The sequence below is a fragment of the Agelaius tricolor genome, unplaced genomic scaffold (assembly GCF_023055355.1).
Source record: "Agelaius tricolor isolate 1412-34295 unplaced genomic scaffold, bAgeTri1.0.p SCAF_8, whole genome shotgun sequence".
Lineage (NCBI taxonomy): Eukaryota > Metazoa > Chordata > Aves > Passeriformes > Icteridae > Agelaius > Agelaius tricolor.
In genome coordinates this window covers 18,462,588-18,606,766 of record NW_027269268.1, presented here as the reverse complement: position 1 = coordinate 18,606,766, position 144,179 = coordinate 18,462,588, and the positions used below count along the sequence as shown (strand labels likewise).

General features: G+C 43.4%; 1 protein-coding gene and 1 long non-coding RNA gene across 3 annotated transcripts; one reads left to right on the top strand and one right to left on the bottom strand.

Annotated features, from left to right (window-relative positions):
- Positions 1 to 53,230: 53,230 nt before the first annotated feature.
- Positions 53,231 to 124,270, top strand: TET2 (tet methylcytosine dioxygenase 2). 2 transcript variants are annotated; one of them, XM_071431811.1, is made up of 10 exons: positions 53,231 to 53,377; positions 100,440 to 103,812; positions 105,752 to 105,842; positions 109,299 to 109,392; positions 110,525 to 110,733; positions 111,535 to 111,685; positions 113,838 to 113,927; positions 116,418 to 116,555; positions 117,897 to 118,257; positions 119,531 to 124,270. In XM_071431811.1, the coding sequence occupies exons 1-10, from the start codon at positions 53,348 to 53,350 to the stop codon at positions 120,931 to 120,933; spliced, it is 5,940 nt and encodes a 1,979-aa protein (XP_071287912.1). In that variant the 5' UTR covers positions 53,231 to 53,347; the 3' UTR covers positions 120,934 to 124,270. The 2 variants fall into 2 exon arrangements, with proteins under 2 accessions (XP_071287912.1, XP_071287911.1); XM_071431810.1 differs by having other exon boundaries at positions 119,513 to 124,270.
- Positions 58,538 to 64,888, bottom strand: LOC139592601 (uncharacterized). Its single transcript, XR_011680053.1, has 2 exons — positions 64,775 to 64,888; positions 58,538 to 58,727 (listed from the first exon to the last, which is right to left on the bottom strand). It is a non-coding gene; the product is annotated as an uncharacterized lncRNA (long non-coding RNA).
- Positions 124,271 to 144,179: the final 19,909 nt, after the last annotated feature.

Below are 144,179 nucleotides of genomic sequence, written 5' to 3'. Positions count from 1 at the left end.
TTTCTGCATCCTTCTTACAAGCCCCTTTAAATATATTGAAAGGAGTTGAAAAGGTGTCCTTGGCTTTGTTGAACTCCATGAGGTTCACACAGGGCCACCCCTCCAGCCTGTCCAGGTCCTTCCCTTTCCCCAGGCAAATTCACAGCACCCTCTGCTTGCTGTCATCCACAAACCTGCCAAGGCAGCACTGGCCACCACTGTCTGTAGCAATAAAAAAGGTATTGATCAGTTCAAGTCCCAGTACAGACCCCTGAGATCCCTTGTAACCAATCTCCATTTGGACATTGAGCCACTGACTGCACAATAACTGGGATGCAGCCATCCAGCCAATTCCTTGTCCAACAAATAAGCATGCTCATGTGCAGGAACAACTGGCTTTGGGAAACATGAGATTGTTACCCTGAAAGCTTCAGCTGGAGCACTTGACATGCTGGCCAGGGCCACCATTGGCCAGGGCACAGATGGTTGTGTGGGCACAGGGTGGCCAGTCCCCAGCAGCATCTGTGCTCACTCACCCTGTGTCTGCCTGCATGAGAAGAATACATTCCCCTCAAATTACTCAGCAAGTAATGAGCAGCAGAAGCAGCCACTACAGCAATATAAATCCACAGGAAAGGATTTTTTCCCTCCCTTTTCTGAGATAAAAATCTCAGAACAGCAGAGGCTACACCATTGACTAGGCTATTAAAATTATATTTATGGGGTAATCACTTATTTTAACTGCCAGCTACATAAAATCTATCATGAAAAAAAAGACTCAGGGAATTTTATAATTATCATTTACATTTTCTTAAACCTATTTAACAAATCAAATTTTCAATCCCTCCACCCAAAAATACATCAGAAGGAACAGAGAAAGAAAGAGGCAGCAAATGGGCAGTTGAATTATCTCCCATGCAGGGCTGCAGAGGCTCTACTCTGTTTATCCAAAGCCAGTCCCTCCTGTGCACAAGAATGGCTCTTTAATTGGGGCTGGGATGCCTTGTGCAGGTCTGGTGCACCATGAGCAGTACTTTATAGTGCCCCCAGCACTCAGAAACCCAAAGGAGGAGACTGTGATATAGGGAAGAGAGGAACAGATGTGCAAGCAGTCAGCAGAGCTGTTTTGCAATGAAATATACTGCTTTGTGCAGTGAAAACATTTTCATTTCTGCAGGAAAGTTGTTGGCAAGGTAAGAGCAGCATTCTCGCACCTGCCCCAGGCCATGGCAGGGGTGAGAAAGTTTCACTCAGGATCCTTCTGGGAGAGAGTCAGGGCAGGACTTTTCCTGGATCACTTAAGGTCTAGTGGAGAAGAGATGCTCTTAAGGAGGCTCTGCAGGCTCAGTGCAACACACAGGCTGTGCCAGAAAGGTGATGGTTTTCCATAGGGCAACCTCTGAACACGTGCTTGCAACATTCCCCGAGCTCAGGTGTTGCTCCATAGCTGCACACCCACGCGATATCCCACCACCTCACCCTGCTCCTGGCACAGGCATTCCAGCTCTGTGCTTCCACACAGGGAAGGTGGAAGGTTGTTGAGGCACACAGGTGCAGCCCCATGGGAGGTCACCAGCAGAGCAAGATTTACAGCCAAGGTTTTGGCCAATGCTCTAGTCTACACCAGATCACTGACTAGGTGCAGCTTGTCTGGCAGCTGATGAGCGGGGGCTTGGCATCCTCAGCCTAGGGAAAGCAAAGAGAGGGCAAGGCAGCAGCAATGAGAGTAGGAATTAAAGAATCCATCCATCCATCCATCTGTCCACCACAGAGGCCACATGTTTTGTTCTGGTTTCCACTATCCTTCCTTTCCACTATCCTAAATACTCAGTGCGACACCCGCCCTGGGCAGTCTGGTCTCTCAGCCTTTGCAAGGGTGAGTTACAAAATAACCAAGTAAAACGCAACAAGTTAAAACAAACACATGATGTATCTTGCCTCACTGAGGATCTGTTTCATCTTTGGATCTTCCCCCTCGGCTCATCTGTACAAGGTAGGCATACTGAACTGCTCATTGGTTCCTGGTAAGAAATTCATATTAATTCAATAGGTCTGCAGAACTCAAAGTTTGCTATGCCACATGCTTGATCATACTTTTAAATTTAAATTGAAAGAAAGCAACTATCTCCCAACTATGCAAACCAGCTATTTAGAGTGCCAGAATGGTATGTTCCCAGTGCTAGCGCATACTTTTTTCTTTTTGGAAGGCATCCAGATTATTTCTTGTACTTAAAAAAAAAAAAAAAAAAAAATTGGTATCCTATTAGTTTCAGAAGAGCTTCCTGAGTATTCTATGTAAGTAGCAGCACGCTGGAGAGCAAGAAGTTTTGAATTCAGTATTACTAAATCAGTTTGGCATTTGTGGTAAAAAGGTGTAACTTCCACCTCTGTTTACATGTAAGCATCTGAATATTCTGAGCAGAGTTTAATGGCTGTGTGGCAGCAGGGCTCTACAGATCGAATGTGTCCTGCAGGGACAAGGCATGGAAATGATTCAGCATGTGGTAGATTGTGCCATCAGTACATAGTGGTGGTGAAGCTCTGTCATTAATAAAAATATATAATTTACAGTAGGTGAACCTACTTCAGGTATCAGACAGAAAAAAAAAGCCCCTTATTTCATTCATTCCTACTTCTGCTGAAGTGCACATTTGTCACAAGACAAACTTGGCTGTTTTAAAGGCATACTAAATCCTTGCAAAAAGGGATTTCATTCTGGAGAGAAGAAAATTGGGCAATACAGCTGTAAGAGTCATAGAGCAGAGCCTATAATGACTCACTATTTATCAACAAAGACACAGCCATGAGCAGGATGTGATGGTCTGGGATGGGCTGATGTCACAGCAAGGAGTGGGAAGACAAGACAATGAGACTATTATGACTATCTTTAACTACACAGTACAATCAGATACTTTATTACTATTATTAGTCACTGCAATTCTGTAATTCTACAAACCCACTCCATCCATGTACAAAGTGGTGAAAAATTTATATAGCAGATCATTAATTTTTCTTACAAATTCCTTCTCATTTAGTTTTTCTAAGAGATGTCTAAACTGGGCAGAGAAGTTTTGGAAGAAAAGCTCTGAAGTTATCCCTTATGGGAACAAAAAAATTATGGTGTAACCAGTGCAATACATTCAAAAGAATGAATCAGCCTCCTGGAGAAAGGAGTAGCTCAAAACACTGGGGCTAAATGAAAAGACCTCCTCATATTGTTTTTATTTGCTTCTCTTCCTTTGCATACTTTGGGCTTAGATTTTCAACCTTTCCTTTGCAATCACAGCAGCTGGAAACATGAGTTTTTACAATGGAAAATGAGAACCCAGTTTAATCACACAAATCCCAGAGCTAAAGCTTCAAGGAAAGTTCTTTCCCCTTCAGCTTGTGATTTGGCAGTGCTAAAGGTATAGCCTGACAGTTCTGGGGGACAATCCATAAGAGGCAAGCATTTAATAAGCAACCTTTGGCAATACTAATGGGCTCCATAGCAGCAAATTTTCATCGCTCTAAGAAAAGCTGAGAAGTACAATCTCTTTTTTTTCTTTCTTTTCAATTCTGTAGTAGAAAAATGAGGCAGACTGTAAAAGCAGGCAGGTGGAGTATATGCATCTTGCAAGGCTTAGTCCTTGAAGAAAGAGGCAAAGGGTTGTCCAGGGCCACCCTCAGCCTCCTGCTCATCCACCAAACCCAGCACACAGAGGTCTTAACACTGCTCATCTCCTGCTTTTGCTGGGGATCAACAAACCAACAAAGTTCCCTCCAGGCCATCACCTGGGTAGTGCTCCTTTACCAGGGCCAAATCTTGGCTCATGCCCAAGTGAGCAGTCACACCAACATGAGGTTATTACAATTTGCTTTTTCAATTAATTTCTCCACAGTTTTTTTAGATTGCTGCTGTTATCTTTCATATTCATTTCTATAAGCTACTTCCAGTTAGGTGGCTGATATACATGAAGAAGTTAAAAATCAGTAACTCTTGAGAGGAAGTGAACACAGAAGGTCTATCAAATCCCACTGTGCAATAATCATGATTGAAACAGAACAAAATTTTAGATGCTCTTTACCCAGTGAACAAGAAATCATCAGCCCCACAAGTTTTAAAGCACGGCCTGTCAATACATCAAGTTTCTTCCTCACACATTACTCCAGTGACATCCCCCAACAGAAAAACAAATCACAAGCCTGGGGAAGCACTCTGAATTCAATGGTCAGTGCAGGGCATCAGGGAGGGATTTTTCTCTTGCCTTTTCTTTCTGCAAGCTCACATATCTTTCCATTCTTTCCTTTCCTTAGGTATTATTTTCTGGAACAACAGAAATCTGTAAAACTGAAGCCATTTTTATTAACTTCTGGAGCCACATATTACACCTGCTCCAAGCTCTTCAATTAATCAGCACATCTCTTCAGCACACCTCATTTAACTCTGCTTAGTAAGTCACTGGCAACAAAATCTGGTTTACCATACCTTCTCCCAGACTTCCTGTCCCATCCAACAGCATACTGGCACCATCAGCTCTGAGCAGACACTTAGGGCATCACACAGGGGGAAGAGGGAACAGAGACTTTTCCATTGCCAAGCGTTTTGAGTCTCCTTGATTTCAGCACAGGGAATGCTTTATGTCAGGGGTACCTGGTGACATTTTCTGTGCAGTCAACCTGTGCAAGCCAAGGGAAGCTGCAGCAGTGCACCAAAGCAGCTCTGTCCCACTCCCTCCTGAAGCACTTGGTCTGGTTGGCAGGGTGGGCATCCCAGGACCGGGGGCAGCACAGGGGTCCTCTGGCTCTGGTTTCAGAAAATTTTGTTTCATGAAGCACCAGGGCTGTTCTACAGCACATGTTTCCATCCCTCATATCCTGTTCTGGCCCCAGTAATGTGCTCCAGCCAGCAGTGAAAGCAGCAGGTTTTCTCCCCCCTGCAAAATTAACATGTGGTGGCAGAGTACACATGCCCAGGTAACAGCACTCCCAGCCTCTGCAAGGGCCATGATCTGCTGTGAGGGCACAAACTGCTGCCCATGTCTGCTCTGCAGGAAAGCAGCAGGCACACGAAATGAGGTTTTTCCTCCTTTTCAATTTAACAGTCTCTTGGTACTATTCAGGTAATTATACCAGTGTGTCTCTTTGTAAGCTTTTTTTATTGTCCCTAGAATTCCCCCTGGCAAAGAACTAAGGAAAACATCAATTTTCTAAAAGCACTCTGGCTCAAGCTGGCCGCCCGTGATATAATGTGGCCATCCCTGAAGTCCAGAGTGTACAACTATAACCAAAATGAAGTTATTTCTTGTTTCCAGAACAATTTCTTTAGCACTGCTAAGAAAGGTCTGTAGAATAGAAAATGTACACAGAACCACTTTTTTCTTTTTTTTTCCCCTCCATGACTACAAGACAACATTTTTGAGGGTATATTCTAAAAGGTATTTTGGTAAAATGCAAAACTCAGTGCCTGCCATCTGGCCTCTACCAGTTGAAAAATGCATATTCTCAGCCTCAATGCTTCCAACAGTAGCTTTGGATTGGTGATGAGGACATTATTTTCACCCCAACGAGTCATTCTAGCATTTATCTGCAAATGATGGACAAAAGGGTTTTGTAGTGAAAGAAGCACAGCAAAACAGCATTGTTTAAGATGAATGATGGCCAGTTTTGAGATGTCCAGTAAGATAATGATACAGAGGGTTTTTTTACTCATCTCTTAACAGACGTTTGAAATTTCAGGAACCTGTCCTTCCAGTACAGGTACAAATGTTAATGCTAAAGAATAAAATGCATCAAAGGGCTCAAGCTATTTGATTGCCAAAATATCTAATTTTACTCCTCTGAATGAAGCTTTTCTTTCTGTTTTAAACAAGCCAGACATCAAGCTGATCAAGGTTAATATATTTGAATAAAACTTTTTAACTATAACAGCTTAATGTGACCAGAAACAGTATTCTGTGGTACCAGTACATCCTTAATTATTTTTGCTTTCCCTTTTAATAAGCAGATTGCTCCTGCTCTTATAGAGTGCAAATAACTCTGGTGAAGTGAAATGAACCTACTTCTTTTAATAATTCAGCCATATATTTGCAGACTCTTTAGTGCTCCCTCCAACTTTTAGAACTGTTCCTCTGAACTCATCCCGTTCATTAAAAACCTTTCCAAAAAGCCCAGGTAATTCCCACACCTCATCCTGTGGCATACAGATTGGCCACTCCCAGGGTTACTGACATGTTTGTAAATGGCCCCTTGGGTATCTTCACCATCAAATCATTTTGGAAGACCCAGGACCAGCTGGGAGATGTAAATTCCTCCCTTGTCAGAATTGCTGTGAATGAACCTTACAGTGTAGGAATTGGGTATTGACCCATTTGTAAATGAGGATTCACAGTGACTTTATCATTTCCACAAATCCTTATGCAGTCTTGGGAGCACATATGGCTGGTGTAGCTGCTGCCCTGGAATCTGCAGGTGAAGTTACACCCAGTCTCTGCCATCCATCCCACTGCTCCTCTGATCTTTGGCACCACCTCTCTGCAGCCTCCCTCCCCTACACAAATGGTACCAGTCTCACCCACAGCAACTGAGAAATGGCATGGCCAGCTCCTCCAGCCTTCTTTTGTGCCACTCAGGAAACAAATGTCTGACTTACATAGGGCTCTACATTTTAACTCTTGGCTCCCTGTCCCTGGCAAGTCTCCAGTGTGCTGCTCTTTGCTCTGGTTTACACTTCAATGAATTGTCACTTTCTGCCTAAGGGCAGGAGATCTCCCCTTCAGTCCCAGTTAACTCTAAGGGCACAGAGGTACACGGAGAAGTTACTGTGACAACCACACAGCCTCAAACTCCTTCTCTCCCCTTTCTGAGGGGAGAGAATTCCCTTCACACTCACTCAAGAAATTTTTCTTTGCTGGCCTCCCAGGCTTAAAGGTACATGGTTTGTTTTCACAGTAACAGGATACACAGGAAGTCAGCCCATCCCATCCATGCCACTAAGGGGGTTTGGGCCCTTCAGCTTTTACTCTAAGGAGCACCCTCATTCTAAGCCATGCTCACCCAAGGCCTGTCCCATCTATCCTCTCCCAAAGGTTTTTCTAGATGGTGGAGCTCCCTCTGATAGTGATACCATCTTATTCATCACATGCAATGAGTTTTCAGCATCATTCAGTGCAGAAGGGCCAGGATGAGGCTGGGTCCACAGCAGTGCTGTGCTGCTGTACTTTGGCTTTCCTCTAGGACACAGAAAGTTCCACCCAATCAAAGTTACATTGCACCTAAAGCATCTCCTGTGGCAGCCCTCAGGGCTGGATTGTGCTGTGCAAGCATACACCATTTTCCCTGGTGTTTTACTCCATAAACAAATTTGAGTTTGACAACACTTTAAAACAACAAACAAACAAATAAAATACAAGGAAGAATCACTATTTAGGCTTGTTAAGGGCTCAGTAGTGTTTCCTCCTCCTAGCTGATTCTTAGATTTTTTAAAAAAGAAACCTCTGGTAGGCATAATGGGCTTAAATGCTCTATTTCCCCTTTCTATTCTTTCTCACCAAGTTCTTGTGGAAAATATAAGTCTTTAGGCACTCAAAATGCTTTCCAGACAACAGTCGGAAAACAGCCTTTGCTGAGCTGCATTTTCTGCAGCATTTGCATAAAAATACAGTTCAATTCTCACTATATGCTGCAAAAATTGGACTCTTATTTCCATTAAGTTGGAAACTGTCCATATTGCCATATGTAGCCATTTTATCTTTCCTCATTCCTTTCTTATAAAGCACAGTCCTTGATGCCAGCTTGCTTTATGTTTTTCCCATTCACAGGGAAGTGAAAAAAACCAGCATGATTCCTAAAGAGACAGCAGCAGAACAATAACTTTGCTCACAATCCAGAACAGCAAAAATCCACCAAATCTAACCATTAAAACCACCCCACTACAAAAACAAGGTTCAAACTCAGTGTTTTCCTAGTGACTACTGGCTTTCAAGTGGGCTCTTAAAATATAAGTGACAGCAGTTTCCCAATGTCTCACAAAGTGAAGTGTTTAAAATAAATACTTGATATTCAGTCATTTAAAAAAACAGAGCTTCCTATTTCTGGTTTTATATGATACATTGTACTTAAAATCTGTGTGACATGATGCACTTCTGGCAGCAAAGTGGAATAGCTGCAAATAATCTGGTATAAAGTTGGTTCCCTTGCTGCTCAGGCTGATTTCATTCATACAGACACAGATCATAGCATCAGCTTTAGCAAAGTTACAGGAAAGATAAATTCAGCCCTTTTAGTTTGTGTTTACAGAGTCATACATTTTTTATAGTTCTACAGGCACAGAGATTTCTGTTTAAACCAGCATTTTTCTGGAGAAGACTACAGCATCGTCACATGATTTCAAGGTGATTATATATAAATGAAATAGATAATTCAGAAGGCAGCCCCCTGTACTTGCCACAATGAGTGGGTGGCAATGATGCAGTGAGTGTTTGCAAAAATGTTGAGCATTTGAGAAGAGTTGTTTTTAATAATTGACTGATTTTGGCCTGAACGCCAATTTTGTGTCCAGCTTTACCATCAACAGATTGTGCCAGCTCCTCAACTAGTCCCATTTTCCCTGGTTTTACACAATTACTGCTACTCAGGATTCTAGTCTCATGTCAATCCTTATGCCCTGTTTGCACTAAAAAAATAATTATTTAAGCCTTAAAAACATCTCACCTCTGATTTCTTCACTTTGACCACACTGACATTAGAGAACAGAGCTCAGAAGAAAACACTTTCATCTGACTCATTTCACTGTAACACACTTTCTCTATCTCACAGAGCAGGGGTTGGGGGTGGGAAGGGGGGAAAGCAGGGCTGGGGGTTTTTTTTCTGTTGGATTTTTGTTTTGTTTGTTTGTTTTTAGGGAGGCAGAGAGATGCCTCCTAAACACAACCAAGTGCAGCTGGAAAATCAAGGGCTCAGTTCAGCACCATGCACATGTCCAGGTGTGGGGTGATGCTGATTCCAGCAGCATCATATAGAGAAGCCTGCTTGGTTTTGGACAAGTCTCTGCCAAGGACTGTGGTGTCCCATGCATGTCTGCAGGGGAGTCCCCAGCTCCTTGCTGCTGCCCTGGGCAAGCCACCAGCAGGCACAGGCAGGGAGGTGAGCTCCAGGCTGCCAGCATACCCTTGTGCTGGGATGGGGAAGAGCTGAGCAGAGAGAGCATCACTGCTTTGGAAGAGTTGGAATAGTTAGATGAGGAGGGAGGGAACATGTTTTTTCCTGAATGAGTCACCTCAAGTTAAAGCCCCTGGGCTGTGTACAGCAGCTGAGGCTGATGCTGTCACTCAGTGAGTAATAAAGGAGATGCCAGCTCCCGTCTGAACTCATTTTTTGTTCTGGCACTCAGGGAACTCACTCATCTTGGTAATTCTTTGCAGCTCTTGCTTGTCACACATGCTGGGTGAGGAATGCCTGTCCCAGAAAGGCAGATACCTCCCCATCAAATGGGGAAGCAAAGCCAAGCCCAGAGGAGAGAGGTTCAGCCATGATGTTTGTTTTGGGATTTCCCATGTCAAGTGCCTGTACAGGTAACTTCCTGCTCAGCAAACCCTTCCCTCCTAGACTTGCACTCCAGCACACTCACACACAGGAGGCAGGGGGGAAAAGATAGACTTTACCCATGCCAACTCTAAAGTCTCATTTGCAAAGAAAAGAGCAACTTGCCCTCTCAGGCAATTAACAGCCATTATGTTTTGGGGCATTTTCTTGCTGCTGCTCAGCAGCCACCCACTTTTCCTGTAGGCAAGAGCCAGCCCTGCTTTTTAACACTTCTCATTGTCTCATGTAAGAACCAGCAATCTCACCCAGAGCCTTCAGCAAATGATGCTTGGATCCAGTGACACAGTGTGAACAGGGAGCTGCAAGCAGTGCCATTTGGCTCCACTCATTTTGGCATACTGGAGTCCTGTGGGCAACGTTCCTGCTGCTGGTACATTTTTAATTTTTTAAATGAAAATATAAGTGAAACAGCATCCAAACTGCAAAACTTCCCAAGGAGGCACATTGCCAGTTCTCATTGGCCGAATTGGGCAGGGGAGCAGGAACATCCCTGCAGCAGCAAAGGCACTGAGAAAGGCAGGGGCTAGATGAGGTGGATTTCCCCGAAAGCAACAGGTGAAAATGGAGGGGAAAAAAACCAAACAAACAACCAACCTCCCCAACCAATCAACCAAAAAATACCTCAAACATAAACTTTAAAACCAAACAGAAACAAGACCAAGGATAAAGTATATAAGGAAAGCTGCATGGCAGTAAGAAGAATTGCGCTGAAATTCTGTCTCACTAATGCTATCATCTTAGTTATCCTTTCTGCTTCCTTCAACACTTATCAGTCATCACATCCTCTCACTGATTTCTGATCTTCAGCTGCTCATCTTCCAGCAAACTCTCACGTGGTTAACTACTGGGAACAGTCCCACTCCAGTAAAACTGAGCTACTAATCTTAGTAAGAGTTAGCACCTAAATTACTATTTCAGGACTAGGGCCCTGGCACATGAAGCTTCCCAGGCAGCAACTGCCATAAGCTGTTCAGCATCTAAAGAGAACTATACAAATTGTTTAAGCAATTTTAAAACCAACCCACTGGATTTGTGCCTGGTTGCACAATGCCAGGGCTGGAGCCTTTACCCCAGCCCAGCCTCCAGCCCCACTGCAGCCCTTGGGCTTGAAGGGCACCAGCCCTTCCCAGGGACTAATGGATGGAGCTTTTGAACTTTGCCTTTATCAGCAAACACCTCGGCTGGGGGTTTTATTTAAAGGTGTTAATTACTTGTTCGTTGCAATTGCAGCACAGCTACAGGCTCGTCTTGGATTTCTGCCACACTGATGCTCGTGGCCTTCATTTAGCAGGATCACCTGCGCCCTGCCCCTCTCCTGGAAACTGGGTGGGTAGTGTAAACTCCAGCACAAAGGAGTCAAAAGAGGATTTCTGGTCACTCAAAAGTGATTAGAAAGCATTTTAAGAGTATTTTGAATCTGCATGTTCAAGAGAATGAGCAAGATCCACAGGTGCACTATACCAGCAGAATGAAAATGGTCTTTAGTTATGCCAGACGGGTCACTAACCCTGGACTCTAAATAAATACAATATAAAAATACAGAAATCATTCACAAAGAGAGCAACAGAGTGAGAAGTTGAAGCTCATCTTGAGTGCTCCCAGGTATTTGTGCCCAATAGAAGGTAAGTCCCCCCACTGCCTTGAGGGGGCTGTCTCACATGCTGAGAAACAGTTCACCATTTCCATGGGGGCAGAAGGACAAAGTCCTTCCTGGATGAGGCTTGAAGCAACTGTGCAGCCTCAGAGACAACAAGCAGCTAAACCAGATTTTGCCATAGGGCTAAATAACAAAAGATCAGTGTTTAGCAAGTAACTTAGGCAACAGTATCATCCATGTTTCTTTTTCACATGACAAAACTGAACTCAGAAGAGTGAAGAAATTGTACATTGAGTAATTTTTCCAGCTGTAGTGTGCTGACTTTGGCAGCTATTCCCTAAATCCCTGAAACCTTCATGCAGAGTGTTTCAAGCTTGTTCCCCTGACAGCCAGAATCATGACCACACAAGGGATGCCATTGGCAAGGAAGGGTGAAGGAGGCAGGTGAGGGATGCTACTCTGCTGCTGCAATGAGCCTGCAGCTCCCCATGCTGCTGCCACAGCTCCAGCCTCAACACAGGTGCTCACCTGCTCTCCTCCACACCATCCTGGCCTGCCAGGCTTACATCTCATCTCCAACACTTAACGGTGGGAAAAGCTCCTTCCTTTACCTCAGGGTGAGCTCTGGTCTCCTTTGCTTGTGTGTCATGCTCCCACCACCTAAGTGTGGACTGGGGAACAGCCTGGCAGCTTGGGGAAGCACAGGTGCACTATTAAAGGCACTGGGGTGAATGGCTGCTTCTTCTTGTTTCATTATCCTTCCTTCAGATGAGGATATTTTTAAAGTTTGGGAAAGGATTCAAGTCAGATGAGAAAAAAATCCCAACCACTTCTAGGCATATTTATAAAACAAGTAGTCTTTTTTTTTTCTTCCCTACTGGTTTATTTTTGCACAGGCTGTGCTTTCATAATGGGATCTTTTTGCTTGTTTTGTGGGTTTGTTTTGTTGACTTTTTTTTCTTTAAAAGGAAACCAATGAAAAAAATTATCATCCTAGTGGCTAGTAATTTTCAGGTTAGATATGAGGTAAAATTAGAAGCAATGACACAACTTTTTGGAGTGTGTACAGAAACAGAAGTGCTGCTCATTTCAGCTGCTGCATGGTTGCACATTTGTGGCAGGCTGTGGTCTTGCAGACCGCACGCAGACCTAACAGCCTGTATTTTTGGTATGCAACTGTAGATCATTCTCCAACACTCTGCCTTCCTCCCCAGAGCTGTTAAATGGAGCCAAGAGGATTTCTCTGCCACAGACTGGACTCATCAGTAAATGGGCAAAATGTGCTTGGGATAAAGACTAAAATTCCCACTCCCAATTTTTGTCAGTCCCTCCAGCAGCATTCAATGCACAAACTTGCTTTCCTGGGAGCCTTGCTGATGAGCAGGTTTTCTGCCCCAGCCATAAAGCACACCTGACAGCAAGGAAGGACCTACAGCCCTGCAGTCCCTGGGGGAAGGCCAAATGATGGTCCAGCCACCCTTACTCAGATAATTTCAACAAACCAGCCAGTTGTCCCTTCTTGTGGATTTGCCCCCACCTGAAGCAGCTGCACAGGACAACCCAAGCCCATGGCTCAGGGGGTGCCCTCAGCCACCACACTGTGCCTGGCTCCTGCCACCCCAAACACACTGCCAAGGCTTGGAGCAACCTTTGACTGTCTTTGATGAACATCACACGTATTTTCAGACAATGAATCCCTGCTGTGACAAAAAATACAAAACAAGGGAAATAAAATTGCATAGGCTGTTGTTTCAGCTCAGGGTAATGACTCCAGCAGCATCTGCAGGCTGACACACTGCTTAGATTAATGTCGTTTTCAAGAATGTGACTTGATTTTTCTTTTTAACGTTTGTCTTTACCAACAAGCCCCTCACCTTAGCACCGAATAATTGACTCTGCCTTGAAGATACTAGAGCTTGTCACAATGTTGTAAATATTGGATTGCAGCTCTCCCAAAGCCAAGGGAGGCAGCCAAGGAGACAACAAGGCCTCACCTGTCTGTGCCATGGTGGGTTTGGGTGTGCTGGACCACAAGATGCCCTGGTGAGGATAAGCAGCTCCTCACCACTGCTCCCAGACTTGACTGCTCAGGCTTCCCAAAACATATCAAAGCTCCAGGGTTTCCTCAAGATCTGCCTGGTGAAAGGACACACGGGAAGCACTGCTTGTCATCCAATCCCCCACAATGCTTTGGCCAGACAGCTCTTCATTGCTTTCTTCCTTTCTAAAACTTTTTAGTATTTAATTAGTAATTTAAATACACTTTTTGTTTACTGGTAAAAGTGACCAAGTGCAATCACTGTATAACAGAGCATCATGTTCATTTTCAACCACACACCAACCATCTTCCCGTGCAGAAGGGAAGCCAAACCAACAAAAATTTTGTCTACAAACTACCTTACCACCTTCTCCAAAGAGATATTTTTCAGTGGTATTTTAAGCACCAAAAAAGGAAAAAAGAGAAGAAACTCTTTAAGGTCAGCAACAGAAAGGTAAGATCTGTTCAGATAAACATAAATGTGACGGCACAATTTTCTTTCATCTTCTTTCTATCAAATCTAAAAAATTATTTTTAATTGATTCTTGAGGCAGTTTTTGAAGTTCAATAAATGCTTCAGAAATCAGTTGGGAGTCCACAAATGTTAATAGTATTTAGCTCATTTCAATAAAAATGGCCTCATTAACATGCCAGCTGCTAAAATGTGTGATACCAACTGTGTCCTTCTGCCAGTCTGCAGGGAAGCGTTCCTACTTACTACTCAGTTTTGCTTTAAGAGACCATTTAGAAAACATACCCATTTTACGGTGCGTGTGCCTTCAGACAATAATTACTTCACTACTGCTCTACCCCCAAAAGTGGCTTTAAAAGTCCCTGGCACCTCTTCCAACAAGCTGAGCTCAGGCTGGCTTTCTTTGAGAATATTTTTTCCACAGGCAAGTAAAACCTCATTTGCTTTCCCATCCATCAGCACAGAAGGAGCCAGGTGAGCACCACGCCTGTCTGAGGCAAGAAGATTTTTATTATGGCTCTGCTAGGTAGAAATAAATAATCTTCACTCAGCTCTGCTGCTGTCAAGCCACAACCATTGGCTGCAGCTCCCTGGACTGTGTGTAAGCAGCCAACCTCCAGATCCAAAATTTGAAAGTCACATTGCAGTTAGCATGAGAGCAAATGCCTGTTGCCTTCATCCATCTACGCAAACTAAGGATGACCCACATTTTGGCTTTAGAAACATCTTTTCAACTAGTGTTTATGCATTGTGGTTAGATTTCTGAGACTCTTGGAATGAAAGCCATTAGGAGCTTTCAGGAGTGGGGTGATGCCTGTGTTTGAATGGGCACAGCATCCAGCCCAGGTTCGGGCAGGAATAACATTTGGAAGTATAGTAGAGGTGGCCTTTGAGTCCTAGCAAAATAGAAGTATTGTACTTGAATATCTGTATAGAGGCTTTGCCCCGGGAGGTCCCGGTTGTCCTTGATGGGCTGCAGCTGTGATGTCCTTAATTGGGCTGCAGCTGTGACCAATGAAGATAACTGGGATAAAAGGGGGCGGGTTAACCAGTCAGGGAGAGCCTTGAAGGAGCTCTGAACTGAGAGAGAACAGCATGCAGCAGAAGGAGTCTGTGCTGTGAAGATCTGCAGCCATAAGAATGCACTGAGGAGGCATGGGACTTTAGAAATCTGATAACAGTATGGGACTCTAGAAATAGAACAACAACATGGAAGATCATTTTGATACTTAATTTGCTGCTCTAGGGTCCTTAAGCCAGCTACTGCTGCTGCCACTCTCCTGCCCAGCCGTGGCACACTGAGGGCTTGAGACACTACTGTGGTGCTTAGTAGCACCATTAATGCTGTGCCAAATTAAACCATGTCATTAGGCCACAAGGTAAGTAGCACTGCATGAGTATTTCCAGGGAAAATGCAGGACATTAATCAATAAAGTACTGATCAAGTCAAAGACACTGGCAAAAGCCAGCTCAGAAATGTCACCAACAAGTGGTAATGCCAAAAATGTCCACATCTAATACATATCTCCAGCATAAAGCTGCATTAATAACTCAAGCTCCCAGCTCAGGAAAAACAACACACTGGCCTTTAAGAGTCAGGGTTTGATTCTTGGATGACGTGAATGCCTCTTCCTCATGCTTACATTTGTAGGTGTGCTTCCAGCTGGCACCATACCTGCCAGCAAGCTGTTCACACAGTGAAATGGTGCTGGATGTGCCAAGCAAAAGTCATTCCACCCAAACCAGCTTGGATAGCAGCACACGTGCCAGCCTGCCTGCAAAGCCCTGTCCCCTCTCCATGGCAGACAAAAGTAGTGTGTGACTGGCTGTGCCTCATGTGTCCCAGAGTGCAAGCCCAGAGGAGAGGCCAGCAAACATGCCAAGGAAACCCTCTTCTCGCTGTTTTAGAGCATCTCAAATGCCTTACCATGACCATACTATCCCATAAGAGCCAGCATAGAGGCTGTGAAATCCCCATCATGCTCAGAAACACCTTTGATGGGGAATCACAGGGGGAACTCAGCCCCCCATGGCTGAAGAGCAGCTGTGCAGGGTGCAACCCTAAAAAGCAAGCCAGGGCCTGCAAAAGGCAGAGCAATGATAAGCAAAACTAAGCAGCAATGAGGAGCCACTGCAGCAGCAGGTCCTACATGTGGCTACCCAGAAGGTGGGCCCACAAGTCCTTGTCATCCTGCAGCTCCTACCCTGGATGCTGGCCCAGCAGGATCTGAGTCCATATTACCAATGAAAGTGGATTTAAATTAAAACATGAGTCACCAAATGGGCTGATTTGGGTCTCCTACCTCATGCTGCAATGGAAAAAAGGGAAAACAGAAAGCAGGACTCTGAACCAGCACAACCTATTTGACTATTTCCTGAGCCCTTTGTGCAAGTAGAAACAGTGTCATACATTTGCCTTCATCCTCTTTTTTACCTACTCCTTCCCAAATGCCAACTAGGACTGTTAAAAAGGATTTTGTGCTGCTCACATTAGCACCTTGTTGGGTCAGAAGCACAAGAAAAACCTCCCACTCCAGCACCCTCAGACCCACCACTGTTTCAGGCTCTGGCAAACACCAGAGAGACATCCTACCTGCACCCCAGATGTGCCCCAGCCTCTGAGAAACCTTGCCAGTGAAAAGACAAAGTAAGTGCTTCAGCTCACTGCACTGCCAGAATTTAAGCAAAGTACAGCACTCTGGAACACAGGGGGGACTGAAAAGGGAAATTTGTCCTGCAACCATGGTGAGTACACAGCCAGAAAACCCCATCTGTGACTCTGTGAGGCCCCAAATGCTCAGTGCCTTTCAGTGGAGATCTGACTGCTGTTCCCCCTTGTGCTGAAATAAACCTCACAGCCCTGTGGCAGGCATGGTGACACCCCAGTGTCTGTCACCACCCTGGGCAGGCTGTGCAAGGGACATGGAGGCATCAGCCCCTCCCACAGTGATCAGAGCTTCCAAAATGACTCCACCGCCTGTCAGCAATCAGCCTCAGGGCATCTCAAAGCATAACTAAAGAGAAAGTGAGACAGACCACAAGCAGAAAAAGCCACAGGAAGGCTGAAGAAGTTATAAATGCCCAGTTCTTCTGAATTCACTGTGAGATGCTGAGCAAAGAGCCTGCAAAGATCCTCCAGTGCCACACAAGGAATCAGAGTAAAACCATGGGGGTTAAAATTATGGGGGCTACTTCAGGCAAAGGTTAAAGCAGCTCCAGAAAGTGATTGAAGATATTCACAGGAGGTCAGCCTGCCAGAGACCATGTGCTGTAATTACTTCTGTGTTGTCCTTGAGGACATCTTTGATGGCCAGAGCACAGCCACAGGTCCATGTGCAGCACTGGGACCTCTACCATAACCCTGGGCAGTGGCAGCCCACAAAGGCAGGGGAGAGGACACTGGAGAGCCCCCTCTGCCTCTGGCCACCCAAACAGAGGTAAAAGGTGCCCTCCTGGAGGCCGTGGTGGTGCGTGGAGCACATCAGGCTCCCTGCTACATAGTCCAACCAGGGATTTCAGCCACCAAGGACAACTTGGAAGAGCTATAAACATTTTGCTCAACGACTAACTCTTTATTTTTTTAATTTCACTTACTAGCCTCTGTGAAAAGGCATCTCAATAGCTGCAGTATTTTCAACTTCCCCAGCTAAGCTTCTTTTAAAGTGCAGCTATGGGGTTTTTTTGGCATTACAGACAGGAAGGTGCAGGCAGCAGGTCGGTGCTCTCCAGACCTACATGCTCACAGACCATTCCCTGTAAATCATTGCTCCCCCCGGGGCACCCACCAGACCCCTGAGTCCCGATGGGGGGGAGGGGGGCGGTGCCCCAGCCACCCCTTCCCCTCTTGGTTTTATTTCGGGTCACCCGTATTTCACTGGAGAGGTCAGAGTGTGGCAGCACAGCCGCGGCTGAGGCCCTTCCCGGAAGGAGGGAGGGAGGGAGGGAGCACATGGAGCTTTTGAAGAGATAAGAGAGAGCACTGCAATTAGGGGTTTGTCGTTACTCAGGCAAATTTGCATTTTAAATTACATTTTGGCATAATTGTATTTCTTCTTTCTTTTCACTCTGACTTTTGTCTGTAACTTTTATTATTTCCTAAGGATGGTTTGAAATGCTGTATAAGACCACAATTAAAAAAAAAAAAGAAGAAACTATTTTATATCAATTTTTTTTCTCAAAATATTCCTTGGAGATTAACCATTTTGAGGGGGACAGGAAAGTCAACTGAGATGAGGAAGAGCAAAATAAGCATCACCCTGAGGAAGAATCTGTGGGTTCTGGCTCATTACCCCAAGTTCAGCAGAAAGCAAGGGGGGCTTTAGCAAATATTTCACCACAGTCACCTCTGGGCCCGGCAGACACCCTGACCCCACCACGGGGAATAATCCCAATTCCCAGCCCTTTCACTCCACAAGTTCATGGCTTGGCCCTGAGTGCTAAATCTAATTATCTCTAGGTCCCATTATGGAAAGATACCTTGACAGCTCTGCTGTCAGGATAGATTAACCCACAGCCACAGACCCCTGCATCCCCTCCATGCTGCTGCTGATTGTGTGAAAAGTCAAACAGCACCAGTGTGGCTGATCTGTTGCTCCTTCATTTCCCATCCCTCCCTCACAGCCCCTTTCCACTCAGCAAATACCCAGGGCTGCCCTTGAACTGGGAGCAGGAGGCTTGGCCCCTGACAGGGCTATAAACATGCTGACCCCCACAGCCAGCTGTCCAGGCCATGGGAAAGATGTGGGAGTTAAGAGAATCGCCTCAGTTCCCTCAATACACCAAAAAAAAAGGATATCTAGATCTCTCCAGCATGCTCTGAAGGGCAAAGAAAAGCCAGTCAAGATGCACTTCAATCCATAATAAAACAACACTGCTGCTATTGTCAGGCCTCTGAATGGAGCCGTGAAGGTTAGATGAGCCTGCGTTATATTTAATGCTGTCAAATGCTGTTGGAACACAAAGTCTGGTTTGTGTTATTGCTGCACTCCCTGCCTGCAAGGCTCTCCTGCAGTCTGAAAGAACCTCCAGCACGTAATGGGCTCATTTTTTCATAATTGCAGAATTCTAGTCAAGAAAATGATGGGGACTTTGTATTTGAATGTCACCTCCAATATGTCATGTTAATTTTCCTTTTTTTTAAGACCCTCATCTAGATGCTAATGCCAGATGATTATGTTGGTATATGAAACCAGTGAAAGCAGGTCTAAGTAAAAGGCCACCAATTCATATCCCATCAGGACAGTGGTCGTGGGTTTATTGGCACAGTGGTCCCAATTTTGATCCGAGTTAAGCTGATATAAATTAAAATTTAAAAAAAATTTTGATGGCTGGTGGGGGAAGGTGCATGGCTGGTATTAATCTGCACATCTCCTCCAAAAGCAGTGCTTCTACAGAGACTGACCCTGAGTGGACATGTCTATCCAAGCCAGCCAGGCCACACAGGACATCCCAGGGGCTGTTGTTAAAGCAGGAGTGAATGCTGCTTTCAGCCTTGTTTGCAGAGCTTTTCTTTGTAAGTGACTTTAGCTGTTTTATACACACTGTGTTTCTGCCAGAAGGGGAAGCAAAATTAGGTTTTCCTCCCTCTTCCCCCATCCTCCAGCCCATGCAGCAGTTTCACTATGTCTAGATTTTGCCACTATAAAAAACTCCACTTCCAGGGTTTAGGTTTTTGGGTCAGGTTTTTTTGGGAGGGGGGAGTTTTTTCAGTCTTTTAAGGCAGGGGAAAGAAACAACTCAATAAATCAGTGCTCTATCTTACTGCATTGGATTAAGACAATATCCTTAGGATACCACTATTAATTAATGATCCAATCCTTACAGCTCCTCCACAGTAGGATATAAGTTGGCAGAACAGAGAAGCTACAAATGGAGGAAAACTTCTGCATCAGATAAGGCTTTATGAGTGACAAGTCCCTGCCACTCATGTTTAGGGACACAGACATAAGTTGCTTGTTATACTTCAAATCAGCTAAAAACACCCTAAATAGAAAAATTTTTCTTCTCAAAACCACCTGTTACATCAGAGGCATTCAGAACATTCTGATTTGTGTGTAGGAAGCACCTTGTTTTTTCTAACGAAAAGTTTAGAGTGGTAAAAAATAAGATGGGAAAAGGATGAACTGCAGCCACAGCCCAGCTTCAAATGCATCCCACTAAAAGTTCATGGAATAAAAAGTTACACAGAACTAGCAGACCACCTGCAAGCTCCCACTGGGTGAAATTAAAACTAATTGACTCATCTTTTTTTTCTTTTTTTCTGGCAAGAGCTGGAATTTATTCTCACTTTTTTGGAGAAAGCAGCTCATGTGGGTTTGATGCCAAGTGCACTGTAATAATCACAGGCCTAACCCAGAAGCCATAGGCAGGAGCACAGAGCTCTTTACAAGAGCTCCAGTTCATGGGCAGGAGATCTCTAAGCCAGCACCAGAAAGGCTTCTTGAACCAGTAAAATTGTCTGCAGAACCTTTCCAAAAGAACTATTTTTAGCAGATTAAAATGAGGGCAGTAAAAGGCAAGACAGACTGTGACCAGCAATCCATTCCCACACGAGCTGTAGCAGCCAAGCCACTGCTCTGGCCCTTGCTTCAGCATCACAGGGACACACACAGCTGGTCCTGCTCCTTTCAGTTGTTCCAACATTTTGGACTTTTTCTGCATAAGGGGGGCCCTGGGTGAGCCAGGATCTCAACTTACACAGACAGGTCTAGAATTCACATGCACTGACCCCCCAACAGTGAGTCAAACCCAAATCCCCCCACTCACATCTCCTGTTCCCAGCCCCCACAATCCCAGTTTACTTAGGCTGTAATAACCACTTAAACCCTCTCCTTAAAATTACATAATCTTCTGTGTTACTGAAGTGGCTTTTTTTAAACTGATGAAGATTAAGTATTTCATTTTGCCTCTTAAAATCTGTGCTCTGTATCATCTCATGGTTTTAAAATGCCTGGTAGGATTAAACTCAAGACTTTTCTCCATTAGGATCACTAAAGCCTTTCCAATTTGAATCTGCAGGTTTTTTTTATGAGACAAGAGGATACCATATAAATCACTGGAGTCTGTTATTTTTAAACAGTGCCCCCCACCCCATCTTCAGAAAAGAAAGGATAATTTGAATTTTAGATTTTAAACACTGATCTCACTTGAGACTCCTTCTATAGTGATGTTATGCTTGCTGTCTAATTAGAAGAGATAGATTAAGTGATAGATTTATCATCTACCTTGGAAATTATCTTAACCATTATTATAATAGTAATGTCTCCATCCTGCAGTATCCAAAAGTGTTTAACCAGATAAAGAAATCCTGTTTCCATTGCACACATGTAACAGCACTAGCATCTGGGACATCTCCAGGCTAAAAAAAGCAAATCAAGCCAGGATTCCATCTAGTGTGTATTTGTGCTAGGTGTGAAGTACATCTAAGGGGTCCTCACTCTTTTGAGTTTTCTGTGTAATTCATAGGTTTAGAAATAAACATGTAGAGAAGAAACTACAGCGATCCAACCTCCACAAAGAAAAAGAAAATTAGAAAATAACCTTCCTTGAGATGGGTTTAGATAATTTAGGTGCCCAAACACATAGCCAGACTCTAAAATTTCTGCTTTAGATGTTGTGTAAGTCTGTATGCATCTCTTTAAAAAAAGCAGTGCTCCTCAAGTGTCTTCTGGAGAGACAGAAGTATTTCAGCCATGGCAGAGATCATGGATAGATACCAGAAAAAGGTTCTTCACCCAGAGGGTGGCTGGGCACCAGAACAAGCTCCCCAGGGTGGTCACACAGCATGGAGTCTGTTTAAGAGGCATTTGGACAACACACTCAGGCCCATGGTGTGACTCTTGGGGATGTTCCTGTGCAGAGCCAGGAGCTGGAATCAATGATCCCTGTGGGTCACTTCAGCTCATTCCATGATGTTGGTGTCCTGTGCACACCAAGGCCCAAACAGGGTAACAAAAGTAATGGCAGATAAACACTCATGTGCCCAAAGGTGCTGGGTGAGTATAGGCTGTAAAGCAAAGAGAAGCCAGTGCTGGTAGCTACTGTGGCAAGGAAAGGGCTCTGCAAGGGTTTCTCACTAACTTCATCATTGCTGATCCTTCAGGCCACAACACAGCTGCAGAAATACACCACCTCTGCCTGCTGGCTTGCTTTTCAAAGCCTGCATTCCCATATCATTTCCAAAGATAATTTCAAAGACTACTTAACTCAGCAACTATAAAACCCCATACCTTTAGAGCAACAAACCTCGATAACACCAGGCAGGAAGACAACACAGGCAGGGTGAGGTTAGCAGGGCAAGTCCAGGCTGCCTTCATGAGGCTGAGACAGCTCTCCACCAAAAGAGGAATGCCTAAAAACTACTGGCTGCACCTGGAAGGTGAGTGCTCAACAGGTGTCTGTTGTAAAGAAGAGGGAGAACCTAAATGTTACACTTAACCCTCTTAATTCAGAGGAACGTGACAGAGAAGGTGGTTTTTAGTCGAGCATGTAAATCAGGGCAGTTTGCAGTTGTAGCTGGCTTAATAGAATCATGTGCTAAAATCAGTAATTCTTCCTGGCCAGGAGGAAGATTATCATCTGTTGTAAATTATCATACTTCAAAATAGCACATTAATTGCTGTGATAATTTACACCAGCTGAGAATCTCCCCTGGGGACTGTGTTTATCACTCAGCTTTGTGTCTCAGACAATAGCCGTCCCTATCAGGGATGGGGTCCTGTGGTACTTTCATCATACCCATAATAATGGAAAGAGATAGAAACCTTCTGTCTTTCCATTTTGGGTAACTAATGCATCAACTGAATTGGATTTAATTGCATAACAGTGGAAGTGAAGCCTGGAAGCACTGATGGAAATCACCTGTGAGGGTTTTCTTCCCCTTCCCCCCCCAGTTACCTTTTACTAAATGACCATCCACATATTTATAACACTGCAGAAAACACACACTTATGTCTCAGGGCATAAATAGTCCAGCTACATTTTTCCTTTACAAAACCAATCTAAAAATGCATGTAGGGAGCAGATGAGGAGGGTGCATTGGGGTTAAACTGCTTGGCACTTGAATTTACCCAAATAAATAGTGAAAACGTTTTTGGCTCGCTTCCTCAATGTATGACCTGTCAGTTGTGTTCAACTTGATAAGGTCTTTCAAAGCTAAAAGTAGTTGAGTGGGTAGGGCTGGCAACACCCTGACAAAGTTACTTTGGCTTTTCTTTTAAAGGCAGAGCCCTGTGAAACATTATTAATGTAATAATGTATTAATGCAGTAAATGTTTTACAGAAAAAAAAATTTGCAACCCAAATAACCAACCTATGCTGATACCCCAAGAAAAATGCACTGGTGGGGGTTGCTGGGCTGCCTCTCCATGCATCCTTCCCTGGGTCCCACACTTGGCCTCACAGTAGTCAGGGGCAGGACCAGCTCAAGGAGAGATGCTGGCAGGGCTGGCAACTCCCACAGACCCCCTTCATGTCCCAGGCAGCGGCTGCCCTGCGCTTTTAGTCACACAAAGCTTTTCTGTAACCAGTTCTCCTGAAGCAGGAGAACACTGGAAGATCTGCAGGAGCTTTTTTGTTCACTGCATGGCCCCTTTTCCCCTCTCCTAATGCAAACAGGCTCTTAACGATCTAAACAGCAGCTCGGAAACGTTTAGAGCAAATGTATTGCCAGTGGCTGGCCGAGCTGTCACTGCCTGCCAGGCAGCTCTGGGGGGCAGGGAAAGGAGCCAGGTGGGGCTCCTGAGGATGGCCAGCACCTCCAGCTTTTAAAGATTTCCAGCTTTTCTGGAGTGATGGAGCTGCTTTTCCCCTAACCTGTGCAGGCTGGGCTTGGTCAGCCTGCATGCTGCAGCCTGCAACCTCACATGCTGGCAACCAACCCCCTCCAGAGACAGACCTGCCACCTGTGTTGTGTGCTCCCATTTCTGCCACACTCCTGGATATCAAGAGCAAAACTGCTGCCTCGTGAAGTGGTGCTACTCAGCTTCAGCACAGTACTTGGACACAGCCCCAAACCAGCCCTGTTACCAATCTGAACTCTGATATCTGTGTTTGGAATAAAACTTTGCTGCATGAAATCTGAAAAAAAAAAATTCAGAGAAAGTTTAAGGCATGCTATAAAATACCTGATATCAAGATAATCTCCTCCAAATTCAGAAAGACAGTAGCAGACATAATTTGGCTCACCCTCAGTTCCCTTCACTGCCATGGTAAAAAGCCTTCCCCACTCCCCAGCACATGGAAGATTTGTTCTTGGGGCAGGCTGGGGGAGAGGACACCAAGGGCAGTGGTTCACTATTCCCATCTCTGTAAAAAACCATCATCTTACTTGGAAAACACACTGCAAGGAACCTTTGCTTTTAAAAAATTCAAGGCAAACAAATTAGCCAGTACCCCTAAGTGGGTAATCATCTCCAGAGACACCAACTACCCAGAATGGCTGATGTAAAGTCACTTTTTAAATGGGAATGAATATTCATGGGAGGCAACACACTACATTCACCCACTTGCTATAGAGCAAGCCATTCCATAAATCCTGATCTCATTCCTGTGATGGTGATCTGTCACCTCGCACTGCAGGTGACAAGGCCTAAGTTGCCCTGTGCCTTTGTTTTCAGGAAGAATCAGGTAATTATTAGAAGTTTCACTTACTGTTTTCAGTGTAGCCCAGCCTGACAAGAAAACTGGAAATACTGGTGACATTCTAAAGTTTAAAACTTCTAATTTCCAATGCCATCTGCATCAGCTAGTATGATCAACTTCCCCAGTAAACGGGCTGAGTTGTTCAGAAATAATATTCTGGGGGCAAGGGAGTAGGGAAAACAGTAAGGCATGACGTAGATTTCACTCCCAGGAGCCACACTGGGGGGAAAGACAGCACTTCACTCAAAAATATGCCTGTTAGGGATCCCCTGCCTCCCTTGCACCAGTACAGACTCTTCTAGTTAGTCCAAGTGACAAGAAGGGGCAGTTTCATCTCTTTTCCCTCAGTGCAGCACCACCAGTGCCCGTGGTGCTTTGCTATTAGAAATGGCAGATCCTGGATTCCAATGGAGCAGGTACCACCAGTTTTCACTGCTGGAGCAAGGAGGGTTGAGGCTGATGAGTGATGCAAAGGGCAGGAAAAGCACCACCACCTCCCCTGCCCACTTCCAGCTGAGCAGGAGGCTGTGGGAGCAGCCATTCCCTCAGGTTTGTACATGCCTAGGAACTAGCAGGCCACAGCACTCAGCAAATTGTCGGTCTCAGGCTTTTTACTCCTGGTTGTTGAAGCACAAACGTCATTCCCTGTGAAAACAGGTGATTTTGGTCTCAACCTGTTGGTTCAGGCTTGTACTCCTGGCACTGCCTTAGCAAAAAGCTAGGAGGGAAATGGCTATTAAGCTGCAGAGGCCTTTGATCTGCTCTATTATGTTTTACGAGGCTTTAGAGCTGGACAAAAGTTAGGACCTGCTCCTCTCATCATCTTGGGAGGTAGAGCAGCAATAAATGCAGTTGGACAAGCTCCCCCAGCCCATCCTGTGGGCATCCTTGAGTTTGTTTTAGAATGCACTATGTCAGCCTGGGGACACACCATGGGAATTAGCTCTGGGAGAGCAGGGCAGATGATGACTCTGCTCCATCCCAGCAATGCAGCATTTCTGGTAGGACACTCTCACCCCCTCCACAGAGGAAGCTTTTGGGGACTGCAAGGGAAGGAAGAGCAGGACGAGGCAGCAGGGCTGCCAACAAATCTGCCTCTGACTGTTTCTTTGCTTGGGTGGACTTTGCCACCACATGACTTGTCTTGAAGCTTGGTTAAAAGACAGCATGTCTGACTTTGCCCACGTGTAGCCCATTCATCTAATGGGGGTGATGACACACTTTAATATAAATTGAGTTAGGTATTCTTAATGCATGGCAGGGTTTCATTCTGTGTGCACCTCTAAAGCACAAATCTCCTCAAGAAAACTTACTTTCTATTTAGCAGAAAGTTAAAATATTTTCAAGAGACTGCATGGCAAAGAAAAAAATAACAGAAAGGTGTCTTCAAAATAGCTCTGGCTACTGGGACAGCTATCTGTGCCCTTCAGAAAACAAGACCTCTTGTGGGCCAGGAGAAATCATTTGGTGAGCACATTGCAGCAAAGAGGTCAGAGAATGTGGCTCTTTTCCCTCCCTTTTGTTTGAAACAACTACAAAAGCAGCTGCTGTTTTTCTCCCACACTGGTTGTGGTGTGCTCAGCCCACGGGCATGTTCCAGAGCTGCAGAGGATCCCACCAGGGCCCATGGGAAACCAGAGCTCCACACCTCTGTGAGCCAGTGCCAGAATAACCAGCCTGATGCACACAGCACCGTGTTAGAGGCTGCTCCTCAAAGTGTGGGACTAAGGGATGGGGTTCTCTGCTGCAGAGACCATAAAGTCACAATGAGTTTGGAATGTATTATAGTGGCCTGATCAAAAAATAAAAAAACCTCCACTTTTCTGTACAGGAAAGACAAGGCAAGCTCTCTCTGCCCCAGGGAGATGTCTACACAGAGAAAACTCAATCTCTAATGTAACATGTTCACAGAGTTTAAGAGAGTTCTGTAGCATGCAAAAATACCCCAGCTATGGTTATGTTATAAACACCTGGGAAAGCGGATTAGATCAGTCTGTTAAAAGGCTCAAATAATACCTCAGGTTATTTCTAGTGCAATTACAATTTCCTGCAGCAGCTCATAATGGAGATGTCAGTGACACTTCATTGGTATGTCTTGCAACAGTTCTTGATGACCCTCACTGCCCCTTCTCACACCAGTCGTTGCAACAGCAGCAAGTTTGCACTGAAGCATCCATTCCCCTACTTTAGATTCCACAAAAAAACAAGAGCATTTGAAAATAGCCTGAGTTCCCTTTTACTTAACAGTCTCATGCTAACATTATTGAGGATGACTCTCACTCAGACTATAAACTAAAGCAATAAGATGTGAGGTTTAGCAGGGGCAAAGCATATGCTACAAACAATAAAAATCCCAGCCAGCTGTCAATTAAACCAAGAAAAAAAAATCCCTTGCAGACATTAAGCATACTTGTCCTGCCTCATCAAAAAGTCTTACTGACTTTGGGAAAGGGAAAACATCCTATGGCTGTACCTGTCCTGGCTGATTTCCCTGGCAGGGAAATCCTCTGCATGTGCCTAAGCTGCCCATCCTCAGAAAGGCAGCACAGGTGCCTGTCTGCAGTCAGCCCTGCTCCCTGTACACTGCAGTGCCTTGATGACAATGCCCCTGCCCATCTACTCCTTCTCCGTGGCCTCATTTTCCCATGCTGGAGAAAATCAGAGCAGCACCCAGCTCAACATCCCTACCCATGCCCAGCACTCAGCTCAACTCTCCCAGTGGAAAACTCCTACTCTAGTGTTGGCCTGAAGTAACCCATTTGTCTTCTTCCTATTTAATAAGGCAAAGGACATAGTCCCAGACTGAAGGGCACTGATGTTTGTTGTCTTATATATCAAGAGTTTTCTTATCATTACAGTGCAAGGAGTCCATATCACAAGAGCTTCATACCTCCTCGATGCTTCTCATAGGCTGCTCCTCTGAGCACTGACTGCTCCTGATCCTTGCAGTAGTCATCTGACTCCTGAGCCTACCAATCCACTCTTTTATACCATTGTTCTTATTGGCTACAGTGTGGCCTGTTAAGATCAGGCCTGCTCCTAATCTTCAGTAATTGGTCCAGCTGCAACCCATTGGGGGATAAGATTACATTCTATACTACCTTCATTTGCCCACACTGTATCCCCCTACAGATGTTGAAAGCCTTGCCATACATCCTGGGAAGGAGAGCTGAACTCTCCCCACTTTCCATCTGAATTGCACCCACTAGAGCCATCTCTGCTGCCTCAGAGGTGGGGGTGAGAGGTATTGCTTCTTTGTTTCTGCTTGGTGTCTGTGAAAAGAAAATTCTCATATAAAAAAAGAACATTTCCCCACGTACAAATAAATACTTGGCTGAAGTCTCCATGTAAGATACATTTGTGGAAGTCTTTCCAGTGGATGTAGAAATTTGTTAAACATTTCCATCTGCTGAGGAGTCTGGCCATCAATTTGTCCTTCTAAATTCTTAAGTGCCATTGGTCTTCCAACATTGAAAAATGGGAAATTTTATTTGTGGGAATATCCAAACCAATAAATATTGCACAGACATCACACATGCACAAGGGGCAGGGGGCGGGGGGGGGCGAAGAAAAGGGTGGCAGGTAATGCACAGGCTTGCTCTTGCCAATTAGTTTAGTACTCCTAAACCCCAATGAGGGGTTTAGGAGTACTCACAAACTCTTCATGAAAATGGCCTTTTAGGCAGGCTGACATCACCCTGATGTTTTTGATTACAATGACTCTGGGACTAATTTCTCTGCTTATCTGTCACTGCCCTCCAGCACTGGTTCCTGTTGATTAAATCTGCCTCACTAACAGAGTAAAACTTTGGCTGGAGAGATTCAGTTTCCTGGTGATTGGGTGTTAAGGCTTCACTGCATTTCCACATAAGTTAGTACATACAAGGGAGAGCAGGTCCATAGCATGCTACCTCCTTTGTCCTGATGTGTGCTCAGAGGGTGTTCCTGTCCCTCTCTCCACAAAAGCAGCCCTATGTGTCCTCATGAGCCAGAAGTCAGTGGAGATGGATTCCAGAGGGGACGAGGACCTTCAGCTTCATGTTGAAAGGCAAGAAGATCATTAAACACAAGGCCCTCTGCCCTCAGTGGCAGAAATAGCTCACCCCACAAGCCCCTCTCCCTTCCACAGACAGAAACCTCACAGGGATATGTGAGATTCCGCAGTCTCAGACCAAGCATGTCATGCCAGTCCAGCCAGTGAAGGCATCACTCAGCAGGGTGGGAGAAGGTTCAGGGACTGAGGCCCCAGCTGCAAACTGGAACAGAGCAGCTGTACCAACACAGCCTGGTGAGAAAGCAAAAGCAACATGAATCACTGGCAGCCCAGTGTCCCTGCAGCAGCCAACAAGCAGTAGTTTTTCTTCAAAACCCTTAGAGATTCTCCAAGTTTCAGAGCACTTTAAAAAGGCCTTATGAGTGTAGAGCAGGATTTGGACTTATTAAATTAAGTGCAATTTATTTTTTGTAAATCTCTGGGAGGACTTCACATCAAAGCCCGGTCTTGAGAGATATTTTCAGTCATTAATTTTTATTGGTTTCACTGGGGAGGTGTATACTGCATACAGCTTAAACTGTTTCTCTGAGCCCCTTTAAGAAAGCTATAGGGAAGAAGAGCCTCTCCTAACCACAGGTGACCCCTCATTTGATGCTCCTATTACATGGGATCTGAAGTAGTCTGTATCTCTGTTTTGGTCCAAGAAGCCCCTTTTCAGGGCAACACTATTAGTTTTTATGAACTTCTCTTTACATATTTAAAGTGACTGTAGTTCCACTAATGGCTATAATTGTTGCAGACACCCATTAATTTTGATTTATTAACTTATTCAATTTCCCATATTGTAGTCTTGCCCACACTGTAAGTAATTTACTGTTTTAATATTGTGGGTCAATACTAATCATATAATCTGTAAGTTGTTTAATTAATAACAATTAGCACCTCCCATCAAGAGCTCATTTTCCTGAATGAGCACTGTTAATGTAATTTTTCAGAATCATTACCTGTACCCACTCCCAACTGACTATTCAACATGTTTCACCAGTAAAGACACTTCAGGCAGCTACAGTAGCTTGTCTTTTTCCATGATTTTATCAAGAATCTTGTCATATTTACTTTTCTTAAAGCCTTGGCCTTCCAGCTGAGTAATATCATGTGCTCACCTCATTTTCAATGTAATAAAAAAGTATTGATACAGCATATGAGTGTAGGAAAAGAGCTTACCAACATAAACAGCAGCTCAAAAAACAAAGGGTAAATAAGAACTAAAATGGCCTCTCCACAGATGTGTGTGAGTGTATAGTCCTTTTCTTCTTATGATTTTAAGCTGACTTCTGTTTTTTTTTCTGAGCCCACCATTATTTTTTAGTATCAGCCACTGGCATTACTGTGGTGTTTAACAAGGAATGCACGGGTATAACAGTATTCAAGTCCCTTTCATAAAAATCTCTGCAAGCCCTCTATGATGTGGCCACTTAGTCTTTCATGTCAGCAACAAACACAGAAATTAATATTCAAATTAGTCAATATCTATTTGTGGACCAAATACTCATCTTCTATCAGTTTTTCACCAGGGGAAAAAAAAATCTAGTTTCTGAATTTAAACTGAAATTAACCCCCCAACACCTTCATATTAATATGCAGTGGCTTGCCTGGTGACATAGCAAAGGCAATGAACTGTTATGCATCAACAGACATGGATTGGTCACACTCATTTTAGCATAGGAGCTAAGCAGGAATGGAAAACAACTAACAGGCAGTGTGTTGGAGATAGGAAGGAAACTCACCTGCACAGTGGTTGGCCAATCCTGGCAGAACATCCTTTGAAAATGCTGAAAGCTTACATAGGTTTGAAAGAGGCTTAGATGAGCTCCTACCAAAGAAATCCCTCCAGCACCATTATGGAGCACCTTCAGTGGGGAAGCTTTTGCTGGAAAACCCCACCGTAGCTCTGCTTTACCCTGGGTGCCCACCAGGGCTTTGGCCAGAGGACAAAGCGCAGCCAGAGGCTGCTATACCTCACCTATTGCTGGGTGTGACTCCCCACCAGCAGTGGGAGTCATTTAAAACCCTGCATGGCTTTTAAATCCAGAAGTGAAGGCAAGGGATCAAAAATCTTCTCAGAGAATGCTACCTGAAGGGCTCAGAAATGCACTGCTAGCACAAAACACCCCAGCACCAATGGAAGCAAAATAAAAGACAAAATACACACAGAGCAAATTTATACTACATGATCATAACCCAAATGATTGTTTCTCATCAGGCCTCCTACACGATTTCACTATGAGGAAGGTATCTGCTAGGTGTAACCAGCTTAAGTCACTTGCAAACCGCATATCACTTTTTTTCCCACATTAGTATAAACCCAGACTTTCCATGTGGTCAACAGAAATGCACACACAGGACAGCAGCTCTTGTGCTCTCACTACCTCCCGAACCACGCCAGGAAATGTGGTTAACCCCACGCGAAGTACGGCAACGCTAGCAGTGACATATCAAACAACGTGACATGGGAAAAAAAATATCAATGTTACTATTTTTACACAGATAAAGTAATGCAAAGAGAGGTGAATGACACCTTGAGTAGAATGGGGAACCCCACAAGAGACCTGAGCCAGGTCCTTTATCCATTCTTCTTCTGTGTGGTTCCTGGCATGGGATGGTCACCGCTCCGCACCACATCTTCACCTTTCCTCCCCTGAAACTGGCTCTGTTGTGATAGGTGCCCGTTCCAAGTTTGCCCTTTCCCAAAGGAAAAGGAGGCAAGGGAACAATTAATACAAATACAAAGTTCAGAAAAATACCAGACATGGGGGTTAACATGTCAAATGCTGTCAAAGAGATATTTAACCCAACATAGCTGGAAAAGGTGTTGCAATGCAATCCTTGACAGTCACTTAATCTTAATTTTCTATGTTAAAAATTAAAGACTGTATTAACACAATGTCATACTAACTTAATAGTACTCTTTTATCAAGTTGATATGATGGTAGCTAATTATTAAATGAGTTAATGTATGTCTTGTTATTCAATCTACCATGACTGATAGAGAGCTCTGTCAAATACTTATTAGACACTCATTCCCTCTACACCTAGCTGACACTAACATAGCCCACAATGAAACACCCATGCTCCCTCACTGCCAGGCACAATCACAACACTACCCAATGAGCCCATTAGATATTCCTTGGTCCAAAATGGGAGCCTCATTCTCCATGTGACTTATATTGACATTTCTTTATCTGGTTCAACATCAGCCTTTTCATTAAGGTGGTGGCAGTAACTCAGATACAGACAAGACGCTTAAGAAACTCTAGGGTTCATCAGGCTCTAGAAACTTCATTGGAACATCCTTGAAGCTTCCTTGCAAGAAGCTGAGCTGGAATCCATTCAGACACGGCTTTTGGTCACAGCACTGCCAAGGGAGATGTTTCCTTTGACCACAAGAGGTCTTTCACTGCCAAAGGATGACTGTCCTTCATCAGCAGGCAGTTACCACAAGGCCACAAGGCTTGCTCAGAGCAAGCAATTTCTTCCCCACTTCTGGAAGTGTTCAAGTTCATGTTGGGCAAGGTGTTGAGCAACCTGGAAGGTCTCTCTGCCCACGGCAAAGAGCAGGGCTGGAACAGGGGGATCTTCACATTCACTTCCAACCCAAACCGTTCTATGATTCTTGGGCCACACTCTCATTGTTTTTCTGCACTGCCATTCGGTCCATCCAGCATCAGCATTCAGCTGGATTCAAAAAAAACCCAGAAGGAAGCCATGTACCTGCTTTCTTCTTCAGCCAGACCCACTGGCCACTCCTTTTGGGGTTAGGGTCAAACAGAGCCTCTAAGTAGGAGCGGAGAATGCTGTTGTACTGGAACAAGGCTACTGCTCTTGGGACCAGAAAGAGTGGAGAAGAGGAGGAGGAGCAAGATTCAAAGCTCAACATACCTAGTTTGCTTTAGGTCTTCTCAAATTGCTGCTCTTTCACCACTAAAAGAACAATTGCTAGTCAAACTGACAAGTAACCTAATAGTGCATTCACTTCAGACATTAAAAAATACATCTTTCCTTAGCAGGAACTTCTCACAATCACCTAAAGCCACCAACAGAGTGGGGCAATTTCAGACAGGCAAGCACTTTCTAAACACCTGCATGAGCCATCCTGCTAACAGCCCAGCCTGCCCCATCACTTTGGCTTTGTTTCAGGGAGCTGAAGGTGGGATAGCAAGAGCTTGGCTTCATCACTCCCTGATGGAGCTGGCTTCAGCTCATGTCCACTTTCAAACCTCCTGGCCAGGGCAGTATGTCTGCAAGCAGCCCTGAAGTTCTGATGGAGTGTGAGCTTGCAAATGGCATTTAGCAAAGCTCCTCTGAGTCTCTTCATACCTCTGGAAAACATCCCAGTGGGCTTTCAGAGGAATCTGAATGCTAGGAAAATTAATGCTTTGAGTTATTCACACACTACTCTCACTTCTCTGGAGAAGTTTTCACAACTTCTAGCAGGCTTAGGACAAATCTTCACCTGGGATTTTGGCATCTGTATTGTAAGGTGGCCTTGCAACATGCCAGGGCATTTTGAAGTTCTTGCTACTGGGAAAAATCAAGAGTGAAGCAACTGGGTATTTTATTTTATTTGCTGACTTACTTGGAGGAAAGGGCAGAAGTCAGAAAGCATAATATTAAATCCTGTCATAACTTCAGCTCATATACAGTCTCAGGAAAAGGCTTAGTCCTAAAAATGGAAGAAAGTTGTTTGTCTGCTCATAAACAAGTCAATTGAAAATAGATTAAAATATAGACTGTGTAAGAAGAGCTTCCCACCTGCCTGCGAACGCCTAAGGGAAATTACCTGAAAATGCAGAAACTGTTATATAGATCAAACAAAAGCACTTATCTATAATTACTGGACTTATCTGTTTGTCTCGGGACTAGCAGCAACAGCTCCCATTGTCAGGAATAAATATGGTGCCGTGATTTGTATTCTCTTCTTCTATCTCTTCCACCAAGATCACTCAGAAAGGACTCAGTTTATCAAAAAAAAACCCAAAAAGTTTCCTTAACTTCACTAAATAAAGGCAGATTGAAGAGATTTGGCCAGATAAATGAGGGAGGGAAGGAGAGCAAGAAGAATAGCCAAAAGCTCTTTAGAGTGGATTTTCTTTCCTTTTAATAACTTTAGAGCTGGACCTGCTAGTATCTCAAAGACTTTGGAAAGTCACCTGGGAAACTCCTCACATTTCTGCTATGTCCTGGCCCTCATCCTACTTATGCAATAAATAATTATTAAAGTTTTATGTATTCACAGAGGAAACTTCCTGTTGCTTAGACTGAACAGGCTCCTGCCAACTCGACAAGCCAACACTGCACGGATGATACCGAAGCCAAAGGATAATTAACCGGTTTATATGAAGCTGAAGGAAGTGAGTGCCCTGCTGGTTTGTAATCATTTGCTGTTGGCCAGTAGCCATAGGGACTTGTCTCCATCACACACCCTCAAGTTTACTACTTTCTTCTGGGAAAAGGTGTGCCTGTGCAGCTCCCACTCAAGGGTGAAAGTGGTTAACAATGCCCTACTAACTACTAGAGTTCAGGAGGCAATTTTAAATACAATAGAATAGAATACCAGAAATGTGTCTGTTATGTCCTAGGGATGCCCAAAATGCATCTCAGTGGACCACATAGACATCCAGACGATCTGTGTCACGTTTGGCCCCGCAGGCAGATGGAGACCTGTCCTCTGTGAGCGGTCACACCTCCAACTGCACTCACCACCCTATGGCTGCTGAGGGAGGACAAGTCACTCCTGCCTGAGCTACTGCCCAGCACCACTGCGTCCTCAGTGTCACCAAATGCTGAGGTTCCAGGTGACAAATGAGATGCCTGTGCATTCCTGCACCCCTGCATCTTCCAACACCTCCTTTCCAGTCCTGCAGGCTTCAGTGCCCAACGAAAGACCAGGCACAGCCCTTGTGCCAGAGCCAGGGAGGGAGCTGTTTGCCATCTCTACGTCACATTTACAGTGTTGCCAGGAGATTCTCATGTGCAAGTGGGCAGCACAGAGGGCAGAGCATGGGGCTCAAGCTGTGGGGACAGACGAAGCTGAGAGGGATGGGGATGCTGAAGGGATGAGGTGGGGCTTCCCCAGGGGTGTAAACTGCACAGGCTTGGTGATCAGAGCAGCTCCCAGTAACTTCTAAGCCATGAAACTGTCATTTCAGAGAGGATGTAATTGCTAGAGGAATTACTTAGTTAATCATCAGGGAACAGATCCATTATAAAAAAAGAAAAGCTCTATCCGCGGGGCTCCCAAAAAAATCAATTACTGGAAATGGTCTGCTGGGGCTCCCTGGAACCACTATTGGCTTAACTGATTATTTCTAATTTAATACAAATCACATACACCCCCTCACACTTTCATCCACCCACTTCCTGGAAGCCAATCTGATGCCTGTGCTTGGATAAAATATTCAATGAATCCTGAACCAGTGTTGCTGCAGCCTTTTAGAGACCTAAATTCAGCTGTTAGCTATTTTTGAGGACTTGTGTCTTTAGGTGCAGCACTGAGCTCCTCCTCCAGCCCTCCAGACAAGAGCAGGTCCCAGAAAATGCTGAGCCCATTATCCATTTCCAAGGACAGCTCCTCCATCTTTCTTTTTCTCCAAAGATGATAGAAAGTTGGTACTAAGGTGCACTAACAGCAAACTGTGGTGCTCTTCTGTGGAAAAAGGTCCAAGCTCTGGTCATCTTCCTACCACCTTCTTCTCAGAGGAAAGGTGTAAGCAGATAAACACGTGTCTGGGCACTGCAAGTCTTCAGACAAGGGTTAGGATGAATTTCTGAATCAAACACACTTACAGGAAAAATTTAGGCTTCCCACAAAGCAACTTTTTGCAAACCTTTGGCAAGCTTGCTTTTTCAATAAATCATCTAAAATCAGAATCCTTGGAAGAGGAGAAGGAAGAAAGTGAGAATTTTTGGCTATAAAGGTTTGTGCTTTAAATCTCTCTCTCCCAGGAGTCCATCTCATGCTCCCTGGACAGATTTTCCATCACAAACTGCCCCACACATCCCACCAGTAACCCTGGAGGTGATGCACCTGCTTAGCAATGCAGCACTGTACCACCTAAGCACAAGAGCCTGTGGAGAGAGGGAGGTGAACCCCCCAGGTCCCTTTAGGGAACCCCAGCTTCCCAGGCTGCAGCCACCATCCCAGCCTGCCTCCACCAGCTCTGAGCCCAGCCTTGGCTGCTAAGGAGGAGCATTTCATCATGCACTACAATCAGGGAGCTGACAGGGAAAAAAATATATGGGAAGAAAACCTGGATCCTGATAGCTCTGGAGACTTACTAAGCAAGTATTTTTGTATTTGTAAGGAAACCAGCTTTTGTCTGCAGCAGTTGAAATGGGCATTTGGGCCAAGCTGTGGCAGATGTAAAAACCATCAGTTTGCCTCTGCACCCTCCCATCCCATGGGTCTCAGCCACTCACCCCTCAGCCTTCTCACCTTCCTTTCCCCAGCTTCACTGCGGTTCCTTACAAAACAAAGTGCTGCACACTCTGAGACAAATTACCAAAATTTAGCCTTTTCTGTTTTGTTTTTTTTTTTTTTTTAACAATGGCTACATTCAGAGGCCAGGTGTATTTGTATGGTGAGAGTGCAGTAGGATGTGTGATGTCAATGTTTTCCCTTTCAAAAGCAAGTGATAGTGAAACTAGCCTCTTCTTAACTTCATCTATTTTTTGCTAGCTTTGGGGTTTTCTTAATATGCAATAGGGAGTCTTTTAGGAAATGTATTCTCTTCACAGCTTTTTGTCCTACAGTAACCCTTTTTAAAATGCTGAGTATATGCTTGCTCAGATAAATGTGTATCTGAATACACAAGCAATTATCCTATTTTCATGTAATTAATTTTTTTCAAGCTTCTATATGCATTTCCTGCTCATTTGACCATGCAATAATTAATTAGCATTAATTATCTTAGATTATACCTTCTCCATCTACACACAAATTCAATTAGAAAGGCAGGCTTTTTACAGCCCACTTCAGAGGGAACACCACAAGCAGTGAAAACATATCCATGGTGAGGACATATTTCACACCTGCCAGAGTATTCTGAGAAACTATTACTATTTTTCAAGAAACACTAAAATCAAAATCAAAGCCAGAAACCCACCTGGTCTCTGCTGCATCCATGCCAGGGACTGGACCTTCCCCCTTCTCCTTCACTGTCCCTCTTTTCCACATCCATGTGGATATTTTCTTCCTGGAAGAAAGGTTTTTTCCTTCCTCCAGATAGATATATCTGTACTTGGAAAGCTCTCCCACTATCTGGACCAACCTCATGGCTCTTTGATGTCCTCTTGTCCATCTCCAGCTTGTGCTTGCAAACACCCAATTTAAAGCCCTTGTGCTACCCACTCTCCTTGCCTCCAGCAGCTCTTTCTCTCCACTTCAGGAGCCAGCAATTACAACCGAGGACCAATATCTAACACGGCTGACAAATTAAAGGGTTTCACCTCTGTGCTGCTAAAAGCTGAATATGTATTTTTCGATACTGGATAGGCATTCTGGTTTCCTTCAGGAGGGACATGCCCACTCAGTCCAGGGAGAGGCAGTTGGGGAGACCTTTTTGGTAGTGTAAGACATTTTCAGCCAAACCATTTCACCACCTTTATACCAAGTCCTGCAGGAGTGAGATTGGAGGATGTTGTGGTAATCACTGCCCTCCTAAATTATTAGGGATGAAGTGGAAGGGAAAATTATCACTCCTGGGTAGCTAATGCTGTCTGGAAGCTACAACAAGCCAACCATAAGTTTAACATGAAAGGAAGGAGCAAAGTACAAAAACCCAGACAGTGCAGCTTAGCACAGAGAAAGGGAAGTGGTAGCACAGTTTTCTTTAGAAGACCAACCACATAAGACAGTGCCCCTGGGACTAAAGCTTTTGAAGTACCAGCACAAGAAGATTAATCATCTTGCCATTTTAAAAAAAGAAAAATATAGAAAAAAACACATCTAACCTGAGACTGTGCAGATGAGCATCATACTGATGCAAGAGATGAATCATCTGCCACCTGTGCTGACTCAGAGCTGCACCATGGGAAGCAGCTGGTGCCAAAGGCTGTGCTGCTGAGCCCCTGCACCCCCACACTGGAGAAGATGCCTCTAAAGCCCCCAGGAGAGAGGGAGGGAGGGAGCCAGGGATGGTGGGGGATGTGTGCCATGGTGTGACATCTCTGTGCCACTGAGTCAGACCCTGTTCCCTGATAAAAGCTTTGGGTGCACATGCTGTACACATGCATATGTGCATGCATATAAATCTGCATATACATGCACGTATGCATGTGTGACTGCCTATGCAGTCATTTGTATACCCAGTACACATAATCTGGCAGCTATTGGCACTGAGGGGTGTTTGTGACTTCTGAGAAACTGAGCATCCTTCAGCCACATGTCATAAACCTGTCACCTGGAAAAGAGAAAGGAGTTTCTCCTCAGGGCATGTAAACAGCTTCTTATCTCAGCCTTGCCACCAGGGTTTGGTCCAGTCACTGTCCCCTGTGCAGTCTCTGAGTAGGGGATTAAGTTCCCTGGAAGTGTTTGGTGGTGCTTCTGAGATCTCTGCTTCCTTGGAGGGGAGATGGCAGTGACATAACGGCCCTTTGCCCTTCCCTTATGAAGCCCCTTTCTGTGGCAGGAGCCATTTCCTCTCCAACAGATGCTACAAGGAACAAACTTGGCCTCCAGGTACAGTGGCAGGTGTGCAGTCTCCACACCTGCCCATGCAGCTGGAGACTCAGCTGTGGCAGAGAGAGCACCACCAGCACTTCTGCTTCCCAACAAAGCCATGAAGAGATGGGAAGGGAGGTGGGAGAGATGCACGGCAGCCACTTTTCCTGTGTTTTGGTCTGGTCCCTTGCAGAGCCAAGTGAGGAAGCAAGAGAGCCTGAAAAGAGAATGTTGAGGCTGTATTTTGGAGTCATGAGCCTGCTTTTCAACTGGTGGTCCTAACTTTGCTCCTGGAGCACTTCAGAGCATCTACCAAAACATCCTTTGGTTTTCCTAGGCTTCCTTCATTTGCCTGAGGATTTTTAGCATGTTTCTCCCCGGCAGTGCAGCCATTAGGCAAGCCTGGCACTCGTTTCTCTCCTCAGACTCTCTTGAGAATGCTTTTGACAGATGAGATTAAACCAAAGTGCCCAAAAGCACCCAGCAGTTCTCCTTCCCACCACTCACATGGGGACCAGCCCCTTGGCCAATCCTACTCCCATGCATAGAACTGAAGGAATGAGGAAGGATGGTTTCCACATGTCGGTGGAAAGCAGGTCAAAGGATGTGCCATCAGCTGGGATGTGTCTGCATCTTGTGGCTTCCCAGAGCACTCCAAAAAAGTGTCTTCCCTGGAGGAAATATGCTCACCAAAGGAGCATCCCTCAAGCCCTTGCGCACAGCTTAGGCACATGTGATGGCGCTCCTCGCCTGGGGATGTGTGCAGCCCTCTCTCAGGAGGCAGGCAACAGGGCAGCAGTGGTTCATTACAGACAAAAATGAGGTTGCTTATAGAATTTAGTTGTGTAAAGCAGCACCAAGGAGCTAAACTTTGCCGGGAAAATGATTTCCCTCACACTAAGTAATGATTTGTATACAGGTAGATATGCCAGGACATGGTTACAGTTCATTATCTCATGGAGCCAGGACCAAAAATTAGAAAATACTCCCTCAGGACCAAGTCTCCCAAATCCAGCCAGGCAGATAGCATTTGTAAGAAGGTTTTCCACATCTAAAGATCCTTCCCACGTAGCAGACGTAAGGATGCAAAAGCTGCCCTCAGGGTCGGCATCCCAGCCAAATCCTACAGGAAACCTCCTGACATCTTCACCGCTGTGCAAATGAGAGCCTTACACATAAGCATTCAGGAGGGGGAATTCATGTCCCGGCACATTTTAAATCCTCTGGAAATGCCTTGCCCGTAGCTAAACGGAGTAAATGAATTCATGTTTAATGCCACCGCAGGCTGTGCCAGCAGCTGGCACCCCCGCTGGTGTCTCACGGCCGCGGATGCCGAAATGGCAGGCGTCAAGCAGCGCCGCTGGCAGCCGCAGCGTCTCACCTCGGGCAGCCGGGAGAGCTTGTGCAGGGAAATCTTCCATGAGACTGAGAGGCGACTGCGGGCGCCAGCGCTGCCAGGTGTCTCCAGCAAAGAGCCTTTCATCCGGGCAAGGCGGAGCTGATGGGGAGGAGGGTGGGAGGCTCGGGAGGAGCCCTGTTCCCCCAGGCAGTGACTCCCGCAGCACTGGGATGTGGCCCCGAGGGCCAGGATTGCAGGAGGGTATGATGGCAAGAGGGGGCTCTCCCTGCTCCTCCGTGTTTTGTACCAGGAGGAAGAGTAGTGCAATAGTTTGAGGAGGAAGAACCTCCCTATTCACATTAGAACAACAACTTCTCTTCCCCTCAGTCTCCCCAGGAAGACATAAGTTTATCCTTGTGCCAAGCCCAAACCCCAGCTCCATGAGACCCAGCTCCCGCTGTGTTCCTCATGCTGTCTCCTTGCACCACAAAACCCCACAAAAAGGTTTGTGTCCCTCTGGGCTGCAGAATGCTGGCATCTCCTTCCCCCACATCTCCTTGGAAAACAAATCCAATAAGGGACAGGGACAGAGGATGAGGATGGAGGTGGGAGCAGCGCACTGACATCTCCCACACCCAACAAGGCTCACCCTTCCTCTCACCTGTCCCTGCTGTGGACTATACCAGCCCAAAAGCAAGCTGTTGCTGTTCAGCCCCAAGGAGGATCAAGTCCTTCCCCAGGCCACCCTCTGGTAACTATAACATTTTGTCAGAACAAGAAAAAAAGCCAGAGAAAAACCCAAAATGTCCCAAACCAAGCGCTCTCAGATTTTTCTAAATGACAATTTAAATGTCTGCCAGTCTATCAGCCGATAGCAGAAAGCAGATTGCAAGTGTAACAGGATGCAATCGAGTCAGACAATTCCAGGGAGAGCACCAGAAGGCTTAATATTAGGACTATTGGCATTCACAGCCTTTGCTAATGCTTCACGACTGTGTGTGCTGATTTGGGCTGGCTTCACAGTGCAGAGAACAACACTTTCTGTTCAAAGCTGAGAGAGACCATCAAGGCTTGATGGTCTGACTATCTTGGTGGCTGCTTCCCTGTAAATGTATTTTTTCCACACCTTAATGTGAAATAAATATGTCGACAAAATTAACAAACAAAAGTCAACTCCCCACATTGTAATCTCAAAGGATGGACATTTTATAGGCAATTTTCCAACCAACACCATTATCTCAGGAGAAAAAACACACCTGCAGGACTCAGAAGGATTTAATGCCATTGAAATCCTGCAAAAAGCACCAAAGAGAAGACAAGAGGTTTCTGCTGCCTAGGGCTACCCTTCTCTTTAGGGAAATCCACCTTTAAATTGCCCCTGTTGCAAGTGGGAGCTGTGTTGCTCTCTTCAATTTGGTGTGTTAAATCCCAGGCAGGCTGGGTCACACTGTCATTAGGATTGCTCCCCTGACTTTAAAGTGCCTGTGCATTTAAATTAAAAACATTTCTCCATTCTTTGGAGGTGAGTTTGGCTGCTCACTGAGCTGCACCAGTTGATGCCCATCCCTGCTCAGGATGCTCTGCCCTCCAGGTTCATCCTGTACCATCACAGAGGTACTTTGGAAACTATTAATTTCACAGTCCTTTACCAAGCCCTCACCTCTGGGGAAGGGGCATAAAACAGAGCAGGCATGTGGGGATGGTCAGCACACAGGAGACTGCCAGCGACACGTGTGACACTAATCAGCACATGCAGACAGCTCTGTGCCTACAGCACCTAATAGCAGGGAGAGTGTCAACACCTTTTGGGTGGCTTGGAAGTAGATGTTAATCATTAAATCTCATTTAGTGCTTCCCATGGGATGAGGCCTGGCATACTAGGAGTGTTTTTTCTAAACCCACTGGCAGAAGGAATGTCCAACAGTTAAGTGGGGAAAAGTGGGAGGAATTTTTTTTTAAACCTGAATAACCTTGAAAGCCACACAACAGCCAATGAATCTATTAGCAGGAATGGCCCCAGACCCTCAGCAGCCTGCAACATCCCACCCAGAGCAAACCAAGGTTTGGTTCCCCCTTCATTGGGCAGTAGTGCTGACAGCATCCTGCATCCTGCTTTCCCCACACTCAGGCCAGCCAAGATTTGTGATACCTTAAAACAGGGCTGGTTTTACAGCATGAGGAAAAGGAGATGAATGCTGGCCCCTTGCTTTCTCAGCTGCCCTGGGGAGAGGGGGGATATACCTTAAAAAGAAGCTTTCCATGGCTGCATTCTGTGGATGCTGCTACAGCCGTGGTGATGGGGATGCCAACCAGTTCCCCACAGAAAGAAAAGGCTGTTGCTTTTCTGTGGGACCACAGGGTGGACTGGGAAGGTGACTGGGAAAAGGGATGAGAAGAAGGAAGGATGAGAAGAAGATGAGCTCAGAACAAGCCCTTTACCTGGCAGGTTTCATTACATGTCCCATTTCATATCCAGCTCAGTGCTGTGCTGAAGGGCAGCTCCCTGCCTTCACCACTGCTGTACCTAAAGACAGAAAACAAACCAGGAAAGCAAGACAGGGGGTAGGCAATGAGGGAGTTGTATAAAAATGCAAATTCCGTGCAGCTGCTGGATCAACTGAACATGCACACAAGGTCTCTGCAGTCCCATGCTGCTCTTCTCCACTCTTCCCCACCCACAGATACCACCATAGGTGTGCATGGGCCAAAAGGGCTTGGAGGCATCATTAAATCAGGCCATCACCTCCATACCAAGGTGACACACGTCAGGTACAGCAATGCCATGAGCAGGCTTCAGATGGGGATTTTTACCTCCCCATTGCTGCTGATTTGCATGTAGCAAAACCATGGAGTTGTGAGAAATGTATTGATGAGTTTAAATGGACTGAAATGCCAAAAACATCAATTCTAGGGGACGTTCAGCTTCCAGACCAGATCTTGCTCTCCTTGCCTCAGGAAAGTTTGCCCTTAGTGAGACTCAGACTCTGACCTGCACTGAAGCCTCAATGACACAATTGATTGCTCAAAAGCTTGGCCAGAGAAAAACAATCTGAAAGAGCCAGCACATTGTGGGGGAACAGGATAAATATCATCTGCTGAGAAAACATCATGTTCAAAGTGCAAGAAGAGTAAATGAGAAATTAAGAGCTTGTTTTACAACATGCAAAGTGTAGGTCTCACCTAAGTTTGGAGTGAAGGGGCATTATATTCACCACATTTTTAAGCTATCTTTCCTGAGAGCATTTATGCATACATATGTTTACATCCCTGTCACTAATCTAGTACAGACACATGTGCACATGTACAGGCATTGTCTACCTTCACTTGGGATTGGCATCTTTGCCCTCAGTGCAGCTGACCTGGTGAAATCTCCCAGCAGATGCCCAGAGCTGTTATAAACATCAACCTCAGCAAACATCAGCTCTGCTGCCTGTTGGTTCTCTCTAATGCAATTAGGACAGATTAACATGGGTGACTAGATGTGAAAGACAACTGCACCTCACCATCTCCATCCCACCCACATTTATTAATTTGAGTCCTGCCCTTTCCATAAACTTGCTGCTCTCTTGACCTCCCTCAGACGGAGCACCCTTTTTTTTTTTTTTTTGCTACTTGAAAATTAAGAAAAGCTCTGGCAGGGGAGCACAGACAACTGAAATAGTGAAAGCCACAGGAGCCCTACAGCAACAGCACACAAAGTTTCTTTGATAATCAGGACACACGTGGGAGATTCACGAGAGTCCTAGTGGGCTAGCAGCCACCTCTCTTGACTCCTCTGTCAATCCCTGGTTTCAAAAGCCCTGGAAGGGCTGTGAAATTAATATAATTACAACTCTTTTGCATGGGACATCTTGATTTTATCTGTTCAGTTTGGAATGCCAGGCATCTGCTCTCTGCATAGACCTCCAGCAACAGGGCGGACATCTTCAGGCTTGCGTCATGCTTTTGTGTCACAGTAACAGTTTTTGTCACAGTTTGTGTCACAGTAACAGCACAAATGGCTTAAAAGTGTGATCCACTGACTAAACTGGACCACACAATCATCTTTTCTGACTTGTCACACAGCACAGCCTTTAGGTAACCAGCTACAGCACCATGACAGGTCTTTTAGACAAACCCTTGATTGAAAGGCTCTGGCATTCCCCTGCTAAATTATTCCACAATTTAAGAAAAAAATGTCGCTTACTCTTAACAAGGAGAACTTTTCAGGCTGAATTTCTCTAACTTTAGCCCTCATTTATTGTGTTTTGTTTTGTCTGATTCCAGGTTCAGTCCACCCCTGCATCCCAGCAAAGAGCAATGTAAGGTGTGCTCCCTCCTTCCCTTATGACAATGTGTTCTGTAACTCCCTAAGTGTGGATAGCCTAGCAAATGGCACCTCTCTGCTATTTATCTTACTCCAAGCACCCAGATTTTATTTTCTGTGTGGTCCCCAACCACGACATTATTGTTCTTCCTGAGACTCTTAAAAGAAGTCCATCATTTTCTTGAGATTTGCAAACATGGGTTTCTGAAGAACTGTAGGTGGTTTCTGGTCCATCCTTGGCCTGTGGGGATGTTTCCTGACAGGCCTTACCCTGCTGAGCCTCGGGTGTAATATCTTCTTCAGGCAACTTGTTTTAAGTGCAGAACAATCTTTACATTCAGAAATTACTGTCCTGGCAATAGATGCACATTGCTGCCAATTAGCCCAAGTTTTCCTTGCTTTATTTAGAGGATGTGAAGGGCAGTCGATGCTCAGCATTTTAACAGGATTTAACATGGAGCAGATGACTTACCATGTCCTCACAGCTGCCAAAATCCCAATTCAGCAACTCCAAACCCTTCTGCTTGGGGGAGAGCTTTGCTGTATAAGCTGTCACTCCTGCAGATGACCTCTGAACTCCCTCATCTAATATATTACTGGAAGCTCTCCAGCTGGCTGCATTTCTCCATGCAAAGCTTCACCAGGCTGTGAACACCAGAGGGTACCTCCCTGTGGGGCACACTTTGCCCTTGCACAGCACCACTGGGCTGCTGGCTCCAGAGCAGCCTGGAGTTCTGCTGATGCTGAGCCTGTGCCCTCCTGGGGAGCTGTGGGCAGGGGGCAGGTGCCCATCACTGCCAGGGGGTGACTGCTCAGCAGCTGCTTGTGCTGCACCTTCCTAAACATCTCCCTTCCCACCAAGAGAGCTGTAACAGCCCTCCTCTTGACACCCCCCTCTCTTTCCTCTTTATCTGTCTCCAAAGTCATTCAATAAATCTTCCTCTTGCTTCCTCACAAATGTCAGATGAAGAACAGCCTTTCCTGGTATTTGTTGCAAAATTTAACCCCCATTTTCTCTGCATAGTTTTCCTAAATCAGCTGTGCCCTTCCATATCTGTCTTTCCAAGCTGTAATCTGTCCCCCAGAGTCTCTGTGGTGCCTGTTAAATCCTGGCTTGCTTCTGTGCTAAATATCTAAATACTTCCTGTTTATTTTCTGTACTTCTGGCATGATTTCTGAAGGAATTAAAACCAAATCTGTTTATCTTTGCTAAATCCCTCTGCTGATAAGGGTATTAGTGTTCTTATTTACAAATGGAAGAGTAAGGCAAAGTAGGACTGGAAGTAAAAATCTCATAAAGTGAGTTCCTAATTTGAGATGTCCTGAAAACATCCAGCAGTTGAATTTTCTAAAAATGCCAGATAAAATATCCTCTAAAATTCGTGCCCCTTAAGGTGCTTCAGTTTAGAGACCTCAAATGAGTGGCATCCCCACTCCCTTGGTACTGAAGAAAACTGAGGATCCTGCCACAGAGGTGGAGAGCTCATCCACAGTTTTTTTTGTGGAAGGAAATAAGATAAGTACATTGCAGGCTATGTGCCAGTCAGAGTCCTTGGTCACAGATAACCTTCTTCTATCAGAGCAATTACTTTTTAATATGTCTCCTAATTTTTCAGAGATGGAATTAGCAAGGCAGACATCATCCCAACAGCTATAATTTTTTTTTTAACTTTTCACCAGGTTCATAAAATCATTCTTTTCCTTGTCTCTCAACACCTTACTAAGGGAAGCAGAAGACAGGGCAGGTTGCCATCCCCAAGAAGCAGTACAGCTATTTTTCATTTTGACAGTGGCATTCTACATTGGAGGCAGTGGCTGCATGCAAAGGTGCATGTTGCCAGTTTAAGGCTGACCACTGAACTTGCTTTGGACTCCAGCCCTCAGCCCTGCCCAAAGCACCTGCTGATGCCAGTGACCAAAAGCAAACCCCACCTGCGTCACCCTGCTGCCAGCCAGAAAGGGGCACACATTGCTACATTTGGATGACAGAGGAGACCTTGTCATAGTGAAAGCTGCTCCAATGAGCCAGGAAGGCAGCTGCTTTTCCTGAAAGAAGAGAGAATTTGTGGGGTTTTAAAGCTGCTCAGGGTGGCAAGGGCTTCTGCTGGTGCCTCACAACTGCTGAGCTCTGACAGTCTACTTTTCTTGCTCTTCAAACCCTGAGATAAAGATGTACCTTTTAATATAATGCAGTGACTGTGACTCTGATGTATGTTTGCATCTTTCAGCAGAGCTTCTCAACAGCTTTTTGAAGGGCAGAAGGGCAAATGTATGTAACATCCCCACTTTCACCTGAAGAAAAAGGATTGAATGCACAGCTCCTTCCTTGAGCTGCAAAACCCTAGGCTGCTGCCAGTTCATGTCCAAATGGGTGTTCCTTGGATGTCTTGCCCCTGAGGAGATATGGTGCTGACTCCCTGCCTAAATCAGTAGCAGGCATGTAAGAAAACTCAGAGCAAGCTGACAGCTCAGCTAGGACCACAGACAAACTGCTCTGCCAGAGAAGGAAATCAAAAGAGACAAAGACAGCTGCAACATTTATCTTCTTTATACATTGCTTCTAGATTAGAAAAGCCACACTACAGAGATCACCAGCACACATGCATTTACATTGCTTTGGAACACTATTTAGCTGCTTAAATGCATGCTGCAAAGCAGCCAGCTTTGCATATAGCTTTCATTTACAGGGTAACATTGATTTAAGCAGAATTTAACTCAATATAATTGTGCCTGCACTAAGGATATGAACAAACATGACACTTCTGCTCAAAGGCTGAGAATTTTTGAGTCACAGAGCAACGGCAACCCTGTTACAAGATTTGGGTTTTTCATCTGGATGCACTGGGAGAACGGCAACCAACAAGTAAAGTCCTACTGAGCTTGTTAAAATGACTAATGATTAAAAATGAAAAAGTAAAGCTCTTTGAGTCATACAACTTTGCAGCCCCTGCCTTTCCCAGCTCCTGCCCAGGCACACAGCTAAGGCTCCTTCCAAAGACTGGCATTTGCTGTATCACATCCCATGTATCTGTATATCAGCCTGTTTAACTGTTTCATCAGACCCTTCTAGTTTTCCCTTGGCACTTTTCCTTTTGCAAGACTCTCTTAGGAGCCAGCTTTCATTATATGCCAGGAAATCACAGGCTGCACTGCAAGAAGTGCCACATATCCTTGACTTCTCTCAGTTAACAGCAAAACCTCTTCCTTCCTAATTGAGAGATGAGCTGTAGAAAATGACCAAATTCCTGATACCTAAAGCTGTATGTTAAAATATATACATTGGAAAATATCTAACTGAAAGGGATCAGTACTGATTACTGAGACTGTCACTAGTGTCACCAGGGGACATCAAGCACACCTGGAAAAGAGATACCTTTCCTCAGTGCTACAGACACAGGGAGACTGTTTTCAGATACCTAATTTGAAAATGTGGTTTCAGGAGATTAGTGCTCAGTCACTCCTTCATTTTCTACCATGATGTTCTGAGGAATATGAAGTTAGTTTCCAGGGAGAAAAGACACCAAGCCCCTCTCAGGGCCCAGCAGCTGTAGGAATTTAGCCTTCCATCCATCCTGTTCAATTTGTAGTCAAGCAAAAGTCATGTACAGGGACAGATGAGAGAGAAGCCCTTGGAAACAAGCCACTGTTCAAACTGGGACACTTTTTGGTCATGCTGAGAAGGCAGAGTGAACACTACTGATTTCCAGCAACAGAAGCACCAAACTCCTGCAAAAGCCTCCTGCACCCTGCTTCACACAGGCTCTTCACACACTGCTACTGAGGGCTCATCATATGCAAGGGATCCCCTTCCATCACTGTCACCAGCAGAGACCAGGAGGAGCACACAGGAGACTCCTCCACCTGCCTGGTCCCTTAACCCTGCTGTGGAGCCACAGGGCAAGAGCTGCCAGCAAGCGAGGTGATGCTGAGCAATGCAGCAGAGCCCATGGGCAGCACGTAAGGATCCACACCAGGAAGCCACCCACAAGGCTGTGGAAGGCTTTGAAGATAAGGAGAAAACCAAACACCAGTAGAGAAGGCAGGGGGAAAAAATCAGTAAAGGATTTGGCAGCTGTAGCATGCCTTTCCTGCCCAATCCACTCAAGCCCTAAGCTGTTCATGCAGCTGCAAAATGCTCACAGTTCAGGGGTTATCAAAGGATTTTAATTCCTCCAACAATCAGAGAATGGATGGATACAGCGACCAAATGTTGCTCTAGCCCAGAAATTCAGTGAGAGATGCACATTGTCACAGAGAGAACCTGACACCAGTGCAGCAGTGCTGGTCACACGTCATTGCTCAATGGTTCTGAGAGGGGTTTAAAGCACAGTTTTCCTCCCCAGAGCTGGACTGACTGATGGTGTAGCTTCGAGCCACCTGATGGCTGCGGAATGCACTCGACAGAAGCAGCACAGCTCACCACACTTTGCTGTGACAGGCATTTGCCTGTGGGAGAACATTCCACAGCAAGCCTGACTGATGGAGTGAGACCGGCTGCCGTCTCTGCTCACAGGGAGGTGTTTTGGGGAAGAGCAACCATGCACTCTGCTCCTGTCCCCCTGCGTGTGCTGCTCTGTGGTACTGGCTCGATGCACTTGTTTTCCCAGCTTTGCTGCCTTTCCCAAAGGTGCTGCAGTCCAGAAGTGAACACAAATGGGCAATGCTTGCAGGCTGGGGAGGGGGATGAGCAGAGCAGGAAGAATTGATTTTGATCCTGAATGTTGCCAGCTCAGCTGCATCCAGGATCTGTATCACACTGCCGAGTGCTCTTTCTTTGCAGGTCAGCTTCTGGCCCTTTCTTGGAAGGCTATTGCCAGAAGTCAACAGTGCCACTCCTCAGGAGTAACCACAGACCTGGTTGTCCAACCACCAGCTCAGACTTTCCCCCACTTCCTGTGAGTAGAGCTTCTGCTTCTCTTGCATAGAGGATTCAAGATTTTACTCCTACAACCATGAAAAAGCAAGCTTGGGAACTCAAAAGGACAAGCTATACCTTCAGAAAGGGTTCTCCTGCTTCACCTCTCTTTAAGCCTCCCTTAACCCTTCTCCTCTGCCAGGGGCTTCCTTTCCCCAGGGCATTAGTCCCAACCATGATCCTGGGGGCAGGAATTGCCCCTAGCAGATGTCTAGGGTGCCAGAATTCAGGCTTTCCAGCCATAAATGCCTTAGCAATCACAAGGCTACAGTCACCTCAGAGCCATAAACACTGAACAGCAGCACAAAGACATCTACACCCACTGGCAAAAGCCAAGGGTTTAAAAGTTGAGCCATCTACAGCTCTTAGGAAACACACATCTCCCACCAACACAATGACAGCACTGGGCAGACAACTCATCCCAGTGTCCCTGCAGGCATCCCAGCCACTGGGTACCTCGCTCCCAAACAGACAAACAAAACTCCTACGTGTTTCCTCTGCAACAACTCATCTCTGCAGTCCTGGAAAAGTCCCCTCCTGTCCAGGGTAGGAATGCAAAGATATGACAAATAATGATCTTTGATGAATTCAGGGGAAAAAAGTGAGGTGGCATCCTGTCATCAACATGAGTCTGGCAGGGCCACCCCTGGTGCCAGCTGGCATGGCTGCAGCCCCAGCATCAGTGATCCCTCAGCTCTGAGGCTGGACTCTCAAGCTCATGGATGAGCTGATGTCTCAGGACCTGAAAAAGCTCTGCTGAAAGTATAAACCAAAGCAAAACAACAGCTCACTGAACTGGTCCTGTTGCCTTTCCCTCACCCTGTCCCTCTAGGGCTTCTGGTGGATGCTGCTGTGATCCAGACATGGGCCCATGAGAAATCAGTGTCCCTCGTGACAGAGACAAATGTCTGTGTGGAGGAAGGACACAAGAGATTTTCTGCAGGCCCATCACGTTACAGCAGCCAGTTCTCTGGGCCCCAGAGGTTTGCTCGAGGAGGTGAAATGGGGTATCTAGCAAATTTCTTTCCTCTCACCTCACATACCTCTTCACACTTTATTATGAGGACAAGACAACATGAATAAAAACAACATGAAAAGTTGAAGTCTCAGTAAAAACAATTGAATTATGGCTCTGAACTGGTTATTGTACAGAAATTCAAAGTCAGAGTTCAATTTGTCCCTGCAAGCTATGTGAAGCTAATACAAACCCACTTATTCTGCAATGCAGGGCACAGGATGAAATATTGTCTGCACTGTACATCTCTCTGGATGTTTCATTTGGGGCTTTGAGGAGGCCATGTACATTACATTCTCTCAGTAAGTCTGTCAGGTTTGCTCACTGCAGCAGGAATCTGACTGCAACTCTCATCCTGCCCTCCCCCGCCCCCAAATCCTTGACAGTGAGAAAGTTTTCCTCTAGTAGAGGGCAAGGCCCATACTCTTTGAAACTGCTGGATTAATTGTGTGCAATTACACACTGTACACACAAATGCTCTCATTGCAGGATGCTCTTCACCTGTGGTTTTGCCCATGAGAAATGGTGTGGCTGGGATAGTTCTAGAAACAGCTCCAGAGCATTGTTTGAGCTAAGTGCATTTCAGCACATTTCCAAAGAAGCTGCATATCCGCTTCTTACAGCAGATACTTACTCTGAGGAATGCATACAGCTTAAGTCAGGGGATGCCATGTTTGAGGGGTAAAAGACTTTTTACCCCCAACTCTTTAAGGGTGAAAAAGTGTAGGGGGTTTTATGTGACTTCTCACTGTGGTCATGTTCAGTCATTTTTCTCCCCGTTTGATAGATAGGGTAGAGCAAAATGGGTCAAAATGTCTCATTCAATAAATACATTGAAGCAAACAGAACTACTCCAAGGGAGAATTTAGGTTCATGTCCCTCCCATCAGGCTGCTAACAGATACCAAGTAACATGCATTGTAGAGCATGCTACATTTGGCAGGGGTATGCACGACAGAAAGCCATTGTCTTGGAGACCAAAAGATCCTGGTTTGTCAAGATGTAGCAGGATGGCACCGGGTCACTTAGGAGGTTTGTAGGTCGAGATAGCTGAGCACACGCTGGCGGTGCAGGGGAGGCTCGGTAAATGTGCCTTGTGCTCCGGGAGGCAAGACAGTACTGCTGGTTCAGCAGGAGTGCTCCAGAGTTTATTGAGCCTCATGATTACAACAGGCTGTCATTAGGGCAGTAAAGTTGAAAGAGAGAGAGAGTGAGAGAGAGCAAATAGGGAAGGGAACCACACCTATGTCAGGAAGCATTTAAAAAATGCACACGTTTCTCACATTCATATGTGCAGGTAAAACATGCATGAGTGGTCCCTTATCTTCAGCACAGTCAGAAAACAAAAAATCCCAGCTCAGTTTCAAACTCCTGCTTGTGGCTTTTGGGTTTGGTGGTTGTTAGAGGGTTTTTATTTCTTTTTTTTTTTTTTTTTTTTTTTTCATTTTACCCACTCAGTTACCCAGGTTTGCAGCTGCTTGCTCATGCAAAGGGAAGATAGGTCTTTGCTCCGATGCAGCAGCGTCCTGCCAAAACCAGCCACCTGCCTTTTCCAGCCACAAAGGGCTCACGGGCACGGGAGGGATCTGAGCCATGCAAAGGAGGGTCACCTCTCCCAGCGCAATGCAAATTGCTGGAGAAAAGCACAGAGAGGGGCCCCGCCAAACCCTGTCAGCGCCGAGCCCTGGTTGGGCAGAACAAGGGTGCAGAGGATGGAGGCGTCTGCAGCGCCCTTAGAGCAGCTTAGGGACGAGACAGCGCTCGGAACACACTGAGGGGCTGAGCATGGTCACTCCTTGTCGTGTCAGCTGGATGTGCCACACCAGGGGATAAAGCAACCCCAGGCTTTAATAAAACAGGCAAACCTAAAAGAGTTTTAAATGCTGATTAAAACCTGTGGAAATTGAGCAAATGCTGTGAAAGCACAAAAAATGGCACAATTGAGGCAGACCTTAACCATTTTTTGCATCATTTACTTTTCCAAGAAGAGAGAGACCTGCGTCTATTTGCATAGATTTAGTCTGCATGAAATGCTGCTGAAGTCAGCTCTGGAGAAGTAAACACAAAGGTCTTTGTCAGAAACTCCAGGCACTTTCCTACAGGATAGGGCTAGCCAGCCCAGCACCTTTCCAAAGGCTGTGGAGAACAAGCTGCCTCGCAAAGGTACTGAAGCGACAGACACTGCCACCAGCTATTTTAGCAAGTTGTAAGGGTGAACTTTTATCTCTAGTGTTCCTCTGAAATGTTTCACAGAAATTAAAGTAAAAGCAAAACTCAGTGTACAACCTGTGATATGAAAAACAAATCACTCAGTGATGACCTGAACTTCCTAGAAATCACTCTGATCTGCATCAAATGCACCGGATTTGTCATCTTGCCGAAGCCCTTTTTCACCAGCCTGCCTTTGCCAGGGAGGGGACAGATGCGGATTCAGCATCTCTTGGGTACCACTGATGAACGCAGCGCTTGTAGACCTTCTCCTGGCACCCCCTGGGGTGAAAGACACACCGGAGAGGGGGAGAGGGCCTGGCCAGAAAGCTAATGCTCTCCTAAAATCCTCCCGGGCCCCGCACTTGCCCCGGACCAGCCGAAGAAAAGCAGCCTGTGGGCTGCTCTACTTGGCGCAGCGGTAAGTGGAGGGACCCGCTGGAGGGGCGGCCCCTGGCTCCGTCCGGCGCTCGGGACTCCAGGCGATGTTTCGGCGGTGTGAAAGCCCAGCGCCGGGTCGCAGAGAGGCGATTTTGCATACTTTTACTTCTGCTCCCCGCAGCTGCCCAGCTGGAAGGGCTCCAGCTCCGCCGGTGAAAGGCGGCGAGCGGCGCACGGAGGGGATGGCAGCGGGGAGCTGTCCCCGCCGGCGGGGGCTGGCAGCCTGGGGGGCACCAACCTCCGCTCCCAGGGCTGGGACCGGCAACCAGACCTTCTTCTGCGGCTCCAGCTGCCGCGGGCACGACACCGTTCGTCCTGCGGCGAGCCCCGAGCCCGTAGTTTGGGAACGGTGCCGCTGGTCCCGCTCGTCCCGCACCGAGCCGCGGGGCTGCGGGCGCTCCCGGGAACGAGTGTCCCGAGCACCCCGCGCTGAGCAATCCCCGCTGGCAGCCCGGTGTCTGCGGGCACAGGGCTTCATTTTGGGGAAGCCTGTGGAGGTTTTGTCGATTTCCCCCGACTCCTCCTCCACTTTTCTTTCTTGGCTTTTTTTTACTCTGTCAGCCGGCCACCGCGCACTACCGAGCTGCACCCTCAAGCCTCCCGCCGCAGCCGGGGGAGAGCAGCCCGCCGCACAGCAGACGGGCTCCCGGGGCCGTGGGAAAGTGCCGCGGGCCCCCGGGGACGGGAGGGATGCGGCACGGGGGGTGTCCCACGGGGGGTGGCGGCGGCTGGCGCATGGAGGGCCACGGGCGTCCCGCGAACCCACCGGCGAAAGCAGAAAAGGCGGAGGGGTGCAAGAGGGCGGGGGTGGGAATCCCCAAAAGGCCGAAAGAGCGTCAGCAGCCGGGAAAAAAGCCTCGCGCGGTCGGGAACGGGGACGGCGCCGGTGACGGTGCTGGGGGCGCCCCCGCGCCGCGCGCTGGGGGGGACCGGGGGGAGCCGTGCCGCGCGCGCGGGGCGGTGCGCGGGGCGGGCGCCGACGTCAGGGCGCCGCGCGCATATTGATGCGGGGGCCCGGCCGCGCTCGCCAAGGAGCAGAAGGAAGCAAGATGGCGGCGCTGTAGGAGCGGGGAGCGCGGCGCCCGGGCTGTGCGTGCTGGATGTCGGCGAGGCTGAGGGACGCGGCAGAGGTCAGAGCGGGATCCCCGCGCCGGCCGCCTTCCCCGCCCGGCACCGCCGGGAGGTGTCGCGGGGCAGCGCCGCGCCGCGCCGCCGGGGGTCGGCGAGGAGGGGGCGCCGCCGTGGGTCCCCCAACATGGCTGATTGACAGGGGCGGCGGGGGCGCCGCCGCCGCCCCCTCCCCGCGGGGCCGGACCCAGGCCTCGCCTCGCCGCCCCTCCCCGCGCCTTTGTCTGCGGACGGGGGACGGCGGCCGGAGGCGCCCCGGCTTTGTGCCGCTCCCCGGCCCCGGGCGGACACAAAGGCGGGCGCAGCCCGGGGAGAGGGGAGAGAGGCGGCGGGCTCGCGGGGCTGGGGAGGGCGAGGGCGGCGGTGAGCGGAGCGCGGTGCCGGGGGCTCGGGAGGGAGAAGTGCGTGCGGGCGAGGCGGGGGCTCGGAGCGAGGCCTCCCGTTTTCCGTGCAATGGTCCACACGCGTGTTTCGCCCGCGTTGCTAAACCCCGCCGTCGGGGCACAATGTGAAAAGGAGAATCACTTTCCCGAGCGTGTTCCCCTAAAAGAACGCTTTCGGCGAGGTCAGGCTCTTTCCCCGCCAGATGACAGACAAGAGCAACAACCTCACCGCGCCTGAGTCGGACGCGCGGCAGTGTGCGCTCGCTCGCTCGCATCGCGGCGTTTATCGGCGTTAAATCACCCCCTTAGACACCAGCACTGATTCTCTTGCCCAGAGTTAAAAGGGCGCTTTTCGTCTCGCGGTCTGAGTGTTGGAAATTCAGCAGACTCTTTTCTGCTAAGTAATTTTCCTTTTCGGAGTAAGGTGAAGGGAAAAGTGATGCGGTCTAGCGTGCTTTCATCGAAACGCTGCAGCCTAAGATCTCATCACAAGAATTGCTTTCCATGATGAGCGGCGTGCCAATGTGCAGGCTTTGAGCAGTGATCGGCAGCTCCGAATATATGTTCAGCATCATTTTCTTTTCTTCTTCTTCCTTTCAATGTGAAGTTGAGGAGTTTCAGAGATGAGCAGATAACAGTGTCCCTAGTGAAAGCAGGTCAGTGGGTGTTGTTTATCGGCTAATGAGGCCGTTCCATTCGCGTGTTAATGGCAGGTTGATTTACTGCAGCAGGGGGTGAGTGCAGTCACACATTCACTTGTGTATTCCACTGTAGCACTTTGGAGGCTGCAAAGTGCAAAACAGGACGTGGTTGCCGAAGATACTCAACAGGGAGAAGTGAATGATCAATAGTCATGTCTAAACTGGAGTTACAGCGGGATCTGGCTGCTGCTGTTAACTCTGTGAAACAATGTACCCATCTTGGATTTTATCCCGCAGAAAATCACCATTTGGAACCAATGGGAAAAAAATCTCTGTTAGGCAGTATTTTGTCTCTCTCTTGGAAAGCTTAGAATGACCCCTGCCAGTGAAGTCAGAAAACATTTAAATCTAGAAGCCAGGGTGAGGGGAGGAGGGAAAAAAGGAAATGCAAAGCTGTGGAAAACAACAGAGTTTTGGTGGTGGTACTAAACTGCTGTTAATGTGAAATGAAGAACTCAAAAGTCATCTTTCAGTGGAAAGAGTTGTTACATTTTGGGAAGTGGCATAAAAACCCCCTTTGTAAATGCATCCAGGGAACCTCAGAAAGTGCTTTTGTATTGCCCATTCTGAACAAATCTTCAAAAGAAGACAAGGCTGAACAGGAGACACTAAGGCACATGAATCTACAGAACTATCACTGTTGGTAGTAAGGTTTTTAATGAGAACTTTGGCATTGTGGTGATTCATTGTGGTGGCTTTTAGCCAGAAAAACTGATATTGTTTTTATATAGTGCACATGGTCTTAGACTTTGGCATGTCAGCATTGTTTAAAGAACAAGAAATGAGTGCTTGTTGCGGAGTTATTGAGTTATTATGATGGACAGATTTCCAAGGACTCTTGTTGGTACCAGTGCTGCACTGGGTAGCAGAAATATGAGGTTGTAAATGTTTTGGCTTTTGCATGTGGAACTGGGAGAACCTGTAGCTGCTGCTGAAATTGACATTTCAGCTGCCAAAGTTGGATGGGATTGTTCCTTCTTGCCCAAGCACTTCAGATGCTGCTGGCCTGTGTCCTCCACAGTGTTCTCTTAAATATTAACAAGAGCCAAATAGCCCTAAAGAAAAGGGGGGAAAAACCCCCTAACCATATTTTGGAGCAAATCTGCTGCTTGAAAAAACATGAAGGTCATGTTGGATTAATGTTACTGACTCTGGTCAGGTTTACAGGGGGTGCTTCACTCCTAAGTTGCATGGACAGTAGTGTTTCTATCAGTGTGCCTTAGCAGTGACTTTAAATCCCTTGTTCCATTTAGTTCCAAGTGGAAGATGTATTTTGTGTTTCGACAGGAGCCAAGTAAGGTCCTTATCGAAAAGCTGACAATTTTTCAAGGTGGAATTCCAGAAGAGCTGTCAAATTTGGCTGGTCACAGGGAGTGACCCCTCTGCCTCTCTCACTGGGCTGCTGCACAGTAGCTCTAGGCATGGTAGCAGCATCTGTAAGCTAGCTTCACAACTGGAGCTTGAAAGTGGTAGAACAAAGTTGCCAAGTTTCAAGTAGAGTTGGTGGTTATCTTGGAAACTGTGCTGGAGAACACAACCACAAATTATTTTGGCAAATAATATACAGAATTTATTTAGTCCAGCACTCTGATTGCTGTTAAGGCAGTCAGCCAGCAGCATTAAGAGTTGTGACATCATTTTGAAAGGCAATGTGCTGGTTCTGAAATGGAGTGGGATGTACTATGATTCATTATTAAAAAAAAAAAAAGCTGTAGTCTGACAGAGATAAAGCATATGACTGCATCATGGCTGAAAGCCAAAAAGAGAATTGTATGAATCAATCACACTTGCAGCATTATTCCCATCCCTTATTTCATAAGACAGTGAGTACCATCTTACTCATTTAGTGACATTCTGCAGCAGAAATAAGCCTTTGAACACTGAACAAGTAACTACTAACAAGTTGCCATAGTTCTGGTTGCTACTACATCATCACTGCTTACATGTCCAATTTGCATACCTGGTCCCAATAATCCTAGATAATAAAGCCTTACAAATGGAAAGTACCATGAGTAATCATCCTCTCAGTCACCCATTGAAAAGAAATCACTTCTGCCTTACCTTAGGGTAGATAAGTTTGCTTAAAAAAATCTGTATATATATAAATATCTATTTATATATATTTATATATATGGGTAATTTTCCATATATATATGGAAAATCACCCATTTTGCTAAGAAACTGCTCAGTGGGTGGATGCAGAGATGGCGGGGTTAAGGAATAAAATTCTGACCCTCCAGCATCAGCTGGACTAATCCCATGGACAGCTGATGACTGACCCAAAAAGGTTGTTTGGATTAAAATACTGGGAATGTGCTTTGCATTACATAGCAGGAAGGAAGAAGGTAGAGAAAAATAAGGTCTGAGAAACAGAAATAACAGCTAACTAATTTTACTCATGTATCTCATACTGTTCTTGAAATGAAGAAAAAAATAAGTCCTAACTTATAGGTGGATCAAAAAGAGTTTTCTACTAGTTTTTCACAATAAAGAATTTTAAATCTGAGGTCACTTTAAAGACAATTGCCATGCTTTGAAAAACAGTTTAACAAATAAATGGCATAAAGATTTAGATTCCTGTCTGTCTTTTCAAGCAGGCTTGTTCATCTCTGTAAAACACCTTCCAGAATGCTGAATCATCTTAGTAACCTGAACAAAATTGAGGCTGTCTTTAAAAAGCAAAGTTTTCTGTGGAGGTGGGGATTCCAAGTTGGAGTGTTGTTGCCTTGTAGTATACATATGGCAAGAAATCCCAGAAGGATTATTCTTACAGACGAATAAAGGCTTGCAGTATTTGACCTAATTCCTTGTGTGTGTGTTTTTCCTCTTACTAAAACAAAAATAAAATTTTAATGCAGGAGGCATTTCTGTTGCAGTGTGGAAAGGAATAGGCTTGTTCAATGCTCAAGTTCAGCAAGAAAGGAAAATTCATCATTTTAAGCCTAATCAAGTACAAAGTTTTGTTAAACCACAACAGACAGTTTCAAAGAAGTGAGCAGGTGAGTGCTTAGATAGCTAAGATAACCAGGAATAGCTAAATAATCAAATACCCCTTGGAAGTGTCTTCCCCAGGTACAGGGCAGTACCAGCCGCACTCTGATTAAATACTATTATGCAATTTAGACAACATGAAATAATCTTTGCATGTTCTACAGCATTACCTCTAACCTCAAATATATTCCACATGTTTTCCCAGCATAGCAATATTGGTTTTACCAGGTGTATGCACAGGGGAGGGGAAGTTTCCAGGTTTAAGTTGAATTTTTGCAGCTGTATAAAGAACATCTTCAGCACTCTACGTGAGCTACCCTGTCCTTAAACTCACATTTCAATGACTAAAGTTTTAACAACTCTTCTGCCTAATCTCCTTTCCAATAATGCATCAGCAGTCCAAGTTTGTGTTCCAGTGTCCTGGCGTGAGTACTCTAAGTCACAACGTGTTGGGAAAGGATTTGGCTCCTTTGCAGCAAAAGCCCAGCTTACCAAGTGGGGAGGTTTAGGTCAGGACGATGACTCTCCATGTGGTTGCGTGCACGTGGTTTGAGTGTTTACAAACAGTGTCCCAGCATCCTCAGCAGCTGCCTTGACGCAGCCAGTGAGGACAGAGTTCTAGGAATGTCCTTAGTCCTCACGACAGTGGAGGAGGGGGACAGAAAAAAATGCAGAGTTTTAAGAACTCATATCATAGTTTGGGTTTTGGCTGAGCTTTCTGCATCTGTGTTGCATTCTAGACCACTGGATCCTTTGTCAAATGCTGTAGTTTTTTTTACTCTGCACTTGAGCACAGTCTGGGCTGTGTTGATGGGTTTGTCTGGAACAGACTGACCTGAAGTATGAGATGGGGGTTAAGGGAATTATTGCAAAGGTTTCAAATTATTTTTGTGCCCCTCCTCCCCTTTTAAAAATGTATAATTAATTCAAGTCCCAAAAGCTTTTATGGCAAACCAGCTCTTTACAATATAAGAATCCCACTGTAAATGGTTATATATTTTTTCCTTAATTAAGCATGATTCACTGCCTGTTAGGATACTAGAACAATTCCCTTTTTAAAGAACAAGAAAGAAATTGTGAATCCCACTAACTTTATGAGTAAAATCAAATAGCTGAAAGTCTTTATTACTTAATGAGACATGTTGACACAAAGAGGCGTTGCTGTTACGAAAGCTTATACCACTGCAAGGCAAGTTTGGGATCTCCATTAGATGTAAGAAGCTCGGTGGAGATTTCTGCATTTACCCAACCAAATGAATAATGCCACCAATCTGTTGCTAAAAAAAAAAAGGAGGGGAAAAGTAGTGTTAATTGTGTTAATTATTAGGGATTCCTTGCAGAGACAAAAATTTTGTGATTCTGGGAAAATGCACTGTAGCTGGTCAGAAGCACCCAACTGACAACATTGTTTCCTGCTCTCACCTGTGGACCTAAACCAAACCTGTCAGGCCGGTTCTGGTCTTCAGAGACACTTGAAGCCTATGCCCTGCATGTGCTGTAGGACCTTATTATCAGAGGTTCTAATGCTCCTTTTCTGGTCCCATGCACATTTTTCAGACTTTCTTAGGCAGTTTTGCAGGAAGCACTCAGAACATTGTGCAAAGCACATTACTCCCTTTACAAAATGAATCCTAAGATCTGTTTTCTCCTCATAGCAAGGAAGCAGTTGGTACAAACGTCTCTTCCACATTCTGACTTTGTCTGGATGAGTCATTGTATTCACTGTAATGCAACAGAGTAGGAAGGCTGATCACAGATCTTGTTATACACATGGCTTCTGCTAGCAGTTGTATGTTCACATTGGTTGCTCCCATTTTCTGTTGATGTCTATTACAACACTGTAATTTTGTAATTACATTGCAGTGGTGTCTTCTCATTTACAGGATAAAATAATTTGTGTCATATCCAGAATCTGCTTCTGTTTCAGTAAGCTCTTTAACCACTTTTCATTTTCTTTTCTGGCCTTTTTTTTTTTTTGACCCACAGTTCCCATTAAGCTTGCACTGTTCTGGGCAGCAGAAGGTAGCAAGCAAGAGTAAAGCATGTGAGAGAATACGTGACAAAGGCATTCCTGAGTTTGTGCTGACTGTTTTTTCCTTCTCTTGCCAATTCTAGCACTGTTAGAGAGATCAAAGGGTAAACATTAACCCTGGGCCTGATTCTGGAGGGAGAGTTTTGCCCTCATCTTCTGTGTCCTTTAGCATCTTTCCAGATTTGTCCCTTCAAATGAAAGACAACACTCACCCCCATTTCTTGCCCCCAATGCTTTTTTTCATCTTTGTTTAATCTGTTTGTTCTTTCAGTGCTACTTCACTTGTGTTTGAAGTCACATTCTTTGAAGTTATAAAATTTTTATACTTGCCAAAGGACACAAAACTCTTTCAGCTCTTATGTAAGCAAAAAGGAGAAAAGAATGATTGCATATTTTCTCTTGTGTGCAAGTAGCATTGGACTCTCCTGCTCACGGTAAAATGAGGAAAAGGAATTGTTGCAGTAAAACAGGAGTTTCTACTGCTTTCCCAAAGTTAAAGACCACAGAAGTGAGGTATTTCCATGAAGCTCCAAGTGCATGTACAGCTTAATAAAACAAATGCAATTTATCCCTAAAAGAGAACTTATGAAAGCTGGCAAATACATGGGACTCACCTCTTCCTGGGATATGGAGCAGTAGTATGTGTGCACACATATTACAAATTTTAACATACTTTCTGGTTACCAAATTTCTGTTCCCTCTGTACTCCTTTGCTTGCTTTTCTATTTAATTTCAAGTTTGTCCGCCCAAAACATCTCTGAAGTATTACTTAAATGGCAACACTAAAAATCAAAAACATGAAAGCTGAACAACTGGAAAGGGTCAGATTTAACAATTCTTTCATTTTGTGTATCTAGTAGACATTTTGTGGGAAGGAAAATGTATGCTAGTGTGTTTCCCATTGCATGCATAGGTAGTTGTAAATGTACACATCACATACCTAGGAGCAAGTGAAAATACAGACCAAATAGGGAAAAACACTCTTGATATTCATAAAGATGAAAACCACACAAAGCAGAAAAATACAGCAGCCTTTCAGTTCTCTGTTGTTTCTATGGTGCTTTCCATAGTTTACATGGAACATTTTTTTTTCCTAAATAACTTCAGACCTGTACTTTTCTGCTTCCCTGTAATCCCTAATGCACAGAAGTTTCTGTAGGTGTGAAAAAGCACTAACAAAACCAAGAACTGTGCTGATCTGTTTTCTTTCTATTACTCTGTGTACTGCCTGAGAAGTGAGAAACCAGGCAGGAAAACAGATTTCTATCTATTTTTCCACTGTGTCTATGTTGTACAGTTGACAATACATTAAGTATAGGTGGCTTTTTTTTTCCCAATGTCAGCTGACTTGTGATCCTGCAAACTGCCATTTTCACAAAGCCCTATTCATTCTTCTTGGGCTTGCAAAGCTATACCAGAGACACCTGAGGCAGTGAGGCATCTAGTCAGTCATATACTCTGTAGTACTGAAAAAAGAAAAATAAAAAGAAAGGTAGGTCTTTGGGGGTTTTTTTTCTGTTTTTTGTGGGGACAGGGAGAAGAAATGGATGGAAAGACTACAGGTATAGAAGCTAAAAAACAATTTTTTACTTAGAAAACCATCTTTTCTAAGCAGTTGCAAGTTAACATGTATTTTGCTATAAAATGTCTCCAGGTGATGAATAAGAAGTTTGCTTCTGGAAGAGTGGGTCTAGCTACTATCAGAATAGCTGATTTTTCTTGAAACAGTGAGCTGGTTAGAGATACTTTGTTGGACAAGCTGGAGCATGAGTCTAATTCAGGATGGCAACTCTGATGCTTCTAAATATAAGGAGAGTGGATAGAATGAAATTAATTATTGCACATTAGGAGGCACCTCATATCCCAGCCACAAAACAGAATCCCACTGTGCTTGGGGCTGTACAAACATAAGCCATTTTTGTTCTGTCTTACTATTTAATTCAGTAAAAGAGGCAGAGAAAAGGGGTCTGGCAGCACACAAGGGGCCAGAGTGTTAGTAACTCTTGTTTATAGCAGAGGCAGGCAGCTCCCTTTCAAAAAAATAAATATTTGCAGTAAATAAAGCAAAGCTGCTATTAGTGCCTGCTCTGTGTGTGTGTGTGTGTGTGTGTGTGTGTGTGTGTGTGTCAGAGGAGTTCCTAAGCAGAACTGCTGCAGCCTTTTCCCCAGGGTGCTGATGTTAATGAGCAGGCAAAACACGCAAAGAAGGAGAGAAAGGGTATAAAATTAATAAGCAACAACTGAGAGCCAAAGCACACAGAGATCGTGCAATGTGGTACAAACCCTGCTGGAGTCATTCATTTCTGTGCCTTTTTTTTCTTAACCCTAGAAGACCTACAGGAAAGCTGTGGTATAGCTGGGAACTGAACCCATATCTCCTAAACCCCAGTGCTTTACCCTCCTTCCTGCTCATTCAGAAGTTTACTGATCGTTTTCTCTGCTTACTAAGATAACAGAAGTATCAATTTTAAGAAACAGAAACTAGACACTTTTCACTTTTTTTTAGAATTTGGTTTTCAGTAGCATTTTCTGTTGATTGACAACATGTTCTGGTTTTGCTGCACAAACTTTCGGACCTCTAAATCAGCGGTGCTTATCCAAAACAACTCAGGAAATTAAATAAATCTCCTCAGGGAAAAGGATGACTTTTTGCTTTGTGGCACTGTTTAAACCCTCCACTCCAACTGAGAAAGGATGCAGAGAAGAATGTTATCTCCATTTTACTGGCACTGTAAAATGGTACATGTCTCCATGTACCTCCAAACAAATAATTCAGGATGGCAACTCTGAATTGTTAAAATTATTGTTAAAATAACAATAATTAAAAATAGTAGGTTGTGTCAGTTAATCACAGTGTGTGAAACAGTTATGACATTTCTCTAAGTAGGTACTCCAGTTAACTCCCTTTAATACCCTTGATCCTCCTATTCATTCAGGCAAGATTTCCCACAGTCTGCAAGCCATTCATGTACATCAGCTCCAATCTACCACACAATTCCCATTTGATCTGTTTTATTAATTAAAGGTTTGTCAGGGTCCACGAACCTTCATGTTGTCATCACACTTGGTAGCAGAGCTCAAAGGAGGAAAAAATACAAAATAAAATCCATTTTCATTTGTTGTCAGAAATCTCTGCTGGAGATGGGATGCACAAGCCTGCATTGACCTGACATTAACCATAGCAGTGTTCATAGCTTTCAGTTCGAGAGTCCACCTTCTTCTCCTCGACCTGAGTTGGAGATGGTAATCTTTAATGTCTCTGGCCTTTGAGAATTCCTTTGCTGTGGATCATAGTCCTAGCTCAGCCTGCCTGGTTACATAGTGCATTTAACCAACCACCCTATTTAACTTCAGCATATTCATGGACTTGTGATACAATCCATGATGAACTGCATTTGAAAATAAAATCCAATAGGTAATTTAGTTCATGCAGCATCTTGGGATGCTGGCAGATGCAGCTGACCGTGAAGGACAGATAGATTTTTTCCCTGCATGTTTAGAGATACAGCACCACTGCAAACACGTTGGAAAAAGATGGAGTGGAGCATTTGGACTTGCCGCCCGCAGCTGCTCGTCTCCCCAGAGCGGTTTGGAGGTTCAGCCAGCCCAGGCCCACGTGGCTCACGTGCATGTGGCCACGCTGTTTACAAACACCCTCCTGGGTGTCCCCGGCACCGCTGGGCACCACACTGCAGCTTATGAGAGCTCCTGGGTTTCACCCACGGTCTTGGCTGCTTGCAGCAGTCGTGGCTGAAGGCAGGGCTCTGATGGGCTGTGGAGCTGCTAGCTTGTTCAGGTTTACTCATTTTACATTTAAGCAATATTCAGGCTAGAGGTTTAGAGCAAGGTTGTCCACAGTGAGTCAAAAATAGAAACTTCATTGCTCGATAGCGTAGTAGCACTGGAGAGCGCTAGCTGGATGTACACACAACAGTGAGGAAGGTACTTTTCTGCTTTCCAGAAACACTACTAAGGAATTGGGTAACAGTTACAGTAGGGCAGGATTTCAAAAAGCCTATGGAAATGAATGGACACTTTTATTTTTTTCATTTCCCACTAACAAACCAGGGACCAAGTCTTGTCCAGGTTTAAGAGATGGGGCTCAACAAAACACAAATAATTCAGAGCAGCTAGTATTTAAAACCAGAGTTGCATTGTCACTCAGAGAAGACTGCCTTAGTTCTGCTTTGTTTTAGCAGGCCACTGGCATACAATAAGAAAGAGGTTTGAACAGCTGTGTGTTACAGTGTTTAAATGGCCTCCTATAGCTGAGGCACAAAAAGACAAAGCCTGTTTCTTTCCAGCTGCTCAACTAAAATTGCATTCACTTACTTTTGCTACTCTCCTCACCGGTTCAGAGTTCAAGGATTCATATATCTACCGTACCTCGAGTTCAGATAACAAGATATAACTACATGGAGGGAAACAAACAGAAAAGTTCCCATTCTTCAAAGACGAGCACTTTTTCTGTACTTGTTCCCCTGTTTTGTTTCGGGGTGTGCACAGTTTATTTTTCTCCTTTTGTTTTACTCTCCCTCCCCGCACCCCCTCCCGCTCACCCTCTGCTGCGAGCACACCCTCTTCCAGCCGCCTCTCTGGCTTGCCTGGCCGAGAAGTGCAGACTCAGCAGAGACTGGTAACACTTTAACTCTTTGTCCTATTCTCAGCTCCCCCAGGAAAGGTCAAAGCAAATGAGACTTGGAGCTGCGCTTGAAACAGAGCCCCTACAATGGAGAGGGACATTGACCACAGACTGTTCCCCCTGTCACATTTTGGTTTTTTTTCTTTGAAGCATATAAAGTGTGTGGCCAGCGTGAGATGAAACTTTGCATAGGTTTGGGTGGCTGAATCTGCTTATTTCTTGTTCAGAGGAAATTAAAGACTCGTGACTTTTGTTTGTACTGGCCATATCACGCAACTTCTACTGATAAACAGAAATAATTTAGGAGCTACTTCCTCAAATGCCTGAAACATGGTCTTAATTTCATCAGTGCAAAGCCAGCAAAAAGCTATTACAGACACGAAGTTTCTGTTATGTGTCTTTGAAGTCATTTTGGAAACTTTGGCAATGTGCCCTTATACAGCTCTTTTCCCTAAGAGTCACAGTTTTGCATTGTGTTCTGGGACCATGTGGGCTCCAATTTTAGTGACTTAGGGCAGAAAGGAGTCCCATTTTTCTTAAGAACAATTCAGCACTGCCATTTGCTTACACTGACGGACGAACCTGCGGGGCCACCATCAACACTAGCACACATCCACGTGTGCCACGTTCAGGAAAAGGTTCCCACTCACCCTTCAAACACCGCGCCGTGGTGGCTCCCAGGGCTGCACGGGGCGTGCGCCAGCCGGGGCGCTGGCACTGGTTGGCGCAGCGACATCACACTGGCGCCAAGCTTTACCTCTTGGCTTCGGCACTCCAGGTCATGCCGGTGTCTCGCCACGTGCTTACGCGCACATGGCAGCAGTGTTTACAAACATGACCCCAGAACTCTTCCAGGCAGTTATGAAAGAGGCAGCGAGTGCCACATCCCGCGCGCCAGGCTGACCTAGATCGCCAGCGCTGGGAACTAACAGCGAGGCGCTCGTACCCACACAGGCTCTGAGAGACGTTCAAAGCAGATGATTTTGCTCCCAAACTGTTTTGAAGTATCATTGCCACCATGAGAGCGTTTTCCACCATAAACTAAAAATAGCTACTATTAACTAGCAGGAGCGGCGGGTAAGTGATTCAGCAACTCAGGGATAGAAGTGACTGTATTCCTCGGCACTCTGAGTCTGTTTCTGCACTGAACTAAGCACATAAAATTCTCACAACAGGAAGGAAATGCAAAGCTGGATTACTAAAAGAAAAGAACACTGCACGATCATGTAGTTCCTGATTGACAGTTCCTTTTTTATTCCTTTATTAACACTTGCACTCAGGCACTAATGAATGCTTTGTAGTCAGGCTGTGACCATCCATTTAGGAAAAAGATTGCCTTAGTAATTTCAAATTAAACACTTCCATCTACAAAACATGAATACCACTATATGGCTGATTTGGTTTTTTGACATGGGCCTTAAGGAAAAAAAGCAAAGCAGAAATGGTGCTTCAGCAAAATAAGCACTGAGTGTTCAACGGTCAAATGTCCATGTTCTATCTTCACACATATATTTTTTACAGTACACATCTACTGAAAAAAAGGAAAGCATTCCTTCCTCATCGTTGAAGCTCTCAAAAGAAGTTTGTATTGTATGCCAAAGTACTCCAAACCAGCTTGCTTTCTAGAAGTTAGCAGTTTATAGTAGAGTGGAGTACATGATCCAACAATTCATTTTTGACAGATTTTAGATTCTTGGAGTTGTCTCAGAAATACACGTATGTGGAGGAAGACAGGTACTATAACTGTGAATGATTGCTTAAGATAATCAGAGTTTTCTTGAAAAAGCTGTGAAATGAGCAAAAATAGCCCATCCTTGTTATAAATCACTTCCAGTTTTCACTTTTAGAATTGAAGAATTTAATTTCAGCTTTGCAAAAGCCTCCTAAATGACGAAAAATTATTTTCCTCCTCCCAAATAGAAAGTTTGACTTTTCAGAAGCAGATGAGATGGTAAAAAGACTGTAGTTCTATTGTAATACATCACAGTGTTTGTAAATATCATAATGATAAAGCCTGTAGGAAGGACACACTATGAGCTTCTCCATGCCTCTCCTGCAATACAGTTCAATCCCACTACTGAATAAAATTTTTCTAGGTATGAATGTCATCTTTTCCAACCATACCCATGGCAGCTCTACATTAAAGTTGTGAAAATTCCTGCAAAGATTCTTTGCTATGTAAGCAAATGAAACGAGAGAGGGTGACACATGTTCACTCTGGCTTGGTCACTGGCTCATTTCATGAGGTCTCTGATAGTTCTAACCTGAGCTGGGGAACTGCTCTGCAGGTCAGCCCCTGACCCATTGCCAGTTTTGTCCAGTCTCCTAACTATTTTTAGTCTTGTATTTAGAATGTCAGCAAATGTACTTGGTCAGTTATTGTTGTCTTTTCACTGCTGAATGTTCATTACACTGTATATAAAAGACCTAGAAATAAGAATGGAAGAACTGAAAATAGGTCACTGCTGTGTTCCTATTTAAGAGCTCTTTGTAGCATTTCTCCTGCCTGAGGAAAGCAAATCCACCTTAGTGTGAAACTGTACAAGTATGGGCAGAGTGGGAGAATGGAGAATTAGAGCCTTTGTGTAAAGTCATCCCTTAATGTATATAGCTTTCCTCTTGGGTACATCATTGTACATCCTCTGGAGTCTTTCTTCAGAAACCCTAAAGCACTTTTTAAATTGTTCTGAATCAGAGAGTACTGAGGTTTACAAGGACTAGATTATTGGTATTTATGATGTCTGTGGGCTTTAGCAGTAAGTACATTTAATTTAACCAGTGTAATGACTATACAGATACACAAATTCTGTCTGGTGAATCTCTTACTCAGAGAATGTTCTTATTGTTTATAATATCTTCTTACACTATATGAAGAACTTCTTTTAGTCATCCAATGAAGAGAATATAAGGGAAAAAGTGCTGCTTATGATGAAATTTATTTTATTCAATGCTTTTAGCTGGGGGCAGGAGGCAAGGGAACAGTGTAAGATTACCATTGTATGCTACAGGGTGAATACCGCCATTGTGTCAGTTTAGATGAGTATCTCAAAATAAATACAGACTCTCTCATGGGTTTGTCCTCTAGGTAAAAAAGCAGTGGAAATCTTGTTTAACAAGTTCAGCAAAAGGCACACCTAAAGTCTTCAGATGCACAGGTACAAGTCTTACTAAAGAGTTTTACTCAACTCCCAATGAACAGACTTAGGACTTTTGATTTTTCTTATACTTAGATGGATTGATCTACAGTCATGACAGTGCACAGTTTGGGGAAGAAAATCCCTTGGCATAATAAACAACTATTCCCAGCCACAGCTCTCTCTGCCACCTAGGTGTGTGGGAGAGAGCAAGAGATTATTCGCCAGTTCATATTTTTCAGTCAATACCCTTCTTTCCTCACCACTCTGAAAAACCAATCTACCAAAAAAAGCAGGGGAAGATGGAGAAGAGATGAAACAACACTTCTGGTATTTACCTGAGGGTTCTGAATTAATGTTTCTTGGAGTTGGGAATCTTGGATAGGATCTGAATTGCACATCAATTGTGCTCCAAAAGTTGAAGCACTGAATGAGGCAGTAAGAGGACTTCCTGACCTAGGAGGTAGACAGACGGGTTGAATTGTTCCTGTTTCTCTTATTTATTGTCTTCTTAACAGAAGATGGTTCCTTAACAGACCAACTGCTTATTGGTTTTGTGCACAGAGAATAAAATGTACAGAATACCTGCTGGACAGTACATTAAGTTACACTAACAACTGCCTGCAGCACTCAAAGGCTAGGTGGGAACATGTAACTGGCCTCCTAAATACATGTTCAGCATAAACCACTGGCAGAAAATGTTTCCTATCACCCTACTTAAAAACATAAGTCCTGTAAATTCAAGAGTCATAAGAACTATAATATGTAAATAAGAGAACAAAACCAATGAAAGTAACAAGGAGCATTTCAGATTTTTTACAGTACTGGGGTGTACTACAGTACAGTGACCAGAGATGTTCTTAGGAAAGCAAGAAAATCCCCCCTTATAGAGTGAGTTTAAAAAAAACAAAAGATGGCTGAACCATACCAGCAATAGCTCTTCTTCATATACACAGGATTAAACCAGTGAGGTGCTGAGGTTTCTTCCCATGTCTTTCAGTCCTACAAGAAATACTACTGTGCTTTGCCCACCAGCCTGGCTTTGGCCATGGCCAACCTCCAAAGCTTCAAAATATGACAAAAGCCCTATTTCTAGTAGTCAAGTTATATATCAATGCAAGAGAGCAGCTGCATATATTTAACAGCCAAGCAGCAGAAACCCTGATTCATTAATTCAACAGAGATACACCAGAAGCAGCAAAATCAGACCTTCTCTTCTACTCATGTTTCACTATCCTGGCAGCCTTTTTCTTTTTTTTTTTCTCTGATTTTTTTTATCCTTGCTGCAGGTCCACAAACATGGACTATGGTTGTCTCAAGAATGGCAATTTCCATGAAGCTCCATGCAAAAGAATGTCATGTTTCAGTGTAAAGTTTTGATGTGGACAATTTGGGTTAGTTTAATTTTGAGGGGAAGAGTGGCCAGTATCTTTCCTTTGTGAACTCCTTTTTGGCCTATTCAAACTTGCTTGCACCCTTACCCAGGAAAATTCTCATCAGGATGTACTGAACAGCCTTTCCCTGTACCAGTGCACAGCAGTAAGAAAGATGGACAAGCTGCTCCTAACAGTTGTATGAAATAGTCATGGAAGGACCATTTTTTCCATCTTCTTCTCCCAAGTCAGCCAAATCATAAAACTGGCACTTTTGATAAATAGGTGTATAATCTGCTCTAGAAGATCTCTGCTAATAGAGATTCTGTACTCTTACAGGTCTTCTCATTTTGATGAACATTTTTGCCTTTTGGACAGATAAGCATTCCAGTTGAAGCCCTGCCAAGGCTTAAGAAGAAAAATAACTTAATGTCTGACAAAGCCACAAAAAAAGAGCCTGTGCAAAAATTGTCTCTTTTCTCAAAAATGTTGACATAACTGCTCAGCTTGATGTTCACTCTAACTCCAGGAACTCCTGCTCCTCATTCAGTGTTTTTGTTCATGATTGTTCCTGCCTTGAGACATTGCCCTCAGGCTACCAATACCAGGAACACCCTAAGAACTTTAGAAGAAAAGCTAGTGTGTGAAACAGAGAAGTTAGTGTCATCAAGGAGGAGGAACTGCATAGTGAGGGGATCTTAAGTAATTACACATTTTTGTGAGGGTCTGGTGAGTCATCAGAATGTGCATTTCTTGGCCAAGGACCATGCCTGTGTTATCTGGGCACACTGCTGCTTTTTTCTGCATGATGCAAAGAGTTCTCTGCCATAGAAGAAGATCTGGACAATACAATGAACAGCTTAAGTGTAGGCACTTGCTCAATGTGGCAGTAAAGAGAAGTGGGAAAAACAGATGAACACAGTACTTAATCTTAGCAGTATCTATGGCTTTGTTAAGCAGTAGTGAATGAAGACAGAGAATGCAAAACACTAGAAAATATTTCTCTTGAGCTATAGTGCCAGAGGTGTCTGGTTTGACCATGGGAAGACCTGACTTCTTCTCTTTCTTGTTCCAGTGGGATTTTCAGATGAAATTTGCAAATTATGAGTGTTCCCATGTATTCTGACTCCAAATACAATAGCTTGTGCTGGGTCAGGGCCTCAAAACAGGCAGCACAGAATGAGGGAGCAGGAAGTAAAGCACAGTGAAAGTAACTAACTCTGGAGTGTGAGCTAGATAACATACACTCAAGACAGAGAAGGGCTCTAAGGAGCTACCTTTGGCTTTCTAGCACAGTCTGAAGAAAGACAGTATTTAAAGAAGGTAGCAGCCAATTTATTTCAAATTGCTGAAAGGAAACAAAGACAGTGGATGTGCTTAATCTAAAGACCTTGCCATCACAGCCTGTCACTTAAGCAGGTTCCTTTGTAAGCAGCAGACATTTCTGTGAATTAGGACCATGTCTAGGCTTCTGCTCCTTAAGGATACAGTCTATAGGGGGTTTAAATCTCATGGTTTTGGCTATCAGCTGGAGGTCGGCTAAATGTATTACTGAGTGATTATACATTTCTCTGAGGCATTTGCCCTTTAGCAGACCATGATAAAAGCAGACAGTTGTTTGCTTCAGTGTGGCACTTCTCAGCTGCTGCTGGCTGTTTCCCTGTGTGCTCCTGTTTCTAAAGGCTTCACCACAGTATGCCTGAGAGTACCACTGCAGCAAAAACAGGGTCCAGAAAAACTCTTATCGGGACTGTCCGACTACCCCAAGAAGCTATTTTCTTCATTTTTTTGTTTTTGCAACGTCCCAGAAAGTTGTAGTTTATGTCACCAGCAGCAAGTGTGGCCACATCCACAGTTCTTTGTAAAGCAGTGGCATGAACTGTTAAATTATCTAAAAAGAGCAAACAAGTGTTGGGGTTTTTTCAAAGATTAGATTGAAGGAACGGGAAAAAGATCTCTCTTTTAGCTCTTTCCTTTTGTTTCTAGTTTTAATATTTAATGAACATGTGATATCATTTTAAGCTAGTCCTGATGGTCTTGTGAAGTTAGTATTTAAAGCAGATGGCTGCAGTGCTTTAATAAGGTGGTTACTATAGAAACACAGCACTGTGAAAGCAAGAGTTACTGTAATGCATGGTTCCCTCACTAAACATTTTAAAGACTCCTCATCCACATGTAGCAGGCCCAAAGAATACTAACCAAGAAATGGAAAACAGAGATAATATGCCTGGAGTATTTACTTCAGCTGGGGTCCACTTCAACTTAGCTGGATAGCTAACATTTTTGTGGCTTGCTAAAGAGCTGCTTGAAACAACATGAAACATGCGAGGAGAGATAAGCACAAATATTGATGGAGGAGATGACTGTGGGCAGGAGACATCGTTTCAGTTATCTTTTTTTAGAAGGCATGTTGGACTCAAACATTAACACAAACAAATTTAAAAATGCAAAACACCCCCAAACAGTTAGCTAATACACCCAAATATTTACTTCATAATCCTTGGGCTTTTTGTTTACTTCATCCTTGCATATCTAATGTTGCCTATCAACACACTTGTTGCAGCCTAATGCATGGGGAAGGACACACCATGTGCTTTCAAGGATTTGGGCTTTTTATTACTCTGGTTTTCTTTCTTTTGCCAAAATTGTTTTAACCTGAAAGTACCTAAATTCCTCTGCATGTGCCAAAGCATTTTACAGGCTATGACACAGACTTTAGAAATCCTTTTAAAATGTTAATTATATATATGAATATGATTTGAACTATTTGAGGGGGTAAATGGCAGTCCTTTTGGAAGGGTTACGGGTTCTGTGTTCAGAACTGAGCAGGAAAGTGCTACCTCATCTGATTGTCTCCTTTCCTCCAGGGAATTTACAAGTAGTTTTCAGCAGTCTCAGAGGGTGAGTACACGGAGATATTGGTTGGAGTACTGTAGAGACTATGAAGCAAAGAAGGTTTCAAAGCAACACTGGATGTAAAGATAGCACTTGTGAGAAATAAACATCTTTTCATACAATCTGGGCATCCTGCAGAAACTCCTGTCTTGCACTATAGTCAGCAACAGTGCTGACCTGGACAAGGTTCAGAGGGAACTGGAAACAACCAAGGCCTTTTCTTTGTTTTATCCTTTCTTTTGTTTCTTTCTATTCTCCTAAACACAGCAGGTATTTGTGCTTCCATGTTTTCTGCTTCCCTCTGTACCTTAAAACACCTAAACTGGGCAGGTTCTGTTGCAGGATTTGCCTCTGTTAGGGAGCTAAACATCATTTTAAAAGCAAGATGGGTAAAAAAAACCCTGTGAGAAACACTCAACTAATAGGGTTTTCCTCTACCTTGAGACTTATATTCTCTCATCAGTTCCTGTTTCTGTATGGTCATACCTGATTCCTTTATGGGCTTTTTCTATGACTTAAAACTTTCAGAGAAGGAAAACCACATGTGATCTAAAACGCCTCTCACTTTTCTGCCTTGTCACTGTGACCCTTGCCACTGTCATCCTCTACACACCAGTCAAGGTACATCTTACCTACTTTGCTCTGTCCTTTAGTTTCTTTCCTTCCAAACATCCCTGTTGTATAGCCCATCCCACTTATGAGGCTTAACCTGCCTCATTGCTCTTTATTTCTCTGTATTTTGCTCTTTATTGCTCTGTATTTCTCTCATGCCTGTGAAGTATTACTGTGAGCAGCACTGCCCACAGCTTTGCAAGTTTAGCAAGTCTAGAAGTCAGAGGTATTCCCTGCTCTACTTTACATACTGTCTGCTTTGGTTTTGATGTATTTACAGTGCAGCAGTAGAGCTATAGAGAGATACTCAGAAAGAGGTATCAAGCCCTTATCATGATGCTCACTGTTTAAATAATCCTTCAGTATAGCATTCAAGGATTTGGGCTTCAGTACAGCATTCAAGGATTTGGGCATCCTCATCTCTGAGGAGCTCACCCTCAGACTATCTCCACGTGCACTTACAGGTACATTAAACACACAGGCACAGCACACAAAACCAGAGATCTCTGTCTCTGTTTTCATAACAGGAATATTTTTAGGCATGACAGATACTATGAAGGAACTCTGCCTGGCTGCACTCAGGATAGACGGGCAGGCTATTTTGGGTTATTACATAGCAATTCTTAAAAAAGAAAGCTTTGTAACTTGCAGGCAAAAGCTGAGGGAAATCTGTCCCTCAGACACCAACAAAAGGAGCCCTAGGGGAATGGGTAGTCCTGTGGTCTGTACGTAGATTTAGCCCTGGACCCATTTGGTGACTTCAGAAGGACTTGTGTCATCCATGAGCACCTGTTTCCAGTTCTGACCTTTGTCTGCTGCTCCATGTAGGATTGTAATCCCTGTACTGAAAAGCTTTTTCCCCCTTTCATTAAAAAGAACATGAGTGCTTTTCCAGAGTGGTGATTATTTAATCTCACAAATAATGTCACTGACTGCAGTGAGATCACATGTGAGAACTTAGATGCATCCATGGAAGAACTCCCTCTATAGCCCTTTGGGAAGAACAATACAACAGTGAGGGAAGCCAAAAGGACATTTTATATCCTTCCAGTATCTAAGAGGAGGCCCCCTAGCTCAGCAGATGCATGAAGACATGCCTGTGGTACATAAATAGCACATAAATATTTTTTCTGTATAATTTGTTAATTATTTTTAAGTGCAAATACTGAGTAGAGGTGCAAAGCTTGGAAGTATATTGAGTGAGATGGTGTAAAGTTGGGAAAATCCTTCACCCTAGACCTTAAATTTCTGCTTTTATGGTAGAATATGAGTCAGAAGAGGCAGAAAGCCCTTTGTAGGAAGATAACGATAGGAAAAAAAACAAAAAACCCCAAACCCATGCTTAGTATGGCTTGCAATAGAAACATTCTGTCACTTGTCTGTGGTGGCAGTGGCTTATCTTTCACACAAGCAGAAGCAGAAAAAAGTCTGGTGATCACAGCCTCTGGGAGATTATCTCATAGCACTATCTGGGTTAGTCCTAAAGGGCTGGAAACCTTTTACATTGATGCAGTCATAATTAAATGTGATCCAATTGCATTTGTGGAATAAACTAATCACCAGTATGAGTAAGGGGCTCACAAGTCAGCCAGAAGTTACTGTGGGAAAACCTCTGTGGGTTAAACTGAAAGCTCTTGAGAAATGTTGATATTTAAATGGCAAAAACAGTAGCTCAAGAACATGGGGAATAAGCAACTCTGTTTCTAACATTTCCTGGCACATGACAATTTTGAAAAGGGGATTACTCTAAACAAAATTCTCAGTCTCACGTATGTTCACAGCTTTAATTAGACCAAGTGTAGATGGAAATTCACAGTCTGCTTAACCTATTTAAATCTCTCTGATATGTTCCCTTTGCACACCTGTTTGAAATAAAGTGTGAGTGGAAAGAATAACCTCACGGTGCTCTTTCAGGCTTTTATTGTACAAGATAGGTGGCTTTGTCTGCCTAAGTTGCCTTATTTCCTTAGTATTTAGAGTATTTTTTAGTAGACAACCAGGATCTGTGTGTGGAGAATGCTTGTTGGTGGGTGCAGCAGGAAACTGCAAGGAGCAGGCTACAAGAGGATACTGTAACCTAAGTAGCCTGAAGACTCCACTAGCTAAGTCTCATAAATGGCCACGATCATGTGCAACTAATATATAATCCTGTCCCAGTTCTGCCTGTAAATTATATTTCTCCAGTAAAACTACATTGTTCATTCTTTCAAAACCACAAATTTGAATGTTACAAGCTAAGGGAGGAGGTTACTGCTGGTCAGCAGGGGCTACTTTCGTAGGTTAAAGTGTGAATATCAAGTCTTTATATGTGATTTTACATTAGCTTTTCAAATGTGTATGCTAAAGGGGATGTTAGGCCTGTTTAATTTTGAAAAAAAACATATGTAAAGGTGCTGAAGATCCTTACTACAAAATATAAAATCACTATTGTGTGGTAAAATTAAAGTGGCAGCTGACAGATGCCAGCATCATAAGGCTTACACAGCTGTACCCACCACACCTATCAGCCTGACTGAGGAGACCACAACCCGCAAACTGTATTGTGAATTACAGGGGTTGCATATGTGCTGACACTCGTTTTAAACCAAAATTCTAAAAAGACCTTCTCACAAGAAGATGTAACCACATGAGAAGACTCTTGATTTATTAAAAAAAAAAGAAAAAAGTATGCTCTGTGAAAGTCCCTGCCACACCCCCATTAAAATGGTGCTTTTTTGCACTTCATTCTAAACTCACTGAAGTGAGTGAAACAAATCTAATTTCAGTGATCTTGGGATCATATCTTTAAGTTTAATTGAACAAATGCTGACCAAGTGCCCAGGTATAGGGCTATGAAGAACTACATCAACTTTTCATTAGAAAGTTTGCATTAAATTCCCACCAAATTGAATTGTATTTCTAATGAGCTCACCAACCTTTGGGATCAAAGTTCCTGATGATTTATATTTTAGCAGCAAGCTTGCCTGAACACTTGAGTATTCTGGGGTTTTTGCCTGCTGACTTCTCCCCTTCTCCCTCCCCCTTATTTACTCTGTTCTTTTCCTATCAGTATGTGCCACTGTACTGTACACGGTGCAGTTACATTAGCATTTATCTGATGGAGCTGAAAGCCTAGATCTTTCTCTGTAACTTTTGTGAGCCAAACTTTAAAAGCTTCTCCTTCTCCTCCCCCTCCCAGATCCCTGCAGGGAAGAAGCAATATGAACAAGAACACGCACAGATCTCTCAAGAATACAAATTATGTTCTGAACAGAAAGTTGGCTCATGCATGTCAATTACTTGTTATAAAGAATAAAACATTCACCTATAGTTAACCTTTAGAGGGAATGGAAAACACAAAGTTATTGCTTGCTATATGCTTTTTACTGAAGTGGCAACTGGCAGGATGAACTGTGAAGGGGGAAAAAAAGTTGCTTTAGAGGATTCTGGGAGAGTAATTTTGAAGCAGCAGAGAGAAAGTCTTGCAGCAAAGGACAAAATTGATTTGTTGCCAGGGCGTGCAGCATGGGAAGAAGAGACATGCTCAGCAGTGCTGCTTAATTGTCCTTTTTATACTCACTGCACTGTGTAGTCAGGAGGAAAAAAAAAGAAAGCCCAATCCTGAGTAAAATGATGGAAATGCAGAGGTGTTCGACCCGCCTGATCCAATGGACCTGCTTAAGCTCCTTGCTTATGTGTGTTACTAAAATACCTGGGGTCACTAGAAGATGTGCTATGAATTATTTACCATGCTTGTTTCTGGTGTATCTATTAGTAGGTGCCTTTTCAAAATGCTTTTGCTTTTTCATTTTTGCCCCCTATTGCACGTTCTTAAAGCGGTAGTGTATTCAGGAGAAGACTGTATTGGCCTGTAGTGGCACAGTTGTAAGCCTGTCACTCTCATTAGACAGGATCAGCATACTCCATGACTTACTAATGTAAATATATGGAAAAGTATAATTAAGAGGGCAGAAAGAATAGAAATTGCTTCGCCAGAGTGAAAGCATCAGAGCTGATGGACAAGGTAGTGAGTAACAAACCTACTGAGAAACAACCTACTGAAATCAAATAAACTTTTTTTATGAAGATGCAAAACCACAATTAGAGTACCTAAGCTTGATTCTTTTTTTATCCTCCAATATTAATAAACTGGACCTCATTCACTTCTACCCTTGCTTCAAGTCCATGCTGCTCCACACTGCTAGGGAGGACAGACTCACACCCTTCACACTGAAATGTTGTCCTATAGACTTCTTCATACATTGCAAGGGCCAAAATATCCACTACAAGTTTAGTGGATAAAATAAACTTCTTAGGGCACTCTAGAAGCTACAAATGAATACTATGGTTTTTTTTTTAAATAATAGAAATATGTGCTTGGGATCTTTCTGGTGCCTGTGTATGGGTATAAAGTCTGGTTTCATAACAGAAGCCAAAGGCTTCTCTGTTCACAGTTTAGACCCGAGTAGGAAGTTGACGTGTGAGGTAATTTAGTAGTCTAGATCCTGACCTGGTGATGTGTACCTCAAAAGCCACGAGGAGTAGTTCATCTCCACACTTGCTCCAGACACTCACAATCCTGACAGAGAGAGGCTGGTGCATAACTGTAATACTATCCTTGGTGACAGTCAGGTGATGGGGTTGTGTCTGGGATTGCTCAGGTCTTTATATGACTCTTGACTTATGGTCACCTTCTGGAGGTGAAAGCAGAGCACTTAAGCCAGGCATCCAACTAGACCATCAGGATGTAAAGGGGTACAGGAACTACATTAAGTCATTCCTGGTTTGTTTGGGGTGGAAGGTGTTAATCAAGGGCATTTCCTTCTTTGGGAAATGGGTACTTGCAATAGAAAGCTATTTTTAGTCACTCTGTGCTCCAGGAGTTGATACACAGAGCCTTGACCTGTCTGCTGATAACACATTACCTCATTTGCAGCTTCACTGCTGACATGTGCTCCACCATGTCCTTGCCTGAACCTGGCAGGCACCGTATGGTACGGTTGTCATGGCATTGTCTGAAGCATTCAGCTGCAGTGAGGAGGCTGCTACGTTTCAAACCGATGCAGAAACCCCAAATAAATTCTCAGTAGCAACATATCTTAACAGAAACACTTGAGGGGCAGGCTGACATCTGTGTTATACCAGGAAGATCTGGAATAGTACCATTTTACAGGAGTGCAGAAACAGCCTCACTGTGTAATGCCATTGCTCAGACCTTGAGCCAAAAGTCAACCAGCACGACTGCTGAAATCAGGGCAGCTACCCTGACCCACAGCAGTGCAACACCTGCCCTCGTCTCCGCTATTTCTTGCAAAACACCGGATATTTTTGGCCAAAGCTAACAGGGCATCCTCAGCAAGCGTTCAGTCTCCGTAAAAAGCTTGTCACAAACAGCGAGTGGCTACCCAACAGACTCCCTTCCTCCTCTCTGCCAGGTTTTCACTGCTGCCAGCACAACGCCACATCCATCTGGACAGGCAGACAAGCCACACTCCCTTGGAGGCAGCCCGGCTGCCTTCTGTGAGCTGGCGCGGGGCTGGCATGGCGGCGTGCCGATGGACTGGGAGCCTTCCGCCCGCCGGGAGCGCGCGCGTCACCTCTGGGGCACGCTCGACATCCCTTGGCCTGAGGCCCGTGGCCTGCAATCATGAGTCAATGCTCACACTGGGTTTGTCACCCAGCTGACAGTGTAGTGACCTTACTCCAGGACACAGATTTGGTTCCACGTGCCGCAGAAAAGATATCGTGTAAACCATTTGATCATTCTGAATGGCCTGTTCACAGCACATCTTGTGAACTAACTAGACAGGTAAATTCATCCTCCTGTATTTTTGCCACACCAGAGACCTTTTTCTCATCATATCCACCACTGTTACCACTTGGTCACACACCACACTAGCTCTTCGAAGGAAAGAACAACAACTGTCATTCACAGAAAGCTGAAGTTCACAATTTTGTTACATTAGTTTTAAAAGAAAACAGAAAATCCTATTTCTTATCTCATTTCTTACCTCTATAAACTCTTTTTCACCTCTCACTTGCTCTGTTCATTTTCTGCAAGTTGAAAAATGTAACTGCTTTATTTCAAAATATGCTTTTGTAAGCTTTTTCTTCCACTATCCAGAACCTCTTTTTTTATATCTAGCCTTCTCCATTTCACATTCTCACTCATCCCTTCTTGCCCTCCTTTAGGATACTTCCTTTGATCTCACTGCTGTTTTTCCCAAAGAAGGCCAGACATCTGAATAATCTAAGCAAGGTCTGCATCTGTATCTGGATATATACAGCACTCTCCTTCTCAATTCTTGGCAGCTGCATGCTCCCAAAGCACCTACACATTTTCTGCCACTGTGACTACCCTGCTTCCCTTCATATCCTTCAAATTTCTCTCTTCAGTTCCTCTGACCAAACCTTACAGCTATCTTCAACTCTTTCAAAACAGTTCCCTTCCCAAATTAAAATTTAGGAAGGGACTTCTTCTAGCACATTCCCAGCTTTCTGTCCCTTTTAGTTCTGAAGCTCTCCAGCCTTTCATGTGTGTGTCACTTTACTGTGTGTGAAATGTTCTCTGGGAAAATTTGTTGACTGGCACAAATTTCCTACCCTGCAGTTGCATGACTTAGCATGCATTAAAACAGCACAGAATTTTTCTGAACTGTACCACCTGTCTGCCCTACCCCCTTCTCAAGCATTGTTGTGGGCTTTTTTTCTGACTTACCTTCCCCAAAACATTACTTATCAAGCTTCTCTCCATAAAAGACAAGAAAGCTGGAAATCCAAAGTACTGTCCTCTAGTCAGTCAAATTACAGTAAGCCTGTTGCTTCAAAAAGACCTGGTCAAGTTTTACTTCTTACCTTCTCACCTCTCTCTGTGATCCCAAACAGGGAGTGTCTTCCTGTGAAAAGCTTCCTGAGAAAAGCTTCCTGTGAAGCAGGAGAGTTTCACTGCTGAAACTCTCAGTGACCCAAGAAAAGCAAACCCAGGGTAATCTTAATCTTCCTGAGGCTTGGTGCTCCTGAAACTACCTGCTTGGAAAGCATGCCATGGGTCCCAAATCAGGAACAGTTCCCACTCCAGCCAGAATCATTTAGTATTTGCATTTCAGCTCAGAAGTACTAAATATTAGTTTACAGCATGTGTTCTTCATGCTCAGAACACAAGCACCAGTAACGGCACCACAATCCCTGGAAAAGACCTTACCTCCTAGGTTTGCATTCAGTTCTAAAAAGCTCTGTAACTCAGGATAATGACAGGTATGTACTGACTCTGGAGTTGCATTCAGCCTGTTTGGGTTATTGATCTACTAATTCTCGTGTTATAACACTTCTACTTCTTCAGCAATGAGGTTTCTGTATAACCTGCTCACTGCAAAATGATCTACTTCAATGGGATAGAGGTACAGCTTTACAGGATCCTAATAGAAGTGTTTATTCAGGGGAAACTTCAAGACAAACCAGGAGTTTTTGAGGAAGTCTCAGACTACATAGTATTACTACTGAAATAACTACCATAAAAGGCAAGAAAAAATTCTTTTCCATAGTGCCAAAGGGATTTAGAATAACCTATGCAAGGCTATAGAGAAGAAAGAAAACATATGGCTGAAAACACTCAGAAGTATTCTGGCTTGCACGCAGTGTCACGCTCACTTATACAGTTATTCATACTTCTATATATAGCTCTGTGTATCCCCCAGATTGTCAAGGTGTTCTGGATAGTTTACATAAATAAAAACCTGACCTGTAAAGATCACTCTTTTCAGTTCCTGACCTTTCCTTACTCTGAACAAAAATGTAGTTAACTACTTCAGAGGAAGACCGATTTTTGTGCCTGCAAATCAGGCTACTTCATCTTTCTGTGTTGAGGATTTGGAGCTCACATAAAGGGAAGGTGGATTTACATGGGGAAATATGAATCCTACTTCCTATAGCATTTGGCTTTTCCTTGTAACTAAATTTATATATCTGCTTAGCAAGGGAGGTCCAGTATCAAGGTGAAATTGCTACTGCACTTCTCTTTTTGGTTTTTTTTTTTTCCAAAACACTTTAACCTCAGCTTCATAAGGCTGATTCTGGCAACTGATCACATATTGTCAGGATGTTGTGGAGGTCAGCAGCAGACTAAGCAGGTTCCACAAACTACATATGGGACTGCTAACTGAATGGCACAGGCTGGTGTAATGGAGAGTGGGCTACCAAAACACCAGCAGTCCACAGCAGAGCTCGGGTATCCTGCAAGACAGCTGCATTCACAAGGATCTGACCTGTGTATTCTGTGGTCACCAAACCTGCATACCTGACTTCTGGTCAAACAGGCCCTAGGGACCATCCCTCCAGCAGCATTCAGATGTTTGGAGAGTCAGACTGGCATTTCTGTAATTCCACAGAGTTTCTATTTATGTTTGTAAACCCCCAGGACGTGTCCATCTGCATGTCTATGTGCTTAACCACCACTGCACATTTTGGCCCATCTTTTGCTCATGTCTTCAGTCTGGCACTCAGGTTGTGCTGAGTGCCGCGCCGCCGTCTCTTTGTAGGCTCAGCAGGAATAACCAGGCTTCCCTCCGTGTCCCTGAGCACTGCGGGCACGCCCCCAGCAGCCTGGCTGTGCGTGGGGAGCTGCTTCCTCAGCAGCTGGCTCACAGCCAGCCAGGAGGCTGCCTCCAAAGCACGTGGATGCACATGCAGCTTTTTCCAGCACGGCAAAGCTGTTCCTCTCCAAGTCTTGAGATCAAGGTCCTCAGAAGGTGCCAGCTTGTTTCTCCCTTAGGAGTTTGTCCATTCTGCCTACAGGAAAACTCTTATGTGCTTGAAAGTTTCACAGCAATTATTCCCAACTTTAGACAACAATGAACACACGTGCAGTAGAGCAGCAGTGAAAGCAGTTCTCAGTGCTTCATGCACACACAGAGCTGATGTTAGTCACGCACAGCAGCCAGATCAAAATCCAGCCTGTTGCTTCATGATCTCTGATCATTGTGGGAATCGTTCTGTTGCCTGCTTTGCAGCAGTCACCTCACCACTGTATTCTCCTCCTGCATTTGCTGGTTTTCCCCATTACACAACCCACTTAGCTATTTTTCCTGAATTAAAGTTACTCCCATTCCTTGCATGTTTCCGTGATTACTCTATGATTATCTATGATGTAATTAAGAGCTCTGCCATTTGGCATGGTGTATGCTTTCTGGAGTAATGCAGCGCTCTGCACTCCTACTTGGTGCCTTCTGGTTTCCAAGCAAGGCCATGGGAGGACAGATGTTCAGCTGAGCAGCAGAAGGGTTTCTCACTGAGACCTAACCTTCCTGGCTTCATAGAAAATCTGTTTATTCTCCTCGCAAATATCCAAAATATTTTGGAATAACAGAAACAGAATTCTTCAGCTTAAGGATATTTCCTGCTTTTTCACTATAATTAGGAATTGCCAGGAGTGACTCACCTTTCCCCATACACCCCCTCTTGACGTCTTCCTCCTGGACTGTACTCTCCCAGCAATGCTGGCAGCCATCAGGGTATGAGAGAAGAAAGGGACAACCACCCTGGGTATTTTCTTCAGACAGAATTGTTCCCGAAGTGTTCTTTCTTTGGTGTGTTCATTATTGTTGTCCATAAAATAATGAAAGGAAAAACATGCCTATGTTAGCCTGTCAAGGGAAGGAAGCAGGGTGAGAGGCTTGTTTTTAATTAGTCGTTTTGTGAACATTTGTGCAAGGACAGAGTCTGCTGCCAAACAGCATCTCAATTAGCATGTCCCTGTGGGCAGACCTTGCTTGGATTGATCTGTGACTTACAAAGGTGACAGAGAGAAAATGCAGAAAGGATTAATTTGCTTTTTTATTACCCCCCTTTTTTTTGTTGCTAGGAGAGGAGACTGGTACAGTGGGTGGTGTCTAACTGGGAGCAGTGACCCAGTTCAATAAACCTGGCTTGGCTCCTGTGGGACTGAAGTGAGACAGTGCAGAAGAGCAGGCTGGGACCATACCAGGCATAGAGCAAGAAGCTGTTTCTAGTGCTTTATTAGGGAAGAGAGGTGAAACATGAAGCAGTAAGGCAAGGATGAGGAAGGACTTGAGAAAGTAAAAGCACACTGAGCAAAGACACACATACCCAGAGAGCAGGTTTTGTCACTGGTTGGTAATTCTTTGCAAAGTATCAAGTTGTCCAAACTTGAAGAGGATTTTGGAGAGGGCTGGAATTGAAGGAAAAGAATACTTTTTTTCCTAAGAAAAAGTCAATGAAGAGTATTTTTCCCTACTGAAAACAGGTGTGCATCCAGGCTTTAAAAAGCCATGATATTTCACCAGAGAGATATTCTAGAGGTTTTGGTGTTTTTGTCACACAGCAGAACGGTGTTTTGCATCACTGAAACTCCCTGAGGAGTGCAGTAGCATTTCTCAGCATGTTAATTGTCACATAGTGCAGCGGGTAGCTTTTGCTCAGGAGAGGGGGGTGGCAGTGAAAAGATTAAAATGATGATTCAATCAGGAGACTCTCAGAAATCTGCCTAGTGACAATTTTTTTTTTCTTAAAAGACTCAGGCTCTGTGGCATAGTTACAAAGGAGGAGTCTTAATTAAAATTAGCAGGCAGATGAAGCATTTGAATGGGCATCTTTCAATTCTTTTTCCCTTTCAGTTCACAGTACACCCTCTTCTCCTTTGTCTTTTCTCACAACAGCTTAAGTTTGCTTGAACAGTTTTGCTTGTCCATTTTCCTTCCATCACACACACACAAAAAAAAATCCTTTAAATTGTAGTCTCTCTAGAGTGCCACACAAATAACTTGCATTTCTATGATTCCTTTCAGCCAGGAACAATTTAGAGGCAGTTCTGCTTATCAGCCTGTGAGTTAGTCTGTATATCACTCACTATCCCGTTGCAGTTTGTGAAACAGGCACAGAAATTAACTTAGGGTCTGCATCATGATTATCTTTTGCTGGGTGTCCATAACAGGAGTTACACATGGCTTATTTGCAAGTGCATCAGATCAGAACAGAAATGTTGTTCAACTCTGGCTCCAGCTGCTTCTGTTTCTGACACCTGTTGACAGTTAGGGATAAAATTTTACGCACTAGGACAGACAAGCAGAAACTCTAACTGTGGAGATCCTAAAGCTAACACGAGTCCTTGAGCTTTCATACACACACACACATATACATACACACTGTGCAAGATTTCAGTGTTACTAGCAAAAGTCATGTCATACTACATGAATTCAGATATAGGTGTTATAAATGATGGTGATCAACAATTTAATTTGCACCTCCCGTTTCACTACCCTTTCATCATGCAGGAAAGACAGGCAAAGGTCTATTGCATGCTTTCACCAGAGAAATGAAAACCCAAAGCCATTTCAAATCCTTAAACCAAATTTTTCTGACTAAGCAGATAGGAAAGAAAGCAGGTACTCTTGAGTAAGCATCAACATTTAAAGGACAGACAAATGAAATCTATTTTTGATTATCATCATCATATGGTTAAACAGAACACAAGGCCAGATAACTTGGCTTTTAAGTTTCTTATTCCTAGATTCTGGAATAGCTTTCAGCTCAGCATCTTGCTGTGTATTTACTTTGCCAGGCAGAACAAGCCAGCTTGCTGTATTTCTTGCTGGGGTTTGGAATTAAAATGTAGATTCAAAGCAGATGGGGATGTTTCTGCAGCAGCTGAATAGAAATACACAGAAAATGAGAAAACTCGTCCCTCCCCTCCCCCTCCCAAACAAAGTCAGCCATCATCTCCTTCTGACAAAGGCCTATTCTTCTGCAGACCACATAAAATTATCTATCTGGTGAAGATCTGAATTTATGTACTATCAGGGCCCTTTGTGAAGTGCTGGCAAGCCCTGGGACCAGCAGAGCCTCATTGCTCGCAAGGCCGCTCCTCGAGAGGAGCAGAGCGACCTCTGTTCAGGAACTCCTTCAACGCTTGTTTTACATACAAAGGGAAGGGAAAACAAAACAACCAGAACTAAAATCAGCGAAACAGAAAATGATTTCCTAGATGGCTGGTACCTCCTCGGCACCCAGTCTAACCTGTTCTGTATTGGAGCAGCACAACAGAGCCATCCTCCTGGATTAGAGGTTAGTAAGCACAGACAGCTGGTCTCCCCCTGGATCTCCCCCCTACACTGACCTTGCACAGGGAATCCCTCCCTCCTTTATCCTTAGATAAACTCCTGTCGCCCTGAAACCTGAATAACTGTGCCATCTCACAGTCACATTGCCTCTGCATCTGTCAAGCATCATTGTGAACCACCTTTGTTTTCAGCAGGGAGTTTCAAGTCATTACCTGCCTAAAATAGGATTCAATCATTGTGTTAGTGACTCTGGGAGTTTTCTTTACCAAGGCGCGGGGAGATTTCTTGTATTTGGATTTTTCTTTTCTTGGCTATTAACTAAGCATTTTATCAGATGATGACTTTAAATAATCAAACAAGAACAAATCCAACAAACCCACCCCCCCTCTTCCTTTCTCCAGAAAGTCAGTAAATCAATTCAGTTTCAAATCTGAATGCTAATCTCTGCCATTCTACCCTTGGTGGGGGCATTTTACTTCTACAAGTTTTGGATTCCCCTCTTCACTGTTGCGGTTTCTTTTTCTTAGTCTTTTCAGTATAATTAGTCTCAGCTGTGATACTACATATTTTCTTCTTCCCCTGGGCAAAATATCCCCCCCAAACAGTTTCTGTCTGATCTTTCCCTCCCTCTTTAAATAGTAATTTACCTTTTAAGAAAACACAACTGCCTCCCTCTGTGATACTGTCCTTATCTCCTCTATGCACAGCAAGAACAAGAATTTCTACTTCTTGAGAAAACACCCATAAGCTCAAGGAGAGAAAAGGTCAACTGTGACAAGGATTATGCATTTCTGAAACTCCTTCTCCTATCTCCAAAGATTCCTATTTTATGTCCGAACTACTGAACTTGGGTTTACCCTTGCAAAACCAAAAATCTTGCTATACCACTTGTATCACCTGCTACAAGGTGATGATACTGTTCTTCATTATTCAAACAAAAGCTTGTTTTTCTGAATTGCTAAAATGCCATTTAAAGCTAGGAAATAATCCCTTTCCTTCACCCCTAAAGATAGCCAAGAAAAATTTTAGCTCTGTTTTACAATTGGAAGAAATTAAGGAAAAAGGATTATAGAACTTCTTCTGTGAGACAAGAAGTATAAGCACAAGATTTTCCTAGATTTTCTTTCTTCCTCAGCAGCCCTCAAATACAGCTAAAGTTGAAATGAAGACAATAAAAGCAACCAGCTGTGAGGACTGTAGAACTGAGGAAAGAAAGATTTCTCTCCATCCAACACTGATTCAGTTTCCTCTGCAAAGCATTTTTAGTTCTGCTTTTAAGACAGACACTGAACATGGACCAAAGTCAGATGGGGCATTCCTTCCTGGGTGTGGGGAATCTTTCAGGAATATCCCTCTTATCTAAGACCTTGTGCTGTCATTTTGACTTCTCGGGGCTCTGCCTCAAATGCTCAGATGCTAAATATACATTCGGGATCAACATCATGTAGGGCAGGAAATTAATGCATCTACTTTGTGCATTTAAAATCACCAAAAATTTTAAGTGAAGAAGGACAGTTTCTCGTTTTTCATCTAGGTGACTTGACTTTAACTAACCTTTCTGTCATGAGTAGAGATAACAAGTGAGAGAACTGTGTAAATCTTCCCAGCAGATGATCTATTTGACAGCCTAGCTTTGTCAAATGCACTGTCTAACTATAACATTGAAAGACAAAGCTGCTGATCTTTGCTCTTTTGAGGTGTCAGGTACTTAATATCATCTGTCTTCTTCATTCAGATACTATAAATCTATTTTTTCCCTTTTAAGAAAAGACAAGACTAGAGTGAGATGAGAAGATGAGAAATACAGAAACTAGAGTTAAAAAATAAAGGGTTTTTTTGTTATTTTTTTAAAGGCTTACAGAAGAACTTCCCTTCAAGCAAAAAATACAAAGAATGCAAATAAACATTGTCAAGCCATGAAACACTGTGTTACAACAGAAGAGCACTGTGGGAGTTATTGGGGCATGACCAATATACAAAATACCACCACTACTTTTCCTGTAATTGATGGTAGTGCCTTTAAGTTACTAGAATCTGTAATATTTCTGCATAAAAATCTGATATCTGGCCTAGTACACAGCAGTTTTTCCATCCATTGCAGTGGATGCAAGAGTTTATGGTCCTCTTTTCCATGTACAGTCCACAGAAATGAAAGTATTAATAAAGTAACAAACGATTTTGCAGGTATGTAAGTTGTTATACCTAAAACTAAATCTAAATTATGATAAGGCCACAAATGAGAAAAAAAGTCAATAACAGATTGTTACAGCTGCTCCTCTTTTCAGTCAGCTTATTGAAAACCCAGTAAGTCTCAACTCAAGCAAGTTCATTTAAAACTTAAAAGCTTAGCTGTTTGTTTTGCAATGCCTATGAATAGCTCATCCCTGAGCTTCTGGTCGGAAAAAAACACCCTATATCCTGTCCTATGTGCTCAATGTTTTGCCATGCCACGCTGTACACAGTTCATGGCCTGTGGCCACTGTTTTTCAGTGTCTGGCCACCCTGAATCCTTCAGGGAGTGTCACTCAGTCATGGCTCAGCATAACATGCACTAGTTACTGTTCATGTCTTCATATGTGAAGTGCAAATCTTCTCCTGGAAGATAGTGCTGGCAGTACTTGCCTTAATTAACCTGGTTCTGTGTATTAAAAATACATGTCTGTAGCTTTAACAGAAAGAAGCAACAATGATGCTCAAAGTGCTTACAAAATGTTTTTCCTGTGTTTTGTGCATTGTTATGTATTGTACTGCAGTTCCCTGTGAGTCTGTCTCTGTGGTTGTGACCTATATGAGCAAAACAACTGGCAAAGGCTGCTGCCCTGCTCCAGCTGGAGCGGGAAGGAAGTGGTGTCACGTGCAAGCCCCCGCATCATTCAGCAACTCTCTGTGGGGAGCACGAGGGCTCTGCAGAGACAGCCTCAAAGAAGTGCCTCCACAAATCCCACAGGTGGCATCTCAGTGTGTGCCCTGGTGCCAGGCTAGACACCAGCCTGGAGGAGGCTACTCCAGGGCAAGTTGGCAGAACGGGGAAGGCCTATGGAGCTACTCCGCACTGGGAGGGGTCAGAAGGTTGCATGGGCCAGCTCCTATAAAGACTGATTTGAAAAGTTCTTGCAGTTACTTGGAAATGAGTGTCACAGTTGCAAACCACAAGCTGAAACCTTCAAATAAGTAGTGCAAATTCTGCAGTAGGCTCCTAGCAAGCCAGATTCAGGGGGAAGCCTCTGTAATTAACACCCAAGAAAGGTCACTGCCTGCTGATTCCAGGGTTCACAGGCCAACCCCCACAGGTGCTGCAGGGGCATCCCAACAATGGAAACTTGAAGACTTTTGGTTGGCAGTCCTTGGTAATTTCATCTCTAAAGACTACTGTCAGTGTTTTCACTCATCAAAACTTTTAGCCACAGTCTCTAGCTGCTGCAATGGCTTCCTCCAGCTTCAGCTTCCTGCAGTTCTGTGGAGCACATTCCCTCATCCCCATCCACTTCCTCTTGTTAACCTTGTAATGGAAAATCTCTCTCAAAATCTCTCTCTCTCTCTTCCTTGTTGCTATCTGAAGTACACCAATCTTTCCTCCAACACAAATACAATCTGACACAACAAACAGAGGGAGAGTTATTACTGCTGACCACATATTTAATCTTTCATAGCAATTTCCTTTGGAATCCTGATTGAGCTTTTCAGTATTCGGTAGACACAGGCTGTTCCCAATGTGTCTCTTGTAAAGGGGACTGCAAATCCTTGAGCTTTATATTTCCTCCCTTTAATTTAAAGTAACAGCAGTGTATACCAGCATCTAGTTATTTCCATGATAGCCTGTTTGACCAAGTCAGGATTTAAAACCAAACTTCAACGAAGCATCTTCTATATCATGGAGGTTTGATTCATTTACAAGGCTGTGCACATTTTTACAAAGCAGTTCCTCAGCCATTAGCCCACAATACCAGACTGGTTTTAGCATAATCTCAGAATCTTTTCTCTAATTCATTGGCAGCAGCACCAGTAGAGTTAAAATGTTTTGGTGTTCTGTTTTAGCTCTAACATCTTTTTGCTGATTTCCGAGTATCCTGTTTTACAATAGCCTCCTTCAGGCAATAGAGTCCAGAGCAAAATTTAATCTTCAGAGAGCATAACAAAAGGAATCAGCCTTAGTTACCAAAAGATCATTAAGTAGTACCAGCTGTTTTCAAGACATTGAATTTTTTCAATGAAGACAGAAAAAGTGAAGCACAGACTAAGACTTTTGTGCTGCCTGGTTATACTGCAGTGTATGAGAAAACATCTAACAACTCTGAAGGCATCTCTGCCTCCACAGCTCCAAGGGCTGGGGCAGGGAGCTCAGGCAGGGGCAGTTTGGGAGTTGCTGGGATCCCCAGCAATTTCCAGGATGGGACTGGGGCTCTGCTGGGTGATGCTGACACATGCCCTGTATACACTGCATGCTCAGCTGGCCCCTCTGCTTGAAGAGAGGAGCCTGGTTTTCTTGGGATCTATCAGTCATAGGACTTTAAAAGTGCTAGAGGGAAAAGGTAGGAAATAGGATGGGCTTGGAGCTGTCAGCACCCTGAACATAGAGTCCAAACAGCTTCATAACATAATTTCTCTCTGTCATGCTGCACATTTGATGCACAGCAGTATGGGGACATATTCTGTTTCTAGCATTCACTTGATTTGCTAGTCCTCCACATGCTTTTTTAAAGGTTAACTGCAGATACTCCAGGATATTTTTTCCCCCATTTTGTTTTCTAATTTTAGGTGCAACTAACTTTTCAGAACATTTGCTTAATCACCAATACCTATGAAAGACTTTTAAGACAATTTTGGTTTGGAAAATTGAGGCGCACATCTCATTTATTAAACACTGTTTCCGCAGAAAGCTGTTGTGAACTAAGATGAGGCTGTTAGGAAGGTTTGTTTGCTGGGGAGTGTAATAAGCAGATAAATTTTGCCATTCATCCTTGTCTCCCACCCTTCCCACAGTAAAATTATAGCTCATTTTCTCATAATCAACCTGGCTGACCCTCAAAGGTTAACAACCAAAGATAAAGTACCCTTACATGCATTTGACAGTGGCATTCACATTAGCTTAACTGACTGCATTAGACATTGAGTATCCTGATAGATGTCTGCTCTCTTCTCCCAACTCTCCATGCCTTTTTTTTCCTAAGAAAAAGCAGCTGTTCATTGCCCCCAGAGGCTGAATAGAAGTAACACTACCAGTCACAGTCTGTGCTGTATTTTTTCTGAGTAAAACCAGTTGCATAAATCAGATCTTAATCCCTGCCTATCATCTTTGCTTTGCCCTCAAAACTGTTCTCTTCCTGCTGTGTTTTGGGGGCTCAAGGGTGACAGAGGGACCATAGGTTTGTGTTGGCAAGAAAAGCAGGGACTGCGCTGTGCAATCCACTTGGCACATGAGGACACGCACACGCTTACGGGAACTCAAGCACACAATGCAGGGCGTTCTCTCCTACACCTGCATTCCTGAGCTCAAGACCACCACAGCTGTGAGGCTGCTGGCTGAAGGACTAGCCTGGCAAACACTCTGCATAATCTTGCCAGGTAGGAGCAGTTCTGCAAAGCTTGTGGGATCAAGTCTTCATTGCTGGAGGTGTGGATTTAAAGAATGAAAAGTCACCTGACCCTTTTGAGGAGAGTTCCCCCGCTTAGGTCCTCTTAGGGAGACTAAAGAGAGGCATTTAAAAAGCTTCCATTAACTTTCATCGTCTGTAGGAAATATGTTTACTTAAGCTGCAAAAAGTCTCAGCTATGATTTATGAGTTTCATTCAAAGTAGTCTCATATCTTAGATTTGTCTGTAGTTCCCAGCTTTCTAAATCCAGTTGAGTGTGTACTTTACAATGGTGAGCCTTTCATCCACACTGCTTCTTTGTGCACTAAGAGCATGGCTGTGTTGGGGACAGACAATAATCAATTAGCGAAACAGTATCTCGTGACTGAGAATATGAAGTGGGCTTTGCTGAGGCTGACAACAGCTCTTTTAACTCACCCGTTTCTCTATGTCTCTTAAATATCCCAAAATATCAAAGGTCTTTCATTAGAGCTTCAGACTCTCTCAAATCCATGCAGGCCACTGATACCTCAGAAGACCATGAACTGATGTGAGCCGGCAGCAAGTGGCGAGTTGCCAGAACGAAGAACAGCCGACTGTTTTCAAAGCTTTGAAAATATTTGAAAAGGAAGGACAGAGAGAGAAGTGTTGCACTTCCCTTCAGGACTGCTCAAATGCCGCTCTTCCAAGTGTCAGCTGTGGGAGTCTAAAAGTCTTAGTGAGAGTTAAATCCCAATCTGCCAGTTCCCCTGGCTCCTTTTAGCTTGGCAGCAGTGAATTTTCTGCCTCTTCATGTTGCATCCTGCCACAAAGGGAAAAATTTAAACAGGAGAAACAATGTTCCTTTGAATTACTGGAAATTAAAGAAAAGCAGGAACGCCAGCTCGTTCTCGGGTCCCAACTGTTTCTCAGCACAGCATTCCGAGTCTTTTAATTTAGTTAAAGGGAAAAACTTTCATGCTAGAGCTGTGTTTTTAAGCAATCATCCCATTCACAAAATCTAGACTGGTTTCCAGCTTCCCTGGAATACCTAAGTGATATTCTACAGAAAGGAAAAAGCTTGTGTCCTTGTAATAATCTTTTTTCTCTAGTAGTTTTCATAAATGTTTCTTGTCACAAAATACATAGAACTCCCCATATACTGACCATTTATGCTTAAATACTAAGAAGTTTTAAATGGCTATATATAAAACCCACATCCTTTGTAAGTGGGGATAGAACAAGATAAGAAGTAACTGAGAAATGGCCTCAGTTGTGTGGAAGCACAAACTGAAGCCTATCATTTTATTCTCAGAACAAGATTAACAGCAGCCTTTTAAAGAAAAACCTAAAAACTCTCTTGGAAAGGGATATAAAACTAAAATTAGAAAGGGAAGAAAAATACTGTAGCTGAGATGGTAATTACAGAAAATATGTTTTTCAAGCCAGGCTTAAGAAGCTAGGCTGCAACTCCTCAATACATGCTGCCATGATGTGTGGTTGGGGTCTTTTGACTGACAATTTGTTTGGGTCCTGAGCCTTTTCATCTAAGAAGATCAATAACCAAGTTCTTCCCAAGCTTATATATTGAGTATTCAAAATGAAAACAGAGTACCACATCTTCATTTCAAACCTATCAGCAACAGTACCCCTGCCAAGCTCTCTTGTGTGCTTGGAACTGTGGTACAGCAGCACCAGCTCACGTTTTGTTTCTCTCCCAGAGTTTTGCTTTTATCAGGATTAGACCTCAATGGTTCTTAGGTTGTCAGTTGGCTCTGGTCATCAAAACCATCTTGTCTTCCATCTCTGGTACATCTGGAGAGGTAACTATAACTGTTTTCTCAGATCTGGATTTCAGCCCAAAAATCCATGCCATTGTTCTGTGTAGATTGCAATAACCCACATGAAAACTGCTCCTGAAGACCACACACAAATGCAGAAAAGCTGAACGGCAACCATAGCTCCAGGGAGCATCTTCTCATAGACCTCTAAAAATGCATTAGATTCTTATCTTCTGTGGTGCCTCAGCAACAGTGGAAGTCAGAAAAGATGTTTGTAAGAGTAGCTCAAAGACTTGAGCACACTGGAAGCAGTGAGCACTTTTCCATAAAGCCCTGCTAGGAGTAATAAGCCTATTCTGCTGATTTCAGTGTGATTTATACAGTGAGGGAATAAAACTGCTTAGTTACTGAGGTGAAAGTTAAGGTAATTCATACAGGTTTTTGGACGATTATACAGATACCTATTAGAGCTGCTCGTATATCAAGCATCTGAATTTGGAGAAAATCTAGCAGAGTGTAGCATGTGCATAATGTCTCCAGAGAACAGACTGTGGATTTGCTATGTGACCTCCATGCATTTGGTAAGGGAACAAATGGTATGGATATAGATCCACCCAGGGAGGAGATTGGATGTCATGAACTGGGTTGTTTATTCTGTCTAAGGGGGAGCATTAATAATAGTCTTCAGTTGCATGGGGAGAAAGAAGCCATAGCACAGAAGGAAAAAAAACCTGCTCTACATGTCTGTGGCAGATGGGATGAGCTGATCTAAGGTTATGTTTTAAATGGTAGAAGCTTTCTAATAAGTTAGATTAATTACTGCATGTAACTGTGTGTTATTATGCAACCCTCATCATCAGGGACTTTTGAAAACAGGTTGGAGTGGACTGGTACAGGTCTGGCTGGTGTTGCCCTGAAGCCAAGGAACAGGGCACTGACAAACCTATTTTTCCCATGTGTTTATGAGCAACTGGTCTGGTTTGTAAGTCACGAAAGGCACAAATTGGGAGGAATAAAACTAAATCACAGGTGGGAATGAAAACACATTTTGAAATTAAATCATGCCATAATTAAAACAGTGTAAGATGTTTCCAAAACAAGTACCCTTGTTTTGGCTCAACTCCTCCAGCTCCACTGTGTGGAAGTGAAGCCCCAGCAGGACATGCAGGGGCAAGCAGCATCTCTCACAGGGACACAGGGCATCTCATGGCTCACTGGCCCTGGCAGGGATCCCCAGAACCTGCCCCTTGGCTATATCAGCACACACATGGCACACTGTGTAGTGTGGGAGCTTCCTCTTTGGCTGCCTCTCATTTCTCAAAGCACAGCAGCCAAAAGCTGAGTTCGCTACAATATCCCAGCCTAGGTGTGGCAGAGCCATGAGAAAAACAGAGGAAGAATGTGTAGAGGGGTGTAAAGGCTACTGTAGTGAGGCCAGTGAAAGGGCTGAAAGCTCTGCTTTACCATCTGGACATGCAGTCAGAGTACACCTTAGAGCGATCAACATTCTCTTTGCATTCTCCCCACTCTCCTCTCAGTATGACCTTCAACTTTTAAAAAGAAATTTAAGAAAACTGCATTTTGTAAAAAATCCTGTTTTCAACAGAACTGTGAGAGCAACAGGTTTTCCTACTTGAAGTTCAAAGGATAATGGAAGCCAGAGCTGTGTAAATAGGTTTTCTGAGGACATTGTAGCCCACGAGGTTTTATTATCTTCTATCAGTTCTTCCGCTCATACATCTATTTTCTGATGTTACTGACACAACACAATGAAACCTTGAAATTTTTAGCTTGCCAGTGTTTCTTTTTTCCATCCAGTGGTTTTTCACTCTGCCAAAAGCTGTGATGAAATCACTATGGATAACTGACCTTTGACTGGTGCTAGGAAGTCATCAACCCAAGAAATCCGTGCTATATCCAGGTCTGAAGCCAAATGGACAAAGATCACAGAAAGTGGAAGATAATGATGACAGTGACCTCTTGGTAACCCTCCCTAAACAGCAGGTTGATAACATCAAGTGTGCCTTGAGGAACGGTTCAGCCACCAACGCTTGCTTATCCTGGCGTGCTCACAAGAGGCTGCACTGCAGAGCTTGGCCAGAACAGCAAGAGAAGTCAGCTGTTGCTCTCAGGGAGCTGATTTTAGTGGCAGCCTATATCACCACTGCCATTTGACACATGGAGTAGCTGAAGTACTGAGAGGAAAATCATCCCTCAGATAACCACCTTTCTCCAGACATCAAAAACGGGTCAAAGCACAGGTTGAGCACCTGATTAACACTGCTCAACACACCTAGCCTAGCATAATGGACTGAGATGAAGAAAAAGAGACTGTTCTGTTTTCCAACCCAAACATCTTTGCCAACATTCAATTCACAGGCACTGTGGAATTACTGAATTATGTCCTGTGTGGGTCACAATTTGAGATAATTTTGCTGGCCCAGACTTCACAGAGCATTTCCTCATTAAGCAAAAGCATCTCACACTACACACACTTATTTGAGCACTCCTGAGATTTAAGGCTATAACTCTGCCAGATACAAAGATTCTCAAAAAACCAGCAAAGATGAAAGGGTGCTTTAGTTCAGCTTCCCTGAATTTGTTAAAGACATCAAATAGTCAGGGTGGTGCTCAAGAAATTGAGCAATAGTGGTCTTAGAGTATGCTGGCATCCCAGCACCCACAGTAGCACCAAACAAACTAACCTGGGGAGCACTGCAGCTCTGTGGAATGGCCTGTCCATACAAACCCCCTGGATCCACCATACTCCAAACCTAAACTATGGAAAAGAGCTCATAACTGGCAAGAACTGACAGAGATGCCAACCTCACCTTGAATGATTTGGTTATTGCAACGGGAGGGTCCTTTTGTTTCTTAAATTCAACCTGGTTCTGAAATTTGACCTTTAGGGAAACATTTCTCTAATCATACCATGGTGGCATTTAAAGCAACTACTTTAGGAGCTGTGGTGTTTTGCTAGAAGTGCTACATAGTACAATTAGGTACAAAGTTTGCATGGAACACAAATCACAAAAAAATGGGAACTGGAGAGCTGTGTGATGCAACATTATAATTTCTGTTTACTCATATTTTATAATCCTGAATTCATTTCCTTTGCATAATTGGTTTTTTCCACCCATATTGTAGAGGCATTTAATTTTTACTTCCCTTGATTTTATGCAATTGTTAGAATAGTATAATTTTTCACATCTGGGAAGAAATTACACAGTATCCAGTCTTGTTGATGTATAGAATGTAGCAAGTGGAAATCACCATTTAGCTTTACTGTCATGCCCTCTGTATTAAGGTGAAAAATCAAACTGATTCAAGTGCTTTTGAAATTAGATCATTGTATCACTGAAATGCAGGAACTGGTGTCAGTAAATTGAGGAGGGTTTAGCACTAGTTGATTTTAAAAATGCATGAATTTTGAAGCGTCTGGCTTGGAGAAGATTTAATGAATTATTAATCCTCATATGTCACAAATCCCATGCTCTTCATTCCTGTATGTCTGCTTATATGTATATTCACTAGTCATCATTTTCCCTGTAAATTAAGGATAAATTAGCTATAAATTAGGTAACAAGTTTTATCCATCCCACATTTTCTTTTGTTTGACACAGATTATCGTAGATCTAAATGCCAGAGAAGACAATTATATTCATGTAATATGACCTTCTGAAGAATACACTCACAGTGTCACTGAGGAGTTTCTAGATTAACCCCTTAAATGCTCTTTAAAGCTACAATAAGAAAGCAATATGCATATTTCAGGAAAAAATATAGCTTTAACTATAACTTTAATAAACTTCAAGGGAAGGCAAGGCATGGCATCCTTACTCAAGTTTTTCCAAAGCATTGCTAATGCCCTAAATAAATAAACTATCCAGATGAAGAGATAGTTGAATGTAGTGCAAAAGGACCCTATTGTAAGCCATAGAGCTCAGCTAACAATAGAGTGTCCTTATCCTTCTGGGGCCTCCTTTACATCTGCCTTTAAGCTCCAACGTGTTTTCCTCAGCCATCACATATGCAGTGGGGCAGCACAGCAGTGCTGCTGCTAAGGAGCAGAGCAAATCTTTAGGGGATGTTGTGGTGTTTTGAGCCTCAGTTCACCTTGGGTATGAATGCAATCTCTCTCGAATCTGCCTCTCCTCTAAGTTTCCATGTGGAAGCTCATGTTGTTTCTCTGTGTATAAACTACAGTACCTTAAGTGCAAAACATATAAGAAATCCTTAAACTATACCACATGTGTTCAACTTTTTATCCCAGCAATAATGGAAATGTCTCACTAATAAGGAGCTTTGATGTGTTACATCACCCCTTTGCCATCTGAGTTCACTGCACGTCTTTCGTCCTCTAGGGACACTGGCAGTTGCTTACAGGTGTTAACCAAGGGCACAGCTGCAGCAACTGGTCTTTAGCTAGGCCAGGGAATCACATCCCATAATACCAAATCCTGGTGTTAACCATCATTGTAACTGCTTACACATCTTGTTCCAATGTTAAAGAAGAGAAAGCTTTGTCATAGGGTTAATCAGAAACAATTTTGCACATATGTAAGTCCAGAAGATTTCAGGTTTTAGAACAGAAATTGAACTTTCTGACAATGTCATGCATGAGTGCCCTTACCTAAGTAGTAACCACTCATGCCTCTTCTTAAATTTTCATTTGTTAGTGAAAAAACTCAAACCTCTAACTTCAGGAGCTTTTTCACATGTTGGAAGTTCAATATTTAGAACTCTTTGCCAGATGCATGAATTTCAGAGGAGAGATGCAACTGCACAACAGCACATAAGGATATGTAGCCACAAGTGAAGCCAGCTACCGTACGTACAAGAGGAGCAGGAGAGTGTAAGCAGAAAGTACAACTTACCAAACTGGAGTTTGGCAAGGCATATGGTCTAATTCACCTCCTGTCGAGAAAGTGCTAGAGGGGATTCTTGTCTGGGAGCAATTTATATCTCTGTGTCATCTGGCAGTGGCAGAAGGGTGCCAGCAGGATGGAGGCTGTGGCAACACCCCAGGAACAACCCTGTGAGCCATCAACAAGCTTCTGGGTATCTGACTTCTGCTTTCCTGAGTCTCATACTGATAATCAGTTGAGCACAAGTCAGCTGAGGCTTTGATCTGAGGATGTATATTTCTGCTGGGGAAAAAAAAACTACTGGGGAGATAAATGTCTATCTCAGCTAACCCTAGAAGGGGAAAAAAACCCATCTGATATCCCACCTTTTGGTCTTTTGGGGTCTGTGAGTGCTCTATCACAGCTATTCCCCCACCTACTTTTTCTCCTGGGAATCTTGCACAGTTTTGCAGAAGACTGTACTCCCCTGCAGTGGGTGTATTTATTCATTCATTCATCTGAGCTGCTTTGCATTCACAAACTCCCCAGATACAGGTGCTATAGAAAATAAGCTATGAACCTCCAGAACTGGTAAAAACTAAAGAAAGATTTTCTGTGAAAGAAAATGACGCAACTTCTGTTGCTGCAGAAATGTCTCTTCTGCTTGTAACAACACCTTCCACAGTACACTGATAAGAGGTGGCAGGAATATACCAAATTTGTCCATAAAACAAACAACAAAAAAAATCTCAGGCTCTCATTCAGTGCCTAGTTTCCAGTTTGTGTCCTGTGTGTGGCAAGAAATAAATGTACTTACATCGATTGCATCTGAAAAAGTCAAACAGTGCTAGTCTGAATTCTAACTTGAATGCGTATTGGTGGGATGAGATGCGGATCCATTTGCACAGTAATGTGCTATATTTAAGTCATGCATCGTGGCATCTTCAAAGAGGCCAGTCATAATTATGATGGATTAGACTGCAGAGTCAGTCCTAGATGCAGTAATTGTTTCACAGATGCTGGTGATGTGACTTGAATTTTTAATGAATTATGGCTGAAGAAAAATATGTGGAGCTTCTAAATGATCTGGATAAAATACAGCTATGGGAAAGACTAAAAAGACTAACTGCTGCACTTGGGGAAAGGTAGATTTACTTTGAGAGGTAGAGAGTTCATCCCACAATGATTGTAAGGACAACCACAAAGACTTTTTAAGATGTAAACAAGTAGGAGTACTATTTCATAGTGTCCCAGTTAAAACCAGTAATAAAGATATCATGGCCATTTATTTTTTGCCAGTTCTACATTACAAATTACATTACTTTACATTTGGTGTGATTTGTAGTTGCTTGAGGAAGGTTTTTACTCAGATGTGACTTGAGGATAGTGAATAACTTGAGTGTAGACAGTGAGGGAAAGAAGTATAATGCAAAGTTACCCCCATCCTAGATGCATTTCAAAGAATGCAAATCTGGCATTTTTAATGCATGAATTAACTTTGTATTTTGAAGAACCAAATGATTTCCATGTTTTTTGCAATGTCTAACACCAATCCCTTTTACACTAAAAGTGGACAGAATTTGGAGGAACATACTATGAGATCTTTGAGAATGATGAACAATAATTCATCTCACAAGATAACCTTGTGGGTTTTGAGAACAGCATGAACCTAAGACTCTTTCTGACCACAGACGTGCTCCTTTGAGGGGTTTGCAAGCTAAGTTTAAAGAAATCAGGGAGCCCCCACTTCTAAAGAAAATGGTGGATTTATCTGATAGATAGTAAAGAGTTGAGAAGAAAGATTGCCTGGGAATTCCCAGAAGGAATTTGCTTGCAACCCACAAGGTACATCAGAAAAAAAGCCCCAACGCAGATTTTGAGGGCCAGCCAAAGTTCCTCGCAGCTTAGTCGCACAGACTAGAACTTTTTTTTAAAGAAATAAATCTTTTAGAAGCAGCTTGACAGCATGGTGTTAATCACTATGGTGCCCTTTATTTCATTTTGTACTTGCAAAATGCAGCAGCCTATACACTCATGTCTGTGGTACACCTGCAGTTTTTAGGAATGAAAAGTGTGAAGGCAAAGTATGGCTTCCAAATTAGTCTGGCATTTTATTTTTGAGACATTCTGGGAGCATCGTTCTGCTGCCTGGCCTAGAATGACACATCAGAGGAGTCCTTTTCACAGAGCTTTCTGCTAAGCATGGAACATCATCTCCCTGGGAAAGCTGCAAGGCTCATGTCTTGTGGTACTATTAAGCTAGGGTGGGAAACACCTCTAGAAGGGAATAAGCCTACACTACCATGTTAAAAAAACCCAGGCAAGACAGACAAACATATTTTTCCATCTTCCTGTTCTTAGCTTTCCATGCAAAAATTCTTTTTTAAAGTATCATCACTTGCAGTGAGAACTTCTCTATTTCTGTCATTAAAAAACCCATAAATTGAGTAAAGGAAGAAAAAAAACAAACTTCAGGAGGTCAAAAGTAAATCTAAAAACAAGTTTGGCAATCAGAGGAAATTAATACAAGTTATCATATAGGTACTTGCTGGTGAAAGTGTGCATTTGAATTGTCCTGCTACTGAAATCAGAGCTGCAATCAGAGAGAATTCTGCTGGATGCAATGTATTTAATGAATTAATATTACTTCTAAAAGCATTTTAGAATCACATTACTAAACTGAGTAAGGCAATACTGCACTGAAAACTATACAAATTACATTTAAATAACATTTAAAATTACATTTTAAGAACATAAAAATATTAATGTAGGATAAATACATAACCAGAGCAACCATAATGGGAGAATTTTTTCAGTATAATAGTTCTTTCTACATAGTGGCAATACCAGCCATGTGTCATGCTTCTCCTGACTCTGCAGTCCAAGCAGAGCTGACCTGGTAATGGAGAATCCTTCAGATTCTCCTTTATGCAAACCAAAACTAAAAGCTTCAGAACAGACAGCCATATAACCAAATTTTCTCTGTGCAAGTTCAAATCTGTAAGACCCACTGTCAGTCTGCCTTCTGTCATTTGTGACTGGTTGAGAACCATAAACCAACAAAGAATAAATTACAAGCAGAGTCAAACAAGGGCTTTATCTATGTTAACTGGGTCTGTGAATTCTGGGAAGATGCATGTGAACAGGATTAGCTTGTCATTGTAAGGAATTTGCTCATTGCACATTGTCAGTACTTTTATCCAGCTAAAAACTTCACTTTGTAAGTAAAGAGTATATGAGAAAATGGGATTTCCCATTACAACAAAGAAGAAAAAATCCTAACTCCATAGCTGCAGAGCTCAATTCAAAACCCAAAGCATGGTTTAAGCCATGCTTGATGTCTATATGTAAATTTGAAAGGATATTGATACCTGAAAAAAAGCATTTCCATCAACCCTTTCAAAAATCACTCTATTTCTGTCAACTTTACTGATCTGCTGATGAACTGTAAGAGTTCCTGTGGACAGCAGTCGAGTATAGCTTTGTCTTGTGTATTGTGCCACTTGCATGGTCTTCAGGAATGCCAGTTTTAAAAGACCCTGTCAGACAGCTGAGGACAGGGAAAAAAAGTTTTCCCCTCTAATTGGAAACTTGGTGGCAATACTCCTTCAAGTCAGACAAAAGAGGTTTGGCACACTTGATCAAATTACAGGCTTAGCACCAAGTCTGGGAAGCACGGTTTCAATGTGACTTTCTGCCTTACCAAGGGCAAAATGTGATGACAGAGGAGTCTGTGCAAATCATTCAAAAGCAGAGAATAGTTTTTGCACCACTACAAGAGACTTCTTCTGGTAAAATATCTTCTTGTGTATTAAATGGGGGTAAGGAAGTCACTGTATTTTTACTCTCTTTTTATCTTCAAGAACAAACCTTTAAGAAAGAGGGAGACCTGGGGGTGCAAGAAGCACTAGAATAGTGAAACACCCCTCGGGTGTGCTTGCAGGCTCACGCTGTGTGTGGGAGCTGGTCAGGGCAAGGGGTGCTTGAGTGCTGCAGGAATTGCCAGTTACTGGCTATCCTTCAATGGGAACTAAAACTGACTTGGATTCTCTCCTGTTTCTTTTCTCTTTCAGATACGTTCAGAGGGTAGCCTTGTGGATGGCCTCAGAGCAGGCCAGATGGAACAGGACAGAACCAACCATGCTGACGGCAATAGATTGAGTCCATTTCTAATACCACAGTCTTCTCACGTCTGCCAGGCTGAGCCTTCTGCAGTGAAGCTACAGAACGGGAGTCCAGCAACAGAGAGGTCTGAAGTGGAAGTAAATGGAGACCACAAGCCACTATTCAATAAAAGCAACTTTGGAGTGCCCCACCCGAAGGGAAGTCCAAACAATCGTGTCAGCCCAGACCTTTTACAAGATAAGAAAGTATATTCCAAATATATGCAAAATGGTGGGATCAAACGCACTTTTAGTGAGCCCTCTCTGTGTGGACTTCATGAGAGCAAGAAAGTGAAACAAGATAAAGAGATAAATGGAGAAAAAGCTGACCCAGAGGACAATAGTGAAAAACCAAGTGTCTCCAATTGTTACAGTGAGAAGAAATCTGAGAGTTTTAAAAGACAAGAAAACGAAGCTTCAGATTTGATACCATCTACAAGATACAACAGCGTTGGTTCAGAAAACCCTCATGACCTTCTGATTCAGGATGAGCAGGAGCAGGAAAATATTCATTGCCATAACAGGGACATTGTCTTACTACTTAAGAACAAGGCAGTGCCAATGCCTAATGGTGCTACAGTTTCTGCCTCTTCCATGGAAAGCATGCATGGTGAACTCCTGGAGAAAACACTGTCTCAATACTATCCAGAACATGTTTCCATAGCAATGCAGAAGAACACATCTCATATCAATGCCATTACCAGTCAGGCTACTAATGAGTTGTCCTATGAGACAACATATTCATCCCATACCTCAGGGCAGATCACTTCCCCACAGACCTCAAACTCTGAGCTGCCTCAAGTGCCAGCTGTAGTGGTTACTGAGGTCTACAACACAAAAGACTCCAGTAAACCACCAGGTAGCTGTTCACTTCAGAAACCAGATCTACAGCTACAGCAACAGATTCCAGGCTATGATACTCACCAGTTACCTGTAGGAAACAGTAATATTCATGGAAGCATAGGGCAGATTCCCAACCAAGACCTCTCTCTAAGTTCCAGCAGTAACCTGCAAGCTCAGAGCACTGCTCTGGAAAGGTACTCTGAGCAAGCAGAAAATAATGGTGCTTTCTTTACACAGAACTCAATGTTTCACAAAGATTCCTCCACTGCTCCTGCTTCAGAAATGAACAGTGCACTGTCTGCCGCGGTGCGAGAAGGACACCACTCCTATGACAAGAGGTGTGATGAAACTCTTCCTGGGGAGATAAAAAATGAAGGGCAACAGGAGGGACCAATGTCAGAGAGTCCTAGCCTCAGCCAACAACAACTTCAACCTCAGCAGAGCCTTCTGCAACAGGCACAAATGTCACAAGATGTCAGTGAAAGCAACCCGCAAGCTGCTGTGGCCGCCTCAATTCCGCAGCGCCCCGAAGGAGAGACGCTGGCGTCAGAATCTCCCCTCCAACACCTGCACGCACACAGAAGTGAGGGTGAGTTACAGCAACACTATCAGCATTTCCCAGGACAGAGAGAACCTGAGACTCCTCCTGACAAAGAAAAGGACCAAGTGAAAGAGCCTGTACAACAGGCTCAACATTATTCAAAACCAGCCTGGATAGAACTGGTTTCCACTCAGTTCCGCCAGGGAGAGCCTCCCCAGAAGCCCAGCGAAGCATTATTGCGGTCAATTCTTCAGTATCAGGCAAGCACAGCCCAAACAGTTTATACAAAACAGTATGCTGGAAGTCCTGATTCATTAAAGGGGCCTTCAGGACAGGCCCAGAGCCAGAAGATAATGCAACAGGAACAATTTCCTCCACTGTACAAAAGCGAGAGCTCCCAGCTGCAGCCGCATCCCCCAGCTGAACAGCAGCTGCCGTTCCAGAAACACTCACCGCAGCCACAGCTCGCAAAGGTGGATTCCCTTCTCAAGTCCCAAGTGCAGCAACACCCTCCACAGCAGCTCCATTTCCAGCCAAGATCAGAACAAGCTGAACAGCCTTTAGGGGCCCCCTTGAAACAGCAGCACTTGAATCCCCAGCCAGGGGAAAATGGGCAATTCCTGCATTCACACATCTTGCAACAGATGCTGCAAAAACAGGCACATCCAGTGCAACTGCCATGCAGTCCACAGCTAACCCCAAACCAGCAGCAGGCTCCACAAATGAAAACTAAAGACCTGCCCCAAGCTGTACCCCACCCCCAAAGCAATGCTGAGCAGCCTTTAGACAGGACGTCCTTCAATCAACTTAAAGCAGATGAATGTTTCCAAACTGGGAGTAAGTATGCTAAATCAGCTGCATTCCCACTGCCTAACCCTCAGCTAGGCCTGGAGCAGGTACAGACCATGAACAACAAAGCTCCCCTTTACACTCAGAAGGCAAATGCCAGTCTCCAGCACCCTTGCCCAAACAAAAGACACCTGATTTCCGAGAAGAAAGGGAACGCCGCAAATATGGAACACTTTGGAGCCAATAAAATGCAGGACTTGCAGCATGTGCAGTATTTTTCAAATAACTTGACCGCAAAGCAAGATGTGAATCACTGTTTTCAAGAACAAGAACAACAGACACAACAAGCCTCAGTTCTGCAGTTGCCACCCCTCCAGCCCTCACAGGGCTATGGTGCTAGTCTGAACCAAGACCTCCCGAGCAAACAAGCTCCACAGATCCCTCAGCAGTACTTACCACATGGCCAAACTGCCCCCCACGCCCAAGAGCAGAGAGGCTGTCATTTGCAGTCCCAGACCCCTAAGGATTTTCAAAAGCATGCTGCTCTGCGGTGGCATCTTTTGCAAAAACAGGAGCAACAAGCATACCAGCAACCCAAAACTGAGATTGGTCCCAGTGCAGCACACAAGCCTATAAAAATTGAGGCTGGCACAAAGTCTAATGTCTGCATACGCCCATCAGCTGGGCAGCTGGAAAACAAAATGTGGAAAAAAACAATTAAACAAGAGAATCAGCACTTTGGCTGCGAGAACACGCAACAAAAGAGCATAATTGAGACAATGGAGCAGCAGCTAAAACAGATACAGGTCAAATCACTGTTTGATCATAAGACTTTTACTCTCAAATCACCCAAACATGTGAAGGTTGAAACAGCAGGCCCTATTACCATCCTCTCACGAAATACCAGTGCTGCAGATTTTGACACACAAACCCCAATCTTAGATCAGCAAGCAAACTTGTCTGCTGAGAAAACCCCGACCAAAAGAACAGCTGGAACTGTTCTCAATAATTTTTTAGACTCACCTTCCAAGTTATTGGATACGCCTGTAAAAAATTTATTGGACACACCTGCCAAAACCCAGTATGATTTCCCATCTTGCAGCTGTGTTGGTAAGTGCTGAGATGTACTAAAAACGTAATAGTTCACAGGAAGGAAATGAGCCTTCAAGCTGGGATCACAGGGTTAGCTGGATGTTTTTGTTGGAAGATTTTTTGGGGGTTTTTAAAGAACAGTAATTAGTGAAGACTTATAAAACTGGGATTTTACACACTTATGCCTACTCCACTTACCAACCCTACACAAGGCCCCTTTCTCATTATTTCATAAAGCAATTACCTATTTGATTTTTCAGTCAGAATGCTTGTGGCTTCAGATCCATTTTCCTTGAGCAGCAGACATGTAACAACAACATACTGATAAAAAATAGGTCATAACTTTATGGCCTAATTTATTTGTCAAGGTTAGATACAGCTTTTAAAAAAACTATCCCAGTCCAAAGCATTTTGAGCCTTATGGACATTTTTTGCTCTAACAGTGAAATTGTTGAAGTTTCCCTTAGTAAAGCATAAGAAAAAACAGATGTCAGATTATTCCTCACTTGTTGCAAGAGTTTATCCTCCTTTTCAGGCATTTGTCTCCTGTAAGGTTAAAGAAATCCACAGTTTCATAGAGAAGCTACACAAGCAGCACCAAAAAAAGCAGTGGGGAGACCCTTGTTGTTGCTTGATGGCAAACCCTGTCTCCAAGAGCTGGAAAAAGAGAGCAGAGGGAAGCAGAGTGACAGGCATGGTCCCCTAGCCCAAGCTTTCTTACAGTACTGACACTGCACACAGCCAAGTGGAACAGGCACTTTTAGACTCTACTGGGTAAACTATTCAGGCTGAGACAAAAAACCACGTTTTTTTTGAAAACACAGTTGTCATTTTTAGGGCTTTTTAATATTGTTTCTTCCATATAGTTAGCACAAGTTTTTCTGGCACTTATTTCCTTATCCTTACTTTTTTTTTTTTTTTCCTACTGAAACCACTAAGCAAACTTAAGAACTTATCCTCCATTTTAATTCTTCAGCCCTAGCAAACAGTAGGAAATACAAGAGTATGGAACTCTCTCTGAAGAACCCAGTGCCACAGCATAATCTATAGGTTTATTGCTCTTTCTTATCAATATTGTCCTTAAGAAGATTAAATTAAGCCGTTCCCCACTGACACGTTCATATTTACACCATCCCTTCATCGTGCTTCCAGAGGCTGGCTGTCAAGAGCAGCATCACCCATCCAGCCTGTGGAGTTAGCATGGCAGAAAGCATCAAGTCAGCATCAGGTATCAGCCAGCACAGCTCCACCATTTCTTTCACACAGCTGGAGCCTGCTTCCTGGTATCAAACCAAACATACAGTATGTGTTGTGACTGCTGATATGGTCCTACCTATACACAGAAAACTGAGGCCACATTCTTGGCATACAAGGGTTTTTACCAGGCCTTGGGCATGATTATTTTCAGCAAACTCGGGGGGGGGGGGGGGGGGGGGGGGGGGGGGGCGGGAGGGTTCATTTCGCAGTCTTTCCGTGGGTGGCAGGAATTCTCTGTGTAACCTTAGTGGCCAGTTTTTCAAGCTGTAAGTTCCTGCTCTGTAAAAAACAAGTACAATACAGCTCCCTAACATCAATATTTACCACTGTTATCCCATTTATCCTCCTTTCTATATACTGGGAGAGGAGGAAGTGGGAGAAGGAGAAACAATTGTTCGCTGATAACAGGAAAATGCCAATTTGAACATCAGTGTAGAGCCTGCGGTGCAGAATAAGTGTTTGTGCTAGGGAAAAGCATATTTTCGGGTTCACAAGATTCTTTAATCACAGCTGTTTGCAGGATTGGCCGTTGCCTTGCATGTTTAGTACAAACTGTGTGGGCAAATACCTGAGACATAAGTGTTTGAAAACTGACCCCAGCCCATGCAGCAGCCTTCTAACAAGCTAGAGGTAAGCTTTGTGACATTTTACATGAAAGAACTAAGCTTCAAAGTAATAACCTTTATTTTGTTTTAAACAGAGCAAATTATTGAAAAAGATGAAGGTCCCTTCTATACCCATCTAGGAGCCGGTCCTAATGTGGCAGCTATTAGAGAAATCATGGAAGAAAGGTAATTAGTGCAAAGGCACAGAGCAGATTAACTTTTATCCTTCTGTGGATGTCAGAATTTTTCCAGCTTTTGCACATAAAGAAATAAACAACTGCAAATCAAGTAATTACTTGTAGGCTCAGCTACTCCAGCGTTGCCAACATTACGCACCCTGCTATTCAGCAGAGAGTCACAATATTTGACAGGGCTAACAGTCTGCTGGCTGGCACGGGCTGGGCCCTGGCACACACATGCCAGCAAACCCAAGCCGGAACAAGTTCTCCCCAGCCTGCCAAGCAAAGCGGCTGGCAGGGGCTGCAAAGGCAGGCATGGAGCTGGTGTTCCCTCTGGCTAGGAGAATGCCAGCCGAGAAGGAGGATGAAGAGCAGAATACCAAATTTCAGCATTAGTTTCCCCTCACAAAATTACTAAATGTCTAAATCTCATCCATTCATGTCCAGAGGAGTGCCACAAAATTGGTGGATGGGATTTCAGCCCAAGAATCGATAAGTAGTGTTGTGAGAAAACATTCCCCTGCCTTGGAGTATTGCACAAACCCAGTCTTATCTTGATTATGGACAATCCCCTCTCATCATGTTGAATCCTGTGGTGTATTTATTACATCAATGCTAACCAAACCAGGAATTTTTAAAGGCACAGAAAAGATATATGATGTGTGCTGTTTAAAAAGATGAGTAAGCACAAATCCCACCAGCCTATCTAAGATACGCAAATTAAAAGCTGTCACAAAAGTGACTTCTGCACTGTGAATTCTGCATTACTTGTAGCCAATAATGACCAGATTTTTAGAGGTATCTGGGGACTCAGTTCCTCCCTGAACAAAGAAGCAAAAGAAAAACTATTCAGTTAAGTCAGAGACAGATGGGAATTTGATTTGTTGGTACCTTAAAAATCTGGACTCCAGAATAGCAGTGAAGCTCCAGCTAGTTTCAGCTGGTTTCAGCTGGGTCTGAGCTAAGGAGCACCATTTCTTAGTGAGGTCTGTTAGCTTGTGTTCATCACTGCACAACCATGGGGCACTTGTAGCCTATTAAATCCTTCAGGTTAAAACCTAAGGTGTTTTCTCTTTCCCTGTGACTCTTATGGTTACTGGTTTGCCCCAGTAATTTTCAGCTTGGGAGCAGCTTGAGTGCATGTAAACTACATAAATCAGCTTCCTTCTGGGAAGGGAGAGTGAACACTGATTCTCTGAAGAAATCCTTTACCATCTGTTATCTCCAGAGCTCTCACAACTGGTTCTTTAGTATTTACAAATAATAAATAAAAGAGGATAGTCATTCATGTTGTAATGTCAATTAGAGAGATGACATTTTTTCTGTTTTTTTACATTGGAAAGTAATTTTTCACTCTTAATATTGGCCTTACCTTTTTTCTTTTCTTTTTTAATTTCATTTCATTTCATGTTGGCAGAAGGAAATTAGGAGATACCATAGGCAATGTGCAACTAATCAGCCAGGTTCAGCAGAGTATAGCAGCAGCCACTTGAGCATTGGCTAGTGTTCAACTGTATGGTGTGAACTATGAAATTCTCTGACTGAAGAACTCCAGAACTCATTAGTTAATTTTGTATCCCTAAGTAAAAAAAACCCAAACCCTTCACTATAAAGATACTCTCAAGCATACATGTTCAGTTGGTGACATTAATCACAACTCAAACACTTTTAACCTGGTTTCCCATGCATATGGATTGACTGGTAAGGTATCAGCACTGCTAAAGAAGCCAGGATTTGGATTTAGACTTACAATTAATATTTTAGCTATACCAAAATTAATTTCTTGCAGAATCCATAGCAGATACAGACATTTCACCTCTTCCTTCTCCCAATTCCTACTTTTGCTCAGTGAGATTTGCTCTAGTTTTAAAGCCAATCAGCTTTGGCCTGAAAGCAAGCATGACAAACATCGGGCACTAATTCCTTTCTGACAGTTGAAAAAACTTGGGATGAAGTCCATTTAATTTCCAGTGTGTAATGGACAACATATTTCTATAAAGGTATCTACACAATTGTCCTGCAATCCAGATTAGAAAACTGATAGAAAATGTTAAGATTTAAAAATGTTTTTTTTAATGTTGTTAATTAAAGAAACAAATAAACACTAATATCCAAGGCTAAGCAGGAAAATGTGACCTAACAGTTGCCTGCAGAACATGTGTAGTACAACTTCATTTTGTTTGTATAATTTCCTGTGCCACTGAAACTTCACAATGAGATCACATCTAAAAATAAGCATTTTTCGTTTCCTTTACAAGACAAAAGTTTAAATACAGATACTGACCCTTAAATATGTCACCAAGATTTTAGTGGCAAAATAAGAGGAAAAAGGGTCAAAAGACCTTAAGGCATCACTAAACGGCTGCATAACAGGAATATACCTTGATTACTCTGCTGGTGAAGGCAAGGAATAAGAAGACTGATTTAGTCAGTCCCCACACTTGGCTATTAAAAGTTAACAGCAGTGAGAGTGGCAGAATTCCAGAAATGGTGATGGAAGTGCAGTTTGCCCAGTGCCCAAGGAGCAGCCAAGTGGCCAGGGTGGCTCAGTCTGTAACACTGAGGCCACTGTGTGTTCTGCCCCGGCCTCCCCTGAGCCCTGGTGTGCTCCTGGGCTCAGCAGGTGGGCAATCCCAGAGAAATGCCTGGAACTGGCTTAACACATCCAGCGCTTTTTTTATTGAGTCAAAATATCCTTCACGTGGCATTTGCCACATATCTCCACCTGGATCCTCTTTGCTCTGGCAACAGCACTGCTTGAATATGGAGCTAGATCCTGCCTTGAGAGCGTAATCCCCTTGTTTGAATGCTTCAGCAAGAGCTGAGCTCACCCACCTTGGTTGCAAATAGGCACACAAACGGTGTTATTTGAGGCACCTTGTGATCCTATCCGGAGTACAGAAGTCTAGTAGAAGTAAATAAGTAACAACTTCTGAGAGGATTATAAAGTAAAAAAAATAGATATGGAGCAAATTAATCCTGACTTAACTGATTCACACTAAGCCAGAAACAAGCACAGAAAATTAATAAAGTGACTGTTACATGCCAGCTGTTCCATGACAACTTAATTATGTACATTTCACAGAAACAACTTCAACCCAGAAATTAAAATAAAAATATAAAATTCTTCACCAATATAAGGAGACTTCTTTTTTAAAAAAAATTCACTTTTCAAAATGTCATCTATAACCAATGCTCTAAAAAAATGTCTAAAATATTTGGTAATAATAATGTGATACTGATAATTTTTACCCATCTGGGATGTATTAAAGACATTTGCCTCTCTTAATGTATCATTCCACCAGGGTAATAAAATCATTAAGACAAACCCATTGCACATCTTTCCCTGTAATTCATAGTGTTTATTTTTCTAAGATAAGACCGGCAAATGTGCTCCATCTTTTCAATGTTCACACAGAACCACATGAATCTGCTTACTGTACATATTTTTGTTTTGTTTAAGATTTGGACAGAAGGGTAAAGCTATAAGGATTGAAAGGGTTGTCTACACTGGGAAAGAAGGCAAAAGTTCTCAAGGATGTCCAATTGCTAAATGGGTAAGTGATGTAAACAAATTATTCTAGTTTGGTATGATGGTTCATGTGGCTGACAGCAGTGACATGTCTTGTTAAGTGACACTAGGAAACTTCAAATAGCTCAGCAGCAGCAGTAATATGGGGTGCCTGTAGCCTGCTGCCACCCTTCTCTCACTCCATTGACTTGTTGCATGAAGAATAGCAAGAATAAAATTTAATTCAATTTATTTAATTCAATTCAATTCATTTAATTTAATGAAAACCTAAGAAAAAGAACATGTTTGCTTAAAGTTTTGCACCACCTGACATTTTCATTGCTGTTTAATTTTAGCCTACAAATAAGTCCAGTAAGTGCATCACTGTAATGTCTTTAAAAACACTTTAAAAACACCCAGCTTGAGAGAGGTGTTAGGACATCCTCTCAGCAAACACTGTTGTACTTTGGAACAAATTACTGAGTGGTTGGCATTGCTGGGGAAAGACAGCATGAGGAAAAACTAATGGATTATAGTTTTTATGCATGCCAGACTGCACCCTTTTTAGGAAAAGCTTCTCAGTGCTTATGCTACTGGAAGGACACTTTTATTTGAAAAACATCTACTGCTTTCCTCCCAACACTGTAATGTTTGTATGTAATAAGAGGAGGTCACAAAACTGTGAGGCTGGTTATGAGTATAGCTGGTTAAGTTTGGAAGGGAAGGGGAGAGAGAGAGCTCCCTTGTCCAGTTATTTAGTCCCTTCCTTACTGCCTGCCTTTGCCTGCATGCTTCCTGCCCTAAGACAGGTGTCCACTACCCAGCTCTGTGCAGGGAGACACCTCACTGCTCACTTCCTCGTGCTCACCAACCAATCTGGGCCACACTTCTAACACAGATTCAGGAGAGGAATCCTGCTTTTACAGAGCTGGTTTCCACCACCACAGCTTTCCATGCCGTCAGTCACCCTCTTAGAGTCAGCTTCATTAAACACAAAGAGTGGCCCTGCCATATCACAGTGAGAAAAACAGACTGAACTGCCAGAAGCAAAGAGAAGGATACAAACAGAAGCTCCCCAGACACACAGTACTGCTGAGGTTTCCCTCTCTCTTGCTCTTCACATTAAGAATGGCATCGTTTGTGTTGGGGCTCTGGGGTGTGTGTTGCTGTACATGCAGGTAGTCCGCAGAAGCAGTCAGGAGGAGAAGCTGCTGTGCCTGGTGCGCGAGCGAGCGGGACACACGTGTGAGACAGCCGTCATCGTCATTCTCATCCTGGTCTGGGAGGGGATCCCGACCAGCCTGGCCGACAGGCTCTACACGGAGCTCACCGACACCCTGCGCAAGTACGGCACGCTCACCAACCGGCGCTGCGCCCTCAACGAGGAGTAAGTGCAGCAAGGGCTGTGCTCACCAAACCTGCAGCTCCATCTTCAGACCCAGCTCCTCTACTCATGCTGTTACCCTGAAACATCTACAACCTTCCCAGCTGTTTCATGCAGTTTGAAAACCCACAAACTTTGTAGGAAACCCAAAGTAAACACTCTTATAAATAGGGAAAAACATTTTGTCAGAGTTGTGAAGCATCTCAATATATTTAAAAGAAGATATCTCAGCAGGAGCCAGGATAGCTGATACCTCGACATTGAAATAAAAGCTGGGTGCACTAAAGCATACTTGTGTAAGCTGACACAGACTAGCCTGAATTTAAAGAAATTGCACTGTGTGTCTTTCCCATGCCTTTCTGAGAGACAAGAACATTTAGACCACAGCTATCACTGTATGTTACTTTGGCTTCATGGGTAGAGTCGTATTTCAGGCATTACTGCTTAGCCCCTGACAGAGGGCTCCCACATTCCTGCAGGGCTGTCAGCAGAAGCCCATGAGGCACTATGAATATCAGTACCTAACAAGGCACCACACAAACACCCTCACCCAAGCAAAGCCATGTTTCTCACACAAGTGTAGAACCCCCAAACACCCTGCTTTGTAGCCAGGAAATTATTCACTCTGATAAATTCTTCTGTTATGATGTGTATGTCTCCCTCTTGCAATTCTACATTGTTTACTGGTGGAAGATTATCTGCACTGCTGATTCCCTGGAGCACTGGCAGAACGCTGATGGCCACTGCCAGAGCACCACAGGGGGACCTGCCTGCTGCTAACAGCTGTGTTCTCTTATCTTTTAGACGGACTTGTGCATGCCAAGGGCTGGACCCTGAAACTTGTGGTGCTTCATTTTCCTTCGGTTGCTCCTGGAGCATGTACTACAATGGTTGTAAGTTTGCCAGAAGCAAGATTCCAAGAAAGTTTAAGCTGATGGGGGATGACCCAAAAGAGGTTGGTGTCCATTTCTGAAATGAGCTTCATTTGCAAAGAAATGTTTTCTGTCGTTCTGTAAATAGAGATACAGTACAAGAGAGCAGGGCCCGAGGCCTCCCTGAGTGCTGTACATGTAGGGTAATTAAATAACTGCCCGTCAAAACCAATTGATTCCAGTCACTGAGCCAGCTGAATCAACTGTCCAAATTCTGACAGCTGGTAAAAGCCCTGAGACTTGAAACCATGTTTGCAGGCTTTCACAATTAGAGGAGAAGGCATGGCCTGAATAATTCTGGCTGTATTAGGCCTGCAACTGAGCATTCCCCAGTGGCACAATGGAAGGTTTACCAGCTAATGGCACATAACACTGCAACTGGGAACCAGAGCAGACTGGTTCAATGGAGACAAACATGATGAAACTCTGAGATGACAATAGGAAGAAGAGGATAGAAAGAAGCATTCTACATACAGTCCTGCCCCACTGAATGTTTCCAGACCGGGCTCTGTGTTACAACAAACTGGTGAATGTTTAAAACGAGCCAGAGTAATAAACATTGACCTTAGCCTGGACACAAGATACCCTGAAGTTATGACTGCAGTGACTCCTGGACACCTCCAGCGAGTCATGTGAAGCTCCAGTGGCTCAGTCTGCTTTCTGGCAAGGATGTGCAGATTTAGTCCCTTGCTTGTGCACTGGCACGCTAGTTTCACTGTATTCTGATGTCTTACACAAATCCAAGCATTACTCTCTCATAATCACAGAGACAGATAATTCCACATCCTACAGCCTGTGCTGAAAAGAGTGCACTGTTTAGAATACCATCATAACTAACATACAGGTTTTCCTGCCCCTGCTCTTCTACAGCACCAAGAACTACAGAATAGCTCTCCTCCATAAATGCTGCGGCACAAAGCCTTCTTTATCACAGTCTGCAATCCTAAACTACCTACCTTTCTAAGATGATACCTGGCCAGAGCACACCAGGGCACTCTTCCAACTTGCATTCTTGGATTTACTTCCTATGGAAGCCAAATTTATGCAGGAAAGAGGGCTTTACCCTCCAGTCCTGGTCCCAAAGTTAGGGGCAGCCAAACCATGCATCCAGACCAGGGATTGGGTTCCATAGCATAGACACAGTTTACAGGCAGCATAAACAGAATCCTCACCAATAAAAACTAGAAAATACACTAACAAATGCTAACCTACAGGCCATACAAAAGCTCCACATTCTGGCAGCAGGCACGAGGTCACAGCAAGATATTTTTTGACAATTTCATGTCAAACCAAACTAGGATATTGTCCCGTACTAGGGAATGCAAACTTTCAACACATCAAATGCATTCTTCTCTGAAACCCGTTTTCTCCCAGCTCTTCACATCTTCCTTCAACACAAAAACTCCTAAAACCAAATATGCCATTCCAGTATGCCACCATTCTGTATGCATTTAAAATTAAAGATATGATAAACCTCATACAAGTGAGGTTTTGAATTTGGGATTCTCATCCTTATATGATGGGAAACAACTCTGGAGTATGTTTTAGATTATTTTTTTTAAATGCTTTATTTTGACAGTGCGCAATTTAGAGAAAAAAGGAAGTGTGGTCATTCCCACCTCATCAATTACTAGACACATCCATTCATTGCTTAAGGATTGGAAAGTTTTTGAAGGCTGCAATATTTAAATATTTTGAAATTTCTGCATATAAAAATATTTCAGTATGTCAAAGTGTTGTCATTGCAATGTGCAAAACCCTTAAATTAGCCATATTTACTTGGATCATTCTGATGTTATTTCTCTCAAGCTTTCTGAAGAGTATTATTTTTCCACAACTCCAAAAAGGAAAATAATGAGGATTATCACACTTAGATCTAAAACATATCCACGTTGAAGAATGTGATTTTTCTTAATATAAAACAAATTAGGAGTATAGTATATGGTGTTCTACTGCAGGTTTTCCACTACACTGCTATAACTGCTCCATTCCTTTAAAGGCCTTGGAACAAAGAAATTAAAAGGAGATTCACAACAGTCACTGTCTAAACACCAGTGATACTGGTTCATGTCTTTACACAACAGTCCTTACACACAATTGTGTAAAGACCCCAACTTGTTGGATCCCAGATGTACAGTATGGAAGTGTCATTGAACCCTGTTTCATCTCTAACAGGAAGAAAAACTAGAATCCCATTTGCAGAATCTGTCAACCCTGATGGCACCTACCTACAAGAAGCTTGCACCTGATGCATATAACAACCAGGTATGATGGGGGAAAAAAGGAATATGAGCAGTCATGGAAATAACCTGGTTTTTTACATACTTCCCAATGCTTCAGCCTTGCATGAAACCATCACATACATTTTGTGCTAACGTTTCTGTGATATCAGCATGAAGACAAATAGAAATGAACAATTTCACTTGAAATGCTCTCACAAGTAAAACTAGCAGGATTTGGTCCACTAAATAGAATTAACCTTTTCAGCTACATAAAACGATAAAATTATTTCACTCTTCAGCTCCAAAATACAAATTTCCTGATTTAGCATGAATTACCATCCAAACCAACAAAGCTGCCGTGTATATGGCATGAAATTGGCAACAGTTTGCACTCAAGTTCTGAAGCCACAGTTTCAGTTCTGCTCTCTCAAGCAGCAGATTTAGTTTTCACCAAAACACCCTTTATAAACATGCTTTTAAAGTGAAGTTCTATATTTTAGTACACTCAGTCCTGTGTATGCACCTAAGTGCCTGCACCAGCCTTCTTGCACAAAGGGTTCTGTTCTCAGACACGTTCAGAGCTCTGAAGAGCTTCCCACTGTGGCTGTGTCTCATCTACATTTCATTACAACATGTCTTTCAGATAGTTACACCAAAATTTGACAGCACACCACTTGCAAACATGTAACTGTTGACCTTATTTTTGTTGCTCAGGTTTACCACTGTTAGGAACATTCACAGAACTTGAATCCCCAAACTTTCAGCATCTACTGCAAACTGTAACATCACCCTGCTTTCCTATTGACAGCACGGTACAACCAGCAGAAGACAGATTCTCAGCTTTAACAGAAATAATCAATTCACAAAAAACTGCCCATTATTATCTGCTGTAAAATTCACTCCTTTACTGTGTATTTAGTAGCAGCTAGACAGGGTAAGCAGACTCAGTGCAGACTTACCCAGTTTCACTTACCTGATCTGACAATGTTTGGAGACTCATTATGGAGAAAACTGTGGCTATGTGCCCACTAGCTGTGGTTATCTGTCCAAATATCTGAGACACATTCTGCAAGAGAAAATAAGAAGAGAAAGAAAAGAAAAATGAGGTGGTGAACAATAAATTGTTTCTTTGCTTGGGCTGCTTTTCTTTTCCCACAAAAATTCACTTAAGAACTTTTCTCCAAGTAAGCTGTGGTGCTGCCCAACATTTGTTGAAAATACATGCTTTTACAAGTTTCAATTTTTACCTTATGTAATAAGGCATGTGTGTAGCTTGGCTTATTTCAGGAGTTTCATGTAGGCCTTGTATTTGTGGGGAAACTGTACTTGAGCTACTGCCAGTGGCTTTAAAGGGAGATGATTGAGCTCTAATTTGTATGATATTGTAAAAGGTTCTAAAACCAAAAAAAGCACTAAAACCACATTTCAAATGCCCAGATTTATTCTAATCCAAATCTGGACCACTTCTGGATTACAACCAAGAACTGGAAAAAGATTGCTTCCCAACTGGACCAAACAGAACATTTCGGAGAGCAGCTAAACCCATACAGCTTGATCAGACAATTATAGTCTGGCTAACATTACAGACTGCTCACATTTAATTCCAAAGAAGTTTACACAGTTTTCAAGTGTTTTTTTTCTGCTCTTGTTTTCAGATTCCAGGGAAGTAAATAATCCAGATTTGAAAAATAAATGTCTGTGAGCAAACTAGACATATTTTTAGTGATTTTGAATGAAGACTTGGCAAAACATCTAATTTGACCTTAACTTAAAAAAGGGATCTATTAAGTTCCATTAAGTGTAGATGTTCCGTGCATTCACTTGAAAGGCTCAGGAATTTCAGAAAAGCGTTTTAAAAATGTGGTTTCATTTTTAATTTTTGAAATAAAATATGAAACCATCATTTTTCTAAGGCTTTATCTTCCATTACAAAATCCTTTCTTTTTGTGTAAGGTGTGTTAATGCATTTTTGAGTTCTTTGTAAAGCTCCTTAATAATGACTGCATGGGTACAAAGTACTGTCTTGACTGAATTCTCTCTCTTTTTAGTCAGGGTGGTTTAGATTTGTACTTAAGCTAATGAAATACACGTTTAGCATGCCAAAATATTACAAATCAAAAAGCAAATTATTATTTTTCATTAAGTCATTCTGGAGTCAGTTTTCTAAAGCCATTTTCCCTTAATAGCTTGGTATACTTCCAGTCTACACAAACATATCACTCTCAGAGTGCCAGTCACGGAAACCATGCACTGCATTTGTCATGTAAAAACACCAACCCCTGGCAGAGTAATACACAAAGAGAAGTATTAGCGACTAATTGCACCATCATGCCAGAGACTGAAGGTACCAGGGAACAAAGCAGCAAGGAATGAAGCATGGATACAAACCAGCCATCTAACTGCTGTAGTTTATTTGCTTTCAAGATGTGTTTGTTGTCACCTCCAAGGCATGAGGGAGACCTGCCCTTTGTCACAGCAGAGCATTCCTTGCGCACTCGTGGAGCACGCAGTGAATCCTGTCCTGTCTCTGCAGATCGAGTACGAACACAGAGCCCCCGAGTGCCGCCTGGGGCTGAAGGAAGGTCGCCCATTCTCAGGGGTCACTGCCTGCCTCGACTTCTGTGCTCATGCTCACAGAGACTTGCACAATATGCAAAACGGGAGTACTCTGGTAAGTCTGGGATGTGTAGCAGCCTCCTCACTCCAGCACTCAGCTCCTGACTTTCATTCATTATCTCCTCTCTGTTTAAATTTGTACTGCATAATGCAGATCAGTAAAAAAAAAAAAACCCGTTAGGCAGTAACTGAGCTAAGTTAGTACCCCCTACACATTTTTCTTTCAAATGAATGAGACTTACAGTGTATTAAAGAAAGGTTTAACGCAGACCTGGTAGAAGAGAAACTGTGGAGACAATGGACAGAAGGTCCCAGCAGCACTGAAATGCCTGTTTCAGTGTTCCTGGCACAAAACAGTTCATATTTATCCTCCTGAAATCCTTCTTTTTCTAACAACTTTGGATTATATCTTCTAATAAAATAAAAGTAGAAACAAATAACTTCTTTCTGAGAGAGTTTTGGAAAATTTGGATTTTATTCCTGCTTTGGATGAGCAGAAAGTCTGCTAGTCCATGTACCCTTGACTCTCCTCAGTTCTGATTTCTGGTAGGTACAGCAGAAGTTCTGTAGAAGATACTAGAAAAGCAAGCTGGTTTTGAATGTGTATTGGATTATTTCTGTAATAAAACAGTGGGGCCAAACTTAGGAAAGAATACTCTTAAGGCTGTAATTAGAAGCAGCTCCCTAGATTCACAGTGCAGCTCTTACTATGACCAAAGAGAGTATCTGCCTTTTTAACGCAAACTGAATTTTTCCTGTTTCCGGGGTCTGACTTAACTCAGAAGTTAATCACCCCTAATGTACATTTCCAGCTGAGCTTTCTTCCCAAAGCTGGGACAATTATTTTGCTGCAGAATACATCCCTATCAGCACCTTTTTCCACAAAGATCCTCCCAATACCTGTTCTAGCTAGAACTAATACAACAGGCTTGCTGCAGTAACTCCCCTAAATCTTGTTATTAACATTACAGTTGCACTGTGAAGGGGGTGTGAAGTACAACACCAGTGTGCTATATTGCACACTCTCTCTAATAGGTAGCTACCTCGTGTATTGTAGTGAAAGAATCTTCAGGTGAGTACCAAGTCCCAGATTCCACTGCTTTAGCTCTCTAGCCATGGTACAATGGATCACAGAGTTTATTTCACGTGAGGGTAATCCCTAACTCTACTGTTAATTTCAGCACAAGTAAAAGAAATAGATATCTATACACCTTCTGTTTCTTTTAACACTGTCCAACAAAGTAATGGAAGAAATTACATTTGCAGGCTTGTTGTGATATGCAAAAATTGCACCGAAACTCACAGTTTACAAAGAGATTGCCAGATGCTAGTGCTGACAGTGTCAGGGCACAATGCAGAGGTAGAGTTTCAGATCTCTAATACACTTTCCTAACAGGTTTGCACACTGACTAGAGAAGACAATCGTGAAATTGGCCAAACACCAGAAGATGAGCAGCTCCACGTGCTCCCGTTATACAAAGTCTCTGATGTGGATGAGTTTGGAAGCACTGAGGGCCAGGAGGAGAAGAAGAGGAATGGCAGCATCCAGGTCCTTACGTCCTTTCGACGAAAAGTACGGATGTTAGCAGAGCCCGTGAAGACCTGTCGGCAAAGGAAGCTGGAAGCAAAGAAAGCAGCTGCAGAAAAGCTTGCCTCCTTGGAGAATGGGTCTAGCAAAGCTGAGAGAGAGAAGTCTGCTGCAGCACGCAGCAAGCAAGGCACCTCTGAAGCAGCGGGTCACGCAAAGCAGCTGGCAGGTAAACACAGGAATCTGAGTGGGGTCAGCAGTGGTAAGCATCCTACAAATCAGGGCCAGTTATAATCAGCCTCAAGAAAACCATTATTTTCAGCCCAAGAATGTAATGAAGTAAAAAGTAAAAAAAAAAAAGAGATTTCTTGAAAGCAAAGATCAATATTACATAAATACTAGAGTGCCAAATGTGGTACAACTCCAGAGAAGAAAAAATAAAAAAAAAAGTTGCAATGAGAAATCCTTTACTGTTGGATAGTTAACACTTGTAGAAATCTAGAAACAAACTCTGCTTGCCATCCAGCATATAGTAAAGTTATCTTTAAAGGACTAGTAGTGCTAGAAGCCATGAAGAGAAGTTGTGGTGCTGCTGCCAAAGAATGACCTACACATCACTCAATGTCTGCTACTGTTACAGAGCACCTCCTGATTTCAGGAGATACAAGCATAACCTCTTTACCACTATTTAAACTCTCTGCCTCAAGACAAAAGCAAAGCAGGCTTTCCATAGTGGAGTAAGAGTTTATGGCAGTTCTCAGCAGCAGATTTGAGAGTCCTGAGCAAAGGAGTTATCAGACCTATTTTATTGTTGCAGCAGTTTTCCTAGAGAGGAAAAAAGTGATACATCTAGGGCCACCCAGAAGGTCACTGAAATACCTATGAATAGAAGTCAGCTATGCCATGACCCAGGCAAGGGCTGTGACCATTAAATGACGCCATTGCACTTCAATGAATGTTATTTTTGCTCTCATGTCTTCAGTTAATCTCACTTATTACTGCACTGCTCTGTCTACCAGTGAATGTTGGTTTTAACATACTGCTAGGGACATTTCTTGGAGTCAGTTCTATTCATGTAGATGAGAAGAATTATTTATTCTTGGGGAAAAGAAAGTCACTTTGTGCATGGCTGTTTGGGAGCACTTTGATGCTCCATTTCATGGGCTACTTAAAAGACGATTCAACTCTTTGGATTTTGTGCATGTGACTCTGAACAGACTGCACTGTCCTCTTTTCCCCACTGCCACTAGCATCTGATCTTGTTGGACACATGCCAAAAAGGAAGAGTAGCCTTAGTATTTATTCAGCTTCTTAAAGGATGGTGTTTGAGATATGAGAAAGGGAGCATCCGTTAATGAATCTACTTTTCTTAGAAATTTCATATAAAGTATGTAATTTGTTGGGTGGTTGGTTGGTTTGGGGCCTTTTTTTTAAGAAGCCTGTTTGTTGTGTGGTTGTTTGTTTTTTCCTTTTTACATCTACAGATCTTTTACGTCTTTCAGGACCAGCCACACAACAACAGCAGCAGCAGCAGCCGCAGCAACATCCACAGCGCTCTCTCCCTAACAACCCTCAATCAAATCCCATTAACTCTTACTCGGGTTCAGGTTCTGCAAATCTCTATGGAAGGTTGCCTAATCCAGCCAATGCTTATCCAAACTCTTCGTACACTTCAGATCCATATGGAGGGTCCAATGCCGTGAACCTCTATCCAACCTCATCACAGTCTGCGGGGTCTTATTTGAATTCTTCCAGTCCCATGAACCCTTATTCAGGATCTTTAAGTCAAAATAACCAATATCCCCCCTACCAATGCAATGGAAACATAGCTATGGACAACTACCCCTCTTACTTGGGCTCCTACTCTTCCCAGCATCAGCACATGGACTTGTATAGTTGCCAGAGCCAAGACCATATGTCTAAACTAAGTCTACCACCCATTCAAACATTATACCAGCATAGGTTTGGGAATAACCAGAGTTTTGGTCCCAAGTACTTGAATTATGGAAACCAAAATATGCAGGTAGACTCCTTCAGTAATTGCACCATAAGACCAAATTTACACCATGTAGGGTCATTTTCCTCTTACTCAACCCATGAGGCCAATGGCCATTTTATGGAGGTTGCCTCAAGATTAAAATCTAATCTGAGTAATCCAAGCATGGATTATGCCTCCATGAGTAAAACAGGTGAACATCATCACATGCAACCCCCTCCACATTTATCACATGACTACCATTCTGCTCCAACAATGTTTAGTGGTCCCCCTAATTCACTGCATCTCCAAAATAAGGATAATGAAATTATTTCACATGCAGTTAATGGTTTGTCTAACATGCTTCCAGGTCAAAACCATGACAGGACTACTCCCCAGGGTGGTTTAGATAAAACTGACGTGCTGAATCCAGAAAAAGCAGAGGATCCCGATGAAGTCTGGTCAGATAGTGAGCAGAACTTTCTGGATCCAGAAATTGGAGGAGTGGCAGTTGCTCCATCTCATGGGTCAATTCTCATAGAGTGTGCAAAACGCGAGCTCCACGCAACGACTCCCTTAAAAAATCCCAACAGGAACCATCCCACCAGAATATCCCTTGTATTTTACCAGCACAAGAGCATGAATGAGCCAAAACATGGTCTGGCTCTGTGGGAGGCGAAGATGGCTGAGAAAGCAAGAGAGAAAGAAGAGGAATGCGAGAAGTACGGCCCAGACTACGTGCCTCAGAAATCCTACGGCAAAAAAGCCAAGCGGGAGCCCGTGGAGCCCCACGAGCCCTCTGAGCCAACGTACCTGCGCTTCATCAAGTCCCTGGCACAAAGGACACTGTCGGTCACCACGGACTCCACCGTCACCACATCTCCATATGCCTTTACACGGGTTACAGGGCCTTACAACAGATATATCTGACACCTTGGCTGGTTACCTCATTTGAAAAAACACCTTGTGGCTAGGGTAGTGGTGCTTTAGGTTTCGTGGAAGGCAAGGGTGGAGAAGAAAAGAGTGTTTTTACAGAGCTCATCGGTGGAAAAAGCCTCGGCACACCAGCAAAAAAGAGGTAAATCTCACTAGAGCACTTGTTTTCCACTGATTTTTAAGTGGTCACAGATGGCACGTAGGAAACAGACCAAAGCATCCTATGCAAAAAAAAAAAATTACAAACAGAAGAAGAACATAAAAGGAAAGAAAAAAGGAGAGAACACAACAAAAAAGTGTTTCACAATTTACATTGGAAAACACTGGCTCTATTACTGAAAGAGATAATCTGCAAATGGATTTTTTTTTCTTACAGTTTTTCACATCTGTGGTCACTTTTAATGTCATCAAGTTTGCATAGTCATGGAACAGGAGCAAAAACAACCCTAAAAAAGAATAATACTGTAGTATTACAACTGCAGGAATCTTAAAATAACATCTGGTGCTGAATCTATGATGTACTGAAATACTGGAATTATGGCTTTTTAACATGCAGTTTTTACTGTAATCTTAATAGTATTTTGATTTTATTTAATGAAGTAGATAAGACAAATAGACAACAAAACACTGAATTTGTTTGAATATTCTAAAACCATGGTGCTATCAAAGAAAATGGTGTCTTTATTTTATCAGTGAAACAGTTAATGCCTTTATAACAAAATGTCAATGATGTAGTCAAATGTTCTTCAGCAACAGGGAGGACCTTTTCATTCATGTATGTATTGAAGTTACCTGGTGTTAAAATAAGCTTACTTTTTAACATATGGGAATTACAAAGACCTCTGGATTTTGCTCATCCAGTCAAGTCCTAGAAAAGGACAATAAAATAGAGAGATATTTTTTTTTAAATAGTGTTTCAAAAGCACTTTGTCTACCTAAGCTTGGCAACTTGAACAATGCTAAGGTACTAAGACATTAAAAAGAAAAAAAAAAAGAAGAGTTTACTTTGATTTTAAAATGCAAAGATAATTTTTTTAAACTAAAAAAGCTTTTAAATACTTTTGGTTTAGCCATGCATCAGCTAGTGGGCTACATATCCATTTTTAATACAGTCAGTTATGGTAAATATGGGGCTTACTGGATATAAGGGAATACTTTAGTACACAAAACACATTTTTTTCTGGTGCTCATCTCACACAGCTATACTGTAAACTGTTTTCTACAATTATTATGACAAGTTCATTGCTCAAATATGTACAGTTTTAAGGAAAGAATTTTATATTAACCACAAGTAATAATTAGCAGCATGCAACAGACTACACCTAGTTAGCTTGGGCTTCTGCTGTTTCTAGAGATCTGTGCGCTCCCACTATGGAATGGCAGAACTGCTTTTGTGTTGATAATTATGTACATTGTGGTGCAAGTCATTTCTTGGTGCAAGTGGCCTCTTTTCCAGAAAGACTGAGCAGACCGATGCCTACACAAGATGAATGAAACAGGGTTAGTTCTGTGTGATTCCGTTGATTCATAGAAAAAAAAATAGGCAGCTGGCTTGCTGTGGTGGTTTTAAATCATTAATTTCTATTAAAAAAATTTAAAAAGCAGGAGAGTTGTATAGTAAATTAAATTGTAAACAAAACTTTTTTTAACACAATGCTTTAGTATTTTAGTACTGTAAAAATATTAAATCTATATATATTTGGGTTTTGAGCTGAATTCACATCATGGTGCTACTCAGCCTGCTACAAATATATCATAATGTGAGCTAAAAATACATTAAAAGGTTTGAGTGATGTTCCTACTTGTCATATACCTCAACACTAGTTTGGCAATAGGATATTGAACTGAGTGTGAAAGTTTATATATTGTATACCATCTTTTTCCCCCAACAGCCTTTGAAAAAAACAAACAAAAAAAAACCTAAACAAAAAATTCTCAATACTTGACATTTTAGCAAGTATAACTTGAACTTCAACCTTTTTTTTTTTTTTTTGTTCTAAAACTTCAGGGATATTTCAGCTCATGTTCTCCTATGCCAACGTGTCACCTGTGTGTATGTAAAGCTGTTGTAGGTTAAATATATTATTCTTGGGTTTTTTGTTTTTGTTTTGTTTCTTTTTTCAGGGATTTAATGTTTTTCTTTTGAATCCCTTCTCTTATTTTTCTTGTATATGTATTGTGTAACTAAAACTAATTTTGTAAATTTGTTAGCTCTTTTTATTGTAACAGAAGTGTTTAAGAGATTTAGAATGTTTTGACTCTTTCAAATGATTAAACAAAAAGAAAGTAGAATGCACTGAGCTGATTAAAGGGAAAAATGTAAGGCAGGGGTTTGGCAAGTGACTGTTTGCTAGAGTTGTTCAAGTCACTCTCTAAACAAGGCTTCTTGGATACTGTAATGAATAAAATAAAATATAAAAAGGTACACTCAGTACAAGGGCTTCCCTAAACATGCAAACCTCCATGTCCCAGCTATATCTTGTGCAATATACTGTAAGATTATGTTTGGTCAAGAGAAATTCTATACAACAGAATCACAACCTAACTCAAGAAAATCAAAGGAGGCCTTTGGGTTTAATGGTCAAATATTTATTACGGCAATTTTGGGTTTTCTCAGTCTGTGACTTTATCCACTCATTGAAACAAAAGTTTTGCCTTTTTGGGAAAAAAATGATGGTTCTATGTCAGATTAAGTAAATCATTATATATCTTCATCTTTTAGTGATTTTTTTTTAATCCTATCTAATTCATGTAATCCATAGTAGATGTTTGGTTAATATGCCATGCACCGTCATTTGCCAAACTGCTGGCAGCAGGAGCAGGAAGCTTAGTTGGAGAATCAGTTTTGTATTGTAAATACCTGAGCTGTAATTTTTGGTGTACAGAACCCTGCCTCAGTTGGAACGAATGACAAAGCAGACAGAGTTGCTTGTATAGGATTATCAGGTCGATTATAGCCATACTTGAAGATGCTTCTGAGAGTTGTCAACTTTACTTGAATGAATTTTTCATCTTGATTGACGCACAGCAGTATAAAGTTCACTTCTAACGCTAGTGGTTAACTTGTGTAGGAAACTTTAGCAGTTTGACACTAAGGTAATGAACTTCTGTGTGCATTTTCTATGCTTATGTTCTACCTTTTTTTTTTACTTTAGTTTCATTCATTTTCATGAGATGTTTGGTATGTCTATAAAAAGAATCCAAGGATGGTTATAAATACTGTAAGTATTGTAATGTAATGCAGGTTATTTGAAAGCTGTTTATTATTATATCATTCCTGATAACGCTGAGATGTGGGTGTTTTTAATAAAATTTATATTTATTTAATGCACTCTAAGTCTGTCTTGCAGAAACTTGTCTTGTCATTTTTACCAGCTGACAACAAACAGGCATAACGCTCAAACAAAGTGCATCACTAGGGACTTCAAAACAGGAAGCCTAGACATCACATTTATTCCTAGTTCTTCTTTGACTCTTACCTCCAACAGGTTGGGACACAGGCTGCTGAGGCCAGGCTACTGCTCCATAAAATCTATATTTACAGGGAAGGAGGGAGGCATTTTTATGGGCAGGAAGAGACAGTAGAGCTTCACTGCAGTTTTTCCATTGTGTACACAAATGAATATGGCATATTCACTGCGCCAGCGCCTTCACTGCTCAAGTAACAGCCACAAATGCACACCTAGCAGAGGCAGGACAAGGGGGAGACTCTAAGCATTCATTTATTTGTTTGGGGTATTCAGCTGTACTTGGTTAAGCATTCTTCTACTTTATTGGAAAGTTATTGTAAATAAAGTACAAGTAGTTTGTAGTATAAAAATCACTCAAATCACTCCCAAATGGTGGGAGGCTCCAACAAATAGTATTGTGCCAGGGGAGAACTAGATTGGATGTTCAGAAAAATTTTGTCACCAAGAGAGTTGTAAGATTGGAAAAGGCTGTCCAGGGAAGTGGTTGAGTCACCATCCCTGAGCTACTCAAAAGACCTCTACATGTGGCACCTGGGGACAGGGTTTAGTGGTGGACTTGGCAGTGTAAGTTTACAGTTGGACTTAAAGACCTTAAGCGACTTTTCCAACCTAAATTATTCTGTGACCAAGAAAAACCTCACAATCATTAAAGCCAAAACCCTCAGGTATAATCTAAAATCACTCACAATCTAGAGAAAAGCAGAAGCAGTAAGAAAGTGGGTCTGAATCAATACCAGGACATACATTCTTGGAGACATCAGACAAAACCTTGCTCTCCTAGTCCCTTTGTTTAACTTCAGGGGATATCAGGACTTCTGAAACAGCCTACTCTGTGGGAGAAGACACAAATTGCTCTCTCCACAGTTGCAAAATGTTTCTGTGACAATAACAAGAATTCTCAAGCTTCCTTTTTTGAGAGCCTGAGTTTGTTATCAGCACTGGTCCCCCCATCTGTTGGGTTTTTGTGGTTGAGATGACCCTTGAGGTATTAGAAAGTCTTTTTTTCCCAGCCCTGCAACTGAAGAAGTTGAGATTTGTCGATTCTGCTTTTCAAGGTTGTTTATTTTTTTCTTATCTATTACATTCTTTCTCTGACCTGCTGAGATCTGTCCAGTGGGTCGGGTTGTGGCACAGTGACTGCCTTTGTGGTGGTGTTAACTTTTTCTATTATGAACTACATGTACTTTATTTACAATAATTTCCAATACCTATCACTTATGTTAGACAGTCTGTCTCTACTTTAAACCAATCAAAAAGTGTCACCATCCTAGCAGAAGAGGGAGGACAAGAAGAAGGAGAAGAAGGACAGGACATGCCCAGATGCCTCCATCTTGCTTCTTGGACCCCCATTCTAAAACCCCAAAACTCTACTTTTTCACCCTGTGACAAATTAACTATCATTTTACTCAAACTCTTGTGGTTTGTAAATCTTCACACAAAATTGGTAATTGTTTCCACAGACTAAAATCGAAGGCACAGGTGTTTTTGATTCCATGCCAAGGTCCCTGAGCCCCTTGCCAGGGTCTCGAATCACCCAGAGCAGTCAGAGGAATGTCCTGAGTCCCGACACCCATCCATCAACTCCACACACCTTGGAAAGCCCCCCTGCTACACACATTCAGATCATTCAGTGTCTTGGGAACACAGTGATTTAACACTCCACAGTCTGTAATGTTCCTCCCAGCTCTCAGATGGGAGTGTCTTGAGGCAAGCTAGCGCCCTGCAGCAGCCAAGTGCTGCCCTTTCCTGTGCACAGGTGCATGTTCCTGCATCAGCCAGCTGAACAGATGGATGCACTGGCTTTAACAGAGCTCTCTCAGCCCTTTAGCCTTCCCTGGCAAAGAATCCTGCCATTAATGAACACCCCCACTTGTGTCTTTCAGCATAATTTCTTCAGCGCATTTTCAGAGATCTCATTCCAGAGGTGCTAACATAGCACAATGTGCTCATAGCCAAGACCCAGAGAAGTCAAACCAGACCTTCCCAGGACACTTCTCCCAGGAACACAGGCTCTTCCTGAGACTTGGGCAGTTTGCTGCTGTGCCTCAGGGGGCCATGACCTCTCACCATCACCACCCAAACCACTGGCTGGAGCCCCCATACAGTGGTTAAAACTGGGAATATCCAACTGAGCATCCAAATAACTTCTGCCTCACCTTTTCTCTTCACTTCCCTATCTGTTCTGTCATTTCCCACCTTTTGACTCTCACAGAGAGGACAATACAGCTTTTTTATGGGAATGACTGGAAAGCCTGTGGTGAGAAGCCAAACCAGGGTAAACAAACCCCAAGCAAAAATTAAGAGCAGCAGGTAATGATGCTCTTATGGAAAAGAGCATCCAAAATATATGGAAAATTATCCAACACAAAAAGGATGTGAGGAAAAGCACAACAGATTTCTGTTGGAGAAGCAGAACAACTTATAGAAGACAGGGATTAACTCGTGGGCAATGGTAGTTTTGCTATATGCACATTTTCAACACACTTTCAAATAGGAAATGTTTTAGAAAAGCTCAAATCTTTTCACTCAAGTAAAGCTCCAAGCAGAGGAACAAGACCCTGGTTTTAAACATGAACCCTGTGGTTTATCCTGTCTGCAAAACAGAGCCTATAGAAATGCACATTCTCTTGCCTTTAGGCTGTTCCCAAGAGCAAGGCCCTGCCAGCAGAGCTCTCTGTTACTTCTACACTTGTGTGACAAATGCCACCCCAAACCTGCAAAGGCTTCTTGGTAATCCAGCAGCACTGATACTAAAACTGGCACATATAATCTCAGCAGCAAACTCATACTCTGCTATTTAACTGACACAGTAACAGTTCTTTTTCCTGAAAAAGATGCATCTGTCAAGTTCCTGATACAGTTGACTCTGTTTACCTAACGCAGACAAAACTAATAGTTTTGAGGCACATTTTGTGTCAGAGGACTGACATTTCCACCTCCACCAACCCCATGAGCCAAAATGACTGCTCTCCATGCATCACTCTGTGAGACACTCTGCTTTCCAACTATGTTTATACATTAAACGAGTCCATTTACTTTGACCTGTAAATTATTCCCTAAGTTACTTTAATTAGGGAAAATATTGTGCTAGGAGAGATTCCTGCAGAATTGGGGAGATAAGTCAGCTCTATGTTTTATTTGCCTCACCTCTAACCAGCAAAGGGAATATCAGTCATTAGCACAGAAAGTGCTACTGATTTCGAGAAACAAAAAATGCTCATTTTCAGAGGGAAGAAAAATCTTACACTGGGGGCAGGAACATGAGAAAGAAGGAAGAGATGTGTTGAAGATCTACTGCTGTCCTTTCTGATGGGAGAACACTGAAGCTGGAAGTTGCTTACTTGACTTGGAATTTGCAACATAGGGGCACCTAAGCCCCAGACAAACACCACTGCTACTGCAGCAGAGTGGGGGTCAGGGGGCCCTGAAGGAGAGATCCCCAGATTCTAAGCCATGGAGAAGGGAATTACATACTTCCTACAAAATGCTGTAAAAACATCTCCAAGGCTTTTCTGTTTAGAAATCTCTTTACTGTTGACTTCAAAAGGTCTCCTTCCTTGCAAGTTTGTGAGAACAAGGCACCATTATTTCTCCCCCAAAACCATTTTGTCATTAGTTCAGGTGCTTGGAATACTCACAGTCTTGGCACTCAGGTCCTCCATGTCTGGACAGATTCAGATTATCGTCATTCTAAAAGGCTTGAAGTGCTCTGGGGTACACACAAGCCCATCCCACATCACAAAGAAACACTTCTCACCATTCTATGAAGGACTGAGGGAAGCCTGCTGTTCTACTTAATTTTAAAATAGGGTTTAATCCTCAGTGTTAAAACCAGTAACACCCTCTTGTTTCATGCTCCCAACAGAAGCAGAACATCACGGCTGGAGGCAGCCACAGGAAGGTTTAAAGGGATTTTTTCTTTTACAACCCAGCCACTCAAGATTTGCTTCAGCTACCACACTAAATACTTTGTCTTCATAGTATTTTACACAAGGAAAGCCATCCCAGGGTGGGGACATTTCCTCCTAACATCATGGCAACACACCTGTACACTCCTAAATCACAGCAGAAAAGCCAGCCTGGCAGGAACAGCTTGGGATTGTGGTTCAGCTTCCTTTTAGTTTCCACTGCATTAGCACTTGGAGCCTCATTGCATTTTCAGGCGTAATCATCTTCCTCTTATTTTTCTGCTCCCATTGTGATTATTTGTAAAAATGACAGCACCATTATCTTCTTGTATGTAAGGCTTCATACAGACCACTTTGGTAAAGAGATTTAACTGGAGGGAATGGCTTAAAGTGCAGTCTGCTCTGAAAAGGGCCGGGTAAAGTGGCATCCTGGGGCTCCCAGTCTGCATTTCAATTATTCCTGTAGGCCAATGAGCCTGATTTGGAAAGGGGGGGTGGTATTTCCCCCTTCCCCTCCATCCATCCCTCCCCAGACAGATGTACCAGATCTCCTCTGACTGGCCCTTCTCCCCACCTGTGTAGTCCTGGCTCTGTTGACATTTGTACAGGCACAAAGCTGGTCAGATGGCAGCAATCCAGTTATAATTAATGGGAGCAAATGGTTTGCTATAAACAGAGGAAGGGTTGGCATGGGGGAAGGTGACAGATGTCAAGCAAAGGGAAAACATCTATTAGCTGTTCCATCCTCCACTGCCACCCCAGCACATTTGTTTTGCATGACAGCCCTTCAGTTCAGGCCCTGGTTTAAAACATCCAGACACCAAATATTGGGTCTGTATTTGAACATTTGCAGCATTTACACAGGCCTCCTAAGCCAGGACACTGAAAGGGACTGTATAAGGCAGAAATTTAAAACTTCAGGCTTGCCTGCTCTTCAGGAATTTATACAGTCTTATAATCAGTAACCCTTGCAAATCTCCCCTCTCTTTGTCTCTTCTGTGAACGCTCTCCATACCAGAAGCAAGCAAAGGTTTTTTGTCAGAAGGCTGCAGTTTGCAGGCATTTACTCTCCCAGCTCTTAAGATGAAAATGATTGCTCGTTTGCACAAAAGAATTCCAGTACCTCTGGTGCAGGATGCAAACAAGAGCAGCCTGTTTCCACCTTGACCCAGCTCCTGCAGGAGCCTTGGGCGAGCTGCAGAAACTCCTCAGCTGAGCTGCTCCAGGGAACACAGGCAGCAAGTCCACACAGTGCACGTGTGTCACAGAGGACACTCTGGGCTCCTCTTGTCCACAGTGCCAGGCAAGAAACACTAGCACAGAGGAAAGTCACCTGTACTAAGACAATGCTGCTGTGAGGGGATGCCAGGTGATACCAGCCAAACCAAAGCAGTACAGGGAGAAGGGGGGAGTCTGACAGTTCCTGAAGCACTCAAATTGCCAGGCAGAAATCCCAGCCACATCAGACAAGACAAAGGTGAACCTCTCTCATAGGACTACCAAGACAACATTTAGATCTGTTCCTCTTGGTAATTTTCCCAGCAGTAACACATTGGCATTTTACAGAAGGATTTGCATCTCAGGACTCCTAGCCCCAGCACAGACAGAACACAGATTCCAAGTTAAATCAAATTGAAAACCAGATGTGCTTTTGACAAGGAAACCAGGTCAAGTGTAGCCATGAGGTTTCAGATCTCCTGCAGCTGTGCCTCTTACACGAAGAAAGCAGTGCTGCCTCCTCCTCCACCACAGTCTCTGTTGCTGCACAGCAGCAGCTGCTTCCTTGGGAAAGGCAGGCAAACAACTTAGTTACACATTCTCAGACTCGCCCCAGAAAAACCCATTTTAAGTGCAAGGGAAAAGAAGAAAACTTCACAAAGTCTGAAGAGAACAAGTTTCCATGAATCCAGCAAGTGCTCTCTTCATGCATTTGCAATTAGGCACTAAGGAACTACCCAGATATACAGCTAAGTATACATGTCACAAAGTCACAGAGGATGGGTCAGGCTGGGAGGGACCACAGTGGCTCATCTGCTCCAACCTCTCTGCTCAAGCAGGGTCAGCACATGGCACAGGATTGCATCCAGATGGTTCTTCCAGATGAGTATCTCCAGTGAGGGGGACTCCACAAACTCTCTGGGCAATCTGTTCCAGTGCTCAGTCACCTGCACAGTAAAAAAATTCTTCCTCATGCTCAGGTGGAACTTTCTGTCCATTGGTTTCTGCCTGGTGTCTTTTGTTCTATTGCTGGGCACCACTGAGCAGAGCCTGGCTCCATCTACTTGAGACCCTCCCTTCAGATACTCACAGACATTGATGGGCTGCCTTCTCTGTTGTCTCTTCTCAAGGCTGAACAGACCCAGCTCCCTCAGCCTTTCCTTTTGAGAGATGCTCCAGTCCCCTCATCGCCTTTGTGGCTTCTGCTGGACCTGCCCCAGGAGCTCCATGTCCCTCTTGTGCTGAGGAGCCCAGAACTGGACACAGCACTCCAGATGTGCCTCACCAGGGCTGGGCAGAGGGGCAGGATCACATCCCTCAACCTGCTGGCAATGCTCTTCCCAATGCACCCCAGGATGCCATTGGCCTTCTTGGCCACAAGGACACCACCAGGCTCATGGAAGGCTTGCTGTGTACCAGGACACTCAGGTCCTTCTCCGCAGAGCTGCTTCCAGCAGGTCAGCCCCCAGCCTGTGCTGGTGCCTGGGGTTATTCTTCCCTTTGCATACGGTCATTTACAGCCGACATAGATGGGAATATAAGAAGCCACTTTCTTCCTCTTCCTAAGAAAGCAGCTTGCTGACAGTTGATAGTCACAAGTTACATGTGGCTGTTAAGTTACACTGTGAAGATCTTTCTACAGAGAAAGCCATGGATCATCACTCTAGGAAAGCCAGTGCCCTCTTTTAGGAGTGTTATACTTGTGCTGATAAACAAACCAAAGGTTTGCTGCATTTGTGGGGCCTGCCTGCTTGCCTCTAAAGCACAGACCAAGCAGGGAGCAGACACTGTTTGATCTGTGGAAGGTCCTGCTGCTAGCAAGTATTCCCAAACAACTCCTGCAAAAGAGCAAACAAAGTGCTTGCCTGCTCAGTTAACACCGATCAATCAACTACAGTTAAGAAGAGAGATTATACATTATACAACCCTTGCCTACCACATGCACAAACATCTTCCAAAATGCAGCTGGGTTCCTGTTAGGAGGCATGGTTACTGTTTTTAAATGACTGCCAGAAGAGATTCAAGCCCTCAGTGCAGGTAAAAGAGCATTAGTCCAAGACATGCACCTCCTCGAGGAAGGGGATTCCTCCTGCCACTCAGCCCAAATTATAATAATGCATGTGCTTGGCCAGAGGGAGGGAACTATGCCTAAGGGGAAGCATGACTCTGTAGTATGGGAGTGAAGAGCTTTGCTGCCTGTTCTCATTTCTGCTTATGGATGTGATGTTAATGTTAAGCAGCACATTAAAAGACCGTGCTCAGAAATAGCACTTGACCCCTGCCTTCCTCTTCACAGGCAAGCACCTTCCCCTGTAGGCTCTCTCCTTTCCCAGCTACAATTTAAAAGCAGCCAAAACAGAGGTGTGATGCTTGTCAGGAGCTTGGTTCCCCGGAGCACTGAGTCTACTTTGATCACAACTTAGGCAAAGAAACTCTTCATGTTGGGGTCAGGTCACATTTCCCTGTGAGCTGTGCTGTGGGACTCCCATTCTAAGCAGTCCTGAGTGGGTATGAATGGAGAATCCAGGTGATCATAGATGTCAGGGAGGTTCCTCACCTCCAAGGGTAAGTAGGGACTGAAGAGGGAATAGACAGATTGCAGTCTGGATTTCAGCATCTAAACTCTGCTTAGAACCTACTTGAGATATCCAAGCCCCTAAACTCAGTTTCTAGGTCACAGCTGACTTCCAAAAGGTTCTGCTCCAAACCACATGGGAATGTTACAGCAATAAACATATTATCAATTTAAGTGTTCAGATACTGTGGTAACAGCACCTGATTTTTGTATGCTTGAAGTGGGCAAGTTCAACTGCTTTTTTTCTGTTAACTTTCTTTTTTCCTGCTTTAAACTTCCACTCTTATGAGGTAAGCCCTATTAAAACACTTGGCTTTTCCTCATCTTTCTTTAAAACTACATCCTTTAGAGAGCTGTTCTATTGTCAAGCAGTTTATTAAAAAAAAAAAAAAGGAGAGGGTGATGGAGAATGAATGAAAGAGACAGCTTTCTGTAAAATCTTCCAGCTCATCTAGTCCACCTCAAAGCAGGTACAGACAAGAATAGCTGCACAGTGTGCATGTAAAATTGTTTTACTAAATGTGGAAGGCAAAGCATTGATTCAGTCTCACAGACAGAAGTCAGGATTGCACAGAGCTGCCATTAGTGCTCTCGCTGCTGTGAAATCTGAAAGGAGTGGAACGGCCACTTGCTCAGAGGCCAACATAAAGGCAATGAAGGAAGCCAAAATTACTCTTCTGAATTTCCTCTTACTGCTGCTATAATTGGGCACCCCAAGGTATTTTCTTCTTGTTCACAATGCTGAGCAGTCAAACCCATCATTGCATACATAGTAGGCAGCACAAAACTGTCAGCTTTTTCATTGATTTTTTATAATATGATCAATGAAATATTTCATTATGACCCATAAAATCCTATGTGCATCATCAGAAGATGAGAAAGATACTGAACAGAAAAAAACCAACACAAAATACTAAAAAAAATCCAAACCGAAACAGAGGTGCAGATCTACTTACTACTTTTTCTCCAGTAAAAGCCCATACAAGATGGTTTCCGTTCCAATTCTAATCACATCACTGGTAAGGTGAAAAAATCAAACCCCATTGGCCAGAATCAACTTTCAGCTGGAGAAGTGCCACACAATTCAACAACCATGCTTGTAGTTGCCTCAACAGCCAGAGCAGTGTAACAGGACTGGCTCTCAGCACTACAGGTACACTGTATTCCCTTGTTTGGAAATAACAGCATGAAACACTAAACAAAGCGGCCCTCCATGCAAACTTTACCAGCTTGCAGTGAACTGCCCCAAATGGCAAGCTGAAAAGTGCATTTTGCCCCTGGCTGACAGCTCTATAGGCAGAAAGGCCCTTTCCCAACTCATCAGCAGTGACCTTGAAGAGCTGATGGGGACTGCAAATGGCCCTGGGGCAAAAAGTGTCTTTTTCAAATGCATTCTTTGGCCCATTGGGGTAAGATAATTAGAGGTGAAGACACTGAAATTCTCCTGCTTGAATGTAAATCCATGCCTGCAGAAAGCAAACCCCCCACCACTGTGGCTGAAGGGCCATTAACTTTAGAACTGGACCTGATGATTTCTGCGGGTCCCTTCCAACTCAGAACATGCTGCAAAAGAATGAAACAAATCTTGAAGTCTATAGAAAGTACGTGGCCAAATACACTACAAACTCTTGGAACCTTAAAAGGTTTCAAGCTGTGCATGCTGAAAATCTTGGAAAGCCACCTGATTATTGGAATATAAACAGGTACTTCAACTTCTTTTTAACATCTCACATTAACTAGCCAACACTCAGCTGGCCACTTTGAGAAGTATTTAAGTGCAGACTAACTGTGGATCAGACTACAGTAACATCCTTTTCCATACTTATTGAAATATCTTTTGTTTTTCTTCACCCAGTTGTAACTGGGGTAAGAAATCTGTAATGGAAAAAAAGCTTTACTTTGTAAATTTACAAACAATTTTTGATTGCTCACAAAACAGTCCAGATACTTTGGAATATAAGTAGTAGAGATCCTGGGAATTGGTTATGAAATGCAAAGCTTGCTCAGAGCTGTAGTATAAGGTAGAGCTAATTCGTGCTATTTATGTATAAAATATTGTAAAATCCAAGCTATGTCTTTGACCACTCCGGCCGGGAGCAGAGCCTTATTTTTATTCAATTAGTTCCAGGACAACGTTAAGACAATATCAAGTCTGTTAACGTGTGAATGGAACCTTCCTGGGCCATGATCACTGACTTCCCTGGAATGTCCGGGCCACTCAAGAGTGACCTGCACATCGGCATCGGAGATTGCATCTACTATGGGGGGGGGGGGGGGGGGCAGCCTTTACATGTGAATACCGACTTCTCCGAGTGCTCTGACATCATCTAGACACCTGGAATCCTGCACATGTATGGCCCTGGTTCTGCATGTGAAGGGACGAAAAGGAACATTCGGTCATTTCTGCCCCAGGCAGAATAAACTGTGTATAAGCTCGCTGCGAGAAGCAGTCGGTGTGAACAGGGGGAGACTCTGACATTCGGGGCTCAGATCCATTTGTTCACCTAGTGCCGAAACCCGGGCTCGATGCTGACTCTTGGCTGTGGTGGTTGTTTTTCAAAATTCTAGTTTGCTGACGATCTAATAAATCATTGCTAAATTTTCTTATAAATTTGGCTTCCAATTTGATCATTTATAACAGAGCCTTGCTTTACAAGGCTGAGTTCAGAGAGAGCTGTTTCAGACAGTGCTGCTCTGAACCTCTTGCCTTTTTAAGATCCAAGAAAATCTCACAACAGCCTAGTTCTCCAAAGGTCCTTCCCAAAAGGCAATTCATAAAGTTTAAAAGCACTAAGATGACAGTGGGACTTGTGGGAAAGCTCAAGGCATGACAATGCAGCCATTCTGCAGAGTGCTACAGAATAACCACAAAGGTGTAAGAACTGACAGAGAAGCAAGTGAACAGCACTCACCCTTGCCCATTAGTCAGCAGTACAGCAACTGAGCAGAGTTTGCACAACTCCAGCCAGGCTCACCACAGCTTTTACTCCAAGATGCACACAAGCTACACAGAACCAGAAGCACCATCAGCTACCAATCACAGTAAGATGTGGACTGAGGATTTCTGAGTGGATCATATGTGACAGAGGAAAGGCTGGATTGAAAGAAAGAAAAAGGAAAATGCTTCGTCTCATTCCATATTCTCCTTATGGAAAAAGAAAAAAAAATTAATGGAAGTAGTGAAAAACAGCACAATTCCGGCACAACACAGAAAGAGGAAGGAGAGGGAGGACAGTCCAAGAAGAGAAACTGTGACTGTTTTTTGCTGTGGATGTGATTGCACCATTGCCTGTTACAAGCTGCAGGGTTCAGGCTGAGACAAAGAGGATCATTCACACTGCAAAGACAACCTCTTGAGTGTCCAGTTTCTCCATGGGCCTCATAAGCTGGGACCTGAACACAAACCATGACCAGACAGCACTACCTACAGAGCAGCCCCTGGGAACCGAGCTGGTGCATCCATGGGGATTGGCAGAGGAAACTGATCCTGGCAGCCAGAATTGTTTTCAGAGCTGCAGCAGGGGACTACCAGGATGTTAATAAAAACCACAAAAACCTCCCAATTCTATGCAGGGCTCTGGGAGTTTCTTCAGCTTGCAAATTCCTTCAGGGATTTTGAAGATTTCCTTCTTTGCATCCATTTTCAGGTGCGGAAGAGATCTATTCACACAACAGGTTGGAAACAGATTTCTCCTAACAGAGAAGGAGGGTCTTTAGTAAACACCATTTCCCAGGCTGTTACTTCTGCTTGGGACACCCAGACTTTTATGCATCAATTACAAGACCTCTTATATCCTCTAAGAAATCCTGCTTTCCTCATCCCTCAATAGTCTCAGACCTTTAAACCTCACTGCACTGTGACTGCAGCTTTGCAGGAGCCTTTTGGAGCTCTCCCCTCTTTTACCAGGATCACCACTCTGACTCAACAGCATCAGCTGGCAAAGAAATTTTAAAAGCAAAAATAAAAAGCCATTCTGAGAACTATTAGGTGAATTCTACTTGCCATTGTGCTATTTCTGTTCACAGTGGAATGTTTTAATAAATTGTGTGCTTGTGCACTACCTTCCATCAGTCAAAAAAAAGCCCAAACCTGCTTATGCCTTCATGACATTTTCCTGCTGTGGATCTTTAATACTGTGGCCATCAATACTAATCCCAGGAAATTAACAAAAGCCTTCAACCATCAAGAGGCACTCACACAGGACTCTACAAGTGAACATCATACCAGCTATTGCAGCCACCAAAATGCTTGTCAGTCAGAGTTTCCAAAAGAATCATACCTATGAGCTTTCTTCATTCCCCTCCTCTCTTTTTGTTTAATCCACTCTACCCCCCTTCACAGCAACTCAATAACCTGTTTACCATGCCTACAGAAAACAGCATCATAAAAAGAATACTTGTGACCTATAAGAAAATTAATTAAAAAACCTTATCTTGCAAAGTGGCAAGGAATGGGATCTAAACCAAGATCTAAATCTCAAAATTCATTGATATGCATTGTGACCCTTTCACATCTTCCACTTTAAGGGAAACAAAAAATATGAGCAGTAAAGCCCCTCACTTCAGATACTTTGAAAGGAAAAGTCAGCGCACAACACACTCTTCAAGGACTCTCACATGGGAGCCACACCCAAACTTAAAATTTTTGATTTTAAGACATCTTGAAAATGAGAAATTTAAAATGGACCTGGGGATGACTAATTCCCTTGGGCTGGAAGATGGCATGATGACTGGATTGCTAATAAAAATAAATTATATTCAGAAAGTCTAGGAAACAAGTGATACACTCTATTGTAACTAGCAAACAGGAGGTAAGGAAACCCAAGGAGCAAATGCCAGAACTTCTTCACACTTTAGAAGCAAGTCAGTCCCACTCTTTTTCAATGTCTTTCACAGGAAGAAAACACCTACACTTCTGTAGCCACAACAGACCTCTTGTAAAATGGCCTGACTCACTCTGGATACAGTCAGCAGGCAAGTTTATTTATTTGGTCGACTGGCAGTAGGTTGTGTAAACAGTGTAAAATCACCAGGTTCCTTCACCTGCTCCATGCCAGCCTTGCTCACACTGGGCTTGTCCCCATTGGAACGGGGACATTCCACTGCTAATGAGCACTCCAAGCCTCCACCCTGCCCAACTGGGAGCTGTCTCAGTTCCAATAATTACACTTCTAACACAGGGTGCTCCTTATCAGCTGAAGGGAGAGGTTTCAGCCTGCAAAGTAAACGCTTGCAAGGTCCACAGGAAGAGAGCCTAAGCTGTGGTTCCTTCTGTAAGGCACAGAAAGCATTAACAGTGTGAGTAAACAGAGAGAAAGGTCAGAAGCAGCCAGTTAATCAACTAATTCATGCTTCTTAACTGGAACTCAGTCCCAAAATTAGTCAAGATCTAGCTGAAACCTGAAATGTTTCCACATGCAGGCAGCATCTCAGATTTCTCTTTGGTAACCCAGGATTCAATGGCCTCGTTGCCCTTGACAGGAGGTTTTACCTGTTTTCTTGGGCCCCAAGACACTAACCTAACTTAAACACACAAGCTCTTGTTCTCAATCACGTATTTACTTCCAAAACGTGTTCTTACACTAACAAAACAGTCTTACCAATGCTGTATCAAAACCAAACAAACCAACCAACCAGACAATCATTAGCTTCATGAGCATTTAATTACAGCCTGAAAAAGGTTAAATGCAGGAGCAGACTTGTCCATAAATCACAAAAGTCCTTTTCAATTTCCAGTGACAACACAGACAAGCTTTTCACTTTCTCACGGCCCATCAGAAGAGCCTTAATCACAGCCTCACACTCATTCTCTCGCCCATCAAACCAGAGCAGCTGCCACACCCCTCATCATGGCCCATCCTTGGGTTTGCTCACCCCTCCAGGCAAGGAGCCTGGGACGGTGTTACAGACCCTCTCCCAGGCTATTTTATCACATGTGTAGCACAGAAGGAACATGGACAGCTACAGCACAGCACAACCCAGAGTGGTTATATCATTTCCCAGCTGGGTTTTTATTTAATGGGTTTTCTTAAATTTCTTTTTTTAGAAGTCATACAGTAAAAACAAATTAACCAAAAAAATAAAATCCAACTATCCCTTGTCAGTTACCAGGTGCTTTATTACACAAAGTATTTTCACATGTTTCAGTGATTTCTTTTCTGACAGTGCTGAGGGCTAACAGCAAGGAATTCAGCCACAGTGGGACTCGAGCCACACAGGTGGCATTGCAGGGTCTAACCAAACACGAGGCCTTGGGTGGAATTTGAGACTATGTCAACAGAATCACTGAGCTCACCCAAAGTCCAAAGACATTCAGGTTCCTCGGGAGATGCAGGCAAGTGGCGGAGCCCAGTCTCCCTGGGACCGTCAGGTCTTTATGAAGAAGCAGCATCACTGGTGTATGATGCACATCCTCTGATTAAAAGAAAACACCTCTAGTCCTACTTTCAAGGCAGGAGTCATTGCTTTTAGACCATGACTAATTTGACATTTAGCTGAAATGTGGTAGATTAGGCCTTAAACCTTCTCCATCTGGGAGGAGATCCAATTTTATAATTCTTAGCTCCAAGCTAACAGTATCCCAGAGCCTGAGCTTTCTCCACTCTTCCAGTGGCTGTTCATGCATTTGTCACTATATGGAGAAGAGCATGAAACACTAGGGTCTCCCTCTTTACTTCAGATACAGGCACTCACTACAAATCTCTCAGGTTGCAAGATAATTTCAAAAAGTTGGATGAAGGCTGCTCCCACTGAACAACCAATTGTTTCCACCTCACTGGAAAACTTCACTGTAAGGCAGAAGGTGAGAACTCCAAGCCCTGAGCCCAAGGAAGGAGTTATATTGCTGCCTCCTCACAATTACCTACTACCATAATCTTCTTTCCCCTTTTATTGAGCTTTGCATTTCAGCCACAGCTACCATTTCACAATGGGAATTACACTGCCACAGCACCAGAGCAATGATACCCAAGATGGCCAGAAAGAACAGGTCTTGCTAAATCCTGCCAGAGCAGTCACACTGCAAGGAAGAGTAACACATACTCTGAGGTGCAAGCATGGTGGGAAGGGTAAGAGGCAACAGAAAAGACAGTTGGTACTGCTCTCCAAGACACTCTTAAAATCCTTCATATTTTAAGCTTCAAGATTTCTTGCCAGTTACACAGCTCAATGCCTTACACACACACCAGTAGTAAGTAGGTATTAAACTGAGCTCACCTTCTTAACTTGTTTTCCCCTAAAAGCTACCATGATCTGCCTTGGAAAGAGAGCACCCCTCCTTTGCTCTTATTTGGTAACCTCACTTAAGAGGCAGCAGGTGTACCCTGGGAAGGGAAAACCCTCACTGCTGGAGAGCAGCCCCCGACCCAGCGCTGGACTAGTCCCAGTCACACCCACTCTGCCCAGCTGCAAACCCTCTCAATCAGCTAACACAGAACAGGTGAACACATTGCTAAAAAGCTGTAGGATTGTGTCAAAACCAGAATGGTTTCAGCTGGATGCTCTCCTCCTTAACAGTGCCTGTCATTTTCACCTATAAACTGAAATATGGTGCTCTTGCCTGATTCTGTCTCATAGGTGTGCCAGTTTACCTTTAAAAAAGTGGAAATAACAAAACCCGCTCTTTGCATTCCTCACAGTTAATTGGATTTAACTGGGTGGGGAGGAAGGGAAATCTGCCCTGGTTTGGTTACTTTCTGTGTAATGGTGTAATTCAGCTTTTCCCAGAACCCAGCTATGCCTTGCTTAACAGCAAACTCCCATTCTGGGAGTCCAGACAGTTTCTGTGGCTCCACAGCAGACTGTCTGAGGCTGCTGTCTGGGGCACAGAGCATAATTATACTAATTAAGAGAGAGAAAAGATAATAGATACAGAAGTTCTTTTCCCTAATCAGCTCTAGGTCAAAGCCTTACCTACAGCTAACAAGGAAATAATCTATTAATGAGCCCACATCAGGAACCAGCATAGTCACTGCAGTGCAAACATAGAAAGTCATAATTTGCAACAAATGGGTTAGAGCTACGTTTTTTTAAAATTTCAGTCTTGGGCTTATTTAGCTAAAGACATTATTATCTTTAAACTGCAACAGCCTTGGTGCTTGGTCTTAGCTTAGAAAGAAGGGATCCACCTAAAGCAATGCTGGCGTTTCAGAGCTAGGGCTACCAGAACAAATGCTGAAAGTCCAAATCAACCTCTGAAAATGCCAATGGTATTTGGAAGACAGTTTTTCTTATTCCTCCTGCTAAGCATGTTGCTTATTCAAGAGAAAGATGCCATCTATTCTTGAATGATGCTAATGCATATATCACAGGACTCTGAGTGTTAGACCATCCTGGGCAGCTTAGAGCTTTCTAGAGAAAGTGGACTATTTTATTTCTTGTACAACTATTTTATTGTGTACTCTATATACAGTACATTGTGTACTGTATATATATGTATCTATTGTGTACTCCATGTACAGTCTTTCTTAATAGAAGACTAAGAAACTGATAGACAAAAATATCAGTGCATACTTTGGATATGCTACAGCTGGATTTTTTTTTTTGTAACAGCTAGTAGATGTCCCACTAGCAGCTGAAGTGCAATGGGATGCAAGGAACTGATTGTCTGTGCTGTGCTTGTAAGAGCATGGTGATGCACACATTAGAAGCTATCCTGGCTATGTCTCTTAGCTGCTGCTGTGACTGATAATCTTTTCAGGGTAGCTGGCTGGAAGCAAGCCTGCTTTTTTTTTGTTTTTTCTTTCAGGGAAGAAACAATTGCACAGATGCAAATCACAACTGACAGGTGCTCTGCCGGCAGCCTGCAGTGAAGGTGGGACACGGGGTCTGGGCTTTATGGGCAGCTCCTCTAATTCTATTTCAACTGTCATAATTGTGTAGTTATTGGGGGAGTTAATGTATATTTTATATGCAGCCTGCTGGGAGGAAGGTTTGGGAAGAAAGCAGTGCCAAATGCTACCTTTCCTCTGTACAAGCACATGCTTCCAGAGCATTGTGGTGTTAATGTCCCCTAAGGAACAAGCTTTTAATCTTTTTGTGGACCTAGGTTTTTGGCACAGCAGGGCTGCACAAAAGGACATAAAACTATTGCAGTCTCCAGATTTTGCAGCAGAAGCAACAGTTGTGATTTCAGCAAGTAAGTTCCACATGCAATGTGCAGGAAAGAGCACAGTCCATGTAAACTGTTCCCTGCAGCATGAGCTGGTTCAACCAGCACTGGGGAGCACCTAGGAGGGGAAGCTCCTTCAATCCCCCTCTTCAGGGGCTCAGGCTGTTCATGCAGGGCAACAGGAGGCCCTGCTTTTCATCTGCAGTTCAGCATGCTGAGCTCTGCCCTGCCTACCCCTTTGCTCTCATGAGGAAGAGCAACACCTCTGCTACACAGCATGAGCAGAGGAAGCAGCAGTTTCCTTGCCCTTCCTCAGCGGTTACAGCACTCATTCAGGATGTGGGAATAAAACATAGTTCCGTGTCTTCATGCTGGAACTCAGATCCATCTGGTGAGTTTTGCAAGGGCTGAATTTCCTCACAAATTGGAGAACTGAACACTCTGAACCATGGTGTAAAATGACCTGTCTGGAAGCTGTTTGGATGGAGCACTGCAGGGAGAGCAGCCTGTGTATGGCTCAGGTGACACAGATGTGCCACGGCACTTAGCCATGAAGAAAAACCCAGAAGTGTTTCTGACAATGGCAACAGCAGGACTGTCCAAGTCCAAGGATTTATGTATGAAAACCAAGGATCATACGGTTTCCAAATTTAGATGGCCACAAGCAGGCTGCAAGAGGAGCTGTATTAGTTCTTCCTGCAGGCCTGTCTAAGTCCAAGGATTTATGTATGAAAATCAAGGATCATACGGTTTCCAAATTTAGATGGCCACAAGCAGGCTGCAATAGGAGCTGTATTAGCTCTTCCTGCAGGCCAGGGCTTGTGACTTCCATGCTCCAGATCAGAGGCAGGACAGACAGCATCTCATGTCCATGATAATCAGGCCCACCAAAACAAAGCCCAAGCACCCAGACATAAATAAATCATAGGACTATCTGTTCATTCAGAAAATTAAACAAACCATATCCAAGGCCATGCTTGCTTCCCTGTTATTTATTAAAATTTCCCAAAAAGAAACAATGCTAAAACTGTGTACCTGCTAATAATTTGGCTAATAATTTGCCAGGAATTTCCCATGTTTTATGGTTGACCAGCAATCCAGGAAATGCAGCCTAAGAAACACTTGAACAATGATGGTTCTTCAAATACTACCATCCTTTTCTAAAAAGATTTAATTTCTAAAGATAATGGGGAACAACTATCCAAAGCCAGGCAAGGCAGTATCTCATTTTAAGAAAAGTCTGACAACCTCATGTCAAAGACAGAGGTCAGAGCTGCTTTTTTTGTGATCACAGTTCCCAGTTCAGAGGCAAATAAGGAAAGCACTCACTGTAATGGAATTGTTAGGTTCAGCTGGGAAAATGGGAGAACTAGCTTACACTCCAAACAGGATAAACCAGCTCCTACCGGTTTACATAAAACACCCTAAATAACAATGCCAACACCATGTGTCAAATCACTGAACCAACAGAGCATAAGATCAAATTGCTGTTGGATAATCAACAGGGCCTCTGAGCCAGAGTGTGCTTATCTTCAAAGAACTGCTATTCACCAACTGATTCTTTAAGGCGTCTCATGCTCATACACCCTGATTTTCTTTATAAAATCTCAGAATGCCAAAAAGATGGTAAAGGGGAAGTACAAGCATATTACAGAGAACATCTGATCTTCTCTGTTCAAATGCACCTTTTGTGGCTACCACAGGACCCTGAACATACACAGGATGGTCCTAAGCACTGCACTCCTCCCGAGTCCCCTCCTCACAACCCAGCATTTCTAATATTGTCTTCTAGACTCTCACCCAGCTGAAGTGACCTTGGCTGGTATGCAGAAAGTACTTTATATTGCTACATACTGAATTTAAACATCTCTGCAGTACACTGTGTTTCTGGTCTGTCTGGCTCAGGCAACTCTGCCTCCGTATGTTCCTGTGCTTTTATTTTTCTGTACTGCAGCAGCCATTCAATCATTTTTAAATATGATTCTAGAAATGACACAGCAGAAGTCCATTTTTATTGGTACCAGCAATTAGTGATCACTGCCTGCTTCTCAGCTTTTGGGGTGGTTTGCTTGTTCTTGAGTTTTTGGTGCTTTTTAGGGATAGGATTCTGTTTTGATTTGAAAACAGGACAAAGAGAAGGGAAAGTAATTGTTAACCTTAAAAATCTGTATACATGAAAGCTTTGTGTTCTTTTTCAAGCAATGCAAGTTATTTCCTGCCTTTTTATTTGTGATTGTAATTATTCTTATGTTGATAATGTAGGAGTCAGAAGCCAGTCTGCTTGCTTTTAACTACGTTGACCATGCAAAGCAGATTTTAATCTAAACAATAAGCAGATTGAAGCCAGAAATAAATGTTGGTCTCCAAGTAAAAGAAGCCTACAGGATGTTCCCAAAGTAATATTTTTCAGGATTGTTTCCACTGATACTTGTTAAGTGAAATAAATTGGCAACAGTTCCCTTATTGACAATAACAACAGAAACCACAGTAATTCTAATAATGATTTCCATTTCTTAACATTTATAGAGACCACTAGTTTTTTGGGCTTTCTGGCTTTAGGGGTTTTTTTTCCTAAGTGATTACACAGCATAGATGTAGTTAAACAGAGGATCCAAAATGCATTTGCCCACCTTTGTCAGTGCTGCATTTTCCCTGACTTATTTAGTAAAAAACAAATGAAACTCCAGATTTATGGGGTCTGAAAAAAAGCCATTAGTGAGAATTTTATTTGCATAATTGAAGTATCACCATGGAAAGTAAATGTTATTTATTATCACAAAAAAGCAACAAAATTGAAGTGGTGTTATTAGGTGTTCACTTGCATTGCAATGGGGAGAAAGGTCAAAAGCATTTAGCATTTTTAGAAAAGCAAAAATACCTTCGAAGTCGCTCACTTCTGAACACCTAATTCATTCCTAATTCATTCCATAGCTCCCATAATTTATGAATCCCAAGGATGC

Bases quoted from the DNA above. Each gene is read 5' to 3' on its own strand.
- TET2 (XM_071431810.1), top strand. From the start codon at position 53,348: ATGTCGGCGAGGCTGAGGGACGCGGCAGAG. The intron at 103,813-105,751 runs GTAAGTGCTGAG...TGTTTTAAACAG, and splicing joins CCCATCTTGCAGCTGTGTTG to AGCAAATTATTGAAAAAGAT. The intron at 118,258-119,512 runs GTAAACACAGGA...TTACATCTACAG, and splicing joins TCACGCAAAGCAGCTGGCAG to ATCTTTTACGTCTTTCAGGA.